Below are 121,896 nucleotides of genomic sequence, written 5' to 3' on the forward strand. Positions count from 1 at the left end.
CGGCTCGGTGGAATTTGGTGACGTGCTCCGGCGATATCCGGACTGGAATAGGATCGTGGTTCCATCTCTTGACATGGGCTCTGGATATTTCAGTCTCGTGTATTGCCATGTGCAGGCCATCCATGATGACTCGTACAGATGTCCACCGGTCGAAAGAAACAACAATCCCCCGTGGAGTTTTGACAGACACTCAAAGCCGTCAAAACCTCAAGTCTGAATGGAACTATTTATTTTCCGAAACATCCCATTACTGACACTTTGAGTACAAAGGTGAGTCATGCAGTAGTTGTATTAGATTAAGTCAATTTGTAACCGGTATACAGATAACAAAAAGCACACCTTGGACTGTTATTTTTATTTATATATTAAAAACTCGGATTGTCATTTTAGTAAAAACTCATTGAACCATAGTTGTAAAGCCGCGTCTACAGGTTCTAAAGGTTATGCGAGCTACAGTTAGCTCCAGGCTAAACATAGGTTCATGATTTAGGGTTAAATTTGATCAAACGTTGTTTCTACATTGGCCCGGGCACGAAACACCCAGTTTTATACAAGTGTATTGGGGCTACATTTTGGTGCGGTTAAATTTAGGTACAATGTTGGTGTAGTTTTTAGATAATGCGATTGGGCTGCACGTATGGGTCACATTTGGGTGGAAGTGTCGTGGCAGAGCGATTTCAGCAAACAAAAACTTGGTAAATAAAGGAAACACGATCCTTGGAACGCTCTAAAAAAATAAAAACATGCCCATGCATGTTTCAGCAAACAAAAACTTGGTAAATAAAGGAAACATCGTGTTTCCTTTATTTACCAAGTTTTTGTTTGCTGAAACAATGCACGTTTTTATTTTATTTTAGAGCGTTCCAAGGTTCGAATTACTACTGATAAAAACTCGTTAGCGGTGAATCGAAATACACGCTTGATCTATGTTATGGTTGTTTGACACTGAAGGTTGTAGTTAAACAATAAATCGTATGGAATCGAAGCAAAAACCAACATAAATATGACCCAGATCTATGTGGTCCAAACACTTATCTTATAGCTACACCAATATTGTACTTAAAAACTAAGTGTAGCCCAAAGTTATACTTTAAAAGTGACCCAGACATAAAGTACCCCAAACGCTTTACCTAAACGTTACATCAGCATTGCATCTTAAATTACAGCCCAAACCTATATACCTATATACATAAATGCTACCTTTGCGTATATATAGCCCCAACCCCTCATCAAAAATTCTACGCCTACATTGTTACTACCTTCAGCCCTGACCTAAATGTAGCCCGAAACCTGTACCTTAATATGACCCATACATCTATCTAACCACAACGCTTTTATATATTAACACCTATTGTATCTACATTCAACCCGGACCTAAATTTAGCCCCAAACTTTGGCTAACAACTTATATTAATAAAGCGCACATAGTATATCTACCAAACAAGGTTTAACCAAATGAAAAACAATTACACCCCAAATTTTCTTAACTTGCCCTGCATCAAACAAGGTTGGGCCCGTGACAAAATCGATGTGTCATACATTAGAGCCGTCCCACTCGGAGCCGTCCCACTCGTTTCGTTTATTTCTTTTCTTGTGGTGGAACACCCCCCCCCCCCGCCCCTCCCATCTCATCCCCTATATACCAATTGCTTTAATTACTACCCCCCTTTCATCGAGACATGAGGTGATGGGGCAAGTCAACAATGTGCCTCATATTAGGATCCTATGTTATTGTACGGGATTTGATGCAATGCATGGTTAAAGGCAGTGGACACTATTGGTAATTGCTAAAAATAGTTATTAGCATAAAACCTTTCTTGATTACGAGTACATAATAGGGAGAGGTTGATGTTAGAAACGGCACCCTCTGAAGTGACGTAGTTTTCGAGAAAGAAGTAATTTTCCACAAATTTGATTTCGAGACCTCAAGTTTAGAATTTGAGGTCTCGAAATCAAGCATCTGAAAGCACACAACTTTGTGTGACTAGTGTTTTTTTTTCTTTCATTAATATCTCACAACTTCGACAACCGATTGAGCTCAAATTTTCACAGGTTTGTTGTTTCATGCCTATGTTGAGATACACCAAGTGAAAAGACTCGAAATCAACATCTGAAAGCACACAACTTTGTGTGACTAGTGTTTTTTTTTCTTTCATTAATATCTCACAACTTCGACAACCGATTGAGATCAAATTTTCACAGGTTTGTTGTTTCATGCATATGTTGAGATACACCAAGTGAGAAGACTGGCCTTTGACAATTAGTAATAGTGTCGAATGTCTTTAAAATAATTACAATCGGTCTTCAGTAACACCATGTGTATATTAAAAGCGAGACATGTTCTCCAAAAGCACATAATCTACCAAAATAGTAGATACCCACACGGTATTACCGCAAACAAAATAAATTATTTAATATGCACATTGGTCAACGAGTGAGTAATTTTTTGTGCAATGAGTTGAAGTGATCGTCCAACCATCTGTTTTTAAGTTAAAGGCAGTGGACACTATTGGTAATTACTCAAAATAATTATTAGCATAAAACCTATCTTGGTGACGAGTAATAGGGAGAGGTTGGTGCTATAAAACATTGTGAGAAACGGTTCCCTCTGAATTGCCATAGATTTTGAGAAAGAAGTAATTTTCCACGAATTTGATTTCGAGACCTCAGATTTAGAACTTGAGGTCTCGACCATCTAAACGCACACAACTTCGTGTGACAAGGGTGTTGTTTTCTTTCATTATTATCTCGCAACTTTGATGGCCGATTGAGCTCAAATTTCCACAGGTTATTTATTTTATGCATATGTTGAGATACACCAACTGTGAAGGCTAGTCTTTGACAATTACCAATAGTGTCCACTGCTTTTAAAATGATCGTACCACCAGTTTAGAGAAGAGTTCATATTCGCCTGAGTTTGTACGCACCGTTGGCTTCAGATAGCACAACTGTTTCGAGGACCTGTATGACTTTGATAAGTTGAATAATATACCTTTTTGCAGGTTTGCTCTCAGCTTTATGTGGATTAGGCAGGCCTAAGGATGGTCATGGTGGAGAAAAATAATTTTGAAATATTTTGGCTTCAACTGCGATATTTATTTTTAGAAGAATTAATAATGAGAACAAAATATAAGTTTTGATCTGGAATATCCAAAACACAAACAGGGTGTTCACTACTCTCACTTAATAAACGAAACTATTTTGAGAGCGTTTGATCTCAGCTAAACAAATTCTTGCTATTTTTTTCTGCCTTAAAAATAAATTGCCTGGTAAGCAAGTATTGACCTAGTCGGTTATGCACTTTGAGATTTTGCTGACGTCGAGGAAATAAAACCCAAAATGCTGATGCCGACGCAGGGGACATTGTAATCACAAGCTGATTTACTGGACCCGACGTATCCTTGGTGACGATCAACACCGACAGGTAAACACTCTGTTAAAGGAACATTACATAAAATGTGGTTTTTTGGCCAACAAAATAGTTGTTGTATTAAAGGCAGTGGACACTATTGGTAATTACTCAAAATATTTATTAGCATAAAACCTTACTTGGTAACGAGTAATGGGGAGAGGTTGGTAGTATAAAACATTGTGAGACACTGCTCCCTCTGAAGTGGATTAGTTTTCGAGAAAGAAGTTATTTTCTGAGAATCTGATTTCGAGACCTCAGATTTAGAATTTGAGGTCTCGAAATCAAGCATCTGAACGCACACAACTTTGTGTGACAAGGGTGTTTTTCTTTCGTTAGTATCTCGCAGCTTCGACAACCGATTTAGCTTAAATTTTCACAGGTTTCTTATTTTATGCATATGTTGAGATACACCAACTGTGAAAGCTAGTTTTTGACAATGACCAATAGTGTCCACTGCCTTTAAGCATTTTATGTAATCCACCATATACATTAACTGAAGCCTGTATAAGTTTGAGAACGATCGGCCATCTGGGTCCGAGTTTACGCTCACTGAACGATAAATTCGAGACGGGAATTTGTTTTATTTATTTCCCATCAAATTATGACATTTCAGACAGAAATTATTACAAGGGATGTTTAATTAGACGATTTGTTTTCTTGACCGATTCTGTGATGTTCCTTTAAAATGAACTCACCTAGAAATGGCGTACGTGTGTTTCGAGCAATTATGGCGACAACTAACGACTTTTGATCCACCAGTATCCGGGATAGGGGTGACGGTGGGGGGGGGGGGGTGGGGGTGGAGCAACAACCCAATTGGTGTGGGTTTTTGTGCTCGGAGGAGAGGGGGGCGCACTCGGAGGAGAGGGGGGGGGTCGGTGTTTGAGGGATTTTGGCACACACTTTATTAAGCCGGTTGTTTTTTGTACAATCGCAGATGTTTTAAATTTACTTGAGCCCACACCCCTTTGCACCCACATTATGACAGCAACATTTCAATCATAGTCCACCCCGAAGTTACGGGGTGTACCCAACCCGAATAATAACCATCACGACTGAAGAACTGAAAAAACGTAGACTTGTTTAAAGTCTTTAAATGTCTATCGCGGTACAGCGTTCCCGTGACACTGGCGGTATTCTCGTGAGATTGCTTGCAACCGCGAGACAACTGATCTCACGCCTTCGGTCCCATTTAATAATAGGGAGCGAGTAGTAGTCGACAGCCAGCAGCTTCGCGTGAGAGCAGTGATCTCGCGAGAGTGGTAGTATTCGGTCGCAGAGACCTGGATCGTTACACAACCACCACGACTCGACGCGAGCGCGACAGACCATTACGACTTGTCACAAGTCTAGAAAACCACGGAACACATCTAAAGTAACACATGAACGCCACTGCTCCAATCAATTTGGGTTGATTTTCACAGTCTACTATTTTTGTGAAGAATGTAAACGCTGGAGTGACTTGGACTTTGCATCCGGGTTGTGAAAAAGTCTCTAGTGGAAATGTATATAAACGCCCTCTATCGACAGCCTAATTCCATAAGATTTCAATCACTTTCTTAACCACCTGGTTCGTCATCAATGTTCTCCAATAATTCCACGAAATCACCTAAAACCACAGATTAATCTTCATCCATCAACCAGTTAATTCCCCGTGCGTGCAGTATAAAAGTGAGTAGGACTTGTCATATTTTGTTATCTCTGAAGATGAGCTATTGGGAGAAGTTTGTGGCTTGTTTATAAGTCACATGGCCTGCTCGGGAAACGTTTGTTATTTACCAGTTGCGATATGGTAGTTTTACCGTAGTTACAGAAGTTCCCGGGTACGTTATCAAAGTTGTTGATTATTAAGGGTACTGGTGCTGTATCTCTTTTATGCTGGGCTTTATAATTACCCAGTTGCTCTAAAGGTTTACATGCCAGGACAGTACTGTTCCAGTTATCAAAGGAACACGTTGCCTTTGATCGGTCGAGTTGGTCTTTGAAAATCGTTTGTAACCGTTTGTTATAGAATGCATAATGGTAGAAAGATGTTGTAAAAGTAGAATACAATGATCCACACAAACATGCCTCGAAGTTGCGTGGTTTTACTTTTACCTCGTCCACTAACACGGTCGGTCATTTATATGGGAGTAAATTTTTTTAGTTCGCAGACTAAAACGAACACCACGCAATTTCGAGATAAATATTTGAGTAGGTCAATGTGTTCCACTTTTAAAACATCTTTCCTATAACAAACGGTTATTTAACGCTTTTTATGGACCAACTCGCACGATCCAAGGCATGTGTTCCTTTACGCCTTTCTTGTTATGAGATTATTTGGGTGTAAAGATTTATGGAGTCGAGTATGGAAATTTTAGTCATTTTCTATTTTCCTTGTAGTACGGCGTTTAAAGGTACTAGACACTATTGGTAACTACTCAAAATAATTGTTAGCGTGAAAACTTACTTGGTAACAAGGGATGGAGAGCTGTTGATAGTATAAACAATGTGAAAAACGGCTCCCTCTAAAGTAAAGTAGATATAAATAATAAATTGCTTCAGCTGAAGTTTGTCATTATGCATCTTATTCTCATGCAAATTTTCACAGATTGTTATTTAAATGCATATGTTGGGGTACATCAAGTGAGAAAAATGGTCTTTGACAATTACCAAACGTGTCTGTGCCTTTAATTGTCAACGATTCCGAAGAGAATAAAAATTGCACTCTGTGCCTGATGTAATTAAAAACCTTAAGAATGTTGCCCAATTGTCATTTGGGTCACACAGTTCTGGCGTGACTGTAGATGGGGTTTCTCAAATATTGGGTGTGTTTGTTTAACTTCCCTGCGTCTACCCAGCGGTGCTCACTCAGGTGAGCCCCTGACAGGAGCTAATCGAACGACCACTCACCGCTCCCGTAGTGACGTAGTTTACCTGTGGCCAGCCCCCAAGTGACCCACTCCACAAGCAGGGCACTGGGGGCTGACCTTGGTGAGCCCCTGGAATGAGCCAAAAGCTATTCGAACGCACCGGGGACGACCGGGGATTACGCAGGAAAGCTAAACGAATGCACCCATTATTATAAGCATCCTTGTCCCAAGTTTAATTTTGTTTCATTGTTGTTTTAAATGAATTGTCTGACTATACAAACAACATTGAAATTGTGTTTATAACAAACTGCGTTTGATATTGTTTATTTTCAAGAGGTTTGAAAACAATATTTTTTTCCGTTCGGTTTGCTAAACTTTTACAAATACTTCTAATACTTCATTTTATCCAAAACACACATACAACTGATGATAATAATGATTAAAACAATCTTTATTTAAGACAGTTTATTTTGTGTTCGTTTAGATAATCACTTGAACATGTCTTTGATTTCAATTTTAACAAAAACTCATGTACAAGACGAATAAACGTGGACGTCATTGCTTACGATGTAACGCCAACAATAATACTGTATTAATTTCGGTTAATGGGTATTCAGTACTTTTCCGGAGTTATGTGAACAAAAGCGCAAGCATATTACTCTTATAGGATTCGAACCCGCGACATAAGTAATAAGCTTTTTTAGGATATGGCAAACACAATGCTACGACACTATAAGGTTTGGTTAAATTTGTTTGTATACACCCAAACCAAACACCTACAGTGTCCACCACTTCTAAAAATACCAACTTTAGAGCAGTGTCTTACCAACTATCTTGCAAGATAGCCCGGTTGCTGTAGAGGCAGTTCGAATACTAGTTTAAGAAACGGGTAATTTAAAGGCAGTGGACACTATTGGTAATTACTCAAAATTATTATTAGCATAAAACGTTTCTTGGTGACGAGTAATGAAATGCCATAGTTTTCGAGAAAGAAGTTAATTCCATGAACTTGATTTTGAGACCTCAGATTTAGAACTTGAGGTCTCGAAATCAACCATCTAAACGCACACAACTTCGTGTGACAAGGGCGTTTTTTCTTTCATTATTATCTCGGAAGTTGGATGACCGATTGAGCTCAAATTTCCACAGGTTTGTTATTTTATGCCAATGTTGAGATACACCAACTGTGAAGGTTAGTCTTTGACAATTACCAATAGTGTCCACCTACTTTAACAATTTAACATACAATAATAATGTGAACTCAACTTTAGTAGTGCGTCAATAGAACATAATCTTACTATTTACAATGCGAATACAATAAGGTTTTAGAAGAAGAAAAATGCCACAATAAAACAAAATCATATTAACCATACATAGTTTGGTACAATTAAGTTTTCATTTTGATACAGTTTTATCACTATGTGTGTTGATCGAAAACTAAGTATAATGGGATTGAGTTTGTACTTTGACAATAACTAAATTAATATCTCACTCCAGTGACTTGTTATTTTGCATAACATAAAGTGAAAGATAAACGATCATGAATACTAACCGTTTTTGAATATTATTCACTGTCCTGTTTTGCTCTTATTTATGTTGTTCTAAAGCCCGGTTCATACTTCCTGCGAATGCGAATGCGATACGATTGTTGACGTCACAAATTCGCAACGAATAGTTCGCAGCAGGGCAACTTTGCCAAACTCACTTGCGAATATCGCTGCGAAAGGAGGGTTGTGACGTCAAATTTACGTCAAATTCGCTTCGCATTCGCATTCACACGAAGTATGAACCGGGCTTTACTCAAATTGTTCTACTAATTGAAAGCTCATACAACTTTTGTCTGCTTGTTGGTTTCCCCTGTTCAAACAAGCAGTCAATGAATACGTCATGAACGATTACACGCAACCTCTTAGTGGCGCTGTTGCTGCTTGGTACTGTGACATACCAAGTAGTTGTAATATTAATTATAATACTATGATACTAATAATACTATTATTTTTTTATGCAAGTCACCACACCCACAAGGCCTGAAGGCCACTTCAAGGCGTGGGCTACAAATCAATTATTTTCCAGAGGCCTTTGCCACCTACTCCTGGGTCTGAAACAAGGTTACCCCCTTTACGTTCCATACGACTGTAGGCTTGGGTATCATCCATCAGAAACCTAGTTGGTAGAGCAGTAAGCACTACCTCCCAAACTTTCGAAGCAATCATGGTTAAGTGTCTTGCTCAAAGACACAGGTGTCACGATCAGGGGTCAAACCCACACTCAGCTGGTCAGACACCAGAGCTTGAATCCGGTGCTTCTAACCGGTAGGCCAAGAAAACTCAGTTTGGGGTGTGTCTGAAATGGTCCCAGTTACGGCTGGAACAGAGTATGGTCAAGACCCAAGAATAGGTCAAACTGAGACAGAATCAAAGCTTAAATCCAAATATTAAGCCAGTTTCAACTGAGTTGACCAAGAAATCTGCGGCCAGGGGTCGATTTCACAAATATTTACTTTAGGACTAGTCCTAACTTAGGAGAAATAAAAACGAATGGCTATAGTCGACCCTGTGGTTTAATGAGCTCTTTTTAGTGTGAGAAATATGTTATCGAACGAAAGGGATGCTCCTTTGTTTAATGTTGTTCTGAAGCCACTCAATAAATTTGATACAAACAAATTGTGTTAGCCTTGTTGTTAAGTTTGGTAGTGTAAAGTGATTTGAAAACCTAAATATTGTGGATTTCGATGCTGTACATATTCGTTATGTTCACAGTATCTGCTTTAGTATTTACATAAAGTTAACGGTTACTTTGTTTCGGTAGTAGGCGTGCAGCCCACATACCACACACCAGCCTCTGGGGTCACTAAAGGCACTTAAGAACGCCAACGGGTCTTCGGTTAATACATACCTACTGACCTGAATTGGAAGACAAATTGAAAGGGAGAAGAACATTTGCAATCCACAAACGCACTTGAATGTTACCTTGGATGTCAGAACATTAGCTCTCAACCAAATGGTTCCAGATTGTTAGTTGCATCGAACAAGTCTATTCATGGGGACTCTATTAAAGGGCCAACTCAGTTTTCTGATGCACTCATTTTGTTATCATTTTTATTTTATTTTATTTTTTAAACTTTTATTCTCTTTCAGAAGCAACATTTGATCGGACGTCTTAAACAAAATGGTTTTTGGTTTCATTCCGATTTTTGTTTGTGCCAGTCAAAAGGTTAAGTTCATTACCGTTTTGAAATAAACCTTCACATTCAGGAATGAACTTACCAATCTGTTGAGACCATTGTTTGAAATGTGACGTAATCGAAATTTGTATTGATTTTGAAAACAAAATGCCCATGTAAAAAATATGAAGCCACTGTTTTTTTACACCGTTTTAGCTGAGGTTAGATACTTGTAACTAAATCCCCTGCTGCTCTAGGGACTATTAATACCATATATTGCAAAATGAGTGCATCACAAAACTCAATTTGAATTTGAAGCTGTTGTAAAACATGGCGATGATTCCGTGCCACATAACAAACAGAAATAACAAATTTGCTCCCTCTGCAGAGAACTTGGGGAAAATAATCTCAGTCTCAATCCGTCTTTTTCGCTCCTGGAGCAATGTACAAGAATCTCTGCAGAAAACACGTGAGGGAATCTATAAGAGAAAACACAAGACACAGTTTTTTATTAAGTAAATAATACCCTCTAATTTTGTTTTTCATGCAAGTCGCCATACACACAAAACCTGAAGGCCACTTCAAGGTGTGGGCTACACCCAACAATTGTTCCTGTGGCCGTTGCCACCCACTCATGTGGCTGAAACAGGGTTACCCCTTTTACAGTCCAGCTTGGGTACCATCCATCAGAAGCCTGACTGGTAGAGCAGAAATCAGGTTTCCCTACAGACAGTGTGATACATTGTATTGGTCCACATGCGATCTGAAGGTACAATGGGGTCGGGCAACATATGTACATTCATTGGCTATACATTTATGGTATGGTTACATTAAGACACAACTTTGCGGGCACATTTAAGTAGAGCGATATTAAGGTACTACTTTGTTGGCTACATTTTGGTCAGGGCTACATTACGTTTTAAGTTTGGGGCAACATATTGCGTATTGTCGATTTCTTACCCATTGCATCGGTAAACCACACGGGCTTATTCTCCCACCAGACGAAGAAGAAGTAAACTGGTACCCCGGCGACTGTTATAGCAGCCCCGATGCCCACATCTACTGGTGAGGAGTAAATGGAGACGCCTACCACGAACAACGCGCATATAATGAAGATGATTGGTAGGATGATGGGAACCTGTTAAACAAAACATTAAGAGTTGTAAGTATTGTTTGAAGCTTTGTATGGTATGGATAAATAAGAAGGAACCATTTAAAAAAAAATAGTAAACTTACAGGTACAGCCAAACCTCTTTTGTGTAAGTATTGGCTCCGAGAAGAGCTGGTGTGGTCTTGACGTTACGAACAGTAAACCAGCAGCCCAGCATTCTCCTGAAGACGGGCAGAGTATACTGTTCGAAACGTCAAGACCACACCGGCTCTTCTCAGAGCCAATACTTACACAAAAGAGGTTTGGCTGTACCTATAAGTTCACTCTTTAGTTTCTTCCTTTAAAGAATTGTATCACAAATTTTGATTTTACCATACACCGATAGTGTTAGCACTGCATACTCAGTAGGCTACTTTCCTGAGCTCGGTAAAACAGTCATATTACTCGATTTGGATTCGAACCCACGATCTTTGCAATTCTAGAGGCAGTTCGAATCATATCTACCTGCTCTGTCTGTATTAATTATATTGTATTTGTATTGGATCCTGCCTTTGTATGGGCACTCTCTCCCTGTTAAAACAAGCTGTGCTTTCTTGGTTGTTACCCCCCAATTTCCTGCATTTGTGTGTATCACTTTTAATGTTGTACTGAACTGAACTGAACTGAACTGGATCTCGTTGGTCTAGTTGGTAATAACACAAGTTTGTATTTTCTAATTGCACATTAGGCGTGTAAATATTTCATTATGAACGTAATCACTCCACGCTACATATAGATTATAATGCAGTGACCTTTGACCCGAGTTCTTACCTTAAATGGCCTTGGCATATCCGGGTACTTCCATCTGAAGTAAGGAATCGACGCCACTGCGATTGAGATGAACAACCAACGAGTGAAACTCAAATAGTTGATGAGTGTGTTGATATCGGGACTCATAAGCATAGCAATCACAATAGGGAACTAGAAAATAAATAACATAAAATTAAACAATAACTGTATTGAAATTCTGGAAGCTGAAAGAAATTTAATGAAATTCATCAGCAAAGCAATCACACTAAAAAAATAAAATGGTAAATGAATCAAAACAACCAACGAGTGAAATTCAAGTAGTTAATGAGTGTGTTGATATCGGGACTCATGAGCATAGCAATCACAACAGGGAATCTAGAAAGTAAATAACATAAAATTAACAAACTATAGTGAAATTTGGGGAGCTGGAAGAAACTCAAGGAATTCATCAGCTAATCAATCACACTATTAGAACTACAATGGTAAATGGATCAAAACAATGAAATTCAAGTAGTTAATGAGTGTGTTTATATCGGGACTCATGAGCATAGCAATCACAATTGGGAACTAGAAAATAAATAACATAAAACTAAACATAATTGCATTTGTGCACAAACGCATAGCTGTTTCGTCAATAAATTTTCAAATTCTCAACTGAATTAGATTTTTTGTGTGTATTCAAAGCAGTTAGCCCAATTAGGCATAAATAAAAGAGAAATTCCTTTTATACCATGTTTAGTTAGCAACTGATGACTTAAAGGTGCACAAATTTAAACATTCATAACAAATCGTGTGATGACGTCATCATAACGGCATTTTATAATTCACAAGAACTTGCCAATATCTAACAACCTACCAAGTTTCAACAAAGTCGCATTGTTGCTACGGGAGTTATACGACTTCAAAAAGTGCAATCACGTGATCCCCGATGACGTCATTGATCTGAAACTTCACACATATGATGCCTGCCTGACAGTAAACGTGTGTGTAAAATTTGAAGTGATTACACTAAACTTCACCACACACATCTTCAAAAAGTCCGTTTTAATGAGTTTTCAACCTGCCGCTAGTGGGCGCTGATGCGTTTAGTTATTTCATCGATATTTGTTTTGAACTGCCCACCCTTGCTAGACACTATCAACTTCATAACTTTTGCACATTTGAATTAGAGGGCACATCCGGTTTCGACTGGAAGTAGAGGTCATGTGAGGTCACGCACACAAAATAAAATGAAGACCTAATTTATCCCTACCCACCCGCAAACAAAAACCTGCGGTCTCTTGTGGCTGATTTGATATAGATTTTCAAACAGTTAACATAAAACACCTTTAAGATGATGTCACGTGACCGGTGATGACGTCATCATGAAATCCTTGCTTTAGGATCATCATCATAGGACCAATACCTTTCATGACGGAGCTTGCAATTGCTTGTGTACAGTTAAGAATGTGCATGAGGATATTACCTGTGTATAAAATGCAACTACATAAAGAATACACGCAATCGGGTGTGTGTACAAGGACACGGCATGGTATTTGTGTACAAATGATTACGCACATAGGCATGGCATTGACTGCGTGTACAAATGATTACGCACATTGGCATGGCATTGTACTTTGTGTACAAATGATTACGCACATTGGCATGGCAATGTGTGCGTGAGGCTATGGCACGCAACCTTATTGCACAAATAAATAGCGGTTTCGTCAATAACATTTCAAGTTTCTCATTTGAGTTTTAAATTTGTTGTGTATTCAAAGCAATTTTCGTGTACAAATGATTACGCACATTGGCATGGCAATGTGTGCGTGAGGCTATGGCACGCAACCTTATGGCATTGCACAAATACATAGCTGTTTCGTCAATAACATTTCAAATTTCTCATTTGAGTTTTAAATTTGTTGTGTATTCAAGGCAATTTGCCCGAAGTGGCATAAATAAAGAAATAATTTGGATTATACCATGTTCAGATAGCAATTGATGTGTTAAAGGTGTAAAAATGGAAAAAATCATTAAAAGTCATGTGATGACGTCATCATGACGTCATTCCACAATTCACGAGAACTTGCCAATATCTAACGATCTACGTAGTTTCAACATAATGGCATCATTACTTTGAGAGTTATACGACTTCAAAAAGTGCACCTTTAATACCGCGTCACGTGACTCCTGATGACGTTATTGATCTGAAACTTCACACACATGATGCCTGCCAGACAGTAAACGTGTGTGTAAAATTTAAAGTGATTACAAAAAACTTCGCCACAGACATCTTCAAAAAGTCCATTTTGAAGAAACTTCAACCTGCCACTAGAGGGCGCTGTTGCAATTTATGACGTTATCAATACTTTTTTTGAACTGCCCACCCTCGCTAGACACTTCGTCCAGGGAAAGCAACTTCATAACTGTTACCACTTTTGAGTTACAGGGCACTTCCGTTTTTGGCCCGTTTCGAGTAGAGGTCATGTGAGGTCACGCACATGAAATAAAATGAAGACCCAATTAATCCCTACCCAATCGATTGCAATCCCGTTAACAGAAAGCTACGGTCTCTTGTGGTTGATTTGATATAGATTTTCAAATATTTAAATAAAACACCTTTAAGATGACGTCACGTGACCGGTGATGACGTCATCATGACGAATTTCTTTTAGGACCCTCCTTGCACCAATGCCCTTCACTGAAAGTTTCATTGCAATTGCTCTTTAGGAACCATGCAAAAAAATGCGAATACTGAATAATCTTGAAACAACCAAATAAAAAACCGAACAAAAACAATAGCTGTTTCGCTGCGCTGCGCTACGCTACGAAACAGCTAATTAACAAACTATAGTGAAATTCAGGAAGCTGAATGAAACTCATGGAATTCATCAGCTAATCATTCACACTAAAGAACTAGAATGGTAAATGACCCAAAACAACCAACGAGTGAAATTCAAGTAGTTAATGAGTGTGTTGATATCGGGACTCATGAGCATAGCAATCACAATAGGGAATCTAGAAAGTAAATAACATAAAATTAACAAACTATAGTGAAATTTGGGGAGCTGAAAGAAACTCAAGGAATTCATCAGCTAATCAATCACACTATTAGAACTACAATGGTAAATGGATCAAAACAACCAACGAGTGAAGTTCAAGTAGTTAATGAGTGTGTTGATATCGGGATTCATGAGCATAGCAATCACAATAGGGAATCTAGAAAGTAAATAACATAAAATTAACAAACTCTAGTGAAATTTGGGGAGCTGGAAGAAACTCAAGGAATTCATCAGCAAATCAATCACACTAAAGAACTAGAATGGTAAATGACCCAAAACAACCACCGAGTGATGTGAACTCAAGTAGTTGAGTGACGTGTTGATATATTGGGACTCATGAGCATAGCAATCACATAGGGAACTAGAAAGGTAAATCAATCAAAAGTGAAAATCAAGAGATTGAAATAAACTCAAGAAACTCATTATAGCATATCAATCACATTAATGAACTAGAAGCAACAAACGAGTGAAACTCTAGTAATTGGTGAGTGTTTTGATATCGGGGCTTATGAAAACAAATCAAACTTAACAATTAACATGCATCTATGTCTGATTTCATCTGACACTGGCTACATCTACGGTTAAGTCTACGACTCTGGCTACAGTTTAGCTTAGAGTACGGATAATTTGAAAAGCATTTAAAATGTTGTTTATAAACTTGTGTAATGAACTTCTTTTTACCGAAACAACTGCCGCTGGAAGTGGTGACTTGTAATTTATGTGTATCATGCCGAGAACCTGAGGCATTACCCCCTCTCTTGACGACACCATCAATATTCTGAAACAAAAGTGAAAAGATGAGGTGATATTGTGTGATTGATTGCTGATTATTCTGAAACCTCAACTAAATTCACGCATTGAGATTTCAAACTGATTTTGGTAAAAATTAATTACCTTTTTTATCAATCACCACTTTATATAACACTAAAAGTTTTGCAAATAACATTCGTTGGGGCGACAATGTTGTGTTTGCTTGTGACCAAAGAGCCATAATATTTCTTTTCGCCGAAAGTTCTATTGAGCAGCCGTTTGGGACACCAGCCGAAACTTTACGTTACGTGCTCGGCCCGTCCAGGACTTTTTGTCTTCAAAGGTTTGCTTAATATGAAACAATTAATTGGTAAACTTGATTTAGCTAAAACAATACTAAGCACGGGGAAAGGGTCACCTCCTGAAGTACAAACACTCTTGCATATTAATTTGTGAATGGTTCACTGCTAAAATTGCTCACAGAATAATTCTCAGCGGTTTCACTTTAAACCACGTACCTTGGAAACAAATTGGGAAACTTATTTATCTCAAAAATGTCAAACGCAGAAAACAGTTAATTACTGAAGTACAAACACATGCACTGTTTGTGTCTGGTGTAGTGCTAAAACAATTTGCGAAATAATTCTCAGTTATTTGACATTAAGGACACGTACCTTGCGAATGAGAACAGAGCACCGTTTAACGATCCGATGCAGGACATGGCGACAGCTAGCGAGATGATCACAGACCAAGGTCCAAGAACACGTTCAGCAAAGGTCTGCAAAATAAAAGACAGTTGTTTGATTTGATTTGATTTGTTTTGATTTTAAATTAGCTAAAATGCTGTCCGACCAACAGCAGAATTAACGACAATTTGACTAAACTGTCAACCTTGTGGCAGCCTTCGACTAAACCCGATGTTCGAAGGTACCAATTTTGATATAGTGAAACACTAATTGCTTGGGTCCCAGTATTCTCACTCGGTGTATTCCAACACTATGCATACAACAACAAACCTGTGAACATTAATTTGGGCTTGATTGGTCATCGAATTTGCAGGAAAACAAGGGGAAAAAAACACCCTTGTTACATTAAGCCTACTTTGTGTGCTTTCAGATGCAGAATTATACTAAAAGGTTTTAACTGAAGTCTTTTATTATTTGAATGAGAAATTACTTCTTTCTCATAAACTAGGTTACTTTAGAGGAGGCCGTTTCTCACTGTTTTATACTATAAATAGCTCCCCATTGCTCATTGCCAGGTAAGTTTTTGATGGTTACAATTGAGTATATTACCAATAGTGTCCAGTGCCTAGCTCGTCGTTTCAACTTACCAAAGCGACAGCTTCTGACGCAAGGAGCTCTGCCGGTGTCAGGACAACAAAGTAGGCTAAATTGGCCATGATGTAGACACCCGTAATGATGGTCATAGAGACGACAATTCCAATTGGGATATTCCTTCAAAGAATTTAAAACGCAAGTAACAGTTTGGTTGACGACAAATTATTACATCGTAGTCGAAGTACACTTACGGTAGGGTAATGAGTAGGGCTTACATCACTCTGAACAGATTATTTTTCCAGCCCAGTGTCGAGTGAGTAATATAGTTTGCTTGCATGAGTACGAGATATTAGCACCATCAACACGGTACTCCAGAAGGACTTGAGTCCAAGTACCAAGTACAAGTACCAACATTAGTACTTCACAAAATTGCAAATACTTTTAGAGGCACGCAATCCCAGGATCATCATCGGTGTTAAAGCCATTATACACTTTCGGTTCAGAAAGAAAGAAAAAAATCACAGATTTACAAATAATATACAGGGTTTACAGAAGGTAATGGTGAAAGATTTCTCTTGAAATATTGTTTCATGAAACGCTTTACTTTTTTGAGAAAACATCAAAACAATATTAATTCTCGTTAGCGAGAATTACGGACTTATTTTAAACACATGTCATGACACGGCGAAACGCGCGGAAACAAAAGTGGGTTTTCCCGTTATTTTCTCCCGACTCCGATGACCGATTGAGCCTAAATTTTCACAGGTTTGTTATTTTATATATACGTTGTGATACACGAAGTGTGGGACTTGGACAATACTGTTTACCGAAAGTGTATAATGGCTTTAAAGGGTCTATGTACTTTTTGTAGGACAAAAAACACAATGTCCAAGGATTTGGCGTTAAACTTACACAGTTTGAAGATAACGATGGTAGAAAGCTTCCTTGCAAATGTTAATTGCTGAGGTGCTTTAGCCATGAAAATAATTTTCGTCTCAGTGATCATGAGACAAACATTATTTTAGCATATAAAAGCGTATTTTTATGACATTGTTTTACTAATTTCTCAAAAACTACAGCACCTCAGCAACTAATATGTTAAGATACGCTTTCTACTATCATTATCTTCAAACGGTGTATATTTGGTGCAAATCTGTGGACATTGTGTTTTGTGTTACAAAAAGTTATTAAAATATTCTTACCTTGCTGGATTAATAATTTCCTCTGTGAAGCTTGGAAGGAATTGCCTGTAACCATCGAAGAGTTGAGAAAATTAGCATTATTGCAAATTACCACTGGTAATTTCAAATTTAATATATTTCTCAAAATTTTAACCGGAATACCTCATTACAACACCAACAACTTACTTGGTTTTTTTTACCCATACTTTGTGTGTTAACTCCAGTATCTTTGGTAATTTCATGAGCTCTTCCTTGCTAGGGATTCGAAACTACGACCTTTGCCATTCTATAGAGCAGGCCATTTTTACCACCGAGGCTGCCTAGTACCCAGGGGTGGATGGGGAAAGTGTCGACTCAGATCCCCTCGCCCCCCCCCCCATTCCCCCAAAATGTAAATCGAAATTGAGTTGTTTTATACATTAACCTAACCCCCAAAATATCTTTGTCCCCTCCCTTCACATCTCGTTTAAGCAGTAATGCAGCAACCACCCCTGATGCAAATTTAACACCAAAAGCATGAGCCAAAACAACAACATCAACAACAACAACAACAACAACAACAGCAGCAGCAGTAGTAGCAGCAACAACAACAACAACCATCTGGGCTCAATTTTATAGATATGCTAAGCACAAAAATTTGCTTAGCATGAAATTTTTGCCTTGATAAAAACAGGATTACCAACAAAATTTCAGTTGGATTTTCAGGATAAGCAAACAACAGCTGAACACCAGTTCATAGTTGGTAGTCCTGTTGGTTGGTAGTCCTGTTTTTATTGAGAAAGAAATTTCATGCTAAGCAAATTTTCGTGCTTAGCAGCTCTATGAAATTGGGCCCTGTACTGACCATCCAGAATAAGCGAAGAGACCTGAGTAGAACGCCAACGGGATATTTGAAGCGGATACCTCGATGGCTGGAGTAAATCCATCTCTTAAATTCTCAACATTTCCTAAAACAAAGCAACAAAAAAGAAATTTAAAATCAATTTATTATTTGCACGGAAATCAATTTGTGGACAACTCAATTCGTCTGTGGGAAAAATGTTGTGATCTTGAAATCAGACACACACGAATCAAGTATGATCTCCTTTTAGTTTTCTTTTAATGCGCACGATACTTGTAATGGAGCAAACATTGGAATTATCACCAAAAGTGAAACAACTTTTTAGTATTTTGATAAAATGTATGCCATTGGACGAATGTGCCAAGGAAAAATGGTCATTATTGAATTACCAACCCGCCCCCCCCTGGAATTCCGAGCGATAGAGTATGATCTACCCCCTGACGTAAACTAGTGGAATGTTGTGCCTACAAAACGTAAACTATATTTTAATTACTTTACTATTTTGCTGTGGCCAGCAACACCAATTACTATAGATTTTATGGTCTAAAGCCGCTTGCCCGTCTCTGTACATGTTTATGCTTCAGTACGATTTAACACATAATCTGCTTTCAAACTTAAAAATTTCCCATTATAACTACGTATAATAATATTCGGTCTGATTTGATGTTATACAAGGTTGAGTATGACGTCATCGATGGCCAAGAGAGGGCGGTTATCTTTTATAGTCTTTGTTTTTAGATCATTTTTATCTCGTTAATGCTTGATTACGTGAGGAAATAAAACTGGCGCATCACGACTGGGTCAGTTACACCTAAGCAAAGGTCGTATTTATCTTTTTTGTTATTACCGTAATATTGCACTATTAAAATTAAATAACAAAAAACAATGAACTGTGTCATCATCAGACACGACCAGCTGGCATATCAGACACATACTATTTATAGGTGGATTTGGCCAGACTTTGAGGGTCTTAAAACCAGATTTGGCTGTGAAGGTAGTCACGAATAATGTTTGCCGTGTTTATAATAGTAAGGACTCAGCTGGCATTGAGTCTAATTTATTGAATTTATGGGATATCCTTTTATGATTTGTGTGCATTGATAACGATGAACAGAACCCAATAAAACTGTAAATTTGATAAATCTGTCATTAGGGTGACGTTTTATTATTACAAAGGGTTAATTTTACTCTGTATTTTTGAACGACGTCAACGTTTGGTGTCAAAGTATTAAACACCACTAGTATAAAAGTTCTTATACAGCGCATTTCAAAATAACCAACCCATTGAACTTTACATTTATAGTGCCCTGTGCTCAAGATATGCACTTCAGGAGAAAATCGCACCTTTAGATTTAATTTTCCTATACAAATTTGTGTGCAATTGGGCCAATGAAATTCCTCTATAGTTACTCAGCTTCATGATGGGGGAGGGGAGTAAACATGTTACCACGAGCAAGTATGTATAGCGCTCAAAAGGCCTTTCCATGCAATATATATATATATCAAGCTTTACCCCAGCAGGTGCCCAAACATACCCCCCTTGGTGAAGAGAATTGCAATTATAGTAAAGCATCTTGCGCAAGGAAACAACTGTCACGACCGGGACTCGAACCCACTCTCTTAATGTTAGAAATGAAAATTCCACTCTCTTGTCCGAGTGGACAGATGTCAGTTTCACTCTATTAAGAGTGACAGTCAATCTGTCTCACTCTTTATGAGTGAAATTTTGAAAGTACCGTTTATCACTCTAAAAAATAGTTCCCCTCCATATGGCTTTTTGCAAGAGTGGTATGGCGGACAAAACGACAACACTCTACCACCAGAACCCGTATTTGATGCTTTTTTTTTTTAAACCACTCTTCACTTAAAGGCAGTGGACACTATTGGTAATTGTCAAAGACCAGTATTCTCACTTGGTGTATCTCAACATATACATAAAATAACAAACCTGTGAAAATGTGAGCTCAATCGGTCGTCGAAGTTGCGAGATAAGAGTGAAAGAAAAATAACCCTTGTCACACGAAGATGTGTGCATTTTAGATGGTTGATTTCGAGACCTCAAGTTCTAAATCTGAGGTTTCGAAATCAAATTCGTGTAAAACCACTTCTTTCTCGAAAACTATGACACTTCAGAGGGAGCCGTTTCGCACAATGTTTTATACCATCGACCTCTCCCCATTACTCGTCACCAAGAAAGGTTTTATGCCAATAATTATTTTGAGTAATTACCAATAGTGTCAACTGCCTTTACAACATCCAATGGGGAAAACGACCCATAGGGTAAACACTGTTTTGTGTATTTTATTATCTATTAAACAACTAACACAAATGTTGAATAAGGACTTATCACCTTGTACCATGAGAACCACGCCCGACACTATGATGATGACTAGACCCAGTACTTTAGCGACACTGAAGATAATCTGGACTCTGTTACTCCATGCCACACTCACACTGTTCAAGCAGAACACGGCAGCTAATCAGAGGGGGATAATCAGAAAAGAAGATTTAGCAAACAGAGATAATACGTGGACACGATACAATTCTATTTTACTTTTTTGTATTCATTAATTGATAAAATGTTTAATTGATTTCATTGATGTATTGTCACAACACATATACGTAATTGACGGCATCATGACACGACTGGATGGGCGTTGTCGATTAAAATTAAAGCAAACTAGCGACTTAAATTAAAGAGAAGCTTCACAAAACACAAGCTTCCACGGGTTTTCATAACATTTACACGGTTTTAAGATGATGATAGTAGAAAGTGTCTGAGTTGCTGTTTTAGAAAAATTAGTAAAACAATTTCACGAGCAAAGTTTTCTTCTAAACGGAGACAAATGCCTGTACAAATGCCTCATACATTGCGCTATGGTTTTCATTTTTTTCTAAAAACTTGACGACTGTTGAAGCTGAACTTCTAAGGGTAAATATACACCTCTTTGTTTGGATTCGTGTTATGTTCAAGCACTTGACCTACACAATGTATTGAAACCCTTCAAAGAGGGAGTAAATGGAATGATGAACTCTAACCCAGTTTACTGCACGAGCTGTGGCCGTCCGATGCTTTGGTCACATAACAAAGTGCGCTGTCGTTATTTAGTTGTGATGTGCCATTATAAACCCCTTGCGTAAGGCGAAACGCTACAAGGTGGGACATAACACGCACACGTTTCAATCCCAAGGAACGGTTATCGTCCAATTAGTTGCTTCCTTTGACCCCAGTAAGGACCATTTTGGTCCAATTGAGTGTGCTTTATAAAGGTCAACAGGTCAATTATTCAACCGTTCAAATTGACATTTAATTCTCACGTCGTGTTGATTGTATTCTATCTTAAGAAACCTTAAAATATTATGTACACATGTGAGTTCATCTGTAACGCAAATATGCAAATTAATCAAGCTAAGAAGCATTTACTAAAAATGTAAATGACACAGTCACAAAATATTTTCAAATGAGAGCTATTGGCTGTTCAAGACACTGTACACGTTTGGTAATTACTCAAATAATATAGTTAGCATAATTACCGAAAGTGTCCAATGGCTTTTATAGTGATGATTATGTTATTTACCGAGTAGTGTAGCTCCAAGTAACTGAATCACAGACGTAGGTACTCCACAGTCGTCGAACAATGGTTGAATAAGATACGTTGCAGCTGTAATAACAAGTACGGCAAACGATGCTGTACGCACGGCCACTAAGAGCGTCCAAACGCGCAGGAAAGCCGGCACGGCGCCGAAACTCTCCAAAATGTACGTGAAATCACCGCCGGATTTTGTAATGCACGTCCCCAGCTCGGCGTAGCAGAGAGCCCCGATGGTGGAGAGTAACCCACAGGCGACCCAGACGACGAGAGACAACCCCACGCTGCCGGTGTTCTGCAGCACGCCCTTCGGGGAGATGAAGATCCCGGAGCCGATGACGGTACCGACTACGAAGGCGATGCAACCCACCAGACCGATCTGGCGTTTGAGCGCCACCGGTTCGTCCCCGTCTTCCTCCTTGTGACTGCTAAAGGAGACACCATCTCCCTCCGGCACACGTTTCTCCACCCCATTGACAGACGCGCTACCATCACCATCTTGGACGACAATATTTCCCTCATCCATCACACATCAGTTGGCCCTCTAAACTCATATATAAATACTGAACTATTCAATATGCTCGTTAGGCGTTTCAAAATGAACACAAATTAGAAAACTCTTATTAATCAGTAAGGTCCAAGGTACAATAGTGCTCCATGATAAGATTACGCCGATTAAAGGCAGTGGACACTATTGGTACTTACTCAAAATAATTATCAGCATAAAACCTCACTTGGTAACGAGTAATGGGGAGAGGTTGATAGTATAAAACATTGTGAGAAACGGCTCCCTCTGAAGTGACATAGTTTTCGAGGAAGAGGTAATTTTCCACCAATTTGATTTCGAGACCTCAAGTTTAGAATTTGAGGTCTCGAAATCAAGCATCTAAAAGCACACAACTTTGTGTGACAAGGGTGTTTTTTCTTTCATTAATATCTCGCAACTTCGACGACCAATCGAGCTCAAATTGTCACAGGTTTGTTATTTTATGCATATGTTGAGATACACCAAGTGAGAAGACTGTTCTTTGACAATTTACCAATAGTGTCCACTGCCTTTAAAGCATTTGGTGCAACGGTATTTTCAGGTAGTACATTATCTCGATTTACATCATGCTCCCCGTGTAAAGGTTAATCATTACCCGCCCTTACGACCTACACATATTAATTTGATAAGGAATAAGTTTGACTGTAGGTTGATCTCTATTATGCAAACATTTAATGCAAACATAATCGGTCAAATCGAATGGGCAATTGAATAAAAGTTGTGCAGAACAATGCTAGGCATGAGAGTATGAAGAAATAGGATTTGAACATAACACGATGTATTAAGATGCTCATGGTTGAAAACTTCTTTGGCAAGTATACAAAATATGGGCACTTGTTTCGAAATTTATAAATGACAAAAAAAAATTGTTTGAAGCCAAACAAGGTACATTCTTGGTCGAGTTTGGTTTTCGTTTATTTTCAAACACCAAGTAACAACAAAATCTACTTAAGAAACAACCTTTGATGCAGTTTTTAAAGGAACACGTTGCCTTGGATCGGTCGAGTTGGTCTTTGAAAAGCGTTTTGTGACCGTTTGTTATAAAATGCATATGATTAGAAAGATGTTGTAAAAGTAGAATACAATGATCCACACAAACATGCCTCGAAATTGCGTGGTTTTCTTGTTACCTCGTCCAATAACACGGTCGGCCATTTATGGGAGTCAAAATTTTGACTCACATAAATGGCCGACCGTGATAGTTCGCGACGTAAAAAGAAAACCGTGCAACTTTGAGTGATACTTATGTGGATCATTATATTCTACTTTTAAAACATCTTTCTAACCATATACATTTCATAACAAACGTTTCCAAACGCTTTTTATATACCAACTCGTCCGATCCAAGGCAACGTGTTCCTTTAATGAAACGATGAGTGAATAGTAGTTAAACACTGCTAAGTAGAGTTAGTTAATATAATTCAAGAGTAATGATAATATTTACGAGTTATAATACGAATATTGTTTAGCTTTTCTGTGTGAAATTGACTACAGCAGTTTGTTAAAGGAACACGTTGCCTTGGATCGGACGAGTTGGTCTATAAAAAGCGTTTGCAACCGTTTTTTATAAAATGCATATGGTTGGAAAAATGTTTTAAAAGTAGAATACAATGATCCACACAAGTTTGCCTCGAAATTACGTGGTTTTCCAAATACTGTGCGAACAAACACGGTCGGCCATTTATGGGAGTCAAAAATTTGACTCCCACAAATGGCCGACCGTGTTAGTCGACGAGGTAAAAGGAAAACCGTGCAATTTCGAGGCATGTTTGTGTGGATAATTGTATTCTACTTTTACAACATCTTTCTAACCATATGCATTTTATAAAAAAACGGTTACAAACGCTTTTCAAAGACCAACTCGACCAATCCAAGGCAACGTGTTCCTTTAAGGTACAGACAGTTTCACGTGGAAATGCATTTTATTCCCACCGTGGTATCGCGCATCAGTCAGCGAAGTCAGGGACTGTATCATAGTTAACAACACAAATGTGTCTTCTCATTCGCATCGCGGTACGGTTAAAATCACGAAACTTGTTAAGATCGGAACATCCAAACATCTGGATAACACTATTATTACAAGCACTGCCGGCAGCAACAGCTTGGGGATGGTCTTCGACCTATCAGTCATCATGAACTTCGAAGCCACATATAAATTGAACACATTAAATTCCCACCAAAAACAACGTTTTTAATATAGTTCTAAGCCGCAAGTTGGATTTGGGGTATTTTTTTTTTTGTGGGGACCGAGTGAACTTACCCTTGAACACACAACATTTGTTTTGGTTTTGCGGCTTAAAGCCAGTGGACACTATTGGTAATTGTCAAAGACTAGTCTTCACAGTTGGTGTATCTCAACATACGCATAAAATAACAAACCTGTAAAAATTTGAGCTAAATCGGTCGTCGAAGTTGGAGATATTAATGAAAGAGAAAAAAAACACCCTTGTCACACGAAGTTGTGTGCTTTCTGATGCTTGATTTCAAGACCTCAAATTCTAAACTTGAGGTCTCGAAATCAAATTCGTGGAAAATGACTTCTTTCTCGAAAACTACGTCACTTCAGAGGGAGCTGTTTCTCACAATGTTTTATACTATCAACCTCTCCCCGTTACTCGTAACCAAGAAAGGTTTTATGATGATAATTATTTTGAGTAATTACCAATAGTGTCCACTGCCTTTAAGTGAACGTTACAGAGTTCATGTACACCATTGTAGAAAAGTTTGAGAGCAGCTAAAATCTGTTTTACACGCTATTTAACAGAACAGTCGTGATCTGTACGACCATGCGTTGGTGTGAACATTATTGGCATTACCTCCTATATAAGGTTAAATTTAACTTTCGCTAATTAATATTAATTGCTTTGAAATGCACATCATAATACTTTGAATAATCTAACTCTAACATCGAAAACTAAGAATATAATCACTTCGTATTGTTATCTTACATCAAGGACTAGTTTGAAGTTGTGGGATTACGTATTAAAGAATTAAAAAGCGCAACAAGTTGTTTAATACCGGAGTGAATTCAACAGGTGAATTTTGGGACGCTAGGTGGCAGCATATTTTTAAAAAACAACCTGGGGCGTTTTCGCGGTCGTATTAGTCAAAACCTGCTTCAGTTGAACAGGCCATAGGTTAATCACTGGCCTTTGAGCGAAACAGCTGTTGTTTGGGTACGACCGCGAAAACGCTCCTCTGGTAAATCAATTGTTTTCTTTTACGCAAACAATAGAAATTTAACTAGTAAGTCTGCTGCCACCTATCGTTTTAAAGTTTTATAAGGTTGCAGTGCGCCATCAATTGGACGTGCACGATGCGGATGCCTCGAATCTCGTCTCACTCAATGTCAATATGGACGGTCAAGTAATCTGCTGCGCCCAACGTTCCATCTGCAAACAATAGAAAACAAATGCGAATAATTGAATGACTAATAGTAACTTTTGTTTGTTCAATAATTGATGGTCTGTTTTATCATAATATAGGTTTTCTCGGTCAAATTCGGTAAATGAGCAGCCAATTTCATTTTCATGCGTTCGATTTAAAGCTGTTTTGCCTCTCCAGTTCTTACTGCGTTTCAAATTCAGAATTCGGCCATTCAATTTCGTTTTGAGTCGAGTCAAATTCCTTTAACACTCTGTTCAATTTAGCGTATCGACATACTTTTTTTGTGACACACACGCCTCAAGAAGCGTCTGCGAATTTGAGTGCTGCTTTGATGAATTGTTAAATTGAATGATTATTTTGTTAAATCGAATGACGCAGCATTACATTTGACTAATCATAAAACGAAATCGAACTACCCTTTGGAGTAGCATTCGATTTCGCGCGAAATAGAATAGCTTGGTGGTTAAATTGGCTGCTCATTTGCCCAAATTGACCGAGAAATTAATAATTATCTTTTTTATATATACAGTTCTTGAAACTGTGTTTGGTAGCTGGATCGGACACACCGAAGCAAACACTGATTGTTTTTAACAAGTTAAAACTCTATTGGCATGAATTTAAAGTAGTTGACTGATCATCAACAGCTTTTATAAGACAGTTTGATTCGAAGCTGCGAAAGGGTATCAGTCTGGAAAAAAAAAAAGTGAACTATAAATTTTGCGCATCGCACTCTTCAGTTCTTCTGGGCTTTTGGTTTCCATGGTGGATGCAACAGCTGCTAGGGATCGCCACGAACTGGGCCGGATTACATTGGTTCTGCTTTACAGCCTAACTCTGCGCTTACGATCACCACTGTTTAATTAGTGTGCAATGGTCGTTTTCCGTTTTTATGCGTTAGCTGCGCAAACGAAGATTACTTAGTAAGGTGGGGAGCGGTTAAGGGCACCGAATTCAAACTCTGGTGATTCTGAACAGTAAAAGGTAGGTTTGAATCCCGATTCGTGACACTTGTGTCCTTAAGCAAGACACTTTACCATTGCTTCGTCCTTCGGATGGGACGTAAAGCCGTTGGTCCCATGTGTTGTGTAACGCATGTAACAGAGCCTAATGCACTTATCGAACAGGGATGGGGTTCGCCCCAGTGTTCCTGGCTGTTGCTGCTTAATGGGCCGTAGAACCTTGTAAACCCTTATAAGGTGTTTACTAATTGGGTCTCAGAATCCATCACTGCAATAACATAGCTTTCTGAAAGATTGTATATTATACTCAGCGCCTTGAGTACCGTGTTTGGTAGATACGTGCGCTATATAAGACTGCGATATTATTAGTATTATTTACACACGTGCACAAACAGAAATTCCTGCATAGCCGTAAACATCATTTAGCTTTCTCAGAAGACGATCAACAGCATACTGAGCGAAACGTCGAGTTAAAACATACGGTTCTTTTTCGAACCACCACCAACTCATTGAGAGGTTATCACTACGTGGTGGTTAATGCAAACCTTACTTTAGGGTATTTTCACCATGTCAAGTTTCAAATCCTACTTAAAGGATCTATACAATAATTGTAGAAAAAAAAAAAAAAAAAACAATGTCTACAGATTTAGAAAGCTTCCCTGAAAATATTACTCGCTGAGGTGCTGTATCTTTTGAGAAATTAGTAAAACAATGTCATGGAAATAATTTTCGTCTCAGTAATCATGAGACGAACAAATTTTAACTTGTAAAAACGTACTTTCGATACATTGTTTTACTCATTTCTCAAAAACTACAGCAACTCAGCAACTAGTGTTTTAGGGTACGCTTTCTACTATCATTATCTTCAAACGGTGTAACTTTAATTTGAATCTGTGTGCATTGTGTTATGTGTTACAAAAAATTTAGTTTGTAAAGTTTGTTTGTAAAGAAATATCATTATTTAATAAAGATGACATTAACTAACCGTTTAGTCCACCGTGCCAGCGGACAGCGTGGTTTTCTGTGCTGTACAGTATGGCGGGATAACCCATTGCCAGTCCAAGTTCATAGTCGCACACCCCTGTAGCTGCATCCACCACCATCAGCCAACCGGTGTCGTTTGGACATAAGTCAAAGTGCCGACTAATGTAGAAACTTCGATATGCAGATCTGTCCCTGTGGGGGTGTGGGGGGGGGGGGTGGAAAGATAACAAGAATAAAGAAGAGTATTAACACGCTTATTATCGTTTATTGACCATCATGTAATTTATCAGCAGACCGACCCGTTATCTGTATCAGAAGAAAACAAAAAATGTCAAATTTACATATAAGAATCCGGACTAAATCCCAAGTTTGTAACCCCACTCCGGGTCAACGTGACCGTGACCCGGGTCAATGGGTCAGGCCCCAAGGGACCCGGAATCAGGATTACTGACCCAGGGGTCGATTTCACAAAGAGTTAGGACTAGTCCTAACTTATGACTAGTCCTAAGAGATATCAAAAACGCATAGCTAGTCTTAAGTTAGGACGAGTAACTCGTCCTAAGTCGAGATAAGACTAGTCCTAACTCTTTGTGAAATCCACCCCTGGGGTTTTTACGGGTGTATGTTGTTTAGCATCTCACTAAGTTTCTTAGTCTCGGTGCATGACGTTGTTATTCACACTAAAGCCCGGTTCATACTTCCTGCGAATGCGAATGCGAAGCGAATTTTGACGTCACAAATTCGCAACGAGCAATTCGCAGCAGTTGAACTCTGCACTACTCCCTTGCGAATAATCGCTGCGAAAGGAGGGTGTGACGTCAAATTCACGTCAAATTCGCTTCGCATTCGCATGAAGTATGAACCGAGCTTAACGGGCAACTATCGCGATCCCCGCTCGCTCCCTCCTTGCTATACGCACATAACTATCTTTTTTCCCCTTTTTTTCTTTTTTTTTTTCCTTTTTAAAAGGGGGGGGGGGCTAATATCCATACTCAAAGCTAAGAGCTGAATTGCGAAAGATGCGGCTACAATGTATTATAGAAGCAGGCGTGCAAGGGCGCCTTTGGCTGCCAGCCACATCAACCCATGACCACGGAGCACAGTCATAGGCTGAAAGTGTTGGATTTTTCCCGAGGGAGGAAAACCGGATGGTCTGGAAAACCCTTTACGTGGCACACAGAAGACAACCAACGCACAACTCAACTCAACTCTGGCCCTGGCCGGGTATCGAACCAGGGTCACCTCGCAACACAACGACATTTTTTCTTCAGAACGAGTATGGTGGGAAGGGGTAAATAAATTGAAATAACTGTTATAAATACCAAAACATCCCATAGATGGAGAAGAAATTGGTTTGTGCCGTTGGTGTCAGGTCACTCCATGGAGAGGATACAAGGCGCTCCTTGGCGAACCAGCTCGAAATGTCCGAGTCTCTGCCATTGAATACCATCTCAACTTTGACCCCACTCTGGTCGTACAATGACAGCTTTACCTGGGGACCGAGATTAAAATAATTCGCCGTCGTTTTGATTTAAAACCAGTGGACACTTTCGGTAAACAGTATTGTCCAGGGCCCACACTTCGTGTATGACAACTTATATATAAAATAACAAACCTGTGAAAATTTAGGCTCAGTCGGTCATCGGAGTCGGGAGAAAAAAACGGGAAAACCCACCCTTGTTTCCGCACGTTTCGCCGTGTCATGACATGTGTTTACTATAAATCCGTAATTCTCGATGTCGAGAATTAATAATTGTTTTAATGTTTTCTCAAAAAGTAAAGCATTACATGGTATAATATTTCAAGAGAAGTCTTTTACCATTCCCTTTTTTTCTGTTCCGAAAGTGTATAATGGCTTTAACAAAGGATGTGTCAACTCAATTTAAAATTATCCCCATGCAACTAAAATTTATAACATTATGTTAAATCGAATAAAGTAAAAGTTGATTTGACTAGTCTTACAAAGAAACCGAATGACCCTTTTCAGTAGCATTCGATTTCGTTCAAAAAAGAATAGGCTGGTGGTTAAATTGGCTGCTCATTTTCCGAAATTTACCGAGAAAACCTTTAATAAAAAGACCACCTCATGCGTTCAAATTAAAGCTGTTGCTGCGGGGGTTTTCAGAGTTCGGCTATTTAATTTCGTTTTTATTCATTAAAATTCCTTAAGCACTCAACTCTTTTTAATTTAGCACCTCGTCATTCTATTTCGTGACACACAATCATCATTCAACTTGGCAAAACATGTGTTTATGAATTGACTTAAAAGAACATGCCGTTTTTTGCCAACAAAACAGTTTCTTGCAGTGTATTCCGTTCATGTAATATGAATTGACAAACTTGTAGCAGTTGAGATTAATCGGCATCAACATCAATGCCTGATAACATTACTCACCCGTTTGACGTGTATTTGTCCGTTGTTCCAGGCATTGTACAATGTATCGTTTCGATAGTTCCCGAAAAATCCCAAGTCTCCTAACCAGGTGGCGTTAGTCCACTGATCGTACATCTTCAATCCAGTCCCAGCCACACCCTTGAAGACCATTTGCCACTCAGACCCTTATATACGAAACAAGGTATTAACAAATGTACCTCGTACAATTTACCGTTACAAATGAATTACGAAGCTGTTATACGGGGTTTTGTTTCTTTGCTGATCGGTCTTTTAATATTGAAATTAAAGTAGAGTGAGAAATGAAGGGTTGATACAATATTTTTTCAACATGCGTGAAATTTTCGGCGTATAAATAAAAAAGGGTATAATAATTTTAAGGGATAAGAATAACAAGCATTCTTAGTAACAACATTTGTTTTGCTGTATGGCCAATGTTCTATTTGTTTCACTCTTTTAGGAAATTCAATAAACTACAACATGATGTAGTTGTGAGGGAACTCGGAAAAGATATACATAGCTAAAACAATGGCTTGAATATCCAATAAATAAACTCTCTCGGCATATCAAGGACTCTGTACCAGTTAAATTATTTAAAATTACTAGGCCTATTTCGTTTGGACGAAATATTTTGTTTCGTTCCCTCGCAATATTGAAATTCACCGAAATCAATTACTTTGTTTCCTCGAACTAAAAATTCCTGGAAACCACATAATAATTCGAGGGAACTAAACAAGATTTCGAGGGACGAAATGATATTTCGGTGGATATTTCGAGGTGACGAAATAATGTCAGTATTTGTTTTACATTTCAAAATGTTAATAGGGGCACTGGACACTATCGGTAATTACTCAAAATAACTGTTTGCACATAACGTTATTTGGTAACAAGCACGGGAAAGTTGTTTATATTTTGAGAAAGGGGTAATCTCTCACTAAAATATTAACAGACTTAACAGGCCTGAAGATCTGAAAGCACACAATTTGTGCAGCAAGGTGTTTTTGTTTCATTATTTTTTTGCAACCTTGATGACCAACTGAGTCAAAATTTTCATAAATTTGTTATTGTATGCATAGTTGTCTTTGACAATTATCAAAGGTGTCCGGTGCCTTTGTAGGGAAGGTACACGTTTGGTAATTACTCAAAACAAATATAAAAGTCACCTGGAAATAGATTTTTTTTTCTTTCAAAAAAAAAGAAGAGTATATGCTTACGAACAATAAAACAATTTTTTTAGTAGTTGTTTGTCACGATTTATATGTTTAAAAAATATATAAAGTTGTTTGGGGGGCTGACTCCGCCTACCCCTTTTGTGACGTCAATCGAGGCAGACTTTGCCTGCAATGTGTACAGTAAACACACGTGCAAAGTACATGTACGTCCAAGTCGTGAGTTGGTCCATTTCAAAAAGTGTTTTACAGGCAAAGTCTGCCTCGATTGACGTCACGAACAGCGCCCTCTCGGGTCGGGGGTCTACTCTTAAATTTGTAAATAACTTAAGAACTGATTTTTTAAAACATTAGTTAACTGTTTATTCACATTCCACTCATCAAAGCACATATATTAGTGACAAAAGCTTTATTTTGAAAAAATACCAGTTCCAGGTGACTTTAACTTAAAAACTGCATTAGAGAGCTGTTCATAGTATAACAAATTGTGGGAAACGACTCCCTCTGAAGTAACGTAGTTTTTGAGAAGGGTGTAATTTCTAAAATAATAAAAGACTTCTAGCTAGCAGTCTTTAATTCTTATCTGAAAGCACATAAATACGTCCAACAAGGGTGGTTTTTCTTTCATCATTTTCTCGCAACTTCGATGACCGATTAAGTCCCAAATTTTCACAGGCTTGTTATTTTATGGGTATGAGGGGATACACCAAGTGAGAAGACTGGTCTTTGACAATAACCAAACGTGTACATTCCCTTTAATCACACGCGTGAACCCACCTTTGTGCGTATAACAGGGAGGTACCGATGTTTTGTTACAATGTGCGGCACTTGTTGAATCAAGCGGAGTGTCACATCCCATCTGAAAAAAAATACAAGAAAAAATATTAAAGGCAGTGGACACTATTGGTAATTGTCAAAGACTAGCCTTCACAGTTGGTGTATCTCAACAAATGCATAAAATAACTAATTAGTGAAAACTTGAGCTCAATCGGTCATCAAAGTTGCCAGATAAAAATGAAAGGAAAACACCCTTGTCACACGAACTTGTGTGAGTTTAGATGGTTGATTTCGAGACCTAAAGTTCTAAATCTGAGGTCTCGAAATCAAATTCGTGGAAAATTACTTCTTTCTCGAAAACTATTGCTCTTCAGTGGGAGCCGTTTCTCACAATGTTTTATGCCATCAACCTCTCCCCATTACTTGTCACCAAGAAAGGTTTTATGCTAATAATTATTTTGAGTAATTACCAATAGTGTCCACTGCCTTTGATTACTACAATACAACAAAAATACACAAAAAGCCTGACTGACTTGTGACATCCACTCTGCCAAAACGTCACTTCCAGCGAAGAAATATTACACAATTAAAATTGTGACAGATAAAAATTGGTTTAGGAGCGAAAATATTTACTTTAAAGCCATTGGACACTTTCGGTAAACAGTATTGTCCAAAGCCCACACTTCGTGTATCACAACTTATATATAAAATAACAAACCTGTGAAAATTTAGGCTCGATCGGTCGTCGGAGTCGGAAAATAACGGGAAACCCCACCCGTTTCCGCACGTTTCGCCGTGTCATGACAAGTGTTTACAATAAATCCGTAATTTTCGTTATCGAGAATTGATAATTGTTTTAATTAGGGAATAACAGTGCGAGTACCCGGTCTTCACTGTGTGGAATTGACCGGGTTGGTGGCTGGCGATGTTAACGGACCGAGCCGAAGGTGTTCCGAAAGTGTATAATGGCTTTAAAATTAAAAAAAGATGTCTGAAAAATAGTATCAGTCAACTACGAGTGAAACTGACTGAGTGCGTTTAACGTTGGCTAGAGAAAAAAACTGGACTAGAACAGGACTCGAACCAGCGACCTCCGTTAGGTGCAAGAGCTTTTCACCAAGCGGCTGACAAGAATAAATCATTATATATGCCTACCTTAGATGTTGTATAGGTGTATATGGACCCAGGGTTCTCGACCAATCTCCCACCAACACAAACATCATAGTGTGAGGCACAGTTCAGGTCGCATTCTCGATCTTCCGGCCGGTAGTTTGCAGATTTACACCTGGGTGAATCATTCAGACAGGCCTGGTAACACAGCTTTTGATTCGTGGTAGCATGTACGGTCGTGTAGTTCAGATCGACCAACGCATAGTCGATGATACCACACCATGAGTTTACTTTCCCGTAAACCAACGGTATTTGCCACATCGTGTAAAGAATAAGCAAGATGCGAAGATGCACAGAGATGCCGGGCTCCATGTTTAATCCATGCCAAACAAAGGTACACAATAAGTATGGTATACAATAAGTCTTTCTCCAGAAGACGATCAGGGCATACTGATCGAAACGTCGAGTTAAAACCAACGGTTCTGTTCAGAACCACCCCTACTCATTTAGAGATTATCATTACACGGTGTCACCGCAAACCTTTCGATATAGTAAGTTACACAATGGCTGGCTTTTACACTATCCGTCATCTGTGAGGTTCACCTTGATGTTTCTGAACCAATTAGTTTAAAAGCAAGAGCTTTTAATGCAAGAACAACAGAGAATACAAATTTTATAATACAGTTAAGTGATCATGCAGCCGCTCCCACTCAACGCTATTCTCGTGTTATCGCTTTTATAAGAAGCATGGGAAGGTTCAGCAAGCCATGACGTCATTATAATTACCCCTTAAACGGCACTGGACACGTTTGGTAATTGTCAAACACCGGTATTCTCACTTGGTGTATCCAAACATATGCATCAAAAAACTAATCTGCAAAAATTTGGGCTCAATTGGTCATCGAATTTGCAAGAGAATACAGTGAAAGATACAGTTGCATTACTTTGTGTGCTTCAGCTGAATTGAGTGTGAAATCACCTCTTTCTCAAAAACTGTAATACCAAGCAAACTTTTAGATAGAAACACACGAAAGCTCTTCTGAGTAATTAAGCCAAGTATAAACCTATAACCTTTATTGAAAACACACACAACAACGAGTGAAACAATGATGAGTTTTTTTGTGTGGTGCATTTGGTGGTTGGTGTTATTATTTCTCCTCAATATGTTCCTGAGGTCTACTGATGAACCTCAGATCCAACGCCAATATTAAAATATATAAAAAATATAACAATAACAATAACAATAACAATAACAATAACAATAACAATAACAATAACAATAACAATAACAATAACAATAACAATAACAATAACAATAACAATAACAATAACAATAACAATAACAATAACAATAACAATAACAATAACAATAACAATAACAATAACAATAACAATAACAATAACAATAACAATAACAATAACAATAACAATAACAATAACAATAACAATAACAATAACAATAACAATAACAATAACAATAACAATAACAATAACAATAACAATAACAATAACAATAACAATAACAATAACAATAACAATAACAATAACAATAACAATAACAATAACAATAACAATAACAATAACAATAACAATAACAATAACAATAACAATAACAATAACAATAACAATAACAATAACAATAACAATAACAATAACAATAACAATAACAATAACAATAACAATAACAATAACAATAACAATAACAATAACAATAATAATAATAATAATAATAATAATAATAATAATAATAATAATAATAATAATAATAATAATAATAATAAAAAATAGTAAAAAAAATAGTGAAAAACAGACAAAAACAGACCCGCATTATCTCTTTAAAGACACTAGACACTATTGGTAAATGTCAGAGACCAGTCTTCTCACTTCGTGTATCTCAACATTATGCATAAAATAACAAACCTGCTTATTATAATTACTAATTGCTAAAGACAATTATCTAAAAGTTTAGAATTGTTAATACGGTCTATCATACTACCGTCTTCGCACTCCTGTCCACTTGACTGCGTCTGATTGCATTCAATATTTGGCCAGGTTCGAAAGGGAAGGCAATTAACAACGGTTAATTTATGATGTATTTTACACAATATAAATTACAAATGAAACCACTCTGTTCAAGGTAAAAAGTTTCAGCTTCGGTATATTCTTCACTTTTTGTCAAATTAAAGGCACTGGACTTTATTGGTAATTACTTCAAAAAAAATTTTTACTTCAAAGTAATTGTAAGCATATGAATCTTACTTGGTAACGTGCAATGGATAGCTATTGATAGTATAAAACATTATGAGATAAACGGCTCTCTCTGAAGTAACGTAGTTGAAAAAAAAAAAAAAAAAAAGTAATTTCTAATTTAAAATGAATTTTGTTCGTCGAACTCAAGGCATCTGAAAGCACACAACTTGTGCGACAATGGTGTTTTTCTTTCATTATTCTCTCGACGACCAACGGTCCAGGTTTTCGCAGGTTTGTTATTTTATATATATGTTGGGATACACCAAGTGGTAATACTGATATTTGACAATTACCAAAGGTGCCCAGTGCCTTTAAAGAGGGGCTCCAAGGAATACTAGGAATAATCCTAATTCTAAACGTGGACGACTAGCCAGCAGTCTCATCACATCACAGCTTCACCTTTTGTGGTGAAATTAGCAGAAACCTTTGAAGAAAGCAGGTCACCAAATCTGTAAAAATTCAAAAATCAACCATTTGAAATGTTGAGAATTTTTAACTTGAACATGCATGTCCTAAACTTGATGGATTCAAAAATGTGAAAAAAGGCTAGAAATTTAACCTTGTAACTCATTCCTTCACCTTAAGTTCTCACAGCTTTTCGCAGTAAAGGGACAATTAATATTGACTCTTGAACTTTAATCCTCGACTGCTCAATTTAGTACGGGGAGTTCCTGGGCCCGTCGGGTATTTCCCCCCAGTGTAATTTTCCAAACGTCCGAGCATCACTCATTAAAAATGACCCTAAACCTCTTAGCAGATAGGACCCATTGTCATTCAAAAAAATATATCAACTTAGAAGTCAACCACCCCCCAGGTCACAATAATTGGGCAATTTGTTTTGTACACTGAAACCCTTTTGGGGTTATCAATTCTGTCTTTACATATAGACTATTTTGAGGGCCCACATAAAATTAATTAGCTCGACGATCTGTGTTCTCCTTATTTGGTTTTGTGCACACCCTAAAAGGAACGGTGTTTAACTGTTTTACACTTGCCTACTGAATCAGTGAACCAGCGAGGCTTCTTCTGCCACCAGACGAATACAAAATAGACTGGTACCCCGGTGATTGTAATCAAAGCACCGACACCGACGTCGGCTGGCGAGGAGTAGATGGAGATGACTACAACAGACAGAGAGCAGATGATGAAGATCAGTGGAAGAAGGATCGGTACCTGTTGGTTTGAGTGAAATAAACAGGAATGGTGGCAATAAATCCCATATAAGGATTGTTGTTTCAAAAAATAAAATTATTGCAGCTCCTTGGGAACTGGGCCCTAAATCACGGAGTTGGTTAAGCAGAAAATATAGCTTAAAGGCAGTGAACACTATTGGTAATTGTCAAAGACTAGCCTTCACAGTTGGTGTATTTCAACATATGCATAAAATAATAAACCTGTGAAAATTTGAGCTCAATCGGTCATCGAAGTTGCGAGATAATAATGAAAGAAAAATAACCCTTGTCACACGAAGTTGTGTGCGTTTAGATGGTTGATTTCGAGACCTCAAGTTCTAAATCGGAGGTCTCGAAATCAATTCGTGGAAAATTACTTCTTACTCATGGCACTTCGAACAGAGGGAGCCGTTTCTCACAATGTTTCAAACCATCAACCTCTTCCCATTACACGTAACCAAGAAAGGTTTTCTGCTAATAATTATTTTGAGTAGTTACCAATAGTGTCCACTCCTTTTAACAGATGCTTAGCAGAAATAAGCGAATTCCGCTAAAATATTTGACACTTGAGATTGTTATTGGGGGGCTGGTCAACCCTGTCCTGGTAAGCATACTTATGCTGTGCTCATCAGCTTCTTTTTGGACCAGCTCTATGCAATTGGAAAACACGTTCGTCAGAGGTAGGCTACAACAATGTGCCACTATACAATTGTTGCAAGCTATGGGTGACGGGGTCCATGGCGTTTTGTACACTCGAGGGGGTAAATGGAACCCGAGGCGTCACATGATTGGTTCTCGACCAATCAAACTTCATAGTGTGTTACCGAGGTAAAACAAATTGTTTTGTATAACATTCAGTAAAAAATCTGTCTGATGCACCCGCGTTTAAATAATCTTCATTCCCAATGCACGGTTGGGGAACACAGGCCGTTGGAGGGGAGGGGTGAACGGGTGGGGTGGAGGGTGGGGTAGAGGGTGGGTAGGAAGGACAAGGCATCGCCCTACCTTGAACGGCCTTTCCATGTTAGGATACTTCCATCTGAAGTATGGTATGGTGGCTACAGCGATAGATAGGAACAGCCACTGGGTGAAGCTGATATAATTGATAAGTGAGCTGACATCAAACATCATCATGATCGCAATTATCGGGAACTATAAACACAAGAATATCAATATAATAACATCAACTAATCTCATTCCTCGATTATTTAGCATTCAACTCTGACATTGTTCTGATCTCTGTTTTGCTTCTTTTCTTTGCTTTAGTTCGGCCCTGTTGATTAAAGGGAAGGTGCGCGTTTGATAATCACTTTAAATAATAATGGCAATCAAACAAAATTGGTTAAAAGTCTACATCCCCATTCGATTGTATTAAGCACTTTGAGAAACATTCCGCTTCGAAGTAATATAGAATGGTTTATTAAAAAATTGTCATAAGCAGCCACATGCTGAATTGCAACAATTTACAATAAAAAGGGTAAACAACACAAAATTTGAGAAAACAGTTAAACAAATTACGTTAAAATTTGAAATTAGAAATTTCTTGATAAAAGAAAATGAGGGACATAACCAGTTTGGAAATTAAAAAAAATATTACTTGTAGACAAATTGAAAGGGTAAGAACTGCACAAACTGCAATAATTATAGTGTGAGAGTTACTGAGAATTTAAAAGATTTATTAAATAAGGGACAGCACTATCTCTGAGTCTACTAGTCTTACATTTGGCTGATATATCAAATTATAGTTAAGTAATGTAGTTAAGTTAAAATAGTATATCAGTATCAGTGTTATTTTATCCCCATACCCCAATCCCCCATCCCCCAACTTTAGAAGGGTTACTGTCAGTTACTTTTTTTATTTTATAGATTGTCTAGTCCAGTGTGGGATTACTATTTAGTTCATGAAATAAGGAGGAAAACCTTTTCACATTATTTGTTTACCATGGCGAGGATAGCTGGAAGAGGTGTGAGGTAGTCCACGTTTATCATTCCAAGAATTTGTGGCATCAACCCTTCACGAGAGGCAACCATGAGAATCCTACAGAACATCAATAATGTGATGGATTAATATTCCCTGAAACCCTCCGGAGAACGATGTGAAAAGAATCACACGAAGTCAACATCTGCACTGCAGCCGTGCTGCAGTAGACTGGTACCATGTACTTTTCAAAACCAGTGATTTCATTGGATACAATTATTTCATTTTAAACATTAGATAAACGTGCAGTGACGTATTAAGTTTTCTATATCTGTGTTTTGATTGGTTCGATTGAGGTAACGTTTGGCAGCTGCGACTTCGGGCGTCTGAACAGGTACTGGGTGAAGGGTGATTATGAATGGGGATATGGTGCGTTCGATTAGCTTCCCTGTGCCGACCCCGCGGTGCTCACTCGGGTGAGCCCCTGACAAGAGCTAAACGAACGACCACTCACGGCTCTCGTAGTGACTTCGTAGCCCCCAGTGAACCACTCCACAAGCGGGGCACTTGGGGCTGACCCTGGTGAGCCCCTGGAATGATATCAAAGCTAATCGAACGTACCGGGGGCTGAACGGGGTCGACATAGGGAAGCTAATCGAACGCACCCATAGGCTTTATGAGGGCCACTCGCTGGCGTGAAGCACACAGAAAGTTAAAGTGGCTCATCGTGTGTAAATGAGCGGCTTCTTGTGCCGTTAAGTCTTACTGCAGTAAGGAGCTTAAAGGCAGTGGACACTATTGGTAATTGTCAAAAACTAGCCTTCACAGTTGGTGTATCTCAACATAAGCATAAAATAACAAACCTGTGAAAATTTGACCTCAATTGGTCATCGAAAAAAACACCCTTGTCACACGAAGTTATGTGTGTTTAAATGGTTAGTTTCGAGACCTCAAGTTCTAAATCTGAGGTCTCGAAACAAATTCGTGGAAAATTACGTCTTTCTCTAAAACTATGGCACTTCAGAGGGAGCTGTTTCTCACAATGTTTGATACCATCAACCTCTCCCCATTACTCGTCACAAAGTTAGGTTTTTTTCCATCATTATTTTGAGTAATTACCAATAGTGTCCACTGCCTTTAAGCAAAAAGTGATTAATTTATCGACGAGAAACCTTGCAAATGCGAAACTTGATCCATTGGACGCCCCGACACAAGACAAAGCAACCACCACGGAAATGACCACCGACCAGGAACCCATCACACGGTCGCTGAAGGTCTGAAAAGGAAAGGATATAATTAAAAACCATCAGTGAGTGATGTTCATTTAATTCCAATGGGGAAGTTTTTAAACGATTGGTGGCAGCAGACTTACCAGGTAAAAACCATTGTTCTCGGTAATGCGCGCATGCTCAGAACTACGTAAACAATGGAAATTTACCCGGTAAGTCTGCTGCCACCTAGCGTTCCAAAGTCTCCCATTATGGATGGAAAATGGAGCGCGGGTGGTCGTGTCTGACAAAATACATACATCTAGCCAATGTCGGACCAACGGCCTTGCCATTCTGGTCTGATTGAAAACATAACGTCACCGTCGCTTGTCAACGGTTGCCCAACCCAAAAAGTATGTACGTTTGCCGATGCTGGGCCGACGTTGACATGTTGGATGGGACACAAATTTTTTTCGGGGTATTTAGACTCCGCGGTAGTATAGAAAGACGGTTGGTTCTCCAAAGAACAAACTCTACCTGGCAAGTAGATACACACACGGTGTTACCGCAAACCAAATAATTTTATTGATACTTCACTATGCAATGCCACAAATCATGTAATTATTAGACTTCTAATCATCAGGTCATTTCAGTCGAAACAAATATTACATAATTTGTTTTGTAGGGTTACTATTACACAAGTGAATGACCACGCCCTAAAACAAAATATATTGTAAATAAGGTCCTGCACTTATTATGTTTTAAGAAATGCTTATTTTCTTGCCAATGCAACAGCATCTGACGCAAGGAGCTCAGCCGGTGTCAGGACAACGAAGTAGGCTAGATTAGCCATGATGTAGACACCCGTAATGATGGTCATAGAGATGATAATTCCAAGAGGAATATTTCTGTAAATTGAAAAGAAGAAAAAAGTCAATCAAAGTTTCAGAAGGTGTCTCTTAGTCCAACTTAGACCAGCAAAGAAGTTTTTTGGTGCAACATAAAAAATATTGTTAAACTGCTTTTTCAGAGCGAACGTGGAAATACGAGTCTCTAACCTCACAGTAAAATTCATTTTATTTAAAGGGAAGGTATACACGTTTGGTAATTGTCAAAGACCAGTCTTCTCACTTTGTGTATCACATCGTAACCATAAAATAACAAACCTGTGAAAATTTGGGCTCAAATTTTTTGGTCATCGAAGTTGCGAGAAAATGATGGATGAAAAAACACCCTTATTTGACGAATTTATGTGCTTTCAGATAAGAATAAAAGACTTCTATAGCTAGAAGTCTTTTATTATTTTAGTGAGAAATTACCCCTTTCTCAAAAACTATGTTACTACTTCAGAGGGAGTCGTTTCCCACAATGTTTTACGCTATTAACAGTTCCCCAATGCTCGTTACCAATTCAGTTTTTAAGTTAATATTTATTTTGAGTAACTACCAAACGTGTACCTTCCCTTTAATAACTCCTCAGTAAGCAAACTTTAAAACCTGATGTCATCAAACGAAATAGGTTGGTACGTTGCAAGAAATTTTTGCTACAGTTCAATGCCGTTTTAATTGAATATCATCAATGGGCTCAACATACTCTGCCCAAAAATGTACATGTCATACATTGAATAAGACGTAATCGAACATTTTGGGTTTTTTTTTTTCAAAAAGATGCCATTGAAAGGACTCTACAGTGAAAATGAGCAAATTACAGGGCTGCATTTTGACCTTGGAGCCCGACACCGAATATTTACAGTGATTGTAAAGCAAATGACAATACACAATTTTTGGCATCATCTGGCACATTTTACTATGTGTTTTGAAGGCCATCATTTTTGTTAGAATGCTTCCCTTTCCGTAAGTTTTTCAAAATTATACATTACCTTGATGGTTGCACAATCTCCTCGGTAAAGGTGGGCAAATTTTCCCTGTAAATGATTTAAAAAGGCACAATTTATCCGTAAAAAAAAAATAAGAAATTTCAGATATTTTCTTTTAAAGATGTAGTAAATTATTTGAATTATGGGAACTATTTGATTATTAACATTAAGTAAAGGTGAATGACTTCTACAGAAAAACGTATTACTAACCATCCACCGAATGCAAAGAGACCTGAGTAGAAAGCCAGGGGAATGTTTGAGAGTGGAACTTCCAAATCCGAAACGAAACCATCCGTCAAGTTTTCAGTTTTACCTGTGGAAATGCATCGAATAATGATTGCTATTGTGATTAACAACATTTTAAGGAATATATTTGTTTTAAACAAAGCAAGCGAGCAAGCAAGCAAGCAAGCAAGCAGACAAGCAAACAAGCAAACAAACAACAATCAAGCAAGCAAGCAAGCAAGCAGACAGGCAAACAAGCAAGAAAGTGAGCGAGCGAGCGAGCGAGCGAGCAAGCAAGCAAACATCAAGCAAGCAAGGGGGAGCGAGCGAGGAACGCAAGCAAGCAAGCAAGCAAACATCAAGCAAGCAAGCAAGGGACGAGCAAAAGCAAGCAAGCAAGCATGCAAGTAAGCAAACATCAAGCAAGCAAGCAAGGGGAGAGCGAGCGAGCAAGCAAGCAAACATCAAGCAAGTAAGGGGAGTGAGCGAGGAACGCAAGCAAGCAAGCAAGCAAACATCAAGCAAGCAAGCAAGGGGGAGCGAGCGAGCAAGCAAGCAAGCATGCAAGTAAGCAAACAAAGCAAGCAACCAACCAAGCAGAGCAAGCCAAGAAACAAACAAACAAACAAACAATATTAGTAATAAATACAAGTAGTTAAAACTTATTATCATAAGGAAAGCAACAATATTATGAGCAAATATCCGGTTTTACTGTCTCACCTTGTATCATGAGAACCATGCCCGACACTATGATGATGACTAGACCCAGTACTTTAGCGACACTGAAGATAATCTGGACTCTGTTACTCCATGCCACACTCACACTGTTACAGAAGAATACGGCAGCTAATAATAGACAAGGGGAAGAACAAAATCTTAAAAGTCATTTTCCCCTGAACATTGCAAGGTACACCGTATAAAAACAAACTTAAATCCACTTTTGGGAAGCAATTGAAAGCTGCGTTGACTGATTTTTGCCGAAAGAAATTATTTTTGGAGAATTATTTTCTCTGCATGGAAATGATTCTTTTATGTTGTTTAAAAAATCAAAAAAAAAACAGACACACATAGAAATTTATAACGTGTACACATTGTGCCCTACACTTTCTGGTTTAGTTTAGCTATTGTATAATCAGAGCCCCCCCCCCCCCCGGTCCAAGATTCAGGGTCGAAATAAGACTCAACAAGAGTTTGTAGATTTATGTTTAAGTTAATAAGAGAATATCATGCGTTTCTATTTAGGTTATAGTAATAATCGGTTTTCATACAGTGTCTTAAAGCGCTCCCAACATTGTATATCCCTGGTCACTTTGCCATTTCATTCGCACACCCCTTGCCACACGAAGTTGTGCGCGTTTAGATGGTTGGTTTCGAGACCTCAAGTTCTAAATCTTGATCTCGAAATCAAATTCATAGAAAATTACTTCTTTCTCGAAAACTATGTCCCTTCAGAGGGAGCCGTTTCTCATAATGTTTAATACCATCTACCTTTCACCATTACTCGTCACCAAGTAAGGTTTTTTGCTAATAATTACTTTGAGTAATTACCAATAGTGTCCACTGCCTTTAAAACATCTCTGCTCCCTGGGTTTACAGCCTGTGCCACAAAATGTAGCACACTAAGCTAATCAATCACAAGAACCATATCTGCCCCCACAGGTACCACAAAAAGCCCTGGGTGGAGATAGGCAATTAAGGTTAGGTGTCTTGCTCAGGGACACGGACCCACACTCTGAGAAACACTAGAGCATGAGTTTGGTGCTCTTATCCGCTCGGCCACGACACCCAAAAATATTAATATTATTACTTGTATTATTGTTAATTTACCTATTAAGGTTAATCCAAGCAATTGAATAACAACCGTTGGCACACAACATTCTCCAAAGAATGGTCCCACCAAGTACGTAGCAGCCGTTGTAGCCAGGACCGCATTTGATGCCGTAAGCACCGAGAGCAGCATTGTCCACAATCGAAGGAACGCCAACAGTTGCCCAAAACTCAACAAAATGTACGTGAAATCACCGCCGGATTTTGTAATGCACGTCCCAAGCTCGGCGTAGCAGAGAGCCCCGATGGTGGAGAGTATCCCACAGGCGACCCAGACGACGAGAGACAACCCCACGCTGCCGGTGTTCTGCAGCACGCCCTTCGGGGAGATGAAGATCCCGGAGCCGATGACGGTACCGACTACGAAGGCGATGCAACCCACCAGACCGATCTGGCGTTTGAGCGCCACCGGTTCGTCCCCGTCTTCCTCCTTGTGACTGCTAAAGGAGACACCATCTCCCTCCGGCACACGTTTCTCCACCCCATTGACAGACGCGCTACCATCACCATCTTGGACGACAATATTTCCCTCATCCATCACACATCAGTTGGCCCTCTAAACTCATATATAAATACTGAACTATTCAATATGCTCGTTAGGCGTTTCAAAATGAACACAAATTAGAAAACTCTTATTAATCAGTAAGGTCCAAGGTACAATAGTGCTCCATGATAAGATTACGCCGATTAAAGGCAGTGGACACTATTGGTACTTACTCAAAATAATTATCAGCATAAAACCTCACTTGGTAACGAGTAATGGGGAGAGGTTGATAGTATAAAACATTGTGAGAAACGGCTCCCTCTGAAGTGACATAGTTTTCGAGGAAGAGGTAATTTTCCACCAATTTGATTTCGAGACCTCAAGTTTAGAATTTGAGGTCTCGAAATCAAGCATCTAAAAGCACACAACTTTGTGTGACAAGGGTGTTTTTTCTTTCATTAATATCTCGCAACTTCGACGACCAATCGAGCTCAAATTGTCACAGGTTTGTTATTTTATGCATATGTTGAGATACACCAAGTGAGAAGACTGTTCTTCCATCTTTTCCATCTGAGTCAACCTTGCCTTGACTGGCGGAGACGTTTTCCATTGTGCTCGAACACTCAACCATTGCCGAAAAAAATATACACAATCACCAATTCATAAATCAAATTTAAGGCTACAATAAAAAAGAAAACATTACATCTTTTGTTACCAAGTTGGTACTTTTGGATCAATCAAAAAATTCAACGCAGTTTAATTATCTTGACTGAATTAACCTGCATGGGCGATTTTAATGCTGACTATCTGACTCCAAGTTCAAACCATTGGAAAAAACTGAAACGGCTTTTGAATAATTACGAACTAAATCAATTAATCACCTGCCCTACAAGAGTCACTCAACATAGTAGTACCTGCATAGATCATATCTGGACCAACCAACCCACTATGTACACTAACTCAGGAACACTGGAGATTAATCTTAGTGACCATTGTTTGATTTATGCTGTTCGCAAGTCTTTGAAAATTCCCAAAGCTCAAAAATATATTCGTGCTCGCTCTTTTCGGAATTTTGACGAAGTAGTTTTTAATCATAATCTTAGACACCAACCGTGGGATATACTGGAACAATTTACAGATCCTAATGCAGCATGGACTATTTTTAAGGAAATGTTAATGAGTGTTTGTGATATTTGCTGCCCAGTGAAAAGTCTGAGAGTTGGCACAAAGAAAGCAGAATGGATCAATGATGAATATTTGGAACTCCGACGACAATCTATGAAGGTCAAGCATCTTGCTAACATCAACAGAGCCAATAATGACGAACTTTATAGAACAGCAAAGGTTCTACGGAATAGACTGAATAATCTGGGTGTTAAACTCAAAAGACAGTATTTCTGCAAAATTCTTTATGACAATAAAGGGAATACTAAAAATTTGTGGACCACCCTAAAAAAACTGCTCCCGAGTAAGAAATCAACTGTTACATACACCCCTACCGAAGACAAAAAAAAAGGAGCTTGAAATTGCAAATCATTTTAATGAACATTTTGCTAGTGTGGGCCAAATTCAGGATAACCAGTTTGACACTATTTCCGTGGTTGAAACTGAATTGAATGAGAACAACAGTCTCATTATCGATCAACAGAACTTTAAATTTTGCCCAGTTTCTACTGGTGAGAATGAAGCTTCTTAGAAAAATACCTACTGGGAAAGCCTTTGGTACGGATGGGATTAACGGCCGTTTTGTAAAATCTGGTGCTAATGTTCTTGCCAAACCGCTTGCTTTAATTTTTCAGTTGAGTTTGCAGAGTGGTATTGTTCCCGATGAATGGAAATTGGCCAAGGTTACTCCAATCCACAAAGGTGGTCCTATTCATGACCCTAATCAATATAGACCTATTTCGGTTATCTCAATTGTGATGAAAATTTTTGAGCGTATTGTTCATGACCAGTTTTCTCTTTTTCTCACAGCAAATGACTGTTTAGCAAGGGAGCAGTCGGGCTTCAGACCTCTTCACTCCACACAAACAGCACTTATTGATGTCTCAGACTTTTTACTTAAAGAGATGGACAACGGTAAATTTATTGGAGCAGTGTTTTTGGATCTTCGTAAAGCTTTTGACACCGTCAATCACACAATCTTGCTGAACAAATTACACATCACTGGAGTAAGAGGTCTGGAGCTCGACTGGTTCCAGTCCTACCTTTGTGGAAGGACACAGGTAACAAAAATTGGGAATGTCCTGTCAAACAAATCTGATGCTATCAATTTTGGAGTCCCTCAAGGAACTATCTTGGGCCCATTATTATTTTCTATTTTTATTAATGATATCACCTCTGTGACTGAGCATACTAAAGTTGTTCTTTATGCCGATGACACTTCTATTTTTTATTCAAGTAAAGATATCCATCAGATTAATTTATATCTGAACCATGATCTGCAGAAAATATCTAACTGGCTCAACGACAATAGATTAAAATTGAATACTACCAAGTCTAAGAGCATGTTGATTGGTTCAGCCCAAAAACTTGCCAGATGTGAACATCCGAATCTTGATATTTTTGTGAATGATAATTGCCTGGAGCAAATCACCAGTTATAAATATCTTGGTGTTCATATTGATTGTAAATTGAAATGGACAGAACATATTGACCATGTAGCATCCTCTGTCTCCAAAAGAATAGGTATCTTAAACAGACTTAAAAATTTCTTGCCTATGCGTACCCTTAACCTTATTGTGAAAAGTCTTATATTACCTCAGTTTGATTACTGTGATATTGTTTGGAGTAATGCATCCAAAACCCTGTTACAGCGGCTTGATGTTCTTTTGAATAGAGCAGGACGGACTATGCTTAAGGTCCCATCTAGAACATCAGCTTCAGTTGTTCGTAATGAACTAGGCTGGAAAACTCTTGAAGAAAGAAGAGCCGTTCATATAAATACCATGGTTTTTAAGTGTTTATCAGGCACTGTTCCAAGTTATCTTAGCAGTGTTTTTGTTCCAGTCAGTGAATTACACCGTCACCAAACTAGGAATAGCACTGTTGGTAATGTGACCCTCCTGCCCCCTAGAACAGAAAGTGGGAGAAGAACGTTTAATTTTAGGGGTGCCCAGGCTTGGAACAACTTGCCGCATAATCTGAAATCTCTACAGCCAAAAGAACTCAATCAATTTTTAACTCAACTCAAACAGCTCAGTTTATCCCATTCTTACTGACTTTCTTAATCCCAATTTTACTGGCTTTTGTCATTACTCCATTGAGGTTCATCTGTTTGTTTGTTTTTTGTATTTGGTTGTGTGTTTTTAATGGATGTGTATTTTTCCCCCTTTAAATTTCTTCGTCCTATTTAAAATCGTTTTTTATTTTTAGTTTCAAAATGTATGTGCATGCTTGGATCTAGTGCTTTTTTTAAATGTATGTGCAATGTTTTTCTGTGTAAATTTGTAATATTTTTATCTTAAGTTCACTTCTGTAGTTTGTTATTAGCTGGGATCCATGGGAGATCAGTGAGTTTTTCTTACTGAATGGATTTCCCAGGATAAACAAGAAATAAATAAATAAATAAATAAATAAATCTTAGAGAATCTCCAAGATCGCGAAGTCATGAAGGTCAGACAGCAATTAACACGGTTAACTTCCTTATAAGTCTTTATGACTGCACACAGTTATTACTTTTTAGTGAACTGCCAAAATTGTTAGTACTTGAATCTTTACACTATCTTTGTTGTTTGCCGTTTTATCCATTGTTTGTGGGTCGTTTCAGTATCCAAGGTTCATCTTGGGTTATAATAATCGAGTAGAACAGGTTGTTACGAGGCTAACAAAACACTTTGGTTAAATAAATCTATTATGACGGGTTGGGAAAAAGAGGCAGGCAGATTTTACCTGACGGAGTATTTAGTTACCCAACAGATCAAATTATCACTCTCTGTGTAGGCATCATTTTTATGGCATTGATATTAAAGGCAGTGGACATTACTGGTAATAATTGTCAAAGACTAGCCGTCACAGTTGGTGTATCAACATATCCATAAAATAACTAACCTGTGAAAAATTGAGCTCAATAGGTCATCGAAGTTGCGAGATAATAAAGAAAGAAAAAACACCCTTGTCACATGAAGTTGTGTGCGTTTAGATGTGGAATATTACTTCTTTCTCAAAAACTATGGCACTAAACAGAGGGAGCAATTGTCCACTGCCTTTAAACTTTACCAGACGGCTATTGTCAGGACACTTCGTACCCTGGATCGTACCTTTTCAAGGTACGAAGTGAGTCTGTTTCACATTAAAAATGACATTCACATATTCAAACTTAAAAAAAGATTCTTTATGTTTTATTAATTTGTATCTAAACAAAGATTAAATTATTGAGAAATTAATACACATTTTAATGAAGGTACGAAGTGACCAATTTGGTTTAATACGGTCCGAAGTGTCCCGAATGTACGAAGTGTCCAGGGTCACAAAGTGGCAAAGGTACAAAGTGTCATCAGACATCCGATTTCTGGATTGAAAAATAATAATATTTTCCAACTTAGATGGAACTCGTGGCTTCGTATTTGCCCATCATTACGCTGGTTCATGGCATATACAGCGTGTTGTAGCAACATTCGTAAATTATTCCTTAATTAAATTAATTGGGACGAGCTAATTATCAGACGTAACACATTGGGGCGATAGTCTGATATATCCAGGGGGTGATATTAGGCACTGTACTAGCCTTGTTCAAGGCAGTCGACCGCTGCTGTTTAAAAACCCACCCGTATTCACTGTGCGCAACAACATCGCACGACACGATGCCCCCGTACACTATCCGCATGCGACGGTCGCATGCGTTTGGTGGTAGAGTGCGGATGACTTATGTGCACAGTAGTCGTACGATGTGACAGTGTGTATACGGGTGGGTCATGCGGTGGGATAGCACGCACCACGCACAGGGTATAGCGGCGTCTTTTCGGGGCGAATTAATGCGACTGCCTTGAGCAAGGCTAGCACTGTACACGTTTGGTAATTGTCAAGTACCAGTGTTCCCACCATTAGTAAAACTAACAAGCCTGTGCAAAATTTTGGCTCACTTTGGTCACAAACTTGCGGGGATGAAAGAAAAACACCCTTGTTTGATGAATTTGTGTGCTTTCAGATAGGAATAAAAGACTTCTAACTAAAGAAGTCTTTTATTTTTTCAGTGAAAAATTACCCCTTTCTCAAAAACTACGTTACTTCACAGGGAGTCGTTTCCCACAATGTTGTATACTATCAACAGCTGTTCAATGCTCGTTACCAAGTCAGTTTTTAAATTGTTTTGAGTAATTACCAAACATGTACCATGGGACTCTTGGCTTTGTATGCGTGCCGTGTATAATCATTATCCGATCCGTATAATCTCTTCGCACTGTCTTCGAAGGTCATTGACGGTCGTTGACAGATTTTTTCGAAATTTGGTGCTGGCAACAAATTTTGGTGCTCATCACCAATATTGGTGTTGGGCTCAAATTTGGTGCACACTGGTGGTGGGTTTGAGAAGTTGATGATGTAGTGTAGCAACCAAAAGTCAAGTAAAGGGCAAAGTGGTCAAGGGTTTACTTCTTTTTAATTTTAATAGTAGTTTGAGAGATTCCTTCGCGATGAATAAGGGTGGAAGGGTAAGTGTAAACACTGCACTTTGGGTGTTAGTAATGAATTCGGGGATAACTTTCCGTATGGCACTCATGCACTAGGCACTCTACTACCAGACTACGTATAACGTAGCGTCATACGTTATCGACCCTCATATGTTTTCGGTCCCCAACTTTGATTCCCGTTTACCGCGTAATTGTGCATGCTGCACCGGTGACAGATGCTATGCAGTTTACTCACGGTCTGTATTTTCATCAGGCCTAATCATGCTGAGAATAAAGTTTCCTGTCCAGTGTCGTTGGTTATGCTCAAACATTTATAAAATGATTGATTTTGGTACTAAATCACTAGTGCATTATTATGCCAACATTCAAATGAGTCAAAGAAACATCATCCAACCTCGAAAATTCAAAACAAAATTACTATCTGCTAGATTGAGTTTCATTCTGCTTTAGTCACTAGATTGATCACGTGAGGTGGTTACTATTTGGGATTCTATGGTGTGCAAATGTGGGGAAAATATTAATATTTTAAAGGGACACACCGGCCAAATTGGGCTATTTGGGCTACAAAATAGACTAAGATATGACTTCAACGGTCTTCCAGGAATGAAGAAGAACAGTCCTTAAAAATAATCATCAAATTTTGCAGTTTTTTGCATTTTTAGACAAAAACGCAGGTCGCGTGATTGCTCTTACCAAAAAGTGGTACAAACAATCACGTGACCTTCCGGGCTAGTTTTACTTTCAGCCGTCTAAAAGTAACTTACTTAACCAAATTTTAATCTTTTTTGTACAAAATTATTTACGAATAATTGACGAAAAAGATCATGTATTCAAATTATCGCTTACAAAATGTAAACAATGGTGAAAAATCTTACGTAAGATTCACATTCAAAGAGTCCGTGTAACGAAAGCTTGTTATATGGCCGCTTTGGTCTTTTAAAATAATTTTCATTAAATACGTGACATTTTGATGATTTTTTTTATAGCAACCGTCTATAAAAACATTATTTGTGATTCTACACCCCTAAATTGCGTAAACGGTGAGCCAGTGTGTCCCTTTAAGTGAAAATGACAACAATTTTGTTGTTGATTCACTGCATACTGTAATAAATTCCCACACCACTCTGTTAATAAATAAACAAAAGTGGAAATAGTACAACACAGTTACCATATTTACACAATACACTTTTCAAATTGCAATAAGTCAACAGATACATGTACAACTTCACTGCACTGCACTGCGTCTGCCACTGCGTCTGCCACTGCGTCTGCCACTGCGTCTGCCACTGCGTCTGCCACTGCGTCTGCCACTGTTGCTCCCTGCTACTCCTAGTAATAGTAGTATGACGTTCGTTCCGCTATCATCTACACACGAAGAACAACCTCTTCATAGTTCTAGGAGTAGGCCTATGTTGCTACAGTCAAAAAGCTTGGGATGCATTATTTTACGGAATTATATTATGTAATAATGTGTAAAATTTTAAAAGACCTGGATTCCATTTTCTAACTCGAAAGCTCTCTTTTTATTTCTAGGCAAACCTTCAGAGTTACCGAATAAATACTCGCAAAGGAATTGGGTAAGTATGTTTCAGCTCACCAACCATGCTAGTTGCGATAATCCTAACCCTCGACATAATTGTAACCCTAGACATAGTCGTAACTACGTCCATGCTCACAATTTCCCCGTTTATTAGAACTCTCCGAAGTTGAGTGCTATTGTACAGCTAGGATAGCCAAATGGCCTAATTGACCCAATTCACCTGACGTCATTATTATCAAATAATCTTGCATATGTGCCATATTGGTGTAGTCAGTGTGCGCTATTCAGTCAAGTGCGTTCACACGTACATTGTAAACCTAATTGCCAACCCAAAATGGTGAGAGTGGCACAGTCGCCGCGTGGGATGTGCGTGCAAGGGGTCAGTAGCTCAGATTCAAAGAACATTCGCTGTTTACAGGTGCAGGAATTGATTTGTTAAAAGTTTGGGCGATTCTAAAGTCTGGACGATTCTGTTGGACTTAATGATTCTCAAGTTGAGGCAGAGCATAACGTTGTCATTTTGTATAGGATTTGAGGCATTGCATGGTGAGGTATCAATGTATAGGAAGAGTTGTTCTTAGGGAACTGTCTTACTTTATTCTACTGCCGTGGAGTAGATAATCGGAGGTTCGGGAGACTTCTCAGTTCTGAAAAGAACTGTCCTGCTTTTTAACATCTTGCAGAGCATTTTTTGGTGTTTAACAACAATCGTTATTGACTAAGATCTTGTTTGTTTTGTTACAGAGACCGCCCAATACGATTTAAATGCTCCTTACAAAACACAATTGTCGATGTACTGCGATCCAAAAACTGGGTTGAAGTTAAAGAGTAAGTATGCAAAAAAAAAAAGCAGGGCCCAGTTTCATGAATCCTGATATCTTGGTTCAGATGCTATTCTGGCTGGTAACCTGTTTTTGCTAAGCAAGATTTGTTTGTGCTTAGCATGTTTCTGAGCTTATACAGGCTATAAGAAATTGGACCCTGGCTTTTCAGTTTCATATTGGGTTGGGGGGGGGGTGGGATTTGTTAAGAGAGGGTCATCTCAGGTCACATTTTATTGGTTGAGGTTTAAAGACACAGGACACTATTGATAGTTGTTAAAGACCAGTCCTCTCAATTGGTGTATCCAAACATATGCATAATAATAAAGAAAAAACACCTTTTGTCAGACGAAGCTGTGCGCTTTCAGATGCTCGATTTCCACAAATTCTAATTCTGAGGTGTCACAATCAAATTTGTGAAACATTACTTACATATGTACTTCTTTGTCAAAAACTAAGGTACTTTGATCAGCGAGACCCGTTTCTCGCAATGTTTTATACTATCATTATCAACCTCTCCCCATTAATGTTACCTGGTAAGGTCTTACGCTAATAATTATTTTGAGTAATAACCAATAGTGTCCACTGCCTTTAACAAAAAAGTGTAGCCCTCTGGACCCAAACTTGTTTTTTGTAAAACAAGAAACAAAACAAACATTTACCTCAATGACAAGGCATTGAGGTAATACAATAAAAGAATGTTTAGCGTCACCACTCATTTTCTTTTTGGGGTCGCATGGATTTTATATGCAGAATGAGATTTTTAAACCATAAAATGACAACTGAAACATCAGAAAAGAAAAAAATACTTGAGCGTCAGGAGGGTATGGCCTGTCCCAGTGTCAAGGTCTTAAAACAGATCATTTAGGTCTATAGTTTCCATGGAGGTAGCACAGTGAAAGTAAGCTACAACGGGGCTTTTAAAACTGTACAAACTATTAAATAAAAACCACTGTAAACATGTTTAAAGGCAGTGGACACTATTGGTAATAACTTTAAAAATTTTTTAGCATAAAACCTTTCTTGGTGACGAATAGGGAGAGGTTAATGGTATGAAACATTGTGAGAAACGGCTCCCTCTGAAGTCACATAGTTTTTGAAAAAGAAGTAATTTTCCGCGAGTTTGATTTCGAGACCTCAGATTTAGAACTTGAGGTCTCGAAATCAACCATCTAAACACACTCAACTTCGTGTGACAAGTTTTTTTTTCTTTCATTATTATCCCGCAACTTCGATGACCGATTGAGCTCAAATTTTCACAGGTTAGTTATTTTATGTATATGTTGAGATACACCAACTGTGAAGGCTAGTCTTTGACAATTACCAATAGTGTCCACTGCCTTTAAGAACTCAGATGCTAAAACAAATGTTCTTATTCTTTTGATTTATTTCTGTGCACTTCATCCTTCACTTGTAGTATACTCGGGTAGATTTTGAAGATGTAAGCACATTTGGGGAAAACAACCATGTAAATTTTTTTAAAGGGGACAATATCCACAGTTGTGACTAACTGCACAAATTAAACCATTCGCACACACTTATGTTTGCCATTTTGTTGTAATTTGCTTGCTTTTGAGGTCATTCTCTTTGTTCTTACTCTGTTCTTGGTCTTCCATGCTGTTACCAATGGAACAACACTTGATAATCAATAATAATAATAATTATAATGATATTAGTGGTTTCTTATCAAGAACTTTAATGGAGCTTTTGTGTAATGAAGTTACACCTCTCCCTTACCTATGCCATTTTCACAATCATGTTCATTTACTGTCAACAAACTCCCAACCCTCCCCCTTCTAACGAGCCATCATCTTGACTCTTAATGATGTTTCCACAATCACCGGTTCTCCCCTACCTATGCCAATTCACAAACATTTTCACTTTTTGTCAACAAATTCCCCACCCTCCCCCTACTAACTCGCCCTCATCTTATTGATGTTTCCATAATCACTGCTTCACCCCTCTCCTATCTATGCCATTTTCTCAAACATTTTTCAGTCTTGTTATGATTTGGTTTCAACAATCTCCCCACTCCCCATTCCCCTGTCTCCCCTACTTACTTTGGGTGCGTACGTTTAGCTTGCCTGGGTCGACCCCGCGGTGCTCACTCGGGTGAGCCCCTGACAAGAGCTTACCGCACAATCACACTCGCCCTCTCGTGGTGACGGCATGCTCCTCAGGTCACCCCAAGTGACCCCACTCCACAAGCAGGGCACTCGGGGCTGGCCCGAGTGAGCCCCGTCAAAGCTATTCGAACCTACCAGGGCTGACCAGGGTCGACCCAGGGAAGCTAAAGAACGCACCCATTGTTTCCACAAACTTATCCACAAACGCTTTTCCCCTCATGGTGATGCTATATCTGTGTGTACCTGTACGCTGCAGGGAAGGGGACTTTGATTTCAATTGGGCCGACGTCGGCTGGATGAAGGAATTCTTTGATCACTTCTACATGCAGGAGCATGTCAGGATTAATCACTTTAGAAACCACTACGAGGTTAGCCCAAGTTAGAATAGAAACTTCACATGAAGACATTTGAATGGGTAGTCGGCCATCTTGGTTCAAATTTAAAAGTGTGCAATATAACCCTCCTACTATTGGTGACTTTCTTGAGTGAGTTGACTAATCACTTGAAACCTCTCAGCTGCACGAGTGGTGTAATGATGTCATGACTGTGAACAAAACTTAAGTGTGGACATGCTGTGGATATGCCTTTTTTGGCGCTGTTCTTTGAAATTCGTTCTTCTTAAAAATTGTGCAGTGTGCCATGTTGTGGTGGTACAAACTTTGTTTCCTTGCATGATCTTCAAATTTCTTAGGATAGCTTTCGCGTAAACTTTGAACACCTCAAAATTTTTGTCGTTCAACCATAATTCTCACCACATTTTGTGAAATACACACTGAAGGGGATTTACGTATAGAGGTTAAAGGGGGGTAAGTTCAAAGTAGATCTTTAAGACAGTGGACACTATTGGTAATTGTCAAAATCCAGTCTTCTTACTTAGTGTATCTCAACATATGCATAAAATAATAAACCTGTGAAAATTTGAACTCGATTGGTCATCGGAGTTGCGAGATAACTATGAAAGAAAAAAACACCCTTGTCACACGAAGTTGTGTGCTTTCTGATGCTTGATTTTGAGACCTCAAATTCTAAACTTAAGGTCTTGAAATCAAAATTGTGGAAAATGACTTCTTTCTTGAAAACTACGTCACTTCAGAGGGAGCCGTTTCTCACAATGTTTTATACTATCAACCTCTCCCCATTACTCGTTACCAAGAGATGTTTTTTGCTAATAATTATTTTGAGTAATTACCAGTAGTGTCCACTGCCTTTAACTTCTGTCTGAAAGGGTACTTTTGTTTAAAAACTTGAAACTAATACCGTGCTGCATCTTGTTGATGACCTTTCTGTTACAATAGAAAAACACATTTTATGACTCGTTGGAAAGACAAATGCATGACATTTTTATTTCTAGAAAACAATAACAAACCGTCACCACAATTCTTTTCAATTTTGTGCATCAACTGCAAAATTTTGAAATTGGCTTGTGCGACAACTTTAGAGATTGCGCCCAACACATTCATCGCATGCTTTAATCTTTTCATTCAAAACCACAGTGGATGATATTGACTTGTCTGACAGTAGGAGGGTTTCTAGAATGGTTTGTTGAATGAAGCTGAAGCATTGAATCCAGTATGGCTGTTTACTTATTCAAACTGTCTGTGTGGGGTTTTAATGAGGAACAAAGAAAGGCAGACTGAATGAACATTCAGACTTTGAAATATTTTTTTCAGGGTCCCTTAATTGTGACTATCCAATCGTAGTTTTAAAGCCATGTACATGTATGTTCACTTTAGACTGTCTTTCAGCTGTTTCTCAAATGGTTTGAAAGTAAGTGACAATACTACCTTTGGTTTTTGTCATTTTGTTCTTAATTTTCTTCCCAAATGTTTCAATTTTGATCTAAAAAAAATTCTTCAAATTTTGTATGATATCATTTGATATATTCAGACACTTTGTTGGGTAACTTTGTTTCACGAAAACTGTGTCATAAATGAATCAAAACCAAATCGCCAAATCTGTGAAATTTGAGCAAGCACTCCTCCAAATTGCAAGAGACTTTAAAACCGGGTATAGTCACTAACTTTCTTTACATATTGTTCCAAGTTTGAGATGTCTTTTTTATTTCAATAATTTTGTTTTCCCTCCGGCCCTCGTGTGATGTCTCGACTGCTTTTGTAGGGATGATTTTGATTTTGACTTTTTCTGGGCGGACCGGGGTTGGATGAAAGATTACTTTGATCAATGCTACATGGAGGATCATGTCCGCCTCAACCACTTTCGTAATCACTATGAGGTAAGGTCAAAAGGTCATGAGGTCAAAAGGTCTCAAGAAATTTGCAGTTGATTTAAAGACGGTGCCTACACTGCCAACAACTGTTTTGTTAGCAATATCAATTCTGTAATGTTCCTTTAATAGAGTGTGGTTTTGAGTTCTGGCTATGACACTAAATGTCCTTGAGCAAGACACTTGACCCAATTTTAAAATTGGGGAGGTAGTGCTTTCTGCTCTACCGGCTAGGCTTCATTGAAGATACCCAAGCCTACATTCGTATGGACTGTGAAAGGGGTAACCCTGTTTCAGCCCTAGGAGTAGGTGGCATTGGCCTCTGGGAAAAAATAATTGTAGCCCACACCTTGAAGTGGCCTTCAAGCCTTGTGTGCGTCTCCTTTTTTGTTTTGTTTTGTTTTTTTTCTCCAGAAGACTATCAGAGCATACTGATCGAAACGTCGAGTTGAAACCAACTGTTCTTTTCAGAACCACCCCAACTCATTAGAGATAGTCATTACATGGTGTTACCGCAAACCTTTCTATATCGTATTTCCACCATGCAAAGTTTCAAATCCTACCTAAAGAAATAATAGACTCGAGTGGGATATAAACTAACAACCTCTGGATTAAATTGGCTATCTACATGTACCGGTACATTTAGCCCTATGTTGTCGGTCTTGCTATTTTGTCAATGCCTTTGTTTGGGGTGCCAGTCAAAACCTATACAACAATTAACTGTCGTGTAGCCAGGGTCAAGGGATTGTCCAGTTTACAATAAAACCTAAGAAGCAATAGCCAGGGGAGACAACTTTTTATTTCAGTTATTAAGTAATAAGCTGGCAAACTACGGAGTCTAATTAAATAATTAGCACTTTGAATTTGCCGAGTGTATTCTATTTTTATTATTACTCATGTTGTTTCCTTTTTTTAGTTGACCCGCAAGAACTTGATGGTGAAGAATCTGAAACGTTATAAGAAGTTTTTAGAGAGAGAAGTCAGCAAGGTGGAAGCGTCTTATTGCGACTTCTTCCCAACAACATTTGAACTTCCGGTAAGTAAAAAGTGGCTGACATTTAATTTAATTGAAGAAAGTATTATGCATGCTGGTGGAACTTACTTCACGTGACATTCACTTTTACTCCCATCCGCACCGGCTATCAAAAAGACCTATTTGCCCATGGGGGAGCATTTCCCATTCAACAGTTAGGATCATCCTTATTCCCAATGTTTTTTAGCTGTGCAGCGCCGCCGCGCCGCTGCTAAAACGAAGGAGCACCTGTGCAACAGGTTGTGATCCGATTTGTGCATTGTTGCCGCTACGCGCCGCTATATGATTTTTGGTTGTCAGTAATTTGTGTGATTTTTCATAATGTTATACTTTTAAAATACATCAAATGACAAGGATCTATATGTCAGTTATATAAAACAAATGTTGAGTGGCTTTAAATTGGTTAGAAAAATTTTGATTGTTCCATTTCATTTGGCTTCGCCTCGTGAAAGTCCAAATTTTACCTTGGGATAATATTCCTCCCATTCCACTCTGAGCCACTCAATAATTGTATACTGTTAAGTTCCGTGCGGTATAGTATCTATGCAGTTTGTGAATTCAGAGCTGGCCGGTGCTTGCGTAAAAAGCCTTGGACAAGGCTAGAGTTGAGGATGAGTGTCGTGGGAGATTATTAGAAAATCTCTTAAATTTGTAACGCCCCAGACTGCCAGTCTTCTGGTGTCTGGGTGGGGCATTGGTTTAATTGAGATGGGCCTGTTAGCCTGTGGGGGTCAAAGTGTGGGGCAGACTAAGCTTACACTGTTTAGAAGATCGAAGCCATATTTTAATCTGCGGCAATAAAGCTCTCCTTGGACATTGTAGAATGAGTCGTCTACTTTCACACGTTCACTTCTTTTTCAGTCCGAGTACCACATGTTTGTGGATGAGTTCAAGAGGAACCCAGGGTCTATCTGGATTATGAAACCCGTCGCTAAGTCTCAAGGAAAAGGAATCTTCCTTTTCAAGAAACTCAAAGATATTACGGATTGGAAGAAGGTGGGTCAAAGTTTGCTTTATGTTGCCTGTAACAAATGGTCTAAAGTGAGCATTCAGAAAATATGCACATCATGCTCAAAAACCTGGTTTATACTTCCTTCGAGTGGTTCGTGTCAAGATAGTTCAAAATTAAAGCTCTGTTGTTGCTGCAAAGGTTTCGGGAAGTTGAGCACAGCTCATCTCTTCAGAATTGTTCTATTGTGGGGTCAAAGTTCAAAATATGAGTAGAGGAAGTTTGAGTCGATAACTCAAACCATTAGCCCTCGCCTCTTGTGGCTGTCCGGTCGTGTGATATTGGGTGATCAGACTTTCATTAAAAACTTTGAACACTATTGGTAATTGTCTAAGACCAGTCTTCTTACTTGGTGTATCTCAACATATGCATAAAATAACAACCTGTGAAAATTTGAGCTGGACGAGATAACTATGAAAGAAAAAAAACACCCTTGTCACACACGAAGTTGTGTGCTTTCAGATGCTTGATTTCTCAACCTCAAATCATCTAAACTTGAGGTCTCGAAATCGAGTTCATTGAAAATAACTTCTTTCTCGGAAACTATGTCACTACAGAGGGAGCTGTTTATCACAATGTTTTATACCATCTGCCTCTCCCCATTACTTTTTACCAAGTGAGTTTTTATGCTGATAATTGTTTTGAGTAATTACCAATAGTGTCCACTGCCTTTAAAGGAACACGTTGCTTTGGATCGGTCAAATTGGTCTTTGGTAACCAACTGCTGTAAAATGCATATGATTAGAAAGAAATTTTAAAAGTAGAATATAATGATCCACACAAGTATCACTTGAAATTGCATGGTTTTCCTTTTACTTCGTCGACAAACATGGTCGGCCATTTATGGGAGTCAAATTTTGGACTATGGCTGACCAAGTTAGTTCGTAAAGTAAAAGGAAAACCATGCATATTCGAGGCAAATGTGTGTGGATCATTGTATTCTACTGTTAAAACATCTATCTAACAATGGATTTTATAAGAATGCTTGTGTTTCACTTAGTTACCTGTTCATGTTTGTTGTGTTGTCATTTAGCCTTCGAGAAAGACTCTGCTAGGGTCGAAACATCAGGCCACTAATTATTTTTGCATTTATCCATTGTGTTTTTGTGTACCCTCGGTCCATTTGGTTGTGTTGTTTGCAACAGCTAATTTTGTTTTCGCCTTTTAACAAATGGTTACAAACGCTTTTCAAAGACCTACTCAACCGATCCAAGGCAACGTGTTCCTTTAATGTTTATTAGGTTTGAGTAACACCATGCACATATCTCTGTAGAGTAGTGTTGGCTCTGAAAAGAACCCGGGTTAATAACCACCCACACTCAACGTTTTAATCGGTATGCTCTATTGTCTTCAGGAGGATGAGCAGAGAAAATCAAAACTTTGAGTCATTATAACCACTAGTTTTCTAAACTAACACTACCCAAAAGTGATATTCACATGGTGTTACCGCAAACCTCTCTTTAGTTAGATTCCCTCCATTTAAAGTTTCAAATGCTTTTTTTAATGATTATAGAGTGATAGCTATCGGCCACGAGATAGCAAAGACGAGGATAAAGAGCAGCCCGAGACGTACATAGTGTCTCGATATGTGGAGAGACCTTACCTCATCGGTGGTCGCAAGTTTGACCTAAGGGTCTACGTCCTGGTCACATCAGTAAGTTAACAATATTGTTACAAACCTCTGTTAGCAAATATAAAAAATAACTCTCGAAAGCTAAAGGTAGGAACTATATTTCCTCTAAAAACTGTCCACATTATAGGATGGAGAGAAACATGCACCAGGCAAAGAGTTCCAATTCGAGCCCTGGCATGCATAACCAGGGGAGGCCTAGCACTGGCTCCTGACTGGAAGAGACCTAGAGGCCGCCCTCGATCATCCTGGCCGGCCTAGCGAAATTGACCACATGTGGCGTGAGGCTGCAGGACAGGGACACAGGAAATCAACGCGATTGACCCTTTCTGTCTCTGAGATTGATTGATTGATTGTTGCATAATGGGTTGAAAGGCCTGAAGCAATTCCATGTTAAAGGGTCTATGTACTTTTTGTAGGACAAAAAACACAATGTCCACAGATTTACATTAAACTTGCACAGTTTGAAGATATTGATAGTAGAAAGCTTCCCTGAAAATATTACGTGCTGAGGTGCTGTAGTTTTTGGGAAATGAGTAAACCAATGTCATGAAAATAATTTTCGTCTCGGTGATCATGAGACGAAAATTATTTTAGCATGTAAAAACATATTTTTCATCACATTGTTTTACTCATTTCTCAAAAACTACAGCTCCCCAGCAACTAATATCTTAAGGTACGCTTTCTACTATCATTATCTTCAAACAGTGTAAGTTTAATGCCAATCAGTGGACATTGTGTTTTGTGTTACAAAAAGTACCCAAATCCTTTAAGAATTAAGACAGTGGTACAATGTCAAAACATCAGGGCCCAATTTCATGGCTCTGCTTACCGCCGATTTCTGCGCTTACGATCGCGATTCCCCGCTTACGTGCAAGCGCCGAATTTCTGCGCTAGCCTTGTAAGCGTAGAATGCCTAGTAATGTGGAGTACGCACGCGCAGAAGCCCAAATTCGCCGCTAACCCGTGAAATACGCGTGCTGTAAGCACAGAATTCCCTGCTTCCGTAAGCGCCGATTCTGTGCTTACGGTAAGCAGAGCCATGAAATTGGGCCCTGATGAATGTAACGTTTCTCTTGCAGTATATTCCGTTGAAGGCATGGCTGTACAGGAGCGGGTTCGCAAGGTTCTCCAACTCCAGATTCTCTCTAGAATCAATTGACGACACTTGTATCCTTTGGTAACAAAACTAGAGAGGTTTTGAAAATTTGCATGGTAGGAATAATATAGTTAGGTTAGGTTTGCCAAATTTCATAGATCTGCTTAACATCCAATTTTATGCTTACTGTACGCTTTCCATTTCATAGCGCTGCTAACCCTAAGCACCTAAAAAGGCATGCTAACCTTCCGGTGCTTACTGCACGGAAATGAATGACGTAACAATACAAATCCATGGTGAACACACAAAATGGCCGTCTAATTTTCTTGCTAACCTGTGAAATACGTTTCAATGATTAATTTTGTCATTCTCCTGAAGACAACCAGAGTATACTGTTCGAAACGTCGAGACCACACCGGCTCTTCTCAGAGCCAACACTTACACAAAAGAGATTTTTACATGGTTGTACTCGCAAGATTACTATTTATTTATAGTTTCCGCTTAATTTCAATAAATTGGTGAATTCATTGGGTAGGGTAGTGACTTTATTTTGCTCTTTGGAAGTTTTTTCTCTTAACGAGCTTATGACAGTTGTGCATCTAACCAATGTTGCAGTGCAGAAGACGGCACCAGACTACGACCCAGAGAAGGGCTGTAAGTGGTCAATGCAACAGCTCAGACAATTCATGATGGCCAAGCATGACATTGTGGAGGTAAGTACATTATAAATCCCTAACTATTCTATATGCAACTATATACATTAAAGGCAGTGGACACTATTGGTAATTACTCAAAATAATCATCATCATAAAACCTTACTTGATTATGAGTAATGGGGAGAGGTTTGTAGTATAAAACAATGTGAGAAACAGCTCGCTCTGAAGTGTCGTAGTTTTCGTAAAAAGAAGTAATTTTCGCCGAATTTGATTTCGAGACCTCAAGTTTAGAATTTGAGGTCTCGAAATCAAGCATCAGAAAGCACACAACTTTGTGTGACAAGGGTGTTTTTGCTTTCATTTTTATCTCGCAACTTCGACGACCGATTGAGCTCAAGTTTTCACACGTTTGTTATTTTATGCATATGTTGAGATACACCAACTGTGAAGACTAGCCTTTGACAATAACCAATAGTGTCCCATGTCTTTAAATGGTAATCTGTTGAATTTGGCAGTCAACTCGGATGTCATTCTTTGACTGAATTTGTTGCATTTAGAAGTCAAGTGACTTCACATCGGTTTGGGGTGCTTCTATTGTATCTGAACAAAGTATAACAGTTCATCATTGTTTTATGGGAAAAGTATTGAGAAGTAAGTATGATGTAATACTGGGTTTGTATCATAATTCAAGTCGCATTAAAAAACAATTGTATAATAACAGTTGTTAAACAACATTTACAAGTCACCACTACACTTATGTGCATATTATTGCATTCAGTCGGGCAAACACCCTTGCTCAGTCCCAACACAAACAACATGCCTGCAGCGAAAACACTTGTTGCATTTTGTTGCGTTTGGCATGGTGCTCATTTCAATTGTGTTGCATTCTGTTGCATTAAACAGGGTATGTACATGTAGAGGAACCCTTACTGGGGTTAGGGCTGTAGTCAAGGCACTGCGTCTATCACCATGACCCACTGTAAGCACAAATCTTGTCACTAAGCAAAGAAAAGTAATGCTTAACTGAAACATGTTATCAGCCAAAATTACACTTAGTTTATGTCTATTTTGCTACTTGTAGGTGGAGGAAATGTTCCGAGCAATGACTGACATCTTCATCAAGAGCCTTCACAGCGTACAGAAGATCATGATTAATGATAAACACTGCTTTGAACTGTATGGTTACGACATCCTGATCGGTGAAGACCTCAAACCGTACGTAGAATTAAAGATGCTATGTCAGATTTTTGGCCGATTTGACCCCAATATTTTGATTTAAAATTCAATAGGTATTTTGATGGGGGTCGAGAAAGCTTTCATTTGAGCCATTGCTCGAAAAAGTCCGCCAATTATTAGTTGCAGTAAAATAAAGTACTCAAAATTATATTACGTGACTACTTCTTATGTGTTTTATAAGAAACGTTTTAAATTTTTCATGGTTCCTGACCAATAAAAATAAAAAAGTTAAACTTTTTTCGTTAGAGCGGGTGATACTCTTTGAAATACCATTCACAAAAACAAAAAATATTTTTTATTGTTTGGGGCCAAAAATCTGACATAGCATCTTTAAAGGTCTTTGGTTTTTGGAAGCCTTTCATTGTTTCAATCCTTCATAAAATGTAGATGTATATATACGATATAAACTAACAAAGTTTTTGAGATACCGAAAATCCGGAGCGAATATGCTGGAAGAAAACTCCCTAATAGAAATACACACTATGAAAAGCCTACTTAGATTCACATTTTGGTGTATAATATACAAATATGACATGGTTTGAGGGTGACAAGTCGATATTAGCTCCCCAAGGTAATGGAAGTTGACAAACAAAATCCCGAGGCAAAGCCGAAGGAATTAGTTTGAGGGGAGCTCATATCATACATACATACATACATACATACATACATATAGGGCATTTATATAGCACCACTACGTCAAGAATGCAGCGCACTAGTCACCTGAAATAAACCATGTTATATTTGTGTTACCATACTTAATACATAACTCAGTTGTTTGGAGCAAGGGAAAATAGGACTGTGAAATAAAATGAACCATGATAAATTTGCTCATGCGATGAATGTCGCTAGAGCGATGTTCGTGTGTGTGTACAACCAAAGAGGTAGATGGTACAACAGTACCAGGACCGCAAAGCGCATTAAAACTAGAATAGCACAATGGTAAAATGCGCATGACAAGTAGAATAGCTCCAGGGGAGTTATTACTTGTCATGCGCATTTACTACTTGCGTGAATACTCATGTGCACGCTTTGTAATCTTCTTTCTCGAAAACTACGTTACTTCAGAGGGAGCCGTTTCTCACAATGTTTTATACTATCAACAGTAACTAAGATTTTAGCGCTAATAATTATTTTGTATAATTTTACCAATAATGTACACTGCCTTTAAGAAAAACACCTTTTTTTTAAATTTGTTTTTTGGTTTTAGATGGTTGATTGAGGTGAATGCGTCTCCTTCACTCACAGCCAGTAGCCAGGATGATTACACCCTCAAGTTCGGTCTCCTTGAAGACATGTTACACATCATCGACATGGAGAACAAGTACAGTTTTTAGTTCTATATTGTTGTAAATCATAATGTGCATACTTCAGTAGGATTTGAAACTTTGCAGGGTGAAACCTTACTCCTAGTGCATGTACATGTAGTGAAATAACAACTTGTTCTGGAGAATTTCAAAGGGACCTTGGGGCACGGAGGCAATTGCCCCGTTGTCTATGTGAAGTGTCGGGCCTGTAATGTATGTCCTAACGCGTGTACCTGGGACCAATTTTAGCTGCTTACTGCTAAGCAGTGATTGCTTCTTGCTTTAGAAGAAATTTGTTTCTTTAGAGCAACATCTTAGGAGCAGTTGTATTTCATAAGTCAGCAAGAACATTTTGTCAGGCAGCTTGCTTGTTTACCATGGATTTGCATTGTTGCATCAGTTTTTTTAACCTACAGACATTACAGAACAGCAAGGTTAGCAGCACCATGAAACAGAAATCACATGTAGTAAGCACAAAAACAGCCGCCAAGTACATGTAGCTATGTGAAATTAAACCCGGTGTTTTCCAAAGCCTGTATAACACAATCTACAGTTATCTTGGTGGGAAATGAATCAAGAACCTTTGCTAATGAAACAGTTTCCTTACTTCCTGTGGCCAAGCTTGCCTGTGAAGTAAGTTAGGACAGCTGAATTCCTGGGGTTTAATAGACAATATCCCACTTGTACATTTTGCGTGGAATGTTTTAATCGATATAATTTGTTTTTATCCTTGTCGTTGTGTACTAAGCACTGTATACTCAGTACTTTCCCTTAAGTTCTTTGAAAAAATAAAATTACAGGCAAGTCACTTGATGAAATTTGAACCCACGACCTTTGCAATGCTAGAGCAGATGACTTGCCACTACCACTGAGCTTGCCCAGTGGTTAGAGGCATGTCAAAGTTGGTGTTAGCAGCGGATCAAAATTTGTTTTTAGAAATTCACAGAACTCAAAAAGTACCAAGTATGAGTATACAGTGCTTAATAAACATCAGTGAAAGGGGATTAATAAAAAAAGATAATTGTTATCTCCGATGCAAACCTAACATGTTTTAAAGATTTTGATTCAATTCTATTTGGATTCAGACTGACGGGCAAGGAGAAGAGAGTTGGAGGGTTTGATTTGATGTGGGATGATGGACCAGTCATGGCTGAGGAGGGAGGAGTGGATTGCATCAGCCCACCCTCCTACTCAACAAATACATTCCTAGGTAAGAGACGGTAGTATTGCTCCCAATAATCTGGGGTGGATTTCACAAAGGTAGTCCTAACTTAGGACTAGTCCTAGGCAATGCTAAGAGATAGGACCAGTCCTAAGTTAGGATGAGTTACTGGTCCTAACTTAGGACCAGTCCTATCTCTTAGCATTGCCTAAGACTAGTCCTAAGTTAGGACTACCTTTGTGAAATCCACCCCTGGTTTTCAATTAACTTAGACAGCGGCTACAGGATAGTCTCAATATTTTAACTATTACCATTTTTTGGCCAAACAGACATCGTAGATACCGAATTTATAAAAATGTTATGCTTAAAATTTGCATTTGGTAATTCTAGTCAAAAATGTACCTCTCCGCGCGCCTTTTTTCAGCCGAGAGTCAAAAACGGCTTATCTATTATAATGACCCCTTGACATCAGTGGCGATTTCTCCAATTGGGTTTGTACACAGTTCTCCAGCTTTGGCCAACTGAGAACGCTATTTTCCACATCAAATAGCGCCAATGACATCACGATTCCATCGCGGGCTTGTTTGACCTCTAAGTTTTTCAGAATTTTGGCTAGGAGTGTTTCGAGGAAAAAACATTTTTACCATGTTTTAACGCGAGGTAAGAGACTCGTTATATGTTTTTTCTGTTTCCTATGGCAGGCATCTATTACAAAAATGTAACAACTATATATTTCTGAGCATTCTGTAGCCGCTGTTTAAGAATTGAATGTTAGAATCAAACAGGCTGCAAGGTTATTTTGTGCCGAATGTGATGAACCCATCTCTAGAAAATATTCACGTCCACCCAACATTACTTCACCATAGCTTACCCCCAAAACACGGCAAAGAGGTTTGTAGTACGTGCAAGTTTATTAATGGCAAACTTTGCAGAGTCTTAAGTACACATGTACGCCGTTTTGATGTGCTTGGAAAAGTATAGCTTCTTATTTGTAAATCTTGCTTACCAGTATGGTCCTCTTTACTGGGAAAACGGTGCTTACTTGGAAAGTCTTGTACACTGGCAAGGTCATCCCTACTGGATAGGTTTTGCTTCAACTTGAAAAGTCTTGTATGCTGAAGTAAGTTATTGCTAACTAGGAAGGTCTTGCTTATTGGCAATGTCTTTCTTACTGGCAATGTCTTTCTTACTGGCAATGTCTCGCTAGCAAGGTCCTCCTTACTTGGAAAGTCGTGCTTACTGGAAAACTTTGCAAACTGCCAATGTCTTGTTTTCTTCCACTCTTTGCAATGTTTTTGTTACTGGTTAAAGGCAGTGGACAGTGGTAATTGTCAAAGACTAGCCTTCACAGTTGGTGTATCTCAACATGTGCATAAAATAACAAACCTGTGAAAATTTGAGCTCAATCGGTCATCGAACTTGCGAGATAATAATGAAAGAAAAATACCCTTGTCACACAAGGTGTGTGCGTTTAAATGGTTGATTTCGAGACCTCAAGTTCTAAATCTGAGCCATTTCTCTCGATGTTTTATACCATCAACCTCTCCCCATTACTCTTCACCAAGAAAGGTTTTATGCTAATAATTATTTTGAGTAACTACCAATAGTGTCCACTGCCTTTAACAGCTTATAATGTCGGTCCATGATTTTATTATGTTATAAATTAAACTGTCCTTAATTCAAGTTTTTACTTTTTTATTCTTCTTCCTGTCCTTTGCAGGATGTCACAATGACCGGAAAAGACAACTACGCCAGCTATTCAAGCATCTAACGGCAACCAGAAAGACATGAATACCACCAAAGCATGAGTCAAAACCCTATTCTACAACACTGTAGATAACACTGTGTGGTAAGCTTGGGCGATACCATGATATTATCGAATATCGCGATACTAATTTGGAAACGATTTCGATATCGGATCGATTTGGTTTTAATCGAACAATCGATTTTTTATCGCGATTTATCGTGATATCGATTAAGTATAGCAATATTGCGATGTATTTCCTAGCTGAGACATCTTGCACCCCATAGGTTTGGAGTAAAACCAGAAGAATAGGTCATTAGAACACCTCTCTTATGCTATGACTGTCTCTTCTACACCTTTCATTGGGAGTTTGAAGACTGATGATGTCAAATTTAATTAATCGCGATTATATCGCATATCGCAATATTTTGTCGGCGATATCGTGATTAAACTAAATCGATATTGCCCAAGCTTACTGTGTGGACGTGTGTAAGTCAACAAAGTGTTCCAAGTCCCTACATGATGTGGAGTTCTTTTGTTCTCCGATCCACACTTAAAAATGTGACGTTTAAGGCAGTGGACACTATTGGTAATTGTCAAAGACTAGCCTTCAAAGTTGGTGTATCTCAACATATGCATAAAATAACAACCCTGTGAAAATTTGAGCTCAATCGGTCATCAAAGTTGCGAGATAATAATGAAAGAAGAAAACACCCTTGTCACACAAAGTTTAAATGGTTGATTTCGAGACCTCAAGTTCTAAATCTGAGGTCTCGAAATCAAATTCGTGGAAAATTACTTCTTTCTCGAAAACTATGGCACTACAGAGGGAGCCGTTTCTCACAATGTTTTATACCATCAACCTCTCCCCATTACTCGTCACCAAGCAAGGTTTTATGCTAATAATTATTTTGAGTAATTACCAATAGTGTCCACTGCCTTTAAAACACAAGTGAGTTTTGAGCACAGTTATGCCACCATACAAAGCTCATTAGTTGAATGGTTTTAACTGGTTGGTTACATGTATCTTACTAGTGTTGCATCCAGCCAGAAATTCACCACACACTTTGAAAAGTAAAAAAAAGCCTCCATTAAAACCAGAATGTGGAATAAAAACTACCATTTCCATGAGGAGTGGTTACCCAGGCCTCTGCAGTGACCTCTTTGCAGTGACCTCTGTATTATATAAATATGTTGCCTTCCATGCGAATGTGCTTGATCTTGGGGCTTGTACAACTTTTACAGGCAACTCGGAGGCAATCAACTGCAGTGTATGCTACAGGACCACTTTGGTAGCACATGGGCAATTGTTCAAACAACTTATTAAAAAGATCCCCAGTAAATATATGGGTGCATTCGTTTAGGCTCCCTGGGTCATCCCAGGTCAGCCCCCAGTGCCCTGCTTGTGGAGTGGGTCACTGGGGGGTGGCCCCAGGTAAACGCTGCACTACGAGAGCGGTGAGTGGTCGTTCGTTTAGCTCTTGTCAAGGGCTCACCCGGGGGAGACCCAGGGAATCTAAACGAACGCACCCTATGTGAACATTCAAATGTGAATGGATTCTCTTCTTGAAGATTGCCTGGAACTCGTTGCCCGTAAATTGCCTTGTGTGACGTAGACCTTGAATAGTATAAAAACTTCCATTAAGTGCCATTCGCACCCTTCCGTCCAGTAACAGTTCATTTTGTAAAAAACTCTTCAATTTTGTGTAAATTTTGTTGCATAGACTTTTGTGTACATAAGAATAAAACAGGTACGTGTACATTAAAACATGTCGACTTACACTCTGGTTTATTTTATAAACAAGTTATATTGCAGAACCCTGGTGAGATTCAAATTGTTATATACATTCTGTGGTTTAATAATAGTAACTTGTTCTTATACATGTATAATAACCACAGTGCTGTTCAGTTGTGCCCTGCAGCCGATTTCACGAAACGCTAGGATTAATCCTAACTCAGTTAGGACGAGTAACCCGTCCTAACTTAGGATGAGTTCAATGCATCTTACGTATTTGGATACGGAATTGAACCCGTCCTAAGATTAATCCTAAGTTAGGAAGAGTTTGGTGAAATCGACGGCTGGTCACAGCCATCAATTTCACCAAGCTCTTCCCTCTTCCTTTTCTGTATCTGAAGATGCTGGGACGCACTGAACCCGTCCTAAGTTCGAGATAGGATTAATACTAGCCTTTCGTGAAAATTACTATTTTGTAATCCTCATCAGCATCCTGAAACCCACTTAGTGTGGTATTATGCTGCATTGATATTGAAATACAAAAAAAACAAGACTGCCGGTGTCTCAGGGAAATCTGTCCGTTGGAAACTCTGTCCCCCATATTGGAATTGACATGGGCCGGAGGAGTTTGATTCAAAAGAGGGCTCTATATTAGCCTGAACGACTGACGTCATTCTTCGAGGCTCGTGAATAACGCCAGAGAGAGCGGCCAAAAACCGGCGTGTAGTTTGACCTCTGACCTCTGTCGTTTCACATATAGATACGCAGTCAAATTCCATTGCGGACTTGAGAGCAGTGACCATTTGGGCATCTATGTCACTGCACGTCAGCACGTGCATTGTATCCAATGGGAATCACTGGATCTAGCGGCAGTGAAATGTCTTTATCCTTGCGGATGAAGACAGGGGCCCAGTCTAGCTCTATATCAGAAGAAATTTGCACACAGGCTGCCGTATGGGGGGACAGAATCTCCTTGGGGACAAAATCTACTGCCACACCGGACTTGTCCACTCGTAAGTTTGCTGGCCCAACACCAAAACTACTGGCCTCGGGCCGGTAACAAAGCTAGAACAAAGCTAGGATAGTAAAATGTATGCAACCAGCAACAGGATACCAACAGTACCATAACTTGAGCCTGGTGTATGATACTACACGGAGATTGCAATAATACTAAAGTTGAGCCTGGTTTATGAGACTACACAGCTACTCCACAACACTGAACTTCATAAAGATATCTCAACGCAGTAGCTTTGATCGTCACCTTGTGTCGACGGCTTTCAGTTCATCTTTTGATAACGCTGTCAAATCAAAGCCCTTGGCTTCCTTCCTACCTGTTGAGCAAAAACAATTCTAGAGTGAACAAGAAACAAGTTTTTGGGGCAAGTAGAGTGTCATGGCCGAGTGATTTCATGTATCAAATTCAAGTTCTGGTGTTGAAGTCATCGAAGTGTGGGTCCGAATCCTGGTCATGACACTTGTGTCCTTGAGCAAGATGCTTTACTACAATTGCTTCTTTTCACCCAGGGGTATAAATGGGTACAAGTACCTCCGAGGGTACAGGTTGCTATTGTGTATAAAAAGCATTCTGCTGCTTCTTGCTGCTGACAATACTGTTTTCAGCAGAATAGTCTGGGTTCTGGTGTCACTATGAAACTTGGGTCTGTTAATACTAGACAGCTCGACCAAGACACGCCACACATTTTACTCAGGAAAAGTAGATAACATCAGTGTTCCTACAAATCAAAACCATTTGTAGGATTATGGCAAGGCCTTATTATGTTCATGATTTCAAACGAAAGTGTTTTTGTCACAATGGGAAAGTTCATAATCTCACCTTCCATATCCCTCAGTTTGGCCACCTTGGGTTTCAAGTCTTTGCGCAATCTGTCAATTTCCGAGTTGAGTTTGACCTGATCTGTGATTGAAGCAGGGCAAAGATAGTTAACAATTAACTGGAAGGTTTACGTTTGGTAATCACTCAGAAAATTATTGGCAATGGAACCTTTTGGTTTCTAGAAGCATACAGCAGCTTTTGATAGTATTAAGCCTTTTGAGAAAACGTTTCACTCCAAAGTTTTGTGGTAATGTATTCAAAAGATACGAGTTTTTAAGCCCGAAAGTTTGAATCTGAGGTGAATTTCATTATTCTTCCTATTATTCTTAATATCCTGACTTACAAACATTGTCAGGTAATAGAAGCAGAAGTATAAAAAGTAATCTTCACTTCACCAAAACCTTGTGATATATTCACCTTGTTTGAGAATGGCTTTAGCACTTTCTCCAGGAAGTTTTACAAACATCTCACCAAAGCAAACCCAAGACTTGCCTGTATAATCCAATAGAATTGAAAATTAGAAGTCATTAAAATAACACAAACTGATCTCAAAAAGTAAAAAACAAACAGAAAATCTGTGAGTGCATTAGGAACTTACTTTGACTGCTTTTGTTTTGTTGCTCTTTGTTCATAAGTGATCTTATGGCTTCACGGTTCCCATTTCTTGTCCGATCCAGATCAACAATCTAAAAGTAAAGCAATGCAAAGCTATCAATTTATTGATCTTTTAATGACCTGGGACTCAAATTTTAGAGTGACTTCAGTTGGTATATGGTGCAAATTCTTTAAGGAAAGGAAGGTCTCGCTTTTGTGTTGACTGTCAGCTGCATTTATCCATTAAAGAAATGTTGAATATTACATCAACACTGTTGATCGGTTGTGCAAAACCAATCCTGTGCGATCGTTGATGGTGCATAATCGTTCCTGCGCGATCAGTTGATCACAAAAAAAACATTTCTAGACAATCTGGCGATCGGTCGATCGTACAAAAACAATTCCTGTGCAATTCGTCTTTTCCACAAAACTGTTCCTCATGTTCCTCCCGATCTGTCAATCACAGAAAAAAACGTTCCTGCGCGATCGTCAGTCAATCACGAAAATCTGTTCCTGTGCGACCGGTCAATCATGCAAAACCATCCTGCGCAATCGGTCAATCGCACAAAATATTTCCTGCATGATCTGATGATCAGTTGATCGCACATATTCGTTGTGCCAATGTCAATGATCAATAGCTCCCTATCTATGGGTGCCCAACAAATACATGATGATGATGATGTTCGATCAGTTGCAAAGCCTTTCCTGCACGATCGGCTGATCGGTCAATTGCGCAAAGATGTTCATTGCGCGATCGACCGATTGTTGTGCGATCGACCGATTGTTGCGCGACCATTGAATATTGATCTTTCAATAGCGCAGCGCGATCGACCAATCGCGCGGATTGACCGATCGCGCCCAACAAATACATGATGATGATGATGTTCGCATCAATCATTGTGATTTTTGTGATTGTTGGTCAGTAAAACCTAGGCTGGGGGCTAAATTTCTGGGCAAACTTAATAATTATTACCATTCAGAGTCCCAGACTCGCTTAGCCCCACGTGTGTGGCCAAGGCTAGCTGACAGCTAGCCTTGGCCACACAAAAGGGCCCATGGTCACTTGGTGGGACAAGACTCACTCAACTCAAGTCTCAAACCTCATCCCTCTGAGTCTGACCTCACTCAACATTTACATTGTCAATCATTCATACCTGCTGCTTGTCAGACAAAACCTCTTCAGCAAGCGCTTCCAGCTCCCCTAAATGCCGAACTACAAGGTCCATGTCTTTTTCCATTTCCTCGGCCGGAAAGGGGGGGTTTCTGACTAAGGTTCAGAGTGCAACCTTTGACTCAAAAATTGGTCACATCCACCACATGCACACAGTAAATTTTCAAGTTTTTGTAAACACTAGTCTGATACTAAACTAACTTTATAATGAGTATCCAAATGGTTGAAAGGGGAGCCAGACTCTACTGCTTTATTCTATCAACGCTGGAGGGCGCCCTTCGTGTCTCCCACAAAATTTTATCTCCCGCCATTTTGCGCACTTCATAAATTGTTCGTGACGACAGAAGATTTCCAAGACACGGCAAATTGTCGTGTGCTTTTCTGGCCGACGAATATTATTTCATACCAGTTGTTTAATTAATTTAGGTAATTGAAGAATGTCTGGTATCGTTGTGGACAAAGACGCCTTTTTTAGGCGAATGAAAACGCTGTATGATGCGTGGAAAGTAAGTGGATTTTTTGTTTCCTTGGCTTTGCTTTGTACACGGGGGATGTCACATAACACATGTCATGCTAATGTGCATAAATGAGGGAGAAGCTTTAATTAAAGGGGGGGGGGGTACACGTTTGGTAATTACTCAAAACAAATATTACCTTAAAAACTGACTTGGTAACGAGCATTGGAGAGCTTTTGATAATATAAAACATTGTGTGAAACGACTCCCTCTGATTCTGAAGTAACGTAGTTTTTGAGAAAGAGGTAATTGAATTAATTTAAAGTCACCTGGAAGTGGTATTGTTTCAAAATAAAGCTTTTGTCACTAATAATAATATATGTGTTTTGATGAGTGGAATGTGAATAAACAGTTAACTAAGGTTTTAAACAATCAGTTCTTATGTTATTTACAAATTTAAGAGTAGACCCCGACCCGAGAGGGCGCTGTTCGTGACGTCAATCGAGGCAGACTTTGCCTGTAATGCGTAGAGTTGAGTAAACACAATTGCAAAGTACATTTACGGACCAAGTCGTGAGTTTGTACGTTTCAACAACAAAAAAATGTTTTTTCCAGCAATGCCGACCAGGTGTATTGCTGCTGAATGCAGAAAAACACTTTTTGAAATGTACCAACTCACGACTTGGACGTACATGTACTTTGCATGTGTGTTAAGTTAACTATACGCATTGCAGGCAAAGTCTGCCTCGATTGATGTCACAAAAGGGGTAGGCGGAGTCAGCCCCCCAAACAACTTTATATATTTTTTAAACATATAAATCGTGACAAACAATTACTAAAAAAATTGTTTTATTGTTCGTAAGCATATACTCTTATGTTTGAAAGAAAAAACATTCTATTTCCAGGTGACTTTAATAAATAGGCAAATTTAATAAGACTTCTCTGGTAAGTTCTAGTTTGTTTTCTAGTCTAGTTCTAGAGCTAGGCTAGCTGGAAGTAATTTATTCTTATATGAAAGCACACAAATTCGTCCAACAAGTGTGTTTTTTCTTTCATCATTTTCTCGCAACTTCGATGACCAATTGAACCCCAATTTTCACTGGCTTGTTATTTATGGTTATGGTGGGATACACCAAGTGAGAAGACTGGTCTTTGACAATTGCCAAACGTGTACCATCCCCTTAAACATGTTAAAGTACTTTATTGTTTGCATCAATGGCATGTTGTGGTGCATGTTCGGGAATCAAACCTGAGAATATACTGGATGGCATAAAGATTAGATAAACCTTGCTCTATGAACACACGTTGAATTGATCATTTACGTACAAGTTTATTGTGCTACAATACAAAAAAACAGCGAAATATATAACAGGCCTAAAATAAAACAATAAACAGTTGACAAGGCTTTGATTTGTAAAAAAAAAAGAATTTTTTTTTTAGTTTGATTAGTTTGAAAATATAAAGGCAGACAAAGGTAGAAATAATCATTCATAATAATTACAATAAATTATGCCATTTTTAAATATTTTTCTTTTGTAGAATAAACAATTTAATAAATAAACTAATTCAGAAAAAAAAAATGGAACGAGTTCACTGGCATTCATTTTTTTCATGGCATAGCCTTTTTTATATTTTGTTTGTTTAATTGAAAAGCTCAATTTATTGTGATTATAATTTTGTGTTGACCTTGCCTATAGTATTAGTTGTATTAAATAGGTTACATAATTTTGATCTTAAATTTTAAAAATAAAAAGCATAATTGCAACTTGATTTAGGATCATAGTATTCATAGTCAGGGATAGTGACCAGTTTTGTCAAGTTAAATTAAAAATATTGCAGATCTAAAAAGCATAATTGCAACTTTACTTAGGACCATATAGTCGGGATAGTCAACACTACAGTTTTGTATAAAAAAAAATAAATAGTGCAGATCATGGATGGTCATTTTGTTTTAAGTTTGACTATAAAACAATCTGGATGTTTGTTATGAAAACGACCTACCTTTTTTTCCTTTCTAAATTCTAGTGTATTGGCAGAATCAATATGTGCACATATCGGCATACAGTTCGCAAAGTTTTAAATAAAGAGAATACAACAAAGGAAATCAAAATCAAGTCAAATTTGTATTTGTATTCTGTTTGGGTGAGAACTGAGGTACAGCAATAATAATCTTTTCTTTATGTCGGCCCCTATGTTAGAACAAATCAATTCATTCGTGTCATATTTGTATGGAGGCAACTAACTGCCCTTTTTGCCCAGGGCCCAATTGCATAGAGCTGCTAAGCACGAAAATTTGCTTAGCATGAAATGTCTTCCTTGATAACAACAGGATTACCAACCAAATTTCCATGTGATTTTCAGGATAAGAAAACAACAGCTGATTACTAGTAACAAGCAATATGCAACAAATGGAAATTTGGCTGGTAATCCTGTTTTTTATCTGGGAAGAAATTTCATGCTTAGCAAATTTTTGTGCTTAGCAGCTCTGTGAAATTGGGCCCTGGTCTTGCCCTCTGTATGTAAGTAACCCTTAAAAAAACAAAATTATATTCCAGTACTTTGCTTTGTAAATCTAAGTCATCGTTTTCAACTCTTGAACATGGCTCTTAAAGGGGCACAGTGATTTTCCACCGCTAAGGGGTACTTCTGTAATATGAGAAAAATCAAAATGTGACCCGCTCTGTGGAATGAGTCAATGTGGACAATTTCAAGAATTGATTTTTTTTATTTTTTTTTTTATTTTTTTTTTTATTTTTTTTTTTTTATGCAAGTCGCCAGACACACAAGGCCTGTCCAGAGGCCGTTGCCACCTACTCCTAGGGCTGAAACAGGGTTACCCCTTTTACAGTCCATACGGATGTAGGCTTGGGTATCTGTCAGTCCGAAGCCTGGCCGGTAGAGCAGAAAGCACTACCTCCCCAATTTTATGTAGCAAGTGTCACGACCGGGATTCGAACCCACACTCTGCTTATCAAACAGCAGAGCTTGAATTCGGTGCTCTTAACCGCTCCGCCATGACATGCCTCAAGTTATGTGTATGCATGGCTGGAAAGAATATAACAGCAGCAATAATTTTGTATATATACAATTTTTTGTGAAAAACGAATTACAAGTAAAGTGTTGTTTTAAACTACCATTCTGCGCATAAGGATACGAATTAGAAGATGTTGTATTCATAGCTTTATTGCCTAAAAGTAAGTGTTCTAAAGGTTAATTAAGCAAATATAAATATATTAAAGGGTATTAAAAAAAAAGTTAAAAAAAAAAGTAGTTTTACATTTTCCTCATTAAACTAACCATAACTTGATAATAGATCTTAAAGAGTATTATCTTTTAAAAGGTAAAAATAAAAATATTTTTTACATTTTTCACATTAAACTGACCATAACTTGATAAGAGTGGGTCACAAATTTTGTGTATGAACTTTGCAAGGGCATCCTAGCAAAGCCACAGGGTACTACTGCAACAGCTTTAGGTATCATTGGGTATTTGGAGGCAAATTCCAGTTTTTGTTTTGACTGTTCACTTTGATTCTTTTCTGCAGAATCCGTCTGATAATAATGGGCTGAGTAAAGTGGATGCTATTTACACGGCAGTCGGTTTGGATGAGGATGTGGTGTATGCCAAGTCAACAGCTCTTCAGGTATTGAGTTTTTACCTTCAGCTATCTCGCTCTCTGTAGACCTTATCGGTACATGCGCATAAGTTGTGGAAGTAGGTGCATGCTGGTCTAGTTAGTGATCAAGTTTGATTGCCAGCGTAACCAGCATGCACCTCATTCAACAGTAAGCGCTTGCAAAATGGGTATTTGCAAAATGCTAGATCTATGTTTGAGTAGTGGCCATGTTTGGTTTGAATATGTACTTTACTAAGGGAATCAATGTGTGGTTTAATCCCAACGAGGCCTGGTTTTTGATAATTTTACCGAGAGGAAGTCGAGGTAACTTACAAAGAACCATGCCACGAAATTCCCTCTCCCACCCCATTTACTTTCCTTACCCAATCTACCATCATCTTTCATCTTTACTTCATATGTTCTAAAATAATATTATTATTATTGAGTTCATTGATTGTAATCTTTGTAGACTTGGTTGTTCGGCTACGAGCTGACGGACACAGTCACTGTTCTCTGCGAGAGCCAAATATATTTCCTAGCGAGCAAGAAAAAGGTTGAGTTCCTTCGCCAGATAGCGGACTCCGAAAAAGAGAACCAGAACGGAGTACCATCCATTACCCTGTTAACCAGGGACAAGAGTGATGGGAACCAGGCCAACTTCAAGACCCTAACTAGCGCCATCCAAAATAGCAAAGAGGTAAGTTGCTGCAACGGCAAGACAGTTTTTACTTAGTAGAGGGCATCTGTATCAGTAGAAGGACTTTTTTTATTAACTCTTAACCCCCCATACCAAAATCTGCCTAACCTGTAACCAGCATGCACCTCATTCCACGGTTAAAGTTGCGAAGAAGATGATCTAGTTGTAAATTTTAAATACAATCAATTCTCCAAAACCCCTGATCCATCATAATAATCCTTTGTACTGATTGACTTGAATTTAATGGAGTGGTTACAAATAAGAAAGCATCTAAGTCAAGCAATATTTTTGAAGAACTAACGCTTTGATGATCAGTAAGCTTGGGCGATATCACGATATTATCGAATATCGCGATATTAATTTGGACACGATTTCGATATCGGATGGATTTTGTTTTAATCGAAATATCGATATATCGCGATATATCGCGATATATCGATTAAATATCGCGATGTATTTGCTAGCTGAGACATCTTGCACCCCATAGGTTTGGAGTAAAACCAGAAGAATAGGTCATTAGAAAACCTCTCTTATGCTAGGACTGTCTCTTCTACAACTTTCACTTGGAGTTTTAAGACTGATGATGTCAAATTTCATTAATCGCGATTATATCGAATATCGCGATATATTGTCGGCGATATATCGTGAATAAAATAAATCGATATCGCCCAAGCTTAATGATCAGTGGCCCTTTAAATGTGAGAATGCTCACAAAATATCTTTGAGGGAATTTGTGTATTGTGTACTCAACTATGACGTTTGTGAACCCTTTGTGAACTCTTTTTTTTTTTTTGCTTGATGTGAATCTTTAGGGGAAGCGTGTGGGTACCTTCCTAAAGGATAAGTTTCCGGGTGACTTCATGAATGGATGGAGGGAGGCCGTTGGTGCTGCAGATGCTGAACAGGTAATAGACTAAAATCTGTGTTTTTATTAGACTATTTCTGCCGCTGCCATGCAGAAGAATGGAGCACGCACACAGTTTGAGCCCGTTCAAACGAACCCAGTCTGTGTGCACACATACATCGAAATGGTGCCCGGCCGTACCACGTCTAGCACATCCCTAATACAATCCAAGTATGGCAACTCCGTTCGTAGTACATCCTTCTCGTTTCAAGTACGTTGCCACTCCGTCTAATTCCAGGATGGTATAGTCACCAGACTATTTTGAGCAGGCTCAAAGTTGTGGAGCACCATTCCCCCATCAAACTCGTTGTAGCCCGTCCATGAAGCTCTTAAAGGGAAGGTAGATGTTTGGTAATTGTCAAAGACCAGTCTTCTCACTTGGTGTATCCCATCATAACCATAAAATAACAAGCCTGTGAAAATTTTGGCTTGATTGGTCATCGAAGTTGCGAGAAATTGATGAAAGAAAAAACACCCTTGTTGGACGAATTTGTGTGCTTTCAGATAGGAATAAAAGACTTCTAGCTAGAAGTCTTTTATTATTTTAGTGAGAAATTACCTCTTTCTTAAAAACTTTGTTACTTCAGAGGCAGTCGTTTCCCACAATGTTTTATATTATCAACAACATTCCAATGCTCGTACCAAGTCAGTTTTTAAGTTCATATTTGTTTTGAGTAATTACCAAACGTGTGCTTTCCCTTTAAAAAGTAATGTAAAAAAGTAAAAAGTAATGCTACATGTACTATGACCAGTCCGTTTGCAAACAATTTGAGTTCTTTTGACTTCATTTTCAGAACATAGTGAGAACAAGTTTAATGTATAAGCAGTTTGCAACATTCTATTTTCTAAATCTTTATTGTTAATATTCTGTCCTTCCAGGTGGATATCAGCAGTGCTGTCGCCCAGCTGATGGCTGTCAAGGAAGAGAAGGAGCTCTCCTTGATGAAACGAGCCGCTCAAATCACTTGTGACGTCTTCAATAAGAAAGTCAAGGAGGACATCATGGAGATTGTAGATGCAGACAAGGTAAGAAGACCTAAGGCCACGCAAAAAAAATTGTTGATCGTCCCCGCCCGACCGTTCAAAACCCCTGACCCCATTTAAAAAAAATATATTTTAATCATAAAAAAACAACCTTTTCAGCTGATATTTTTTTTCAAAATGTTTGAAAAGATGTTTAAAGAAGGTTTTTATTCATGTCGACAAATCAAGAACAATTCTTCAAATATTTACTTTGGCTACACTGTGCTTAGTTGTTTGAAAAAGTTTACAGAAAATGTCAATTAGGAGTTAAATTTGTTGACAAAACTATTGAAAACATCAAAAACACACAAACCCTCTTTATTTCTTGATTTCATATTTGGCATGCCAACAAAACTTTATAAATAATTTTAAAAAATCCCTCCCCCATCCGCAAAAAAAAAAAGAACATCAACAATTATTTTGTTTTACGTAGCCTAATGAGGAGGACTACTTCTTAACTGCTGTCTTTATAACAGGCATTATATTCTTCCTACTAAAAGCCCGGTTCATACTTTCTGCGAATGCGAATGCAATACAAATTTTGGGGTCAGAAATAATTGCCAACAAGTTGAACTGTGTTCAACTCCTGCGAAACATTTGCTGTGACGTCAAAACTTACTATGCATTCGCAGGAAGTATGAACCAGGCTTTAGTCTGAATTCCAAAATTTTTGCTCTCGGGAAGATTCAGCAAAATTATTATTAAATATCCTGAAAGATGGTTGCGTCATCAGAGTGTTGGTTTTTCGTGTCCCGGTCGTGACACTTGTATCCGTGAGCAAGTTATTTTACAATAAATACTTTTCTTCACCTTTGGGTATAAATGGGTACCTGCTCGGGTAGAGGTTGATACTGTCTTTGAAAAAGCCACTGGAGCGCGATGGCAGCCCAGGGTGTAGACTCCCCAGGGAGCTGAGAAAGATTACAGGAATGTTATTGGACAAATGACAAGGACACTTATGTGAATTGCCATGATATGGTTATTGTAAAATGCACTATAAAGGAACTTATTCTTATTCTCATTATTATTATTATTATTTCCCTACTGCAGAAAGTGCGTCATATCAAGCTTGCCGACAGTATAGAGGCTGCCCTCGAGGACAAGAAGATGTTGGGCAATACAGACCCGTCCCAGGTAGAGGGCTGCTATCCGCCCATCATACAGAGTGGCGGAAACTACAACCTCAAATTCAGCGTTGTCAGGTAAGGGGGTTTTATTGGAAACATTAGAAAATTTAGATTGATTTAGAAGTGTTTTCCTTAATGGTGATCCGGTGGACAATTTTAAGTCAAAATAATAAAAATGAATTTATACAAGGCAGTATTGCCACAAAACGTCCAGAAGAGTATGTACAAACAGTAAAGCTAGATACTTAAAGGCAGTGGACACTGTTGGTAGTTACTTAAAATAATTATCATCATAAAACCTTTCTTAGTGACAAGTAATGGGGAGAGGTTGATAGGATAAAACATTGTGAGAAATGGCTCCCACCGAAGTGACTTAGTTTTTTAGAAAGAAGTAATTTTCCACGAATTTGATTTTAAGACCTCAAGTTTAGAATTTGAGGTCTCGAAATCAAACACCAGAAAGCACACAACTTCGTGTGACAATGGTGTTTTTTCTTTCATTATAATCTCGCAACTTTGACGACCGATTGAGCTCAAATTTTCACAGGTTTGTTATTTTATGCATATGTTGAGATACACCAACTGTGAAGACTAATCTTTGACAATTACCAATAGTGTCCACTGTCTTTAAGCAAGACACCTAACCTTGATGCTTTGTTCTCCGTTGGTCCCATGTGTTGAGCAACGCATGGAAAAAGAAATGGGCTCACCCCAGTGCTCCTGGTTTGATAGGTAGCATATTGCGCCAACGAACCTTAGCATTTTGCTACGTAAAAGGAGTAGGTCTTATAATTCAAACCTAGTACCACATACTTAGCAGGATAGTACTGTTTGTTAAAGCACCTTGAGCGTCACAGAGGGACGGATATCAGTGCTGTATAAGGAGCCACTACTATTATTGTTATTATTGAGGACAGGGACCAAGGCCCAATTTCATAGAGCTGCTTAAGCACAAAATTTTGGTTAAGCAAAAAAAACCTTGCTTAGTAAAATCACATTACCGGCCAAGACCCACTCAATTGTTATGCTAAGTTATCAACAGCTAAATACTAGTCGCAAGCAATGTATATGGCATGAAGTTTTTGCCAGTAGCATGTGACAAATAAGCGAGGTAATTTCGTGCTTAAGCAAATTATTTGCTTAAGCAGCTCTATGAAATTGGGCCCAGTCTAGGTATTGATGTTTTTTTTTCTATGATTACAGTGACGAGAACAAGCTCCATTTTGGCTCCATCACCTGCTCTCTCGGTGTGCGCTATAAATCCTACTGCTCCAATGTGGTGCGAACCCTCCTCGTGGATCCCACCAAGGAACAACAGGAGAACTACAACTTCCTGCTCAGCGTGGAGGAGAAGGTCATCAGTCACCTTAAGCATGGTAAGGTCAAAGGTTGAAGTTCAAATGTTGAATCTATTTAGGTTGGTAATGACCCTGAAAATCTAAAAGGAAAATGAACATGTAACACGATATTATTCCTACATGGTTTATCTACTACCTGCATTGACATACTCATTCTGGAGTTTTAGAGATATCTCAAAAACATGAACATCTTTTGAAATAATGGTTTCACAGTTTAATTTTATTGGATAGACGATGTGACCTCTGACGTCACTCGAAAACCATTACATGATTCGCGAACTTACCACCCGGCAAAACCTTTTAGTTTTGGCAGCCAGCTAGAAAGTACACGCAATCTTACCATGACTACGCATCTTTTTGCCCGGCGAAACATGACGTGTACAGTGTTTTGTCAACAGAGGGCAGTTTGAATGTAAACATAGGTCACAATGTCTATACAACTACATTTATTATAAGTTATCACACAGGCGCGAGTGGAATAAGGAAAAACGTAGCGCTTCTGCGTCGCATGTCCAAGGCAGCCGAGTTTATCTTTCAGTCTCAATAAAGTCAATGAGGTTATGTTCATTAACATATTCATGAGAACATTTTTAACTTTAAATGCTGAAAATAAGAAAGATGATTCCTTTTAAGGTGTCTTGTGTTGGTTTTGAACAACAGGTACCAAACTCTGTGATGCGTACAACGCAGCCGTGTCGATGGTCAAGAAAGACAAGCCAAACCTTCTTTCACATATGACCAAAAATGCTGGGTAAGTATTGTTTGAAGCTTTGCATGGTGTGGATAAATAGGAAGAAACTATAGACAAATCCTGGCGCGCACCGGGCACACAGGTATTGAGCACCGCGCGCCACTGCTGCGGTGTCTTCAATGCCTAGTTTGTGCACAAAAAGACGCCGCAGTTGGTAATTTTTCGACAGAGGGCGCTACCAATTTTGTTTGGTCTACAAATAAATTATCAACCAGCCTGTACAACCATGTGTAAATCTTTTTTTGTGGGAGTGTTGGCTCTGAAAAGAGCCAGCGTGGTCTCGGCGAGGTCTTGCTGAGTAAGTTGAAACCAATAGAAAACACAAGCAAGTATCGTACCTGCCAACTCGTCGGTTTGAATTGGAATAAAGCAGAAGAATTGTGTAGCAAGCGGAAGCGTGAAATTGAACTCTAATCTTCTGCACAAGGTGTAGCTTATTTTGCTCTGAATACTGTGTTTTTCTGAACAGTGATGCATAATGCGCTTGGTTATTACACACTAGATAATCAGTGGTTTCGAAATAGTGATTTTTTTATTATTTTTTTAAACAAGGCGCTGAGACAAAAATGAACAGGGAACCAGTTTCAATCAATGTTTATCACAATGCATTTGGCCGGTGACCAGTTTATACTGAAGCAAGTTTTTCTGCTGGTATAATTTTTGTGTAATTTTTTTTGCAGCTTTTTGATGGGGATTGAATTTCGCGAGGGCAGTATGTTGCTGAATAGTAAGACGGAATGCAAAGCCAAGAAGGGAATGGTCTTCAACGTCAACGTCGGCTTCTCCAACCTAGAAAACAAAGATGCCAAGGACAACCCCGGCAAGAAATACGCATTATTCATCGGGGACACTGTTCTTGTTAACGAGGTACACTAAACTCAAGATTGGAAATTAAGCCACGCAGAACACACAGGCTGGTGTAGTGTGTTTATCATTCAAAAACCCACAGTGGATGAAATCAAATGGTCATACAGTAGGAAGGTTGACCGTGTATTGTGTAGACGCATTCACCATGGCAGACAGGCTTACTGTAGGCCTATTTATCATTCAAAACCCCACAGTGGATGAAATTAAATGGTCACACAGTAGGAGGGTTGACTGTTTGGCTTAAAGCAATTGGACACTTTCGGGACTGAAAAAAAATTAAAAGTTCACAGATTTACAATTAACTTACAGGGTTTACAGAAGGTAATGGTGAAAAACTTCTCTTGAAATATTATTCCAAGAAATGCTTTACTTTTTGAGAAATCATTAAAACAATATCAAAGCTCGATATCGAGAATTACAGATTTATTTTAAACACATGTCATGACACGGCAAAACGTGCGGAAACAAGGGTAGGTTTTCACGTTATTTTCTCCTGACTCCGGTGACCAATTGAGCTTAAATTTTCACAGGTTTGTTATTTTATATATAAGTTGTGATACACAAAGTGTGGGCCTTTGACAATATTGGTTACCGAAAGTGTCCATTGGCTTAAAACACATTCACTATATTAAAGATTCATTTGGCAGGCTTGCATATTGCATTTAACATTCAAATGCCCACTGTTGGTGATATTGAATGGTCATACAGTAGAAGGGTTGACTGTGGTGTATCGATGCAGTCAGCAGATTATATCGTATTGCAGGCTTTCATAAGATATAAGCCCACAATGGATGGTATTGAATGATCAGGCAGTAGGAGGTTTAATGGTGTAATGATTCAGTGAATGTTCCTTGTTTATTTTCTAGGATGGTCCAGCGACTCTCTTGACGCCAATGAAGAAGAGGATAAAGCACATTGGTATCTTTCTCAGGGTAAGAAACCTTAGAATTATTTCTATCAATCCTGTTCTTAAAGATGCTATGTCAGATTTTTGGCCCCAAACATTGAAAAATAGATTTTTTTTTGATTGAATGGTATTTCAAAGAGTATCACCCGCTCTAACGAAACAAGTTTAACTTTTACTTTTAATGGTCAGGAACCATGACAAAAATTTAAAACGTTTCTTATAAAACACATAAGAATTGGTCACGTGATATATTGTTGGGATCCCGACAAAAACTAATTTTGAGCACTTTATTTCACTGCTACTAAATAATTGGCGGACTTTTTCGAGCAATAATAATAAAACCAGCTCTTGGTTCAAATGAAAGCTTGTAACTTTCTCAACCCCCATCAAAATACGTATTGAATTTTAAATCAAAATTGTTGGGTCAAATCGGCCAAAAATCTGACATAGCATCTTTAAATGTGATGTTTTTCCACTGAAATTGACAGTCACTTCACACAAACAGGTTCCATCATTTACTAAAGGCCTCATCCAGAATAGACAGTTTTTCTACATAAATAAAAACGGTTTTCAAGACTTGAATTGCCTAGTGCACAATTGTATGAGTAGTGCCAACCAACAAAAGAATTTCAGAGTTTGGCCACCCAAAGTGTACTATTGTCATTCATCATCATCATCGTCAGGCCATCTTGTCAGATGATGCCTGCAGAGGTCGTCCTACAGCAAGGAAAAGGCGCGTCGCTCCTCCTGGCTCTGGGCCCATGATTCTTGATATGCCCAGAGCCCTGTCGGACAAGCTGTCGCCAGGCAGGCCGGTCTTTGGCCAGGCATTCCATGGGTCATAAAACTTTGTGGATGAGGAGTTATTCTGCCTGGGGCAGTCAGCAGCACTACTGGCTTTTTCATGGTCAAATTCAAAGATGAGAATCCACGGTTTGGAAAAGGAATTACATGGAGATAACAGGTGTGAGTTGGTAAAGAGGAAAAGGATGTGTTATTAAGATTTTTGTTTTAATTGAGATAAATTCCTCCATTGTTGTAACTGAGACGATTGAAAACTTACCAATAGCAAATATAAGTAAGTGAGATGAAACACAACAGCAAACAGATCATTTCACAGATTTGTTTTAAATGTTTCGAATTAACAAGACGCTATTGTTCCGTTGTAGGGTGATGACGAGGAGGAAGAGGACAATGAAGAAGTTTCGAAGAAGAAACAAGAGGAGCTTCTTGGGAGAGGCATGAGGAGGGCGGTGCTCGACAGTAAACTCAGGGTAAGTAAACTCGCTCAAGGTCAAGAAGACTAGAAATAGCTGCTGCAAAACTGCATCACTGGAGTTTCATCTTTAAGAGGGCAAGGCCATTTTTTTTTTTTTTTTGCAAAGGGCACTTTCATTGTTTAATTTGAAACAAGTTTACGGGACACTTCTGAAGGGTCACCGCGGCCAAGACCAGGGGCAATGGAGGCCATGGCCCTGGCCTTATTGCCTCCATGTCATTTCAGGCCTGTGAAAGAAAAAAAAACTTGGTAATGGCTTCGTGTTTTTACCCAAACTGATTGTTTTCTCAAAGGCTTTCATATTTATCAGACCTGGAATTACACACAGACCCTGGTCTTGGCCTTGGTGCCCCTGCAAAAGTGACTGCAAGATGCACATTTTAGCAGCTCTGAATATAAGCTTAGTGAGCAGATAGGTCAGACGGTTTTTAGTAGCCCACAGGGCAAGTTAAGAGGTGGTGTTCACTAGCCCGTAGCAGGTTTTACTACACAATGAACGCCTGGCAAGTGTTGTTGATAAATTGGGTAGTTGTTTTTGTTAAATATTTGGATTTTGTTGTGTTTCTTCAGACGGACATGACAGCGGAGGAGAAGAGGAAGGAGAGACAGCGAGAGTTGAGAGAAGAAATGAATCGAGAAGCTCTGGAGCGATTAAAACAAGCCAAGGAGAAGACCTCCAAAACAAAGTCAGTTCAGTTTGGAAATTTGTCTGTCAAAAATGCTTGAAATTGTATATTTTCAAAGTTTTCTCTCTAGTTGATTACACGTCTACGGTACAATGAGTGCCAATAACGGGATGAAAAGGAGCTGAGAAGAAACCTTTAGTTTAAGATTGTAATCATTTAAAAAAAAAGACTTTCGTAAAGTTGCAGAGTCTTTCTTAAAGGCTTTATTTATTTACGGTTGTTTATTGTTGTTTGATAATATTGCGTTAGTGAAGAAAAAAGTCGGGGAAAAAACAAAAACATTTCAACTCAAAATTTAACCTTTTTTTATCCTTCCCAAAGCAAGGAAATCGAATGCATTTTACATGTACAAACAAGTATCCCATTGTATTGTTGTTTATTGTTTTTTTGTTGTAATATTGCATTATTGGAAGGAAAAAAAATCATCCTCGGTCCTTGCCTTTGCCTTTCTCTCCTCAAATGCCATAAGTGCCTTCTTTAGGGGAATACCAGTGCTCTACTTACTGTTTACTATTATTATTATTATGTTCTTAAATGTTCACCTTTTTTCCTTCGCAGAACGAGGAAATCGAATGCGTCTTACAAACATGTATCCCAGATGCCCCGTGATCCAGACGTTCAACGGTTGCGCCTCTACGTCGACAAGAAATACGAAACGGTCATCCTACCAGTGTTTGGACATGCCACACCATTCCATATATCTACTATTAAGGTATTGACCCATTTCACCTGACGTCATCAGCAGAAAAATCTTGAATGCGCCATACTGGTGGGCAATTTCACTGTGCGGTTTTTATATATAATCTATGCTGTGCGTTACGCAGTGAAGTGTGCGTTTTAGGCGACGCGACATTAATAATACACGTAAACCTCACTGCCCACCAACATGGTGAGCGTGGCATTGGTCGCGTGTGCAAGGGGTCAATAGTAGGCAAATGCGAATCTTCAACGGGCATTATTCTCTCTCTTCAATCTGATTGACCCCCTAGGCATTACAAAAAGCTCGCTGATTCAACAGACTGATCACCGCAATCCAGTCTGATCCACTAGCTGAAGCAGAAGCAAACATCTGGGCCCAATTTCATGGCTCTGCTTACCGACGAATTCTGCGCTTCTGATCATGATTCCCCGCTTATGTGCAAGCGCCGAATTTCTGCGCTAGCCTTGTAAGCGTAGAATACCTAGTAACGTGCAGAAGCCCAAACTCGCCGCTAACCGGTGAAATACGCTTGCCGTAAGCACAAAATTCCCTGCTTCTGTAAGCGCCAATTCCGTGCTTACGATAAGCAGAGCCATGAAATTGGGCCCTGCTCTCTGCTTACCCCAGGTGGCCTTCAGTTTTGTCTTTTACTACAGTGATGTTCTGGATATCATCAGGGTCCATTTTTTTGGCGGAAGATTTTCAAAGCTTCATAACTCAAATCTTTGGAATGGAATGTGATTCAGTTGAAAGTAGTGACTTCTTGCAGGTAAGGTTTGAGTTATGAAGCTTTGGAATTAATCGGCCCTAATATTTAGGACTCTGTATCTGTGCACAGCACAGAGGAACAGTGCCAAGGGGCTACTCTCTGCTGTGTAGCATCCAACGATTTCCACATACATTGGATCATTAAATTTATTTATTGGTTGTGAGGCCAAGGACTCTTAGGAAAGAGAACTTAATCACTGTACTAGCCAAGAACCCAATGTATCTGCCCTATTATTTGCTATCAACCGTGTCAACCATTGTTACAGTTTGCATTCCCTCGTCCCCCAGGGCCTTGCTTTAACCAAAGGCACTGGGATGGGCAAACGCATCATGCACACGAATTGTTTTAATAATGCGCAGTCCCATCATGCATCACACTCTGAACTGCACGATATTTATATGCACTGCATACATGACGTACTTCCTGAACAAGAATCTGTTTAAGCGATTAGCCCATCCCAGCGGTCCTGGGTATGTAGACTGGCCGCTGGGGCCGAGCGAACAGTTTGCATTGAAATTTCAAAGGCTCAGGTATACTCGGCAAATAACTGTACTTTGACGGAGTCGTGTACTTTGTTTTGTTTCCCTGCAGAACATCAGTCAGAGCGTTGAGGGTGACTACACCTACTTGAGAATAAACTTCTTCCATCCTGGCAGCGCTTTAGGAAAGTCCGATGGAAACATGTTCACCAACCCAGAAGCCAACTACCTGAAAGAGTTGTAAGTCGAGCTCTCTTCAAATGTATCAACAAATAATCAATTGCCTGGATCAACACACGACTTACTTGCTTGTTCGCATCACATTTGTGACTTGGGGTTGAACAAAGAAATATTGACTAAAGTGGAATTTGAAGCTGACCTCAGGGTTGACGTGCCGATGCTCTGATTTTGAGACCTCAAAATCTAATTCTGAGGTCTCGAAAATCGAAATTCGTGTAAAATTACATCTTTCTTGAAAACTACATTACTTCAGAGGGAGCCGTTTCTCACAATGTTCTATACTGTCAACAGCTCCTCATTACTCGTTACCAAGTGAGGTTTTATGCTAATAATTAAGAGAGGAATGGGTGCGAATCAACAATAGTTCTGAAATTAATTTTTTTCTTCTACTTGATAGGACGTACCGGAGTTCAAACAACAAGGGACCAGGGGAGAGCTCCGCTCCTTCCAGTAACCTCAACATGGCTTTCAGAATGATCAAAGATGTCCAGAAGAAATTCAAGACGCGAGAGGCTGAGGAGAGAGAAAAAGAGGTGGGTGGGAAGAATGGAGAAATCAACACATAATTTTTTGACAATGACTAGAGCAAGCTAGTTAAAACATTTAGACCAATCCACTGAAATTAATAAGGAGAAGTCCCCTCAATCCACTGAAGTGGAAGTAGTAGTCCTGGCCGATTTCATACCTTCCGCCCAGTTAGTTGTTAAAATGCAGGACAGTTCTTTTCAGAAAAATCTACTCCGCAGTAGTAATCAAGTGAGAGAAGTTCTCAAAAGAACTGACTGACACCCAAGCTACTGGTGGCCTTGGGCCTGTGGTCGTCCAGTGTACAATTTGAGCCCTGCTTAGCAAGAATATGTGACCCGCTCTGCAAAAATGGCACTTATGTCACAAATTTTACTTATGGAGTCACATACATGGATTGGCAGGCCATACTCTAAGCTTTATTTTTGTATATGGAGTTCTGTAAAGTATTTTGCAATCTGGAGATTTAACCCAGCTTTACATGGTAACAATTTTGTTCAAAATTACTTGAGAGACATCCGGAGAGATAGCTGTTTTAACATGTGCAGTGAAGTTGTTGAAAGAAGTCGTAATTTTTGTTAAATTTGTTCTATAATTGTCAGGGTACTCTGGCCAGACACTCTAACTACTTGCCCTGTGGTCCAGTGTAAAATTTGAGTCCTACTTTAAGCAAGAGTATATATGCAGTTGTTGAAAGAAGTCTTAATTTTGGTTTCAATTTGTGCATTAATTTTCAGGGTATCGTGAAGCAAGACAAACTGGTGATCAACCCAACCAGAGGAAATCCCAAACTCAAGGATCTCTACATCCGACCAAACATTGTGCAGAAGAGAATACAGGGTTCCCTCGAAGCACACGCAAATGGTAAACATTAATCCTCCCTTCCACCCCAACCAATGGGTTATGATAAATGGTCACATAGTAGGAGGGTTGACTGTGTACTGTGTAGATCAACCCAACCAGAGGGAATACCAAACTCAAGGACCTCTACATCCGACCAAACATTGTGCAAAAGAGAATTCAGTCCTCCCTTGAAGCCCACACAATTGGTAACGTTAATCCACCCCAACCAATGGGTTATGTTAAATGATCACATAGTAGGAGGGTTGACTATGTACTGTGTAGATCAACCCAACCAGAGGGAAAACCAAACTCAAGGACCTCTACATCCGACCAAACATTGTGCAAAAGAGAATACAGGGCTCCCTCAAAGCCCACGCAAATGGTAAACATTAATCCTCTCAACCACAATGGGTTATGTTAAATGGTCACACAGTAGGAGGGTTGACTAGACCAAACATTGTGCAGAAGAGAATTGGCAATTACTCAAACTAACTGTCAGCATAAAAACTTACTGGGTAACGAGCAATGGAGAGCTGTAGACCCAATGCTAGGGTCTCCTTATTTGTCTTTGTTCGGGGATAACACAAATATATGCACTTTCCTGATGTCTGTATTTTAATGTTTGTATATTTCTGCTTGTGTAGGTTTCCGGTATACCTCTGTACGTGGTGATAAAGTTGACATCCTATATAACAATATCAAGCATGCTATTTTCCAACCATGTGATGGAGAGATGGTAATCGTTCTGCACTTCCACCTTAAGGTAAGGACCCTTGAACTGTAAGAAGTAACATTAGAAAAAAAGAAAATCTAACAATTTGTAAGTGTAGGCTCGATACTCAAAGGCGGTGGACACTGTTGGTAATTTCTCAGCATAAAAACGTACTTGGTAACAAGCAATGGAGAGCTTTTGATAGTATAAAACATTAAGAGAAATGGCTCCCTCTGCAGAAATGTAGTTTTCGAGAAAGAAGTGATTTTTACAAATTTGATTTTTAGACCTCAGAATTATATTTTAATGTTATGAAATCAAGCATCTGAAAACACACAACTTTGTGGGCCAAGGGTGTTTTTTTATTTCATTTATATCTTGCAACTTCTACGACCAATTGAGTTCAAATTTTCACAGGTTTTTTATTTTATGCATATGTTGAGACACACCAAGGGAGAAGACTGGTCTTTGACAATTACCAAAAGTGTCCAGTGTCTTTAATGGAGGCAACGTAGGCAATTGTTCTTGAAATGTTCCAGTAAAAATTCAAATTTCCATCGTATATGTTCCCTTTTCTAAGGAAACACTTACCTGTCTTTACAAGAACAAATTTCTGCGTGATTTTCAGGATGAGCAAACATCAGCTGAATACCACTAACAAGCAATATGCAACAAATGGAAACTTGGTTGATAATCCTAATTTTATCAAGGAAGAAGTTTTCATGCTAAGCAATTTTGTTTTGCTTAGTAACTCTAAGAAATTGTGCCCTGGTCTGAAGGTGTGACTTTTCAAATAAGGAGACATTGTCAGTTTGACCATTTTTGTTTGTGATTTTCCTGTTATATTAGAACGCCATCCTGTTCTCCAACAAAAGGCATAATGATATTCAGTTCTACACTGAGGTTGGAGAAATAACGACAGATCTCCTGAAACATCACAACATCCACGACAGAGACGACATCGCCAGTGAACAGGTAAAAGCAACAGTAAAGCCATTTTGTATGTATTTTTATGAACAGTTAATTTACAAACCAAAATTTTATCAGGGCTACTGAAAATTCTGGGTTACTAGCCCTGTTGACTACCATTAAAATACACTGCAGTTTTTATTGTTTCTATTATTATTATTATTTTGCAATATGTTTTTCTCTGACAGGCTGAGCGTGAGTTGAGACACAAACTCAAAGCTGCCTTCAAGAGTTTTATCGAGAAGGTGGAGAGCATGACGAAGGGAGACATCGAGTTTGAAGTGCCGTTTCGCGATCTTGGTTTCCCCGGTGTCCCCCATCGGAGTACCGTCCAGCTCCTCCCAACCAGTAGCTGCCTCGTCACAGTCACAGAATGGGTAAAGAATAAGTTTAATAATAGTTTGGATATTTTTTCAAGCCATGTAGGTCTCTTTTCAAACAATTTTTTGAAGAGAGATTACCAAACATCACAAGGCAATAAGGCCACTTCGGTGCGGGCACTTAAAGGAATTTGTGCCTTTGACCCAAATAATCAATTTTCAAATCAACTCTCACCAGGGGCACGGTGCCACCGACTCTTGGGGCTGAAACATGGTTACCCTATTTCCATTTCATAGGGATGAAGGCTTGGGTATCATCTGCTAAAAGATTAAAGAGCCTGGCAGGTAGAGCAGAATACACTGCCATCACAACTTTCTAAAAGCAATTATGTTTAAAGACAGTGGACACTATTGGTAATTGTCAATGACCAGTCTTCTCACTTGGTGTATCTCAACATATGCACAAAATAACAAACCTGTGAAAATTTGAGCACAAATGGTTGTCGAAGTTGCGAGATATTCATGAAAGAAAAAAATACCCTGGTCACACAAAGTTGTGTGCTTTCAGATGCTTGATTTCGAGACCTCAAGTTCTAAGTCTGAGGTCTCAAAATCAAATTCGTGGAAAATTGCTTGTTTCTCGGAAACTAAGTCACTTCAGAGGGAGCCGTTTCTCACAACGTTTTATACTATCAACCTCTCCCCATTACTTGTAATCAAGAAGGGTTTTATGATTATAATTACTTGGGGTAATTAACAATAGTGTCCACTGCCTTTAACCGTTGCCGAAACCATCTCGACCCCTTTGGAGTATGCAGTACCGGCAGCCACATCAGGTGGCTATTCATCTGCATTATAACAATCTCTACTATCTTTACTTTGTGGTCTTGTGAAAATAAATCCAGGACAGGTAGTTGGATAACAATTATCTGATATTAATTTTTTTGTTTCCTGTTTTTTTTTTTTTTAGCCTCCTTTCGTGATCTCATTGGAGGAGGTTCAGCTGGTGCACTTTGAGCGTGTTCAGTTCCACATCAAGAACTTTGATATGGTGTTCATCTTCAAGGACTACACACGCAAAGTGTCAATGGTCAACGCTGTTCCCATGAACCTACTGGACAACGTTAAAGACTGGCTCAAGTAAGTCATTTTATCAGGCATTGTTACATTCTTCCTTTCTGTTTTTGTTTTCCTCTTGGAAAAAACAAATCAGGGGAAAATGTGATTAAAAAGCTTTAAAAGTCTTGTAATGCCTGCACCATATGTACATGTAGGCCAGGCCGTGTAATGTACTTTTTCCAAGGAAAGGTATATGATTGTAATCACTCTTAAAGGCAGTTGACACTATTGGTAATTACCCAAAATATTTTTTAGCATAAAATCTTGCTTGGTAACGAGTAATGGGGAGAGGTAGATAGTATATAACATTGTGAGTAACAGCTCCCTCTAAAGTGATGTAGTTTTCGAGAAAGAAGTAATTTTCCACGAATTTGATTTCAAGGCCTCAGATTTAGAATTTGAGGTCTCGAAATCAAGCATCTGAAAGCACACGTCGTGTGACAAGGGTGTTTTTTCTTTCATTATTATCTCGCAACTTCAACGACCGACTGAGCTCAAATTTTCACAGGTTTGTTATTTTATGCATGTATCTTGTTGAGATACACCAAGTGAGAAGACTAGTCTTTGACAATTACCAATAGTGTCCAGTGTCTTTGGATGTTAGTGAGAAACATTTCACTTTGAAGCAATGCGATTATGGAAAAAGATATCAGTTGTTATGCCCTTGGTGACAGTGCAGACACTTTGGTCAGAGGAGACCAATGAACTTGATCAAAGATTCCTTGACGGAGTGTAAACTTGATAGTCTACACTCCATAATAATAGAAACTTAATAGTTTTTGTCACCGACACTACCAAGATTCATTTTGGTTTCAACAGAAGAATTCAAAGTAATGCAGTTAACGTTTTGTATTCTCTCTCCCCCTCCCTCCCCCTCCCTTCCAAAGCTCTTGCGATATCAAGTACACAGAAGGAGTTCAGTCCCTGAACTGGAGTAAGATCATGAAGACCATCCTCGACGACCCCGAGGGATTCTTTGAGAACGGTGGCTGGAGTTTTCTGGAACCCGACAGCGAGGTAAAGATCGGTTCTTACTTGTTACCTGTATTCAAAAGTCTCCTTATTGTCCTTGTCTCCTGAAAAGCGCTCTGTTCTTAGTATAGCGCTATGTAAATGCTCCGTATTATTTGTATTACTTTGCCCTCAGGGTGAGAATGACGATGAAGACTCGTCAGACGAGGAAGCTTATGAACCCTCGGGCTCCGAGGAGGAAGTGGGGAGCAACGACTCGGACGACAGCGATGACTACTCAGAAGAGTCTGAAGAATCTGAGAGCGACTTCTCGGGTAAGGGTAGGGGAGGGGGTCTTTGTCAAAATGAATCCAGGATAAGGAGGTTCTGCTTACCGCTGAATTATGCGCTTACAATCACGATTCTCGCTGAAGTGTCAAGATTATGTGTAGGCTGTGTAAAAAGCTAAGAATTCCTAGTAATGTGGGAAGTCTCACCCTCTGAACTAGCTGGCTCTAGTTATTGGTGGAACTAAACAAAGAGTATTTAGAGAATTTAAAAGCAGTGGACACTATCGGTAATTACTCAAAATAATTGTTAGCATAAAACTTTTCTTAGTGACGAGTAATAGGGAGAGGTTGATGGTATAAAACATTGTGAGAAACAGCATCCTCTGAAGTGCCATAGTTTTCGAGAAAGAAGTAATTTTCCATGAATTTGATTTAGAGACCTCAGATTTAGAACTTGAGGTCTCAAAATCAACCGTCTAAACGCACACACCTTCGTGTGACAAGGTTGTTTTCTTTCATTCATATCTCGCAAGTTTGATGACCGATTGAGCTCAAATTTTCACAGGTTTGTTATTTTATGCATATGTTGAGATACACCAACTGTGAAGGCTAGTCTTTGACAATTACCAATAGTGTCCACTGCCTTTAATAAAGTAGCACTCGTTTCAGACAGGCGCTCTAGAGTCGCGTCGAACCAAGCAGATTAGGAGCGACTCTAGGTCGACCCAGAAAATTTTTGGTTTTAGACAGGCAAACTTAACATAACATTTACAATGGCTGGGCTCATGACAAGATCGACGTCTGAAACCAAAGGGGCTCAAGAGTCATTCCTACTGACTGCAACAGTCAGTCTTTCAACCTCTAGCAAGTCCAGTCGCTCCTAACTGATTCAGACATCAAACTTTTTATGCACTTAAAGACACTGGACACTCTTGGTAATTGTCAAAGACTTGGTGTATCTCAACATATGCATAAAGTAACGAACTTGTACAAATTTGAGCTCAATTGGTCGACTAAGTTGCGAGATATTAATGAAAGACAAAAAAAACCTTGTCACACATAGTTGTGTGCTTCCAGATGCTTGATTTTGAGACCTCAAATTCTACATCCAAGGTCTCGAAATCAAATATGTGGAAAGTTACTTCTTTCTTGGAAATTACGTTACTTCAGAGGGAGCTGTTTCTCACAATGTTTTATACTATCAACCTCTCCTCATTACTCGTTACCGAGAAAGGTTTTATGCTAATAAATATTTTGAGTAATTACCAATAGTGTCCACTGCCAATATTTGTCAAAATAGTTTGGTCCGACTCTGGAAGGCCTGTCTGAAAAGAGTGTTACAGACCTCTATATCTTGATGTATAACTGATTGTTTTTTGATTGTTTTTATTTGATTGTTTTAGTGGAAGAGAATCTTGGTAGCAGTGACGAGAGCGGCAAAGATTGGGATCAGCTGGAGAAGGAAGCCGAGAGCGGTAAGAAATTAGGGGCTTAAGGTTTCACTTATCCCTCGGACCTTTAAAGAGGCCACAAATGGGGGCTATATTTATGTGTGTTCGATTAGCTTCTGCGGGTCAATCCCCGGTGCTCACTCGGGTAACACCCTGACAAGAGATAATGGAACGATCACTTACCCTCTCATGGTGATGTCATGCGCCTAGGGCCAGCCCCAAGTGACCCACTCAACAAGCAGGGCACTTGGGGCTGACCCAGTTGAGCCCTGGAATGCAGAAAAGCTATTCGAACAGTCTGGGGCAGACCGTGGTCGACCCGGGGAAGCTGATCAAAGTTCCGGCAATTTCGATTCTAACAGCACATGAACAATATTACCATATCAGTACCATGGGGTGTATACAGCCTGTGCCGCCAAGTATTGTGGTATCAAGCTCAATCAATCACAAGAACACAGGCCTTGAAGGGGCACAGCAATATTCCTCTGGTAAAGGGCACTGGTAAGGGGAAAATGTAAACATGTATTGAAACATAAATGGCGTTTGAAGCTTTGCATGGTGTGAAGAATAAGAAGTACTGGGGTCGATTTTACAAAGAGTTAGGAATAGTCCTAACTTAGGACTAGTCCTAGGAGATATACAAAATGTATGCGTAGTCCTAACTTAGGATGAGTAACTCGTCCTAACTCAAGATAAGACTAGTCCTAAGGAACATTACTAAATTGGTTTTGCTAACAAAACAGTTGCTGATAGTGTAAGCACTGTATGTACCGGTATTCCACCATAGGCCTCCATGAACTGACAAACCTGTAGAAGTTGGAGATCGCTCATCCATCTGGGTCACGAGAAAATAGTGAAAAACCTATTACACATTTTGCATGACATCGATAAAAAAACAAAAATGAATAAACATTCCCTGAGTGGTAAACTCCAAATGGCAAAAAAGAATATTTATTTCGCATCTAATATGACATTTCAGACAGAAATATTTCAAGGGATGTTTTCTACTATATTCATTCGACCGTGTAAGTTGTATGTAAATCTGTGATCTTCACGATTTTTGTTTCTTACCAATTCTGTAACGTTCCTTTAACAAACTGTCCTCGCAGTACATAGGCTGAATTATAACAATTATTTTTACATTTACACAAAAAAATACAAAATGAAATTAGATAGGAGGCTGAGTTGTACACTATTAATTGAGCTACAATTTTACATTTTTTCAATTTGTATTTTAATTCACCTTTTTATTTTTTCCTCAACGCAGCTGACAAGAGGAGAGACTGGAACGAAGAAGTCGAAGAAGAGACACTCAGCCGAAAGAGGAAGCGCAAAGAGCCGCCGAGCTCGGCTAACAGAAAGAGAAGACGCTGAGTCCACAGAGGGAAACAATTTTATTCTCAGTCTCTTCACACTCAAAAAACAAGGGATGGATAAATTGTATAATAAAAGACATGGCAGACAGATTCTGATAGAGGGTAGTAGACAAATAACACATGGTCTTAACTCTTTTAACAACTTTCAAGTAAATCTTCTTTTTTTTAGCAGTGTGGTATGCATAACTCCTTGAAGAATGTCCACTGAGGGAACAATTTCATTCACAATCCCTTCACCTGAAAAAAAAAAGAGAGGCAAAATGGACTCTGCTGGCAAATTATGGTTTTCACAAGGGATGGAGATATTGTATTAAAGACATGGCACGCAGATTCCAATTAGGTTGGTTTAGAAATAAACAAAGAGCTCAATGGCTAAACTCTAAGATCTTTCAAGAAAATAATTTCTTAGCAATGTGGTATGCATAACTCCTCAGAAAATGTCATTGGGTTTCCACTCCTCAGAAGATGTCATTAGGTTTCCACTTTAGTGGGTCAGATTGTTATACTTGGCATCCCATGATTTGTTGCCTTATTTCCAACAAATCCATCACTATTTTTTTAATATTTGTGTAACTTTTTTACAAGCTGCCTGTGTTTGCTTTGCATTTTTTGGGTGGCAAAAATTTGGAATGTGGCGTTGCAATAGAACGGTCTATAGCCATGTTACATCACAGCCATCTTGGTCTGATACCCTATACCCTAAGTTACAGTTGTAGCACTGTTTAGACAGTACAAATTTGGGCCCGGTCTTTCTTCTCTGTCTGAACTTGGTCCCTGCTACATTTTTGTCGAAGGGGAAGGGCGGTAGGGATATGTAAAGAGCGGAACATTGAGGCTTTATTATCGTAATTGACAACATGTTTTACCGAGGGAAACTTTGGTGCATTTGTAAATTTTTGTAAAAATTACACACACACAAAAGTAAATAACCAAGAAACATTGTGTACAGATTTTTATACAGTTGTTAAAAATCTTTAATTCAGTTCCCCCCTACGCTAAAAGGAATTTCAAATGGTCTGAATCTAAAGTGATTTTTTGACTTATTCACTTGTGTCTTGAATGTATGTATGACTTGTTGATTTGATTTGTTGCTGTTCACCTGTTGTGGCCAAAAGGGTTTTATGCCTCAAAGTGTGGACAAATTTGAAGTGCATCCTCGTGTCTGTGGGTGCGTTTGTTTAGCTTCCCTGGGTCGACCCCGGTCTTCCCCCGGTGCCTTCGAATAGCTTTGACGTCATTCCAGGGGCTCACCCGGGTCAGCCCCAGGGCCCTGCTTGTGGAGTGGGTCACTTGGGGGCTGGCCCCAGGTGCATGACGTCACTACGAGAGCGGTGAGTGATCGTTCGTTTCGAACGAACCCTGTATTACATTGACTCTGTATCCAAAATGCAACAAGGGCAAAGAGTGTGTCAAAATTGTACTTCAGGATTTAAGACACTGTGCAGACATCCCACACTGCTATAGCTTGCAATTTCGGGGGTTCTTATTTCATAAAAGGGAAGGCTTTGGTTGAGTGATTCCATCACATTTGCATAGAACTGTAATTCAGCTCTGGAAATTACGCCATGTTTGGAAGTTTTAAATGAAAACAAAAACTGATGTAAAGCTACTCATTTGCTACTTTCTAATCAGAGCATACAATTATATTCATTGCTAAAAAAACATTTTAGGTTGTGAACTAAATTATTTTGACTAAATAATCAAATTGTTTGACTGCAGGAAGTAGCCGCAAAGTAAAAGGAAAACAGTGCAATTTCGAGGCACATTTGTGTGGATCATTGTCTTCTACTTTTAAAACATCTTTCTATAGTAACCATATATGCATTTTAGAACAAACTGTTACATATGCTTTTTATAGACCAACTTGCCCGATCCCATGAAGTGTGTGCATGGGGTCTTTTGCTACTTGCTACGTTTTGTGTTCAGCAACAACCCAGTGAATTTTGTTTTCCCCTAGAGGTGGACTAGAGAACTTTGTCATTTTGTATATAATACAGTAGAATTTAAAATGTTAAAGTGAGTAGTGCTATGTGTATGTGGTCTTGTCTGGTTCGGTTATTTTCTCTCGTAGGGTCCTCTACGATTGAATTTGTTGTTCATGTTCATGATTTATATAGTGTAAAGAGTTAAACGATAGCGAAGTTAACTGGGATGGTTGCGGCATTCGTATTTGAATTCAGTCAGTTTAATTCTCCTGCAGTGTAAAGTCTTACAAAACATTCAGGTTTTTAATCAGGGGTGGTGGCTATTATAGAGAGCAACTATCATCGTCAATTCGATTTCAATTCAAACTTTCTAATGGGCAATAAATTCTCCCGACTTAATTGTGATTTTCAGTGTTTTCGATCTCGGAATAATCAGCTACAGGTCCTCCCGCCCACACTTATATTTCTAGACACAAAAAGAAGTTACTCATTTTTAGAAACTTGTTCGTCAGGAGATGATTCAAACTGATTCCTATACAAATGTTTGTACCACACCATGTCAACTCAAACTAACTTTTGTATTCTCTTTTACAAAGTCATACTTAAATTGTTCTCAGAACTATTTAGGTCTTAATGATAAAAAAATTAATTGTCAATATGCTTTAACGTCCCTTTTGTTGGATAGTTAGTATGGTTATTTACTTCATATTGTAATGAAGGACGGTTTATTGTGATAATTAACCGTTTGATGCGGTTTTAATTGCCAGCCGATTGTAAAACAATAAGAGTGCCGATGATTTCTATGACGCTGTCTCATTGTGAATTTAGTTTGTTAACGTTTCGTCTCTTTTTAAAATATTAACAATAATAATAAAAAGCATTTATTTAGCCACAAAGGTATCACAGAGATGTGCAGCAAACCTTTGAACTAAAAGGAAACCAAAGTGATGACTAAAATAAGTAGCTTTAAAGCCATTGGACACTTTCGGTAAACAGTATTGTCCTAGGCCCACACTTCGTGTATCACAACTTATATGAACCTGTGAAAATTTAGGCTCAATCGGTCATCGGAGTCGGGAGAAAATAACGGAAGAGGTAAACCCCGTCAAAAGTGGGCTGGAATTGGATTAAATCACAAGGAGCGACAGCAGTTTTGTCAACCATGGGCTGAAATTTGATAAAATGCACTTTCGCAAAAAATGGGCAGTAATGTGAAAAAATCACAAGGGGTAGGCATAAGCCTTGCAATTTAGTAAAAAATGTGTTGAATTTTGATAAATTCACAAGAAGTAAACCTTGCCGTGCTGCACTTTCGTAAAATATGGGCAGAAATTAGATTACAAGTGATAAGCCTTGCATTTCTTTGTTAAAAAGGTGCTGAAATTTGATAAAATTACAAGGGGTAAACTTTGCACTCTCATCAAAAATGGGTTGAATTTTGATAAAATCCATAAACGACTAAACTTTGCATTTTTGTCAAAAATGGGCTGAACTTGGAGAAAATCAGAAGGGGTCAACCTTGCATTTTCGTCAAAAAATAAACAGATTGTTACATTAATAGGCGAACAATTATTCTACCATTATTTTTTGGGAAAATGAAAAAAGGGGGTTGATTTTACGCCCCCCCCCCCACCACACCACAAGCGGTATAAGAGCCCCGCCCATCCAGTCTAAATGCTGCCCTCTATTGACGATGAGGAAAATGACTGGCACCCAAACGTAAACATGTGTTGATTATAATGTGTGTAGGGGGAACCATACGGTTAATGAAACGTTTACAGAAAGAAAAACAACAGAACGAAAGAGGAAGGTACCCGTACTAGTAGCAGTGTTTAGTGTTCCCTTTTCTCCAATTAACTGACTGATAAGTTGTTATCCAAGTATATGTTTCTTTCGAATAGTATGAAAGGGTTTACGCTGCCCTTTTTACTGCTTGCTTTACGATTAATTTGCTGGAATGAATGCTGTGCCTTCGAAGCCAACGATAGAGATGATGATGTAGTGAGGTTGTTGGTAAGGCGAGATGCCGGCGGTGATGCCGGCAGTCTACCGCCGACGCCGAAGACCACCCCTGCAGCAGCGTCTGTAGACGGCATTAGTGAAGAAACGTCGATCGTCAATGGAACAGGGTAGGAAACATGTACACTATCAGTTACAGTTAAAAGTCCATAATTTTGTTATGTTGTCTGAGTAAACTGCATGCAGAGCTTCTGTAAACGGGAATCAATTCAATGTTGGGGTTCGAAAACATATGAGGGTCGATAACGTATGATGCTACGATACTAAATAGGCCCTTTATTTACGCGGAACGAATTTAAGCATATTGCGTAAAAAGCACGATCCCCAGCAGCGGAATGCACCTTTGGAACTGCCAAGAGAAGAGTGTACTGTCCGAACCAGAGCGAAGGCCAGGTCTTCCAGGTTGGTAAATCTTGATGAGACTGGTGAGATATGAAGGAGCGGTATGGTGAAGACATTTGTATTTTGTATACAATGGTGAGAATCTTGAAAACAATACGCTGATGGACTGGGAGCCAGTGAAGTTGATGGAGAAGTGCTATGACGTAGTCGTATTTACTACACTTAAAAATCAGTTTGGCAGCCCGGTTTTGGACGCGCTGAAGATGTTTGGTGTCAGATGATCAGTCCGCGCAAAGTGCAGATAAGGCAACGTTGCCTTATTGTGCAACGTTGAGTAGCAGAATTCGGAAACGTTGACGAATTGCACTACTTCAAAGTTGCACTATTCGGCAACTCTTGCATTCAAACACAAAAAGGGAATCGAAAAAGGCTTTGTTGGAATAGTTAAAATCATATAATAGTATTGTTAAGTTCCTTACCCAACTTTCTATCTGTGCAAATCAAAAAGTTATCTGTGCGTTTTCGCGCAAATGGCTTTTGAAAATCATCACTCCACACTTGCCGTTCAGGAAAACTGCGACGTCATTTTACTGTGTCAGATTGTATCCTCGTCCAGCGGTGTTAATTTATGCAAGTTTAAAACCCACTCTCTTTTTTTAAATAATATTGTTTATAGTCAATAAAAAAATAATATTACAGTTTTAAATTAAACTTAATATTTTTTATTGTTAAAATTAAATAAAATAAAAACTTTATTGATGTTAAGTTTTTAAATGTATTGACGTGCCTGACCATTCATGAATTGCGCGAAACATAAACAGATGGCGGGAAACTTGGAAGAGTAATAACTATTTTAGTAACTTTGCTCCTTGCCTTGGCTGAGTAGTTTGGATAACAAATTTTGTATGTAGACGAGAATTTCATATTAAAGCAGGGAACCTAAGTAAATAAAGTGACAACTTTGGCGAGAGTAGACCTGTCTATGTCCAAGGGACCGTGGTTTGAAACTTGAGATCGGCCCGATGCCGGAATTTTTCATTTACGCCAGACAAGTTCGTTGTGGTGGACCCAAAATATTTTGGAGGTTGAGAGAGGGGGAGATGTGCAAGCGGGTCTCTAACTTAGCCATCCCGGCCCGTCCCATTGACATAATTGATTTAAAACAGTAGATTGCAACCAAATGTAAACAAGTAAAAAGGAAGGTACAGTAATTATTTCGGAAATAAATAATTATTAATAAGTAATTATTTTAATTATGCAATCTTTGTCAAGTATGGCTACAAATTAAACATCAGTGATATAAAATAATTAATTTTGGTTTGTGCAATCTTTATTAATTAGGGCAGAACTAAACTTGGTATATCCACTGTTCAACAAAAACTATTGGGCACGCCAATCAGCAGGAAGTTATGTACTAATTAGATGCCCTATTCAACATTCTGAACACACATGGTGGCAACATTTTATTAACTTGGTAAAAGTGTAACATTGTTGTAATTGCTGACTTCCATTTGATTTGAAAATCACATTTTGTTTTAATTTTTAAAGATTTATAAAATGTTTATTTAAGAAGTGTTTTTCACTTTGATGTTTACTTTAAATTGTGCAATCTTGATTAATCATTACCATAAATGAAACTTTTGTGTTTTTGTATGAGACAAATTTTTAATTATTTTTATTTACATTTTTTTAAGTGACCATGCAGTTTGCAATTTGCCATTTTTTATTTTAAATTATTCAATCACTGTCAGTAAATTTTTCTAGAAATAACTTTACTTTAAACACAAGTTATAGTTTATATTTATTATTTATTGCTCTTTCAATGTTAAAAATAAAACCTAGAAAATGTACACTTTTGAAATATGAGACTTAGAAAAAAGTAAAACATTTGAGAGTTGGTAATATTAATAATAATACAGGTATTATATAGCGCCTGAACTAAACAAGAAACAAGAAAAACAAAACAACAAAATATTAATGTCAAGGCTGACTGAAAAAGTAGGTTTTCTTGAAAATGGCAGTAGAAGATGATTCCCTGACGAGTTTAGGTAACTTGTTCCATTCCTTCAGCCCATCCAGAGAAAAAGACTTAGAGCCGGCAGATCAGGAAAGCCTGTGCTCACAGAGAAGGAATTAAATCGTCATTATAAATATAAATACAAAAAAGAACTAATCAACTTTCAGAAATAATTTTATTAAAGAAATGTATTACAATTAAAAACTCAATGTAAATACAGAACATAATTATGAAGCTTAAAAAAATGAATAAATAAACTTTAATCATGACGCTATTCTCACGTGTAGTATTAGCTCCGCCCCCATACCCCACCCCTCCTCCATGCTCCACCCACCCCATCCCCAACCAGCCCAACTGTCCTAAAACAACAGTAAAGATGTTTTATTTTACCCTCAGACCACATAAGCTGATTAGCATTGACAGTATTTCACCTTGTTTTCAACGTAGCTTACATTTTTCTACTTTTACACCGGAAGTTGCATTATTGCGCTACTGGTTGCACAATAAGGCAACGTTGCCTTATCTGCACTTTGCGCGGACTGTGATGAGGCCCATGTAGCAATGAGTTAGAATAGTCGAGTCTTGACGTGACGACCTTATGCGTCCAATATTGCGTAGATGGCAGTGGAGCGAGCGACAAAGAGAAGACACGTGATGGTTCATTTTCAGAGCAAAGTCAAACTCCACGCCAAGGTTCCGAACAGTAGTGGAAGGTGCAATGATCTCATTGTTGATCCGAAGTGAAATATTTGCGAGTTGTGGAAGAGTGCAGGAATTAGCGACGACCATGAACTGAGTTTTGCTGCAGTTAAGCATGTTGTGAGCCATCCATGTCTGTAGGTCCATAATGCACTCTGACAATGACGATAGACCAGCCTCGATGGAATTTTGACTCCGGGGGTCGACTGTAATGAATAGTTGCACATCGTCCGCATAGGAATGGTATTGCACGTCTTCATGCTGCTTGATGATGGACTAGGGTACATGGTAAACAGTTGTGGGCCAAAAACAGAGCATTGTGGGACGCCAAAGTCAAGTGATTGGGGTTCTGAAAGATCATTCGTGACTTTAACTCTGCTAATCCGATTGCTGAGGTATGATCTAAGCCATGACACATGACTGTCGGAGAAGCCGAGTTCCAAAGACGGGCGCTGAAGAAGTATGGCGTGGTCGATACCCTTGTCACACGAAGTTGTGTGCTTTCAGATGCTTGATTTCGAGACCTCAAACCTAATTCTGAGGTCTCAAAATCAAATTTGGGGAATAGTAATTCTGTCTTGAAAACTATGTTACTTTAGAGGGAGCAGTTTCTCACAACGTTTTATATTATAACACCCCTTGCAAGTATTCTGCCTGCTCATTGGTTAAGAGCGCGTCACATGACATGTCTTAGTTTTGCTAGACGACGGCCGTGTGATAGTGCATCGGTTTGCCATGCGCTAGTCCGAAGACTAGCACACGGCGCCGTGCGCTAGTCCGACAGACTAGCACACGGCATGCAGTACCCAGACGTCCGTTGCGTGTACGAGGATGATAAACTAATAGTCTGTAACCATTTCAGATTGCACGACACTACATGCAACACAGTAAGTAAAAGTGTTTGCAATCTGTATTCGCGTCGTCCGTGGATTGTAGCATTCAGGTCTGTAACTTAATAATAATAGTACAGTATTTAGAAATGTTTGGGGTGTTATAAAACAAATATTGACTGCTTTTACTCGTGCAATGGTTAAAAACTATGACTCCCTCGGTGATCCCCGGAGCGTTCTATTTTCCCTCGGCTTCGCCTCGGGAAAATAGAACGCTCCGGGGATCACCTCGGGAGTCATAGTTTTAACCATAGCACTCGAAGCAGTCAATATTTGTATACTATCAACCTCTCCCCATTGCTTGGTACCAATTAAGTTTTTATGCTAATAATTTTTTTGATTCATTACCAATAGTCCACTGCCTTTAAAAGATGTAAATTTGCATCGGGGATAAAGAATATTAATTTTCAATTTACCCATACAGTACACCAATCACAGGCATATTACTTGGGTAGGATTCAAACCCCACAACCTTGCAATTCTAGAGCAGGACTTGTCTTACCAATATCATATTTAATATGTTTTTGTTATATTTACATTTTGTGTTGGAGCAGGGATAAGCTGAATTCTTCTACTCAAGCCACTTTGACTGACGCTCTTTCCACGGAGCAAGCAACAGTCCAAGATCATCAACTACCTGCTGGTAATTCAGCTGAAGAGGAACACTCTAGCAGCCTAGCGCTGTTCTTCATTCTCCTCATTCTGGGTAAGTGGCGTGTCCTGGCCGAGCGTTTAAGAGCACCGGATTCAAGCTCTGGACCCAATTTCATGGCTCTGCTTACCGCCGAATTCTGTGCTTACTATCACGATTCCCCGCTTACAGCCATTATACACTTTCGGTAAACAGTATTGTCCAAGTCCCACACTTCGTGTATCACAAATTATATATAAAATAACAATCCTGTGGAAATTTAGGCTCAATCGGACATCGGAGTCGGGAGAAAATAACGGAAAAACCCACTCCTGTTTTCGCGCGTTTCACCGTGTCATGACATGTGTTTGTAACAAATCCGTAATTCTCGCTAACAAGAATTTATATTGTTTTACCGTTTTCTCAAAAAGTAAAGCATTTCATGGACTAATATTTCAAGAGAAGTCTTTCACCATTACCTTCTGTAAACCCTGTAAATTATTTGTAAATCTGTGAACTGTTTTCTTTTTTTCTGTTCCGAAAGGGTCCAATGGCTTTAAGTGCAATTTCCGCACTACCTAAGCGTAGTATGCCTAGTAACGTGAAGTACACACGGGCAGAAGCCAAACTTCGTCGCTGACCCATGAAATACGCTTGCCGTAAGCAAAGAATCCCTGCTTCCATAAGCGCCGATTCCTTGCTTACGGTAAGCAGAGCCATGAAATTGAGCCCTGGTATTTGATCGGCAGAATGTGGTTTTGAAACCCGGTCGTGACACTTGCTATGTAAATTTGGGGGATAGTGCTTTGTGCTCTACCGGCCAGGCTTCGAATTGATGATACCCAAGCCTACATCCGCATGGACTGTAAAGGGGGTAACCCTGTTTCAGCCCTAGGAGTAGGTGGCAACGGCCTCTGGAACAAATATTTGTAGCCCACACCTTCAGGCCTTGTGTGTCTGGCGACTTGCATAAAAAAAGGAAAAAAAGAAGTATGTTACACCCCTAACCTAGCACATAAGGCACAAGATGGAGAACTCGGGTTATGTCAAATCTTCACTGGACGCCTGTTCAGCAACCAACTCTTTTGATGCAACAATAGATGAAGGCCCAATTTCATGAAGCTATTAAAGACACTAGACACTATTGGTAATTGTCAAAGACCAGTCTTCTCACTTGGTGTATCTCAACAACAAACCTGTGGAAATTTGAGCTCAATTGGTCATAAAAAGCACCCTTGTCACACAAATGTGTGCTTTCAGATGCTTTATTTTGAGACCTCAAATTCTAAATCTATGGTCTTGAAATCAAATTTGTGGAAAGTTACTTCTTTCTTGAAAACTATGTCACTTCAGAGGGAGCTGTTTCTCACAATGTTTTATACTATCAACCTCTCCCCATTACTTGTTACCAAGTGAGGTTTTATGCTGATAATTATTTTGAGTAATTACCAATAGTGTCCACTGCCTTTAAGCAGAAAATAATGCTTAACCAATTTCTATGCAGCAAGCACAGTATGCAAACTTAATGTAATTTTGTGCTGGTAACCTGATTCTGCTTAGCAATACTATTCTGTGCTTAGCAAGTTTTTGTGCTTACAGGCTTTATGAAATTGAGCCAAGTGCAGCCATACCAAAACATTCGTTCAGGTTTGTTATTTTATGCATGTTCAGTTACACCAAATTAGAATACTGGTCTTTGACAATTACCAAACGTTTCCAGTGCCTTGAAGCAAAGCTGATAACATTTTACAACTTTTTTTTCAATTATTTTCTGATGACAGCTCTGTCCATCATCCTTGTTCATCTGCTGATTAAGTTCAAGTTTCACTACCTCCCGGAGAGCGTGGCCGTCGTTGGTCTGGGCGTACTCATCGGACTGGTGTCTTTACTACTGAAGAATGTCACGATCGCTGAGTACAACCTAACGGTGAGTATCCCTTGCTTTACAGGATTTCTCAGTCTTTATTGATGTTATTTTGTGATGAAGCAAAGGTACTTTCAAGGTGGCGTGCAATTTAGAGCAAGTTCGAGTGCACACATTTAGTCCACCAGTGGTCGACCACAGACTAGCAATGCACATGTGCAATGACATACTCACCCGAACGAGTCTAGTCAACCTTCCACCTTTTCGCTAAAGTGTCACTGGTTCCCCTCTGCGCTTAACACATGTTAGAATGAAACATGCTGTTGGGACCAGTGAAGAAACCATGGGCTCGAGGCTGGGTCCAAATGGTCGACCACAGTAGTCAACCAATGGTCGACCAGCCTGGGTTTGAGTCAAAATGGTCAACCTTTAGTTAAGCATTGTGCACTCTCGAACTTGCTCTTAGTGTGTTTCGTAAGGTGTCATGGTCGAGAGGTTTAGAACGTATAAATGTCAAGATTTGTTTCTTTTTGTAACAGGATTATGAGATGATGGACCCTACCATGTTCTTTCTCATCCTCCTACCTCCCATCATCTTTGAGTCGGGCTACTCTTTGCATAAGGTAAGAATGTTAACCCTCCAACTGTCTGACCCTTAAAGGGAGTATGTACTTTTTGTAGGACAAAAAAACACAATGTCCACAGATATACACTAAACTTACACAGTTTGAAGATAATGTTAGCAAAAAGCTTCCCTGAAAATATTATGTGCTGAGGTGTTGCGGTTGTTGGGTAATGAGTAAAACAATGTCATGAAAATAATTTTGCTCTCATGAGCCCAAAATTATTTTAATCATTTACAAACATAATTTCCTGACATTGTTTTACTCATTTCTCAAAAACTACAGCACCTCAGTAAGTCATAATGGAAGGGAAGCTTTCCACTATCATTATCTTCAAACCCTGTAAGTTTAATGTAAATCTTTGGACATTTTGAAAAAGTGCCCAAATCCTTTAAAGGCACTGGATAACGGGAAAACCTTGTAATTTTCAGGCATAGTTGTGTGGATCATTGTATTGTATTTTAAAACATGTTTGCAGTTTGAACCCCTATAGATAAGCCCACTTTTCTCTTATCTCTTCAGTCTCTTGACGATGACTAGTCAAATTTTTGAGACCAACTGAAGAACCGCCTCTGCGTTAGTTTAGTAATTACGATTCTAGTAGAAGTCCTAGCCTATTTTCTATACCTTCCGTCGGGTAGTAGTTAAAAAGCAGGACAGTTCTTTTCAGAACTAAGAAGCCTCCCGAATATCCGATAAATCTACTTCGCAGTACAGTTCTCTAAAGAACAAACTCTACCTGGCAAGTAGATACACACATGGTGTTAGCACAAACCAAATCATATACCTCAAATCATATATACATGTAAATGGTTTTAACTTGCCCAATCCAAGTCATACTCTTAAACGTGTCCCTTTAAGAGTATGACTTTGCAATTAACAACCTTTTAGCACTGTGTTGATGATACCATGCACGAGGTAATGATTATAGTAATGATCATGAGGTAATGAACATGATCATGGTAATGAAAATGATCATCCGCTCATCATGGTGAAAGTGCACAGTCACCCCTTTTAATTATAAATTTAATTGTTCAGTTTAAGAGTAATTTGATTGCTTTTGTCCTATTTATTTTAGTATGGGTAGCTGTAATAGTGCATAATGTGTATATTTGTATAGTGTATTTTTATGGTGCAAATGCATGTACAGTGCACAGACAACTCTTTTAATTATAAATTTAATTGTTCATTTTTAAAGTTATTGTATTGCTGTTTCCTTTTTTCATTTTAATGTGTTTTTTCCCTCCCACATGTACATGTACAACTGAAACTTCCTTCATTGTGTTCTCTCCGTTGGGTTCTTGGTTAGGCCACATTAAACAATTATTGTTGATCATCCCCGCCCGACCGTTCAAAACCCCCGACCCCATTTGTTATTTTTTTTTATTTTTAATGTCTGGATATGTCTTTATACTTTTTCTGCCCAGATGATATTTTTTTTCAAAATGTACAGGTTTGAAAAGAAAGGGTTATATAACCTGCAGAATAATATACGTTATTTACAAATCTGAAAAGGAAAAGGTTAACAACAAATCTGAAAAAGAAAAACGTTAACACAAGCCTGTGAAAAAAAGGGGGTTAAACACAATCCTGTAAAACGAATGGGTTAATGGGAAATATATATATATAAATTATATATAATGAATAGGGTAGATGGCCTTAGCTTTCGATCCAATCCGAACCTTCTTCAGAGGCATAAAACAAGTACAAACAAATACATATCCATTTATAGAAAAAGAGAGGGGGAAAGGGATTAAGGAAAGGATCCAGAAAGAAGCGGGAAAATAACAGCCAATCAAAGTTTCTATTTCAGAGACAATGTGTGGCTATGAACCAATAGGAGTAAAGTGGCGAGGACAAAGGATGTTTAGAATGAAAGGATGGGTTACTGGACCATAAAAGTGGTAAATGTATTGTTCGACAACAATGCAGGGAGACATGAAAGGGTAGGATTAGAGAGCAAGTTGCATCATGATGCAACTAACAATGGTCAATTAATAAGAATAGCAAGATCAAAGGTATGATGATTTTAAAAATAGGTATGAGGGACCTGTGGAAAAAAAATTATATATATATATAAAAACTCCCTCCCTCCCCCACCCGTAAATTGTTTTTGTTTTATGTGGCCTTAGTACTAAGCTTAATTTTAGTACAGTGATGAAGTTTAAATTTTCTGAGAGACTTTGGCTTCACAACCAAAATAAATTAAATGAATTGAAAATTTTCCTTCTGTGTTTTTTTTTTTCCCCTTCAGGGTAACTTCTTCCAGAACATCGGTTCTATCCTGGTGTTTGCAGTCTTTGGAACGGTCATCTCAGCTAGTGTTGTTGGAGGGGGGTTATTTCTTCTTGGAAAGGTAATGATTAGATATGGGAATAACAGACTAGGCAACCTGGTCTTAAACGGCTGTTTAAAACTGGCGGGACAAGGTCCTTTATCACACGACCATTACTCTCTTAAAACCGAGTCACTAATCTTTTATTCCCATTCATGAATGCCCTTTTACTGAAAAGTGAAATAATACTGGAAAATCCGTAAAACCATATCAGGCTTTTTCTCAAAAACTAAAAGAAAAAAAATGGAAATCACAAACAGTGAAAATCACAGAGCAATGTCTACAGGAGTGTCATGTAAATCACGAGAATCTCTTTCGTGAAACTGTTTTAGTAATTTTTCTACAGCACCTACAGCACCTCAGCAAGTAATATTTTAAGGGAAGCTTTCTACTATGTTATCTTTAAGCCGTGTATAAAGTTTAATGTAACTCTGTGCCATTTTAGTTTTATTATTGGTAATTGTCAAAGACTAGTCTTCACATTCAACATATGCATTAAGGAAACATACCTGTGAAAATTTGAGCTCAATCGGTCGTCGAAGTTGCAAGATAATAATGAAAGTAAAAACACCCTTGTCACACGAAGTTGTCAATGTCTTGCCAATCCAGGCTAAGGTAGCGTACGAGCTAGACCTGGTGGAGAGCTTTGCCTTCGGGTCTCTCATCTCGGCTGTGGATCCTGTGGCGACCCTAGCGATCTTCTCGGCCATTGACGTTCATCCACTCCTCAACATGCTGGTCTTTGGTGAGAGTATCCTGAACGATGCCGTCTCCATTGTAATGTCCGAGTGAGTTGATCGTTGAGATACTTTTATAGTATAATTGTTGATTTGGGGTTGAACAAGGGGAAAAATTGACTAGAGTTTGATGGCTGGTTGATGGGTTTTTGCATGCTAAAATAATGTTCATCTCACTGAGACGAAATATGTTTGGTGACTTGTTTTGCTCATTTCTCAGGGGCTGCAGTTCCTCGGTAAGTGGTATTTCGGGGGAGGCTTTCTACTGTCATTGTCTTCGGGCGCTGTAGGTTTAGTGTGAATCTGTGGACGTTTTGAAAAAGAACCTTGTGCATATCGTTTGTGTTATTGCTTTTTACTTGCCATCTTTTGTTTTTAATTTTTACTGCAATTTTAGAATGTTTAATGTACAGTATATAAATGTTTTTTTTTTAATGAGCTATGTGTGGGAGGGCACATCTTTTTTATTGACAGTTTTTTTACTTTTGCCCTTCCCTGGACGGCCTGTGCTTGTTTTATTGTTTTGCTTTTTTTTTTGGAATTAAAATAAAAAAATATAGTTTGACTCAAACCTCGACCTGCGCTCTACCAATTGAGCTTTCTAGCCATATGTTGGCAGTCTCCCTATTTGTCAATATCTTTGTTCGGGGTACCAGTCAGAAGCTGTCGGCCTTTAACTGCTTTTCAGCAAGGGATCACGCCCAAGTTTTCCATGTGGTTAAATTTTGATATGTTACAATTGTGACGCTCAAAATAGAGGTGTCACATGAGTTTGCCGGTAACTCATTTGAAAAAAACTCACATAAACACTCTTCTCCGTGGATATTATGTACAGGATGTTTTTATTTAAAACTTTTTAAAGCTTTACAAAGATGTAGAGTAGAAGAGCAGTGAAGACAAACTGGATCAGGCCACGTTGTACACTGGAGTGAGGATTGTTGGTTGGAGGTCATTATAAAAACCCATAAATGTGTCAAGTCCCAGACGGCCAATTTTGGCCCAGAACTTTGGTTCGATGCACTGAACCCCTCGTCCAAGCCATGCCAGAGCTGAAATCATAAATTTGAACATGGCCTAATCAGAGCAGGTGGTTTATCACATGAAAGAGTTATATTATCTACTTGGTTTTTATGTTTTTCTATTACAGCATTGTGATCATGTTGAATGCACCAGCGATGGCCAACGTCTCCTCAACAGAGGCCTTCGGTTCTGCTGTTGGCTCATTCTGTTTCATGAAGTCATCAATTCAAACGTAGCCTAATCAGAGCAGATGGTTTATCACATGAAAGAGTTATTATCAACTTGGTTTTATGTTTTTCTATTACAGCACTGTGATCATGTTGAATACACCAGCGATGGCCAACGTCTCCTCAACAGAGGCCTTTGGTTCTGCTGTAGGCTCATTCTGTCTTATGTTCAGTGCGTCCGCTGCAGTCGGCATAGCTCTTGGACTCATCAGTGCTCTCATATCCTTTTGCAATAATAATAATAATAATTTGAGGGGCTAATCATCCTTACTCGCAGCTAAGAGCTGAATTGCGAAGGACGCGGCTACAACATGTTCGAGAAGCGGGCATACAAGGGCGCCTCTGGCTGCCAGCCACATCAACCCATTGTGACCTCTGGCTGCCAGCCACATCAACCCATTGTGAGCACGGAGCACAGCCAAGATCGAAAGTGTTTGATTTTTGAAATTTGGTGATTATTGTTTTTGTTAGTCTCAAGCTTTAGATTTTGGATGATGAGCATGATCGAAACCCGAGTTGAAACCATTGGTTCTTTTCAGAACCATTGCAACTCATTTAGAGGTTATCATTACATGGTGTAACCGCAAACCTCTCTATAGATATGAAGAATTGCCATAAGTTAAACAATGGGAGATTTCGGAACACACAGTGGCAGCAGACTTACCAGGTAAACTTCCATTGTTTTTGTAGTTTTGAGCATGCGCACATTACCGAGACAATGGGTTTGCCTGGTAAGTCTGCTGCCACCAAGTGTTCTATAAGTACCCCATTAGCATTCATGAGTTGAGGATACTTCTATGGAGTTTGACCTTTGAGTTCTGACCATTGACCTTGACCTTTAAGCACCTCCTGAAGCATGTCGATCTGAGAAAGACCCCATCCCTGGAATTTGGAATCATTATGATCTTCTCTTACCTGCCCTACGTTCTGTCAGAAGGACTCAAACTCTCCGGTAAGTTCATTCTTCTCATAGACCGTAATCCGATTAATATTACCCGTGTTCTGACTAAAGGAGGATCAGATAAGCTGAGCAAATTGAAGCGTTACACAAACATTCCTCCCAGCCGTTTGGCAAATGCTTTTGAACAGTTTCTGTATTCAACCATTTGCAGGGATGTGGTTTCTTCGTTTTTTAACGGAATACCAGTTTATTTTGCCCTAAAAAAATTTGATCCCACACTCTGCTGAACAGAAGCACCAGGGCTTGGGTGCGGTGCTCTTATCTGCTCGGCCACAACACCCTAGGAATGGTTCTGAAAACGCTTTTCTACCAGCGGCCACAACACCCTAGGAATGGTTCTGAAAACGCTTTTCTACCAGCGGCCACAACACCCTAGGAATGGTTCTGAAAACGCTTTTCTACCAGCGGCCACAACACCCTAGGAATGGTTCTGAAAACGCTTTTCTACCAGCGGCCACAACACCCTAGGAATGGTTCTGAAAACGCTTTTCTACCAGCGGCCACAACACCCTAGGAATGGTTCTGAAAACGCTTTTCTACCAGCGGCCACAACACCCTAGGAATGGTTCTGAAAACGCTTTTCTACCAGCGGCCACAACACCCTAGGAATGGCTCTGAAAACGCTTTTCTACCAGCGGCCACAACACCCTAGGAATGGTTCTGAAAACGCTTTTCTACCAGCGGCCACAACACCCTAGGAATGGTTCTGAAAACGCTTTTCTACCAGCGAAAGCTGCTACAGGCTTCTAACCAAATATTTATGTTTCCATTAATTTTAAGTGTGATTACCAAATGTATACCTTCCCTTACCTTACCTTAGTGTTCAACGTATTGTTACATACTTTTTAAACTTGTGTTTGATTAGAGAGTCTCATGGCCGAGTGGTTAAGAGCATCACATTCAAGTTCTGGTGCTGATTCACCGGAGTGTGGGTTTCGAATCCCGGTCGAGACACTTGTGTCCTTGAGCAAGATACTTTACTATAATTTCTTCTCTTCACCCAGGGGTATAAATGGGTACCTGCAAGGGTAGAGGTTGATGTTGTGTATGAAAAAGCCACAAGCGCCTTACAGGCAGCTCAGGGCTGTATACTCCCTAGGGAGCTGAGAAACATTCCAGGGATGTTATTGGCCCTATGACCAGGGCACTAATGTAAAGGGCATTGATACGGTTATTGTGAAGTGCGCTATATAAGAATTTGTTATTATTATTATTTGATTACCCCTGGGTTTATCTCTTCAGGTATCATGTCGATATTATTCTGCGGGATCGTCATGTCTCACTACACTCATCACAACCTCTCACCCATCACTCAGATCAACGTGCAGCAGACATTCAGGACCCTGGCATTCTTGGCAGGTGAGTTCACAACCTCTTGCTCTAGGAAGACACTACAAATAAATAATCAACTGGTGGGTACATCCATTTGTAAATGGGCGGTGTGTTGGCTCTGGAAAGTTTACTGTTTATTTATAATTTCTTCCTAATTATCCAAACCATGCAAAGCTTCAAACAATACCAACCTCTGCAGACACATTGTGTGACTTAGGCCACATAAAAAATAAAAATTGTTGATCGTCCCCGCCCGACCGTTCAAAACCCCCCGACCCCTTTTTGTTTTTGGGGGGGTTTTTTAATCGTAAAAAACAACCTTTTCAGCTGATATTTTTTCAAAATGTACAGGTTTGAAAAGATGTTTAAAGAAGGTTTTTATTCTGTTATTTATTCTGATATTTATTATGTTGGCAAAGCAAGAACAATTCTTCAAATATTTACTTGGGCTACACTGTGCTTAGTTGTTTGAAAAAGTTTACAGAAAATGTCATCTAGGAGTTAAATTTGTTTGACAAAACTATTGAAAACATAAAAAACACACAAACCCTCTGTTTTATAGCGATTGTGATGATTTCTTTATTCTTGATTTCATATTCGGCATGTCAAAAAAAATGTTTTATGTGGCCTTATCACAAGCATGGTAGTGTTTTAAAGCCTTGGGGGTAGCTGGGTGTCTTCAATTGGCAAAATATTAATAAAGACCTTTAGAGGCAGTGGACACTATTTGTAAGTACTCAAAATAATTATTATCATAAGACCTTTGTTGATTACGAGTAATGGGGAGAGGTTGATAGTATAAAACATTGTGAGAAACAGCTCCCCTGAGTTGACATAGTTTTCGAGAAAGAACACATTTTCCATTAATTTGATTTTGAGACCTCAGATTTAGAATTTTGAGGTCTCGAAATCAAGCATCTGAAAGCACACAACTTTGTGTGACCATGGTGCGACAAGGTTTTTTTTTTTATTTCATTAATGTTTCAAAACTTTGACGACTGATTGAGCTCAAATTTTCACAGGTCTGTTAATTTATGCAATGTTGAGATACACCAACTATGAAGACTAGTCTTTGACAATTACCAATAGTGTCCAGTGTCTTTAATGCACACATATCCACCCTGCTGGGTATTTAAGGCGCATTAAAAACCAAAACTAAAATGAAAGAAAACAGACGCTACAAAATTAGTCCTTGAAAATCTGTGAAATATTAAAGATTATTTTTATGAAGAGATCTGAATTTTGTAGTACAAAGACAAGATCTAAGATTAAGCTGTTGAGAGTTCCAGATGTGGGGAGCATACCATGCTACGCTTTGTTGTCCCTGTGTAAACAGGGACAGCCGGTACAGGACTTCATGCTCAAAATCTTCCTTTTAGAGGATTACCTAATAGTTTTTCCCTCTCTTTGTCATTATAGAAATCATTCTTCAAGAGTTCTGGTTCTCAAACTGATTCGTGAATATGAGTCAATTTGTGACAAGATTTGGGGTTAGAGATCCTTGTTACATTGGAGTTGAATTGAGTTGATTGTTGTTGTTTCTTTTTTGTTGCAGAGACTTGCGTGTTTGTGTACCTTGGTCTGGCTATACCAACGTTTAATCACAATTTCCAGCCCTCGTTCACAATCTGGACATTAGTAAGTTTTAAAAAAGTTGATTTTGTTTGCCCTTTTAAAAAGGAGGATGAAGTGATTGTTGGTGCCATTACACACGCCAAATTATGGTACTCGGTGTATAACAATGGAACAATGCTTCAGAAAAGGGAATAATAAAACAACAATGGAATACTCCGTTACTGACAGATTGTCACCGACACCATCAACTGCTACACTGCGTACATCAGTTGTTTGCGTGCTTAGACAATACTAATCTAGGCCTACAAATCAACTGCTACACTGCGTACATCAGTTGTTTGCGTGCTTAGACAATACTAATCTAGGCCTACAAATCAACTGCTACACTGCGTACTTCAGTTGTTTGCGTGTTTAGACAATACTAATCTAGGCCTACAAATCAACTGCTACACTGCGTACGTCAGTTGTTTGCGTGTTTAGACAATGCTAATCTAGGCCTACAAATCAACTGCTACACTGTGTACTTCAGTTGTTTGCGTATTTAGACAATGCTAATCTAGGCCTACAAATCAACTGCTACACTGTGTACTTCAGTTGTTTGCGTGTTTAGACAATGCTAATCTAGGCCTACAAATCAACTGCTACACTGTGTACTTCAGTTGTTTGCGTATTTAGACAATGCTAATCTAGGCCTACAAATCAACTGCTACACTGTGTACTTCAGTTGTCTGCGTGTTTTGACAATGCTAATCTAGGCCTACAAATCAACTGCTACACTGTGTACGTCAGTTGTTTGCGTGTTTAGACAATCCTAATCTAGGCCTACAAATCAACTGCTACACTGTGTACTTCAGTTGTTTGCGTGTTTTGACAATGCTAATCTAGGCCTACAAATCAACTGCTACACTGTGTACTTCAGTTGTTTGCGTGTTTTGACAATGCTAATCTAGGCCTACAAATCAACTGCTACACTGTGTACGTCAGTTGTTTGTGTGTTTAGACAATGCTAATCTAGGCCTACAAATCAACTGCTACACTGTGTACTTCAGTTGTTTGCGTATTTAGACAATGCTAATCTAGGCCTACAAATCAACTGCTACACTGTGTACTTCAGTTGTCTGCGTGTTTTGACAATGCTAATCTAGGCCTACAAATCAACTGCTACACTGTGTACGTCAGTTGGTTGCGTGTTTAGACAATCCTAATCTAGGCCTACAAATCAACTGCTACACTGTGTACTTCAGTTGTTTGCGTGTTTTGACAATGCTAATCTAGGCCTACAAATCAACTGCTACACTGTGTACGTCAGTTGTTTGCGTGTTTTGACAATGCTAATCTAGGCCTACAAATCAACTGCTACACTGTGTACGTCAGTTGTTTGCGTGTTTTGACAATGCTAATCTAGGCCTACAAATCAACTGCTACACTGTGTACTTCAGCTGTTTGCGTGTTTAGACAATGCTAATCTAGGCCTTCAATCTCATGAAGTTTCAATGCTTCGGGAGCTGTACTTTTTTAATTCTGATGATGAGGCTAGGCATCTTTCCACCGAAACTGACCGGTTTCACGAACTGACACCGAGGTCCAATTTACCATCGCAACACACAGCGTGCGCAAAAACCTCAAAGGCTGTAAAAACAGTTTCATGACCTGACACAAACCTGTCCGTCTAGAGTGTCATTTTGGCATTGTGAATGCATAGCTAGGCATAATAGTTCCCTAACTTCTTTCCATGTCATTAGATCCTGATCCTGGTAGGCAGAGCCCTCAACATATTCCCACTGTCGTTTATCTGCAATAAATTCCGAGAGCACAAGATCACCTTGAAGATGCAGCTGGTCATGTGGTTCAGTGGTAAGAAATCACTTGGGAGGTCAGAATATAACAAAACAAGGGCGGAGCCATTTTATTTCTGCCTGTCACTGTTCGGGAGTGTGTAAAAAAAATGGACATTTGTATGGACTTTTTGGTCTGTTTTTCTATGTTATTTATATTGATTGTAATTTGCTGTGATTCATGGAGGTGGCGCACAAGAAATATAATAAATTATTATTATCAATAATGAATAGGGTAGGTTGCCTTAGCTTTCGATCCAAACCGGACCTTCTTCAGAGGCATAAATTATTACTATTTATATTATTAATGCGACCCGAAGGACCCCAGGGTTATTTATATTGATTGTAATTTGCTGTGATTCTTTTTATGGAAGTTTTGTGTTATTTGTACCTTATAAACATGGAGGTGGAGGTGGCGCACAAGAAATGTAATAGATTATTATTATTTATATTATTAATGCGACCCGTAGGACCCCAGGGTGTCCTCATTGCTAGATCACAATGTTGTGCCAAACTATGATATAATTACCACAGGATAGAATGTGCGTGGTAGCATTTTGAATGTTGAAATGGAACGTTCTGGAGGGCTCAAAGTTTTCACTGGACTACAGGATTAAAACAATTGATCAGTTTTAAAAAACATAGTTATACTTTGCCTTTAAAGAAAAAACACCCTTGTTGGACGAATTTGTGTGCAATTCTTATTATGAGAAATTTTTAGTGAGAAATTACCTCTTTCTCAAAAACTACATTACTTCAGAGGGAGTCGTTTCCCACAATGTTTTATACTATCAACAGCTCTCCAATGCTCGTTACCAAGTCAGTTTTTTAAGTTAATATTTGTTTTGAGTAATTACCAAACACGTACCCTCCCTTGAAGCATTTTTGTTTCTGTTGGTTGTTAGGGTTACGGGGTGCCATCGCATACGCGCTAAGTCTCCACTTGATGTTTGGGAACGAGACGCGACACGTCTTGGTAACGACCACACTCACCATCGTACTCTTCACCGTGGTGGTCATCGGAGGACTCACAATGCCGTTATTGAAGGTACATTAACCCTCCCACAGTGTCACCATTTAATATTATCCACTGTGGTTTTGAATAAGGGAATCAATGTGTGGTGAAGAGGCTTTCAACTAGTGGTTTAAACCCGCCGAGGCCTGGTTCTCGGTAATTTTACTGAGAAGAAGTATTGCAACAAATAACATAGTTTTAAAAACAAAATCGAAAAGAAAATCACCACTAATACAAAGATCTGATTAACCTTTTAAAACTTTCTGTCTCCTCTTGTTGATCCAGTTCATCAATCCAGGATCGGATAAACCCAAGAAGGAAATTACACTCAGCAAAACAGAAGATCTGGTGAGTCTCAAAACACTCTGTGTCTGTCGCCCTCAGCAGTCGTTATTAGTTTGCAAAGATGTGACATTATGAGCCATTTTGAGATTCGGTGGAAATACTTTAATTGCACTGTCTGGTTTGGGTTATTCTCTCTGTGTATACACTCAAACCAAATGGTGTACTCTTATGGTGTTTGCCATATCTCAAAAAGGCTAATTGTTGTTTTTTTCACTGGAGAGAATAATTGTGTTTAATGCCTGTGGAGTTGCTATGACTGGAATGGTAGCAGTGAAAGTTTTTTTTTAAAAGACACTGGACAGTATTGTTAATTGTCAAAGACCAAACTTCTCACTTGGTGTCTCACAGAGAAATAACTCTTTGGTTCCCATGTGCAATGTTCCTGTACACATTTACATTTTCTTCATAGAAGTACCTCTTACCAGAAGGGAAATTGCTGTGCCGCTTCAAGAACGAAGTTCAAGACCAGGAGCTTTTCTCTACTTTTTTGTGTCATTGTTGTTGTTGTTGTTTATTTTTTAGGGGAGTGCTGTGGATACGGAGCACTTGTCTGAACTGACAGAGGAAGAGTACGAAGTCAACTACGTCAGATCCCACCTCACAGGCTTCATCAAATGGGACACCAAATACTTTGTGCCATTCTTTACACGACGATATACAAACAAGGTGAGATTCAAATGTCTTTTGTCTTTGGGTAAGGTTTGTGGTAGCGCCATGTGAAAATCTCTTTTGAGTAGTGTTAGTTCTTAAAAGAACCGGTGGTTGACAACTCAACATTTCATACAGTATGCCTTATTCGTTTTCAAGAAATGTAAGCCTAGTATGCAGCAACCTCGCTACCATGGGCAGCGCACCGTATCACGCTAGTTCTGGGTACGTCTCTAACCCCTGGGAGGGAAACTCCGATCCGCGTCTTTGATTGGCTATCATATTCGCGCAAAATTTGAAACGCCATGCGTCTTTCAAAAGCTCTATACGCCGAAACGCATGCGTATAAAGTGATTTTGTCGCGCAACGCTGAAAGCCAAGGAAGTTTATGACTTTTATTACACACAGCGCATCCAGCGTGTGCGCGACTAACGCCCAACACAGAACGGATCAACCACAGGACTAATTGTAATATCCCTTATATTTGGATAGTTTCGAGTTACACTTCCAGGGGTTATGATCAAGCAAGGCATGCTGGGGGAAAAATGGCGCGGCAAATTATTGTCTGCCTAAGCACTCTATGAAATTGGGCCTTGCTGCCTGTAGCTGAGAGGAATAACAATCAAATTTTAAGAAAGGTTTCATGAAAATTTGAAAAGAAAATACTCAAAAATTACTAGTTTTGTTTTTCTATCAGGAATTAATTGCTGGGAGAATTCAAATGCGCCACCTTGCCAACCAGTGGTACTCTGAAGTCCGAGGCACAAAGTCCGATACGGAGGAAGAGCTGGAGACGAGTCTAATGACAGCTGCTATGGCCAAGTAACCAATCAGCATCCCTCATTGAAATAAGACGCAATCTGATTGGTCTGCATAATTCAAAGTGATGTTCGGCCAATAAGTCAGTCAGGTATGATACATCTTTGGTTTGTGGAACAATTATTATTTTTTTTTTTTCCAACTAGATTTCTCGTGATAGTTTGCATCGGGATAAAGAATATAATTTGGTTTTTTTTCTCATTCACGATGTGAATTTAACACTATACTCAGAATTTTTCCGAGTGGATTTTCTGTCACAGAGCTCTTAAAAATACTGAGGATACAGTGCGTAATACATATTTGTGAAAGAGTTATTATAATCTCTATCACCTATGCAAAACTAGGGTTAGCAATGCAAAGGTCATAGGTGTGAATTCCACCTGAGTGATTTGCCTATGGATTTAGAACCCACGACCCTAGCAATTCTAGAGCATTATAATCTCTATCACCTATGCAAAACTAGGGTTAGCAATGCAAAGGTCATAGGTGTGAATTCCACCTGAGTGATTTGCCTATGGATTTTTTTCCACAAAATTCTGGAAAGTACTGAGTATGCAATGCTTACAGGATCACATAGATGGAAACGAATTATATTGGTTACTTAAAACACAAGCAGAGTGTGAAATTGTCAAAACTGAATTTATTTCTGCACCTTTATGACTGTGATTCTCATTTTGATTTAACAAATGAAAATCATATTATTAATTTTTTTTTTTTTTTTACCCTTACACCGATGTGTGTTAGCACTGTATATTCAGTACTTCCCTGAGTCCTGTGACAATC

The 121,896-nt window shown here is 38.9% G+C and overlaps 8 protein-coding genes across 9 annotated transcripts in view; 3 read left to right on the forward strand and 5 right to left on the reverse strand.

Annotated features, from left to right (window-relative positions):
* LOC139934711 (cystine/glutamate transporter-like) overlaps positions 1-385 on the reverse strand; it is a 13,828-nt gene extending 13,443 nt beyond the window's left edge. Inside the window, exon 1 of the mRNA XM_071929083.1 lies at positions 1-385. This exon is cut by the window's left edge and continues 411 nt beyond it. Within this exon, the coding sequence (XP_071785184.1) occupies positions 1-124 (124 nt within the window). The 5' untranslated portion in view covers positions 125-385.
* A 6,309-nt stretch (positions 386-6,694) lies between these two features.
* On the reverse strand, positions 6,695-22,692 carry LOC139934451 (cystine/glutamate transporter-like). Its single transcript, XM_071928694.1, has 10 exons — positions 21,999-22,692; positions 20,771-20,896; positions 18,424-18,526; positions 17,601-17,645; positions 16,452-16,575; positions 15,793-15,896; positions 15,050-15,146; positions 11,349-11,498; positions 10,388-10,565; positions 6,695-9,906 (listed from the first exon to the last, which is right to left on the reverse strand). The coding sequence occupies exons 1-10, from the start codon at positions 22,534-22,536 to the stop codon at positions 9,842-9,844; spliced, it is 1,530 nt and encodes a 509-aa protein (XP_071784795.1). The 5' UTR covers positions 22,537-22,692; the 3' UTR covers positions 6,695-9,841.
* A 1,721-nt stretch (positions 22,693-24,413) lies between these two features.
* Positions 24,414-34,054, reverse strand: LOC139934455 (uncharacterized). Its single transcript, XM_071928698.1, has 6 exons — positions 33,381-34,054; positions 32,226-32,307; positions 30,283-30,446; positions 29,210-29,379; positions 27,889-28,079; positions 24,414-25,949 (listed from the first exon to the last, which is right to left on the reverse strand). Exons 1-6 carry the CDS (start codon positions 33,705-33,707, stop codon positions 25,897-25,899), a joined length of 987 nt encoding a protein of 328 aa, XP_071784799.1. The 5' UTR covers positions 33,708-34,054; the 3' UTR covers positions 24,414-25,896.
* A 1,086-nt stretch (positions 34,055-35,140) lies between these two features.
* Positions 35,141-44,517, reverse strand: LOC139934452 (cystine/glutamate transporter-like). Its single transcript, XM_071928695.1, has 10 exons — positions 43,812-44,517; positions 42,705-42,830; positions 41,970-42,072; positions 41,763-41,807; positions 40,668-40,791; positions 39,848-39,951; positions 38,699-38,795; positions 37,763-37,909; positions 36,581-36,758; positions 35,141-36,034 (listed from the first exon to the last, which is right to left on the reverse strand). Exons 1-10 carry the CDS (start codon positions 44,347-44,349, stop codon positions 35,973-35,975), a joined length of 1,524 nt encoding a protein of 507 aa, XP_071784796.1. The 5' UTR covers positions 44,350-44,517; the 3' UTR covers positions 35,141-35,972.
* A 5,286-nt stretch (positions 44,518-49,803) lies between these two features.
* On the forward strand, positions 49,804-69,255 carry LOC139934453 (probable tubulin polyglutamylase TTLL9). Of its 2 annotated transcripts, none has more exons than XM_071928697.1 (13): positions 49,804-49,943; positions 51,456-51,499; positions 52,207-52,290; positions 54,666-54,777; positions 57,550-57,669; positions 58,528-58,662; positions 60,189-60,329; positions 61,388-61,475; positions 61,996-62,117; positions 63,142-63,275; positions 64,504-64,617; positions 65,686-65,810; positions 67,483-69,255. In XM_071928697.1, exons 1-13 carry the CDS (start codon positions 49,926-49,928, stop codon positions 67,551-67,553), a joined length of 1,308 nt encoding a protein of 435 aa, XP_071784798.1. In that variant the 5' UTR covers positions 49,804-49,925; the 3' UTR covers positions 67,554-69,255. The 2 variants fall into 2 exon arrangements, with proteins under 2 accessions (XP_071784798.1, XP_071784797.1); XM_071928696.1 differs by lacking the exon at positions 54,666-54,777 and adding an exon at positions 56,528-56,642.
* A 33-nt stretch (positions 69,256-69,288) lies between these two features.
* On the reverse strand, positions 69,289-73,024 carry LOC139934456 (p53 and DNA damage-regulated protein 1-like). The gene is made up of 5 exons (XM_071928699.1): positions 72,824-73,024; positions 71,674-71,761; positions 71,493-71,567; positions 71,076-71,156; positions 69,289-70,572 (listed from the first exon to the last, which is right to left on the reverse strand). The coding sequence occupies exons 1-5, from the start codon at positions 72,905-72,907 to the stop codon at positions 70,499-70,501; spliced, it is 402 nt and encodes a 133-aa protein (XP_071784800.1). The 5' UTR covers positions 72,908-73,024; the 3' UTR covers positions 69,289-70,498.
* Positions 73,025-73,158: 134 nt separating this feature from the next.
* Positions 73,159-99,976, forward strand: LOC139934812 (FACT complex subunit SPT16-like). Its single transcript, XM_071929216.1, has 24 exons — positions 73,159-73,346; positions 76,840-76,938; positions 77,381-77,608; positions 78,421-78,513; positions 79,392-79,538; positions 80,586-80,737; positions 81,866-82,038; positions 82,681-82,771; positions 83,452-83,638; positions 84,505-84,570; positions 85,715-85,819; positions 86,395-86,510; positions 87,069-87,222; positions 88,571-88,698; positions 89,096-89,231; positions 89,961-90,087; positions 90,711-90,829; positions 91,628-91,753; positions 91,936-92,124; positions 93,038-93,207; positions 94,074-94,203; positions 94,334-94,472; positions 95,831-95,902; positions 97,146-99,976. The coding sequence occupies exons 1-24, from the start codon at positions 73,278-73,280 to the stop codon at positions 97,250-97,252; spliced, it is 3,123 nt and encodes a 1,040-aa protein (XP_071785317.1). The 5' UTR covers positions 73,159-73,277; the 3' UTR covers positions 97,253-99,976.
* A 1,002-nt stretch (positions 99,977-100,978) lies between these two features.
* Positions 100,979-121,649, forward strand: LOC139935154 (sodium/hydrogen exchanger 8-like). Its single transcript, XM_071929623.1, has 15 exons — positions 100,979-101,308; positions 105,701-105,852; positions 107,559-107,704; positions 108,181-108,264; positions 110,519-110,620; positions 111,209-111,387; positions 112,664-112,801; positions 113,429-113,535; positions 114,787-114,903; positions 116,432-116,514; positions 118,194-118,305; positions 119,192-119,334; positions 119,587-119,649; positions 120,169-120,312; positions 120,992-121,649. The coding sequence occupies exons 1-15, from the start codon at positions 101,064-101,066 to the stop codon at positions 121,118-121,120; spliced, it is 1,944 nt and encodes a 647-aa protein (XP_071785724.1). The 5' UTR covers positions 100,979-101,063; the 3' UTR covers positions 121,121-121,649.
* Positions 121,650-121,896: the final 247 nt, after the last annotated feature.

Source organism: Asterias amurensis, chromosome 3, assembly GCF_032118995.1.
Source record: "Asterias amurensis chromosome 3, ASM3211899v1".
NCBI classification, from domain to species: Eukaryota; Metazoa; Echinodermata; class Asteroidea; order Forcipulatida; family Asteriidae; genus Asterias; species Asterias amurensis.

Bases quoted from the DNA above. Each gene is read 5' to 3' on its own strand.
- LOC139935154 (XM_071929623.1), top strand. From the start codon at position 101,064: ATGTTTCTTTCGAATAGTATGAAAGGGTTTACGCTGCCCTTTTTACTG. The intron at 101,309-105,700 runs GTAGGAAACATG...GTGTTGGAGCAG, and splicing joins TCGATCGTCAATGGAACAGG to GGATAAGCTGAATTCTTCTA. The intron at 107,705-108,180 runs GTGAGTATCCCT...TTTTTGTAACAG, and splicing joins TCGCTGAGTACAACCTAACG to GATTATGAGATGATGGACCC.
- LOC139934452 (XM_071928695.1), bottom strand. From the start codon at position 44,349: ATGGATGAGGGAAATATTGTCGTCCAAGATGGTGATGGTAGCGCGTCT. The intron at 42,073-42,704 runs GTGAGACAGTAA...GCATTTCCACAG, and splicing joins CATGGTTCTCATGATACAAG to GTAAAACTGAAAACTTGACG. The intron at 37,910-38,698 runs GTAAACAAATAA...TTGTGTTTATAG, and splicing joins TTCCAGCTATCCTCGCCATG to TTCCCGATAATTGCGATCAT.
- LOC139934456 (XM_071928699.1), bottom strand. From the start codon at position 72,907: ATGGAAAAAGACATGGACCTTGTAGTTCGGCATTTAGGGGAGCTGGAA. The intron at 71,762-72,823 runs GTATGAATGATT...CTTTACTTTTAG, and splicing joins TTTTGTCTGACAAGCAGCAG to ATTGTTGATCTGGATCGGAC. The intron at 71,568-71,673 runs GTAAGTTCCTAA...TGGATTATACAG, and splicing joins ACAAAACAAAAGCAGTCAAA to GCAAGTCTTGGGTTTGCTTT.
- LOC139934451 (XM_071928694.1), bottom strand. From the start codon at position 22,536: ATGGATGAGGGAAATATTGTCGTCCAAGATGGTGATGGTAGCGCGTCT. The intron at 16,576-17,600 runs GTAAGAATATTT...AATTCTTTGAAG, and splicing joins GAAATTATTAATCCAGCAAG to GAATATCCCAATTGGAATTG. The intron at 15,897-16,451 runs GTAAGTTGAAAC...TTTATTTTGCAG, and splicing joins CGTCAGAAGCTGTCGCTTTG to ACCTTTGCTGAACGTGTTCT.
- LOC139934453 (XM_071928696.1), top strand. The intron at 51,500-52,206 runs GTAAGTATGTTT...GTTTTGTTACAG, and splicing joins AATACTCGCAAAGGAATTGG to AGACCGCCCAATACGATTTA. The intron at 56,643-57,549 runs GTAAGGTCAAAA...TCCTTTTTTTAG, and splicing joins ACTTTCGTAATCACTATGAG to TTGACCCGCAAGAACTTGAT.
- LOC139934455 (XM_071928698.1), bottom strand. From the start codon at position 33,707: ATGGAGCCCGGCATCTCTGTGCATCTTCGCATCTTGCTTATTCTTTAC. The intron at 32,308-33,380 runs GTAGGCATATAT...ATTTTTTTTCAG, and splicing joins ACACCTATACAACATCTAAG to ATGGGATGTGACACTCCGCT. The intron at 29,380-30,282 runs GTGAGTAATGTT...CTCGGTCCCCAG, and splicing joins GACAAATACACGTCAAACGG to GTAAAGCTGTCATTGTACGA.
- LOC139934812 (XM_071929216.1), top strand. From the start codon at position 73,278: ATGTCTGGTATCGTTGTGGACAAAGACGCCTTTTTTAGGCGAATGAAA. The intron at 88,699-89,095 runs GTAAGTCGAGCT...TCTACTTGATAG, and splicing joins GCCAACTACCTGAAAGAGTT to GACGTACCGGAGTTCAAACA. The intron at 91,754-91,935 runs GTAAAAGCAACA...TTTCTCTGACAG, and splicing joins ACGACATCGCCAGTGAACAG to GCTGAGCGTGAGTTGAGACA.